Source organism: Mustela erminea, chromosome 7 (genome assembly GCF_009829155.1).
Source record: "Mustela erminea isolate mMusErm1 chromosome 7, mMusErm1.Pri, whole genome shotgun sequence".
Classification (NCBI taxonomy): domain Eukaryota; kingdom Metazoa; phylum Chordata; class Mammalia; order Carnivora; family Mustelidae; genus Mustela; species Mustela erminea.
This window is the reverse complement of record NC_045620.1, coordinates 56,684,979-56,829,157: the sequence shown is the minus strand read 5'-3', so window position 1 is coordinate 56,829,157 and position 144,179 is coordinate 56,684,979. Positions and strand designations below refer to the sequence as shown.

At 45.6% G+C, this 144,179-nt stretch overlaps 1 protein-coding gene and 2 long non-coding RNA genes across 10 annotated transcripts; 1 reads left to right on the top strand and 2 right to left on the bottom strand.

The window, feature by feature from the left end:
• Positions 1-35,963: 35,963 nt before the first annotated feature.
• Positions 35,964-99,812, bottom strand: LOC116595415. 6 transcript variants are annotated; one of them, XR_004287670.1, is made up of 6 exons: positions 97,788-98,003; positions 54,759-54,936; positions 48,688-49,114; positions 46,158-46,604; positions 44,628-44,751; positions 35,964-36,177 (listed from the first exon to the last, which is right to left on the bottom strand). It is a non-coding gene; the product is annotated as an uncharacterized LOC116595415 (long non-coding RNA). The 6 variants fall into 6 exon arrangements; XR_004287672.1 differs by having other exon boundaries at positions 46,508-46,604; positions 97,788-98,002; XR_004287671.1 differs by lacking the exon at positions 35,964-36,177 and adding exons at positions 40,848-41,178; positions 41,980-42,197 and having other exon boundaries at positions 44,628-46,604.
• A 2,184-nt stretch (positions 99,813-101,996) lies between these two features.
• POU3F3 (POU class 3 homeobox 3) lies at positions 101,997-105,172 on the top strand. The gene has a single exon (XM_032351698.1). It carries the CDS (start codon positions 102,079-102,081, stop codon positions 103,576-103,578), a length of 1,500 nt encoding a protein of 499 aa, XP_032207589.1. The 5' UTR covers positions 101,997-102,078; the 3' UTR covers positions 103,579-105,172.
• A 7,148-nt stretch (positions 105,173-112,320) lies between these two features.
• On the bottom strand, positions 112,321-119,746 carry LOC116595413. 3 transcript variants are annotated; one of them, XR_004287664.1, is made up of 4 exons: positions 118,646-119,746; positions 115,423-117,761; positions 114,296-115,391; positions 112,321-113,551 (listed from the first exon to the last, which is right to left on the bottom strand). It is a non-coding gene; the product is annotated as an uncharacterized LOC116595413 (long non-coding RNA). The 3 variants fall into 3 exon arrangements; XR_004287666.1 differs by having other exon boundaries at positions 114,296-114,500; positions 117,740-117,761; positions 118,646-119,743; XR_004287665.1 differs by lacking the exon at positions 115,423-117,761 and having other exon boundaries at positions 114,296-114,500; positions 118,646-119,740.
• Positions 119,747-144,179: the final 24,433 nt, after the last annotated feature.

Genomic DNA, 144,179 nt, shown 5'->3' with positions numbered 1-144,179 from the left:
TCTGGCTCACGTGGCAAATTCCAGTACAACAGCCTCTCAAAATCTAACTCCAGACAAGGCCAGTCTGGCAACCTGGACCTCACAAGCAAGCGTTACCACCAACTTCCCTTGTGAACACTTTTCAGATTCCTTCCCAGTTACCTCTTAGTGAACTGAGCACCACACACACACACACACAAGATCTGACTCTCTCTCATCGTCTCACTTTCCTGTGAATTTCACTTGATGCTCTCAAGCCCGGATCATTAACCTGAAGTGGTCAGACATGGTAGAAGGTGGCTGGGTTTTGTTCTCTAACACTATTTTTCAGGATATAATGTTAGAGCTAAGATTGTATCTGGAAGAGATACGGATGGGGGAGGGTGAAAAAGCCTATTGCTGCCCTCCTAGGAATGGAACCAAGGAAAAAGCTGCTCTGGGTTGGTGGCTTCCTACTGACCATCATGGTCCCCACCACTAGGACCTTCCAGTCCCATGAAACCCAGGACCCTGAGATGAAAAAGAAGCTTCTCCCACTGGCAAGAGGCGCGAGACACACCTTCACACTGGGTGGAGGGAGCAGCCCTCCCAATACCTCCTAACCCATGGACAGAGGCCGGCCTTGGTTTCGAGAATCCACACGTAGCCTATCAACTTCCTCAAGAGCTGGTGGCTCTTTGAAGTGACTTTTCTGCACGGGAGGCTCTTTGTACTCTTTTTTTAAGCATGAAATAGAATTCAGGGGGAAGACTTATATGTATGTTTATGAATTCCATATATAAATGTACATGTATAGAATACTTTTCAGCATCTACAAATATGCCCAAGCTTCAAACACTCCTTTACTATTGCCCTCTTCATGAAGGACTTGTTGGGATGGCAGGCCAGGGGAGGGGAACATTGGCCAAGAGCAGCATGAAATCCAGAATCTGAAACTGTCCGTGTTTTATTTTTTTTATTTTTTTTTAAAGATTTTATTTATTTATTAGACAGAGAGAGATCACAAGTAGGCATAGAGGCAGGCAGAGAGAGAGAGAGAGGAGGAAGCAGGCTCCCTGCTGAGCAGAGAGCCCGATGCGGGACTCGATCCCAGTACTCTGAGATCATGACCTGAGCCGAAGGCAGCGGCTTAACCCACTGAGCCACCCAGGCGCCCCGTGTTTTAAACACATTTTTGTGCGCTAAGAACTGGTGAAGAGGGAGGGCAGACGGGGGAACTTTAGAGAAGAATGATCTCTCCCTCCATAAATACTAAGGGAAAAACAAAGGAGGGATAAGTAAGCATGAAAGTCCAACCCCAAGGCAGGAACACCAAAGAGATCCACGGCTGACTTCTGGTCGCTGGAGAAGTGGAGGCAGAGGGGACCTATGATTTGGCTGAGGATTTAGGGGCACCCCAAAAAGTAAACAGTCACACAGGGAAGGAGGACTGGCAACGTGATTTATAGGTGGGATGTCCTGCTCCAGGAACTACTTCTCGAAGAGTGCAAAGGGAACGTCTTGCCAGACCCTTCCTTGAAGATGTGTGTGGATAGGAGAAAAGTCTGTGTCTCTCCGACTCATTCCTGGGACACCAGCTAGCTACACGCGCATGACCTCAGATGTCACAGCTCTGGGGTGTGCATCTGTCTAGAGCTCATCCTGAGCCCCAGGCTCCCAGGGCCAGCCACAGCTGGAGGGCCAGCTCACCCCAGAAGGCATGAGTGTGCATTTGAAGGGCTCCACAGCCGGAACTAAGGCGTTTGTACCTGCATTTATTAGATGAAAGGTTGTCTTGCTAGAGCTTGAGGACTGCATGCTGCTCGTCCGTGCTTTAGAGGAAAGATATTCCAGGTGTGTGAAGTGTGCCACTAGGCTGCAAGAAGAGGGCTCATTTGATTTACAAATAGCCCATGAACTTAGCACTAGCCTTGCCCTCCACCCAGTGCCTCTTCCTTGAGCTACTCCCAAACTCGCTGAAGTGCCCAAAAAGGGCGGAAAATAAAATCATTGAAAATGAAGAACTCTGGAAGAGGCAATAGACTATAATATAATGAATTCTGCTCTCGGAATCCAAAGATCGGGGTTCAAAAACCATCTCCAGGGACGCCCAGGTGGTTCAGTCGGTTGAGCATCCGACTCTTGATTTCGGCTCAGGTCATGACTTCAGGGTCATGAGATGTAGCCCCATGTCGGGCTCTGCACTGGGTGTGGAGCCTGCTGAAGATCCTCTCTCTCCTTCCCCCTCTGCCCCTCTCCTCCACCCTTGCTCGCGAGCACTCATGCTGGCTCTCTCTCTCCTCCTCTTTCTCTCTTTCTCAAAAATAAAATCTCCAGCCTGACTAGCTGTGTGACCAGGAACCAGTTATTTAACCTTTCTGAACTCTGGTGCCCCTGCCTAGACCACAGAGACTCTCAAACCCAGCTGACCTTTGAACCACGTGGGGGTTAGGGGAACAAACACCCCCTCCTGCTGTGGAAAACCCATGCATAGGGGCATCTGTGTGGATCAGTGGATTAAGGCCTCTGCCTTCGGCTCAAGTCATGATCCCAGGGTCCTGGGATCCAGCTCCGCATCGGGCTCTCTGCTCAGCGGGAAGCCTGCTTCCTCCTCTCTCTCTGCCTGCCTCTCCGCCTACTTGTGATCTTTGTCTGTCAAATAAATTAATAAAATCTTTAAAAAAAAAAAAAAGAAAAAGAAAACCCATACATAACCTTTGACTCCCTGAAATCTTTACTAATAGCCCACTTCTGACAGAAGCCTTACCGATCACAGAAACAATGGATTAACACATATTTTGTGCATTATAAGTATTATATACTGCATTCTCACAATAATACCTTTACCTTAATTGGGAGGGAGGAGTGGTATTTCTAAGCTACTCAGTTGGGTCTGCGAGTTTTTTCAAACTGCTGCAAATCTCAAAAAAATTTCCAAAACAATCCACATGTCAGTTCAATTTCGTGTTATTCAAGGAACCCCTGTACTCCCCGCCTTCACAGGACTTCACCAAGAGGCTTAGATGAGGTGACGCAGTTGACAGCCACCACCCAGGCCCCATCCCCATACAAAGTGCTCCGTGAATGTTCATGGCAAAGTACAGAGAGACCCGTCTGCTAAAGCCATACCACTCACTACAGAAACTAGCAGATCCTAGCCCTGAAGGGTCTGCACCGGCCTGGAGAAGAAACTGCAATAGCCTTATCTCTTCCTTGAGGCCACACTCTTTGCATTTTCCCCAGGAACATGTTTTTTGTGGGAGAGCCTGGAGCTGCTCCCCTGAAAACAGCTCCCCGGGGCCTCTGAAGCCAAGGCCGAGGGAAGCGCGGCCAGAAGGCAGAGCAGCTGTGGCTTCAAAGTGGGAGGACGAGCCCCTCGTTCTCCACGCACAACCTGCTGCCTGCCTGGAATTTCTCTAGCAAGAGATCAAACCCCTCAGGCCACAGTTGGAGGAGGAGGGGAACACCAGGCCCCACTCCTGACGGACACACCCCATCCGCTTGGGGCATCCCGGTGGCTGGTCCCGGAGACAGAGCCCCGCACAGGAGGCGCTCCTCGGGTGTTGAGGAACATGTGCGAGCGTGAGGAGTGAGTCTGGCAGCACCTGTAACCCTGGGCACGGAGGGAAGAAGCAGGTGCGTGTGGGGGCTGTGGGGAGCCCGCAGGAGCCACTGTGCCCGCACAGACCCACCGTCGGAACGGCCAGTGGGCACCTGCGGCTGAGCTCTCCATCCCCTGACTCAGTTCAGCCCCCAGCCCCGTAGCGTTCATCTTCTGCTCCATGGATGGCTGCCGGTCACACCCTTGGGAGCCGCGCCGGGATCTGGGCACACAGCTCCCGAGCAAGTGCCATTGGGCGAATGCCGAGAACAGGTCGCCCGTGGGGAGCTGGGAGTGCTGGAACAGGCAGACGGGAGCCAGCTCAGCAGTGACTTTCTGGACTGGGGGTAAGCCAAGTGCCTTGTGCACACCTGTGCACCTGTTAGGGGGCAGCTCCTCTTCTGGAGGAGGGGGTGGCGCCCCCCTACACCCTTTCTACTCAGCATCCTCCCTGCTGTATTCTCAGTCAGTGCCATGGCCCTCAGCCTCAACACCAAAGTCTACCCATGTCCCCTCTTCCTCCCTCTCTCCTTGTCTCTCTGTCTCTCTTCCTGTTTCTCTCTATATATCTCTCTGTACCTCTGTGTGTGTGTGTGTGTGTGTGTGTGTGAGTGTGTGTGTGTGTGTGAGTGTGTGTGTGTGTGTGTGTGTGTGTCTCACTTCCCCTCCTTTTCCCTCCCTTTTCCCCTCCGTGTCTCTCTCTTCATTCCTCCTTCCTATTTGACTTTCCAGGTGTGTCTTCCCTGTGCCCCTGCAGATGGACCTTCACAACGCCCCGTCCAGTTTGTCTCTGCCTCCTCCAGACTGGGGTTTTGGCCACAGCTCAGCACCCTCCACCCTTCTGTCTCTCTGTCTCCTAACTCATGTACGGAAACCTCTCCAACCAAAGTATTCCTCCCAAAACCCGAACCTAGGAGACTTCCGCCTGCAGAGAACTCACCCACTGGGGCCCAAACTGGCCCTGGGAGCTGCCTCGCCAAGCCCGGCTCCACACTCCCCGTTACAGGGCGCTGACCCTCCTGAGCACTCACAACAGCCAGGGGCCCATGAAGCTCTTTTCATAAAACTCCGCAATGAAGCCTCAGCACATCCGGCGACAGGAGGCACTGCCCTCTCCGTGCGGAGAGTGAGGAAGTGGAGATTTGCAGGTCTCCATCAGGGGTCGAGAGCTAGGAGGCAGCAGAGCAGTGGTCTTTGTTGGATGGACCCATCCCAGCGGCACTGTCCTCCCCACCTGCAGCCAGCAATCGGGGTCACTTAGAAGGCTTAAATCCCTCCTGGCCCACCCCAGAGCCAAGGGGAAGGGGTTTGTCAAGGCAACCCTGTAATTAAAGCGTGCGTCACTTGGCAGCTTCCTCGGGAATCACTGTCCTTCTCACAGCACTGTGAACCCTGCAGGAAAAGATTTCTTCGCGTCCCCAGCACTGAGAGCCGGCGCGTATGGACGCTTAACTGAATCAAGTCACGGTCCTATCAATGAATGAGTGAATTTACGAGTGTCCTGCTCTCACATGGTCACGTTTCTCTGCCCCTTCCATAACCAATCTCAATTTATTTGCCTGGCCACGTTAGAAATTTCGGAAGTGAGTTTCCTGGTTATGGAAGAGTATGAGAAAGAGTCGAAATTCCCATCACGGAAGGACAGGATCACCCTTACGATAGAAGAGTGCGCTTTGATCATTGTTGTTGACGGTGGGGTGTCACCGCGCTCGAATTTGAAGCAGATGGGTATGGGCTCCATTCATAATTTCCCTGATTTAGGAAAAATCACTTCCGCGGACGGGGACAGTCCACCTGCCAACTGCCAGAGCCCAACAGCAGCTTTGGTCTTGGCGCAGGTGTACGTGATTTCACTTCTGCCGGCAATGTCTCCACAGGCTGCCTGTGCTGTTGGTCCCGATGACAACGGGGCAGAGGATAAAGCCGGGGCTCACCCTTCTTGGGGCGGGGGGACACTGAGATTCCTGGGCATCGTACCAACTCAGCCATATGTCACCACAGAAAGTAACTGCTTTTTCCATATATGATCATAGCTAATGTTGCAAAGCCTGTTTTGCCTGGATCCTTTTACAGGACCTATGCAAAATATGCTGTGAGCTTTCACTCCAGATTTCTTCCTTAGGACGAATGGCTCTGCACACACACACGGGAACAAGCTCTTACTCTGCTCATCGGGAGTGATAATTATTCCATAGGCTAATTCCCCGAGTGTGAGTTACATGGGGTAAGGTTCTGGCTCATACAGCAGCTGATGGAAACGGGGATCCTAATGGCCAAATACATCCTAATGTTCTCCTTTTAATTCTTTCATTTTTTTTCTGTCTTTACCTTTTAGAAAATGTTAATGTATTCCTGATGAATTCAGTGTGAAAAAAAATATGTTTATCAGCTTGGGTTTAAAATTTTTATTCATAATAAGAATATCGTAGCACCGCCAACACTTTCCAAAGTCAATCCCAGAAACTCTGCCAGCTTTCTAGGGCACCCTAAGCAAGATGACCGCCCAGAAGACTGATAAGTCAGGAGTTCGGATGCCAAAACGAGACATCAGTGTGTCTCTTAATCAGGTATGGGTGCTTTGTTCTTGCCAGGCGTGGTGTCGAGGAAAGCAAGCTCTGGTGGCAGATAACCCTACAAGATGTCATTCGGTAATTGCGGAAGTTGTGCCTTTAGCCAGGGCCAAATGGATGATAAGGTTGTCACTGTTAACAGGTGCTAGCTCTTTGGAGAGAACCCTACTTCCGCTTGCAAAATCCAGCCGCTGAATTTCTCGGTCACATTTCCCCTACATCTATTGGCAGCAGTGAGAGAAGGCGAGCTCCGTGGCCTTGCCCTGCTCAGCCTCCAAACCTCAGTACCAGAATATCCATCAACCCCTCGGTGCCCTCCGATGCCGGGCCCCAGACACCCCGTGAGCAGGTGTCACTCTCCCCCCCACCCCAATCAGGCTGGCACTGTGTCTGACACGGAGCCCACCTTCACAGCTAAATGGTTCCCCCCATTCCGGACCGTGTGCACAAGCCCACAGCTTCCACGGTCGAACCAAGCGCCACAGCTGGGTTCTTTCGTTTGTTGTGAAAAGAATTCTAGCATGACACAGCTCCTCTCAGTACAAAGAAGTGCTGGAGCACTGGGGGGAAAAAAAAAAAAAGAATGCCCCTGAAAACAACCGGGCCCTGGTCTGCTCCTTTCCACAGTAAACAGACCATGCGGGCACTACCGGACCCAGGACACAGGTCCTGGCCACAGGGGCGCCTCAAATGCCTCCTGGGCATCTGGAGCAAACAGTACCACTCACTCTGTGGTCAGATCAGGGACAGCCAGTCCTCCCGTTGTTTGATTTCTAAACTTGCCTCTACCTCCCGAGGCCCCTAAGAGCTCAGGGCTTGCAAATCAACACAACATTTAATTAACTGCACATTAAAGTTTCCATCTTTCAAGGAAGGGAATTAGGGACAGTACACTTTCTGAAGCATTCATTAATGAAAATATAAATTCTCAAGCCTCCCAAATTCTGGGTGGTCGCCCCAACTCAAGGTGGTGGCCCGCCCGAACTCTCAGGGTTGGACCAGTTCCTTCCCATAAGCTGCAGGGTCCAGGGTCCCCTTCCAGGCAGGCACTGTTAACCCTCTGAGCTCCAGTCTTGGTCTTGCCACACCCCAGAGCCCTCAGAATTAAGAGTTTTCAGGAAACACTGAGAAATGGTGCTATTGATACCGAGTTGTGAGCACTTTCTTGATAAAATGAAAGGTATGTAGAAAGCACAGTTGAAAGAGGCATAGGCATGAATAATATAATTAAATACTGTCTGCTGCCCATGAAATGGATATAAGCTACTGTCACTCCCTGAGGACCACAGAGGCCCATGGACCACCCAAGAGGAGAGTAATAGCACAGTCCACTTGACTTTAGGGAGACCGAGAGACAGACCGAAGATACCTAGGACAACTTGCCCCTCAAACAGGCTGGACCCTCCATGACACCAGAATTACCTGATGATTCAGGCTGAGACCACACACACACACACACACTGACCAGAGTTTGACCTCTGTGAGTCAAATCACAGTGAGTGAGAAGTCCATTCTTCAGGAGTCAGGGGATACCTGTCCTGTGTCTGCTACAAACCCACTACCACAAGCCCACTCTGCTTCTCTGCTCACCCTTCTCCTCAGCTGAAGCGCAGTGCAATCCACACCATAGCCAAGGTCACCAGCAATGCTTTCTATCAGAATCCATCGCGGTGTCTCTCTAAAAAGGGATTTTCTCGCAATGCCTGGTTTTGGTGCCCCTCTGTATCTATGTCTCCTCCCCATGTTAAGAGTCTGAGATAAAAAGCAGTGGATTCTATTTAATGTTCCACTCCGCACTCTGCGTATTTTTTTAGTATTAGTATTTAGCTCATCTGTCATTTCTATGAAACGCCAAGCACCGTGCTAGCGTCAGGATATAGACTCTGGCCTTGCCCTTCTGGAGGAGCCAGATAATTCAACAGGTAAAGGGACTAATTATAAATTATAATTAGGCAGGGAAAATAACCAGCACCTAAGGTAGCGAGTGATGGAGAAGAGCAACTTCAAAGTGGGCGTTTAAAGGATGGCCTCCGTGGAGGGGACAGACGTTCAAGGTGAGTTGCGGAAGGAAGGGAAGGAGCTAGCTTGCACACAGTACACACACCAGCAGTGTGAACCCCCTCTTGATTTGTTGAGCAGTGTTTATAAAGTAGATCTCATAAATTCCAATTAGGAAAAAAATCTAGTCAAAATATACTCCCGGATAGACAAAGCAACCAGGAAAGGAGTTCTTCATTCTTCAGGACGAGGCAGAGTGTGGTGTGGACAAGGGGCTCCATGACCCTCCTGGGCTCACCTAAGCTGGCAAAACACTCTTCGAACTCCGGGCCCACTTACCCTCTGCCTGGTCCTCTAGCTCTTATTTCAGATCTCTGGCAGCACAGGCACGGCGACCCACACACCAGAGAATGCTAGGTTCCCATCCACGATTCCTTTGAACTCGTCATTTCTCTCTGGTCTTGGACTTTCTCACCAGTGTGGCATCAAGCAGAAGACGGCATCTCAGCCCCTTACATTCTGTTCCCTGAAGCTGCCTGTGACATCACCACCTATCACGAGAAGGTGAGAACGATGGACATGGTGGTCAGACCCTGCAGTGGGCCACTCCAGTGTGTCCCATCTTGTGATGGGGGAGCAAACTCGATTTTTGCAAACTGTTCAGCCATCTGGTTCTTGTGGTGCTTGTCACCAAGCTCCCAGCTCTTCTCTCTCTGCTTCACGGTTGTGGGGCTGGGACACATTCTCCTGCTCCCTTTAGGCTCTGTCTAAAAGTGAACTTAGGCAGAGACTCAGAGATAAGAAATATCTTGTGAGGTAAATTTTCCTGACTGGACCCTGAAGGACACACTCACCCCAGGGGTAAGTGCTTCTCCTATTACTTAACCAAGACTTACTGCCCATGTGCCCAGGAACCTGTAATGTGCACCAGAGGGGAGGAGGAGAGGCAAAAATATCTATATCTCTGTTACCGGATGTTCACCAGCAACATTTGGAGGCAAGGTGTGCCCAGTCACCCCTTGAAATTGCCTGATGCCATTGACTGCCTTCTTCTCTTTTCCTCCCTTCTGCCCTTCACCATTTGGGGTGGCAGGCAGCCCCATATGACTCCATTAGGGCCACACATATGACCATAAACCCAGTCCTGACTCTCAAAAAAATCCCAGTCAAGTGGTGACTCATGAGCAAATGGTGCCACGATAGGGACAGAGTGGTCACTACTGTGAAATATAGGTGGGCAGTGGTATGGAGGGAATACAGCCAATGACCCCATTACCACCCCAATGGAGGGGGCTGATGGAAAGCTTCTCAGAAGAGCAAAACCCAGAGTCAACTTTTGAGGAAGACTGGTACTTGGGAAGGAACTGGAATGCTCAAGAGATGCTCCATCAAGAACACATCACTGAGGGTGCCGTCCTTTTTGCAAATCTGTGGATCGGTGAAATGGATTTTGATGAGGGAGCCAAGACCAAGGAAGGCCCTCGCCTCCACCCTGAGAGTCTAATCAGCAGGTCTGTGTTATGGATCCAGAATCCACTTGTTTGCCCCACTTCTCTGATGGGGTATGTAGGAGACGTCCGATTATTTCAATCTTGTAACATTTCTTCAAGAATCGGGGAACTCCTTTGCCCCATTAAAATCATTAGCAGGGATCAGCCACTTCCATGAGTATGGAACCCCTAGATCATTCAGACCCAGGAACTGAACCCCGGTGCTCGGCCCAATGTTTTCTGTTGCAAAATTTTGACGGATGATGCTTCCTTAGCCTGGGCCAATGCTTAATTGGGATCGTGAGGGAACCCTTTCAATTGTCAACGACGAAAGGCAATATTTCCAATATTCCTTGAGAATAGGCTTCAAAGGTTTCAGCTCTTTTTTTAAAAAAAAAGCTCTTCAGTTTTATTTTGACGTGGCAGGAAAGTTTTGCATGCGTCCTCACATCCACTGTTGTGACAGCTGCATTTAATGAGTGCAAAATGATCAGAAAAACATCCTTTACTGTGGGTTGCCAGTTGGTGACAGGGGAGAGGTGATGCTGTAATCAGAGCAGTGAAGTCATGCACACATCTGCTGAGGCAAAATTTCTTGCTGTCTGGTCTCTACCAGGCAGCTCAGTGCATGGCCTCAAAGCCCACTGAGGCCGCCTGTAGCCCCGCATCCAAAAGACCCCTTGTTCATACGGCAGGGTGAGACTCCGTTGGCCACATCAGGCCATTGTTGCTCGAGTTTCGTTCACATATCTATCTAAATCCTCCATATTTTTATCTTCCTGGAAGATCTTTCTAACTAATCTAACATATTTATAATTAACATAACTCATGAGGGGGTAGGGGGTAGTTTAAGGCAAACTTTAAATAATTCCTGTGTAAAGGTCCAGATCGGAAAATGAAGGTCTTCCTTTCCATATGTGTAGTCACAGTAGATTAAATTATCGCTCAGCAAATAGTCACTTCCCCACCCCCCCAACACACTCACACTGACCTCCATGGGGAGAATTTACTGTCTAACCCCACCAGCGTTGAGCTTGACAATGGGACATCTTCAGCCCATGAAAGGGGGGCAGACATGACATTGTGCCTATTTGGAGCCTAGGCTGTAAGGCATTGCACGTTTACACTCACTCCCCTGAGAGCCTCCACTTTTACCGTGAGAAGATCATGAGCCCGGTAATTCAGATGACCCTGGCAGAATGAGAGTCAGATGAAACAGAACGGAACTGAGCCGCAGGGTGAAGGAGTTGTTGCCACCAACCCACACACCTGCAGAGCCCACCCGCAGGACAGTCACCTACCTGAACCCACCCTCAATCAGCCAAGCCACGGCTGACCTGCAGCCCAGGAAGCATGAGCGGTAGACTTTGGTGGTTAATTTCAGTCATTGAGATTTGGAGCTGTTTGTTATTCAGCATCATTGTGTTGTTGCGGAAGCTTTTCAGAGAGATCACCAACAATGTATGCCTGATTGTGGGCTAGAAAAAATATTCCAGCTGTGCTAGATGCCTATAGCTCCACTGACACGGTGTAAGGGAAACCAGATGGAGCAAATACTCAAGCCAATCAATCCTATTTATGCAAGGCACGATGAATAACCACGCCACACTTAACGGTGTTTTTCACCTTTTGGTTCCGTGTTGGGGTCACAGAGTTGCACTTGCTTTTCATGGAAGTTCAACTTCAGTAGGGTTTCCAAAGGTTTCCTTTGGCACCAACATTCCTTATTTGTTATTACCCTCTCACACCTTACAGGGGAAAATTAAAAGCACCTACCTGTGTCGACGTTTTCGTCTGCAGTCCCTGTATCATCTCCGCACCGCTCCATTTCCAGTCTTCTCCCTTCCCCGGATCATGGAAAGACAGCAGAAATAAACCGTCACACAGAACCCTTCCGACAATTTACTCTTGAGGGGAGAATCCTGTGGGTGTCTAAAAGCTTACCGTAAGTTATATTTGCCTAATTTATGCTTTTACTGACAAATAATTAGGGCAGCAATTAATTTCAAAATGCAAATGCACAATGGGTCTCACTGTTTTGTTTTGTTTTAAACACTCTTTGTCCTCCGTTCTACTTGTGTTAGAGTCTTAATGGATTTAGTTTAGCAAAGGAATGAAATTATTTTTTCTAATGCTTTATTTACTTGATTGAATCGGACTTTTTATCAAATATTGACTACAAATGTTTGTTCAAGATCATATGCCATAGAATTTAATAGAAATAAAAAACCTGTGGTGCCGACCATCATTTTTTACGTGTCTTGTGTGTAATCTATCTGAATGATGAATCAATGACAGGCAGGAGATGTTTAATAGCAATCTGCCTCTCTATATGGACCAGCTGCTGTTTCCTGGTAAGAGGGAAAATTTCTTATTATCTCCGAAAAGGTCACAAAGATATTCTTTGAGACGAGAAAACTTTCCACCTGTAAACACGAGAAAAATTAGCTTTGATTCTTTTACATCCTGCAGTGCGGGAAAGATTGGGAGCATAGATAAAGGTCCACCGAATGCTCCTTTCCTCGGCTCATTTGTTCCCTATCTCCTGACACCTCATGTACGCAAAGGCACTGCTTCCTCCTAGAGTCACCAGCACCTGCTCTGGCTCCCAGCGCGCTGGGAAAGACAGACAGGAGAAAAAAACCTCTGTATATTTCGTCACCATACCCAGTACCATTTCCTCTTCCTGTTTATAATCTTTCTCTTCAACCAGAATGTGAGCCCCGTGAGGGCAGGAACTGGGTCCAAATTCTCACCATCTGGACAGGTCCTACCCTAGGGGAGACCCTCCATAAGTAATTGGGGGGTGTTGAAGGAAGTAAAATGATATAGTAGAACAGCAAAGAGGATGACATGGGAGGCCAAAGGAGAGATGCCTTTCTCAGCACAGAGCGTGATGGAAAGTAGATGGCCCGGGAAGGTATCCAGGAGGAGGTGAGGAAGGAAGAAGGGGGTCTCCAAGAGCAGATATGCAGGAAGTTGCCCAATGAGCAAAGTTAGGGGCACACAGCAGGTGTGAAGTCATGGAGGAAGGAGCGATCTGCGCAGGTTTGGGAATACTAGAGTTTTTCCCTGCAGCACGGGATCCCCTGGAGAATGGGAGGAACTGGGGCGAGACAGGTAGGGGAGGCCCCAAGCAGACATCATCTTATACCCGGATGAGGAGCCTTCATCTCTCTCTCTGTAATCAGTGTTGATTGCTGATTGATTGAAACTTCTAGATTCCAGATTACTAATTAGTGTGCGCATGGAAGAAACACAGTTGTCCACTTTGGGCAGAAAGCTGAGTCCTCTCTGATGACGAATCTGAATGCTTCTCCCCTGATACGTGACCTGGCTTGAGGGTACAGCCAAGACCTAATCAACTAACTCGAAGAGAGTACTTGGTCACGAAACACACGAGGCAGATGTAGCGTTATATAAATATCTAAAGGGAAACCAGCATTTTGGACCGAATGACAATGCTCTATGTGCTTTTGGTACACATCCAAGGTAAATTTTCAAACACAGAGCTTTAAGACTACACATCATTCATGCTAAAAAGTCTGTTTTAAAACCATATCGAAGTTATTTGCTTCTTTTCATCCAGTAAGAAAATATCTCATTTACCAAAAACTAATGAAAGACCATCACACAGGCGGGTTTTCTGGATTGCTTTCTTTTGTTTCGTGGACTTCTCTGGTTTATTAGGGGAAAACTCCATTAAAGGGAGCCCGTATGCAGACACAATCACTTGCCTTCTGCCTGCCGCAGGTTGAGGTCATCAGTAAATGGTAGCAGGCCACTTCTAATCTAATTGTGAATTCCTGTCAAGTACACAGACTTCAGCCCAGGGATGACAAGGATTTTTGAACTTCAAAAAAGAAGGGGGGGGGTAGGAATCACAATAAATATTTCATTGTCTAGTCAACCCAATTTGCTAAGCCTGATGATCCCGTTCAGCCCCTGAGATTGCCACAGGAAGCCTCCCCAGATGTTCTCCTTCCAGCCGAAACTACACTGTATGTCGGGGAGGTGGCCCAGCGACGGCATGCTGGAAGCCCAGCTGTCGAGGAAGGGGAGGAGAGGGAAGGTCCCACCCACTGCGGGAGCGGCCTGCCCATCCCTGGCCACCCTGCCAGGCCACTTAACCAGTTCCTCAACTGGGTTCATTGACCAGTGATTGACCAAGCCTCTCTACCCGGGTTTATTCTCTGGTGCAAATTGCCGTGGTCAGAGAACACGTGCGTGGAGAGTTCCTGAAGCAGCAGGGAGCTAATTACCCCCACTTCCCTAAGTCAACAGAAATCCCAAAAGGATGATATGGAGCCAAAAAATATTGGGCAGGAGTCTGACAAGCCCTTCGGGGGTCCTTTTAGGGGCCCCCGACGCTCCCATTTCTCTTTCCAATCAACACAGTCCCGTGGTTTTCCAAAACCATGGGGGCCCCCTGTGCTCGTGTTACCTCTTGTCAGCACAACTTTCCAAATTCATTTTACGGACTATAATGCTTCAGGTAGTGTCACCTGTAATAGGACTTTATTTAGGACTTTAGTTTGTCCTTCTACCTACCACGCTTCAACCCCCTCAGTTCCTTGGATGTGATCATGCACCCACACCTAATCTTTTGCCAGAAAAGAACATGGACGTAACAGGGAATGAGACAGAACCTGCGGGGCGCCTGGGTGGCTCAGTCGTTAGACCTCTGCCTTCGGCTCAGGTCGTGATTCCTGGGATGGAGCCCTGCCATCGGCTCCCTGCTTGGTGGCAGGAAGCCTGCGGATCTCCCTCTCCCACTCACCCTGCTTGTGTTCACTCTCTCACTCTCTCTCTCAAATAAATAAATAAAATCTTTAAAAAATAATAATAATAAGACAGAACCTGAGACCCTTACAAGAGATTATCCTGCCACAATTATCCTCCCCTCGGAGCTGGACCAGCCAAGCAAAGATTCCTAAAGGAGCGACTCCAGAAGAATTCCTGCTTGGGGTTTGGGGAAACTACAGAGCCAAGATTTTGAAGGTCTATTTGATACTCCTATAGTTCGGCTGTGTAACATAGGGAGCACAGAAAGCTCGTGACAGAGAATGTCATGCTGGCAGCGACTCCATCTGACGGGCAGAAAACCCAAAGTTCACACAGGAGATTAGAATGAGGTAAACACAACACCTCAGAGAACTCAGCCAATTCCCACCTGCTTGGCAATGTCACCAAAGACAGGAATTTGGAGTGCCCCTGCATATTTCACTTTTCCAGCCCAATTTTCAAGGGATGAAGAGTTTCTAGAGCTGTGGGCAAAGATAAACCACATATTCCATACTGACTGACACTTCATGGTACCCGTAGTGTCTACTAATGATCGAGTTTTACTAAAAATAAAATAAAACATGAACGAAATAGAAATCATTTTGTAAGACGCTGGATTTCTCTATGGATTCCTCATAGGAAATTCTATGTGGGCCCCACAACTGAATTATTCAGACCAGAATTTTATAATACTGGTACAAAGATTGAACCATTTCATCCATGAAACAACAGTGGTAGGCAGACATTTATTTCTTTGACATTAACAAGAGGGAAAAGCCTTTTGATCCCCAAAAACAAAAAGCTCTAGAAAAGGTGAAATAATCTACAATTGCCAATTACCTAATTTAAAAATGTCCAAACCGCAGTTTTGAAAATCTTTTTACTTGGCTTTCATGGGCCTCAAATAGAAAGCTTTATGTAAACTGTCCCTTTTAGACATGCCATTGTTATTAACATCACTGTGATAAAGAACTAATAATAGGTAAGTGTAATTACAGCAGTATTTAGAAAATAATTATGATAAGACAGCATTTTTGTGATTGGGCTTGCGCTACTCCCCTTTACCCTCATTTCTACCTACTTGCAACCTCTCAAAAAAAAAAACCAGAGCTTGGGGGTGACAAATATCAGAGAGGACAAGACTGTTCTCATCCTCTCTGCTCTTACATTATGTCCTCTGTTGTTTTTCCTTCATTTATGACCTAATGCTTTTTTTAAAAGATTTTATTACTTATTTGACAGAAAAAGAGATCACAAGTAGGCAGAGAGGCAGGCAGAGAGAGAGAGGGGGAAGCAGGCCCCCTGCTGAGCAGAGAGCCCGATGCGGGGCTCGATCCCAGGACCCTGAGATCATAGCCCAACCCACTGAGCCACCGTGCCCCCACTTATGACCTAATTCTGTAGGTGTGTCTCTCTGAATGGAATTGATTACATCTATAAATAACACATTGATAAATTAACCTTCAGTTTTATAAAGGATGAACTGACTTTAAAAATAAAATTCCTATCTTACCAAATATCTGCTAGGCCCTGTTATCCTGTTTTGTCTCATTGTTTGATTTTTGCTTTTGCCCCAGTAATGGGGGATATGTTTAACACCTGCCACTGAGTTCCATAGATTCAGAAAACACCCACCATGAGAAGGTAATATTGGCATCCAGGAGGAATGTCAAGTTTCAGTTCCTATTGTTTTAATAATGCCTCAGTGGTAAGTCACCATACTGAGCAGTTTCACAGAAAAGCAAAAGACTTCAAAATGAGATTTTGGGGAATGCTTTGGGGGTTACTTATGGATTTCAGAAGACATTAAAAATAAGGAAGAACTGTAAATAAAGGGCTAGGTGAACATAGAGGAATAGAGTCATATTCTCTTAAACAAAACTCAGAATAGTTAGTACTAAAGAGATCAGATATGTTTTAAAAATTACTATATCACAACATATAACATATTGACAAAAATCTTTACCCACAGTTTTGCTGAAGACTCAGTATTGTCAGAGAGCAGAAGATTGGGAAGAAATATTTAACAAGCTCCAGGAACTATGTAAAGAATGGCATAAATGTATCACACTAACAAAATAAAAGACAAAAATTAATGATTTTCTCAATTGATGCAGAGAAAGCATTCGGAAAAAATCATCATACTTTCATGATTAAAAAAATTAAATAAACTAGCAAAGAAGAAAACTATCTCAACATAATAAAGGCCATATATGAAAAGCTCACAGATCAATGGCTAAAGACTGAAAGCATTTCATCTAAGAGCAGGAACAAGAGAAGGATACTGTGTCTGTCTGCTTCTATTCAACATAGTACTGAAAGTGCTAGCCAGAGCATTCAGGCAAGAAAATAAGTTAAAAGCATATAAATTAGAAAGGAAAAAGTAAAATTATCTCTGTTCACAGATGACATGATCTTATATGTAGGAAACCTTAAAAGCTACACACACACACACACACACACGCACACGCACACACACACACACACAGACTGTTAGAACCAATAAACAAATTCAGCAAAGTGATGGGATACAAAATCAATACACAAAAATCAGTTGTGTTTCTATATGCTAACAATAAATGACCCAAAAAGGAAATTAAGAAGACAATTCCATTTATAATAGCATCAGAAAGAATAAAATACTTAGGAATAAGCCCAGCCAAGGAGGTGAAAATCTTATACACTGAAAACTACAAAACACTGTTGAAAGAAATGAAAGACAGATAAATGGAAAGGCATCCCATGATCATGAATTATAAGATAATACTGGTAAGAGGTCAGTACTATTCAGAACAATCTACCAATTCAACCTAATTCCCACCAAATCCCAAAAGCATTACTTAAATTTTTAGAAATCCTAAAATCCAGATAGAAATTCAATGGATCTCAAATAGCCAAAACCATTTTGAAAATAAAGGAGAACAAAGTTGGTGAATTCACACCTCCTGATTTCAGAACTATTACAAAGCTATAGTAATAGTGTGGTACTGACATAAAGGCATATATACACAGAAATGGAATAGAATAAAAAGCCCAGAAATAAACTCTATGTATATGGTTACATGATCTTTGACCCTCAGGTGAGGGTGTCATGACCACTCAATGTAGAAAGGAATGTCTTCAATAAATGATGATGAGAAAACCAGATATCTAATACAAAATTTTGAAGTTGGGCCCTTGTTTTACAGCATATACAAAAATTACCTCAAACTGGACTGAAGGCCTAAATCTAAGACCTCAAACTATAAAACTACCAGAAGAAAACATAAAGAAAAAGCTTTATGACATTGGATTTTGCAATGACTTCTTGGACATGATATATAAAGCATAAATAATAAAAACAAAAGTAGACAATTGGGACTATATTTAACACTGGGACTACCTTAAACTCTGGACTTCCGCATGTTAAAGGAAACAATCAACAGAGTGAAAAGGAAGCCTATAGATGGGAAAAATATTTATAATCATACATCTGATAAGGGGTTACTAGCCAGAATATGCAAAGAACTACAACTCAAGAACAACAATTATATTGTACACCTGAAACTAATATTACACTATATGTTAACTAACTGGATTTTAAATAAAAACTTTAAAAAAAAATTTTTTCAATTAAGAAATAAAAATAACCCAGATAGAGGCACCTGCGTGGCTCAGTTGTTTAAGCATCAGACGCTTGATTTTGACTCCGGTCATGATCTCAGGGTTGTGAGATCAAGCCCTGAGTCAGGCTCCGCACTCAGTGGGTGGAGTCTGCTCCTTTCCCTCTTCCTCTCTCTCTGTTCTTCCTCCCACGTGCACTAGCACGTGCTCATGCTCTCTCTTTCTCAAATAAATTAATAAATCTTTAAAAAAGAAAAACAAATAAAAAATGAACAAGTACTTGAATAAACATTTCTCCAAAGGAAACATGCAAATAGCCAACAAACATACGAAAAGATGTTCAACATCATGTATCTTCAGAGAATATGAATCAGAATTGCAATGGGATAACCCCATCAGATGGCTACTATCAAAACAAAACAATATCAAACCAAAAACAGATACAGAAAATAATGAAGATTCGTGAGGATGTGGAGAAATTGGAACACTTGTGTGCTATTAATGGGATTGTAGAGCATTCACTATGGAAAACAATATGGAGGTGCCTCAAAAAATTAAAAATACCATGAAATATCACCTCACACCCATTAAGTGGGCTCTTATCAAGAAAAGGGAAAATAATAAGTGTTGGCAAAGAACTTTTGTGCACTCTTGGTGAGACTGTAAAATGGTCCAGACATTATGGAAAACAGTATGGCAGTTCCTCAAAAAATTAAAAATAGAATTACCATATGATCTAGCAATCCCACTAGTAGGTATAAGTTCAAAAGACTGCAAAGCAGGGTCTCAAAGAAATAAATATGCACCCATGTTCATGGCAGCATTATTCACAATAGCCAAGAGGTAGAAGAAACCCACATGTCTATCAAAAGATGAATGGGTAAAGAAAATGTGATATGTACAAATAATGAAATATTATTATTCAAGCTTAAAAGAGGAGGAAATCCTGTCACCTGCTACAATATAAATAAACCTTGAGGACATGACACTAAGTAAAATAAGCCAGTCACAAAAAGTTAGATATTGTAGGACTCCACTTATATGAGGGACATAAAGTAATCCAATTTATAGAAACAGATACGAAAATGGCAGTTATGGGATGCCTGGGTGGCTCAGTCAGTTAAGCATCTGCCTTCAGCTCAGGTCATGATCCCAGGGTCCTGGAATCAAGTTCCCCATCAGGCTCCCTGCTCAGTGGGGAGTCTGCTTCTCCCTCTCCCTCTACCTGCCACTACCCCTGCTTGTGCGCTCTCTCTCTCTCTCTCTCTCTTCCTCTCTAATAAATAAAATAAAATCTTTTTTTTAAAATGGCACTTACAAGGGGACTAGTGAAGGGGGAAAAAGTGGAGTTATCGTTTAATGGGTATAGAGTTTCAGATTTGCAAGTCTGGAGATCTGTTTTGCAACAATGTGAATAAATTTAATGCTACTGAACTGTCCGATTAAAAATGGTTAAGAGGACAAATCTTGTGTTTTCTACCACAATAAAAAATTCTTAATTTTTAATTCCTTTAGAAGGAGGTGGGGTGCAGTAGAAAGAAGCCCAAAGCAAATGTTCATTTGTGAGAGGAGGTAGGGGTCAAGGTAAGGGGGAACTAAGAGATTTTTGAGACAGAGGAGGACAGTGAGGGCGGGGGTGGGTGGGGAATGGGTCCAGAGATATCTGGAAAAAAGCATAATGATGAAATCAAGTGTCAGAGGAAGCCAGGACTCCCCATGGGGAGTAGCAATGCTAGCTAGAGAAACTGCCAGAAATGACACTCAAACATTTCTTACCCCATAGTACCAGTTGCCTATTTGAATAAGTCAGTGAGATTATCCCCCAAAGCAGAACCTTTTCTCCCACTTTGGAAGAAAAACAACCTGCGTGTGAATGGAAGTGTGTTTTTAGATCCCCAACCAAAGTCAACAATGGAAGAGTTCTCCTGCTTGATACCACTCCACGATAACATTTGTATCATTCATTCATTCAAGTCTTTCCCCTGTGCCGTGCACTGCTCTAGGTGCTGAGGAGGGAAGAGATAGAAGAGTGTCAGGAAAACTCTCTGCTCCCAAGGGACTTGCATCCCAGAGACACCCAGGCATTGAGCTCCATTCCAGCACATGGACCAGCCCTTGTTGTGTGAATCTGCACCCTTGCTGTTCAAGCTCCTTGAGGCTTTGGACCAATCCTCTAAGACCATCTACCCATGGATCCATCCATTCACCCAAGCCAGCATTGTGTGGTTGGCCAAGTACAGGTCCTAACCAAGAAACAGAACCCTTGAGAGAGAACATGAGTGTAGCTTCAAGGGCAAGGGGAAGCCTTGCAAAGGAGGCAAGAGTGTGAAAGAAACTCCGAGAGACAAACTAGTTCAAGTCACTTGCAGCAACACCTTGTGTCCACAGCAGGCAAGTGGGCAGCTCGGACCAGGCAGATCACTGGGGAAGGAAACCTTGCCTTGCGTGTTTGCAGTGCCCTTGAGGCCCTCAAGTTAGACGTTCCCCCTCTGGTCTACATGGGGACATGTAGACATGACATGAAAATATTGGAACTTCTACTTTTTAATGCCATCATTTTGAATTTTCACCTTTATGTAAATATTAAAAATGTGTATAATCTCTTAGTACAATAGAGGTACACAATAGATAGGTAGGTAGGCGGGTAGACAGATAGATGATAGGTAGATATATAGATAAGCATGCATTGGAAGCCTATGCCTAAAATATTTTCGTGATTAGGATGAGCAATTAAAAAGCTTGATGGTCACTGCTCTCAGGCAACTTCTCCTGATTCTCTAAGTAGGACCAAAAGCACCATGCATCTGGGCATACCACTGCCTTCTGAACCAGCTCAGTTGGATAGAGGAATGGGGAGATAAAGTGGAGAGTGAGGTGGGCGGGCAGTCAGGGACCTCGTTACCAGGTGGAACTAATTCCAAAGGACCAGAGAAAGTGGATGAAGCCCCAGAAGACTTAAAAAAAGGAAGGAAAGAATTTCCAGAGCGTTGGGTAATGATTATGGAGCTTGTTGCCAAATGGCAAATTTTCTCAGACTTATTTGTGGTTTCCCTTAGCATCCACATCCCAGGCTGTTCCATTCAGAAGATAAAGGAGTCTACAGGAGGAAAGGTTTTATCCTCGGAGAGACAGTTTATGTCTTCACTTGGTTTATTAATCCCTGAATCTATCTTTAAAGGAAACAGAACTGCTCTAGGAGTGGGAGCACCTTCCGCTAGATGCGAGGTTCTCCAAGGACAGCACACTCACAGGCACAAATATATGCGTGCACACATGTATGTGCATACAAACACACACGCACCCACAAACACCAACCGAAGTCCATGGTCCTCAAACATGGATTTGTATGTTTCAAGTCTTATATGTTAAATGTAACATCGCTAGTAGAAATAAGTAAGTAAAACATTTAAAGGCATGTAATAGCCATCACTTGGACAAGGTTGGCAATAAGGTGCATTGTTTTTCCCCTTAATGGATCCAGAAGATGAGTCTCTTAATAAAAGAGGGAAGCAAACATAATACAAATTTGATTTAAACAGAGTACTTAGAATCTGTATCAATGTTGAAAATGCGACCTCACTTGCAATCGCTCCTTGGAAAACCATCATGTGGGTATATCATAACTTACTAAATTCTTCTTGGTGGGAAAAATAGGGAGTGATGCTCAAGCATACAAAGTTTCAGTTTTGCAAGATAAATAGATTCTGGAGATCTACTATAGAGCACAATGCCTCTAGCTAACAGTTCTTTATTGCATATTAACACTTGTTAAGAGGGTAGATGCTACGTTAAGTGATCGTATCACAAAGAAGTAAAATAATAACAATAATAATAAGGAGTTCAGGAGAAGACTCGGAGAGGTGGTAGCTGTGGCCACGATCCTGATGTCAGCAATGGCTTCATGGGTGTATACTTGTCCTCAAACTCATCAGTTGTATACACTACATATGCATAGATTGTACACATCATCCTCCATAAAGCAGGTTAAAAAAAAATCCTACTTGATGAGCACATGGTGATATATGGAAGTATTAAATCACTACATTGTACACCTAAAACCAATATTATACTGTATGTTAACTAACTGGAAATTAAATGAAAACCTTTAAATTTCTTTAAATAAATTTTAAAATGTAATAAAATAATGTCCAAGAAGTCAGGTTGCTGATGTTATTTACAAAAGGTATTCACATTTACAAAGGTGAACTATACCACCAAAAACACAGAATCCAAGAAGTTATCACAGAGCCTTCCCCCACACACCCTTACCTTTGTCAATCAGATACATACCAACAAAAACCGACATCTTATTGAAACCAGTGTTCCTGTGACAATAATTATTTGAAGAATTGAACACTCTTAGTACCACATTTACTGGCCATTTGCATTCACTGCATTATTACTAGTTTGTATATTTCCCCCCTATTTATTTTGTTCTGTTCAGATTCTCATTCATTTTTTTTTTTTTACTCTTAGAGACATTAACCATTTGCCTATAACAAAAAATACTTTTCTGAGGTTAATTTTCTTTGATCTTTCAAGCTTTACTTACATTACATTTCTAGCATGAAAGTTTTACATTTTAGCCAATTTTATCAAATTTTAGCCACATTAATCAACTTTTTCTTCTATTGTCACTTTCCTGTCAAGCATAGAAGAAGCTTTCTACTACAAACTTGCTAAGGTCGTCTCCAATTTTTTTTTTCTGATACTTTCATACATTTTTGCCCGTTTAAATAATTTATTCCTCTGGAATTTATCTCAAAGGAGTGGAATGGGATTCAGCTTCAGGATCTCTACCTGGTTGGTCCCAGTGAGACAAGTCCAACACCCTCTACATGGACTAACCCACCTCCCCCGCCAATGACTGAAATGCCACCTTGATCATATATTTCTGACCCTCTCTAGCTTCCAGCCTTTTCCATTACCTGCTTATTTCTGTACCACCACCACATCCTTTAGCTAACATAGCTCTGGGATTTATGTACTACGTTGTAGAAAAGGTCTTCCCCTGCTACCCGTCTTTTTCAAAATTGTCATAGCCTTTCTATCATATGTGTTCATCCAGCTGAACTTATAAATTGTGTCACAAGAAAAAAATAAGCTATGTTAAAACTTTAGAATTTCCATACATGGGATTTTAACAAAGTTTCCCCCCATATTACTTAAGACAAGAATCAGCAAAAAATAAATAAATAAATAAATAAATAAATAAATAAATTTTTTTTCTGTAAAGGGCCAAATGGTAATATCTTAGACTTTGCAGGCTGTATGATCTGTCATGACAACTCATCTCTGGCGTGAAAATGCAAAAGCAGCCATAGATAGCATGTAAATCAAGGGAAATGGTTGGGCCCGTGAAAACTTCATTCCAAAAATAGGCAAAGGGGGCGTCTGGGTGGCTTAGTGGGTTAAAGCCTCTGCCTTTGGCTGGGGTCACGATCCCGGGGTCCTGAGATCAAGCCCCACATCGGGCTTTCTGCTCAGCGGGGAGCCTGCTTCCTCCTCTCTCTCTGCCTGCCTCTCTGCCTACTTGTGATCTCTGTCTATCAAATAAATAAATAAATAAATAAAGTCTTTAAAAAACAAAAACAAAAACAGGCAGAGATGTGGTGGATTATTACTCAGCCATACAAAGGAAGGAAGCATTGGAACATTCTACCACACAGATGAACCCTGAAAACATTCTGTGACATGAAAGGAGCCAGACACACAAAAGGTCACAAACTTATGACTCCATCTGTACGAATTATCCAGACTAGGCATCCACATGGGCAGAAATCCCATTGGTTGTTGCCAGGGGCCAGAGGAGGGGAGAACGGGGAGTAAGTGATAGGTATGGTATATTTTTCCAGGGTAATAAAAAAGGCTTTGAAACTAGAGTCAGGAAGCAATTATACCTTACTGTGGACTAAATGCCTTGAGTTTTACACTTTAAAATGGCTAACTTCATCTTATGTTAATTTCACCTTAATTAAACAAAACATCTGCAGGAGGTGAAGAAGGCTTGAGTCAGATAGATCCTCCTTCTGCTTGGTGCTAAGGGGGTCCACTGCTGAGAAGCGCCTGAGAAGATGAGAGAGGACTCCCCAGCAGATTTGGGGGTGATTAAAGACACAAGGGTGAAAGGCACCACATCCTCAGCAGCAGCAAGGCCTAGAGCAGAGGCCGTATGGTTCATCACTAAAACCTGCAACCAAATAGAACCTGAGCTCTGCTGCACAGTGGGATCACCTGGGATCTTTAAAAAAAAAAAAAATCCTGATGCCAGGCTCCCACCTCCAGAAATTCTGACTTAATTGCTACAAAGTATGACCGAGGCATTGGGATTTTTAAAAATATGTCCAGACGATTCTAACATGTGATCACATTAGGGAATCACTGGCCTAAAGACAAGGTGATGGGCTCCCCTAACTTCTTCCTTGCGCTAGGCAAGCAAATCAGAAACCATACCAGACTTCACATGGGAATCCTCTGGGGGAAATTAAACATCACTGATGCCTCGTCCCATCCCCAGACTTTCTGATCTGTAAACACTCTTTCCTAAACATCTCTGAAAATAAGAATCCATTGGAACTCTTTTAAAAGACAGAGGAAAAGAGAATGGGATGGGAGGATTGACCCCCACGGCTCACCCCACACCTGCTGACTCAGAGAAGCTCCTTGGAAATGGAGGAGCTCCACAAGCGCCCAGATTTATTTGTATCAGAAAAGTTTGGGGAATCCTGCACTGAAAATAGATTACAATGAGAAAAGCAAACATTTCCGCATTTGTGTGCGCATGCATCAGAGAGAGAGAGAGAGAGAGAGAGAAATAGGGGAAAGAGAGAAGGGGAGGGAAGAAGAGAGGGAGAGAGAACTTCCTTCTGTAAGTTCACACCTGCGAGAGCCAAGAGCCCGGGGTTGCAACAAGAGAAGCCAGAGGCACTGTCTCTGCGCCCCACCCCCCCCCCAGAGGACTCCCTGGTACAGCAGAGTGAAAACTCAAACTCACTCAAACTCATTAACCTACCCACTGCAGATTCCAGAGGACTGTTACAAACATCATCTCCAGTCAACAGTCAGGCCGGAAAGGCTCCGCCTACTTCAGAGCTCAGAACTTTTGATGGGCTGTCCTTCACTGCCCTAGTTCGTGGGCCAGCCAGAGTGATACCCGTATATTTTGCCTCCCAGACCAGTGCTCCTTCCATAAAATGGTGATGTTTGGAGCCACTGTCATGCTACGTGCAACATGGCACTCCCTCTAAATAATCTGTAGTTGTTGAAATGGACATCAAAGAGAAACCAACAGAAGGAAAAGAAAGCACTAAGAGTACATGTTTGAGAACTATGGCCTCTGGGCAATGAGTCAGGAGCCAGACGTGGAGAGAGGCACCTGCTTCTTCCCACGAATGCCTCCACCTTCCTCCCACTCCCACAAGCACACTGCCCAGTGAGGCATCCGGCCCGTTTAGTCATGCTTCCGGCCGTTTAGTCACAGGTACAGTGGGAAATGGGAAGGATGAGACCTGAGAAAAACGAGGTCTCAGCCCCCACTGCAGACCTACTGAACTAGAGTCTCCATTTTTTTTTTAAGATTTTATTTATTTGACAGACAGAGATCAAAAGTAAGCAGAGACGCAGGCAGAGAGAGTGGAGGGGAAGCAGGCTCCCTGCTGAGCAGAGAGCCCAATGCGGAATCCTGAGATCATGACCTGAGCTGAAGGCAGAGGCTTTAACCCACTGAGCCACCAAGGTGCCCCTAGAGTCTCCATTTGAAACAGGATACCCATTTCTGTGAATGGGAGCCAGACCATGGATTTCAAGGAAATGCAGCTTGGGCTTCCTTCCCTTGGCTTCCATGGGGGTCAGTACTTGAAAAAATAGCTCTTCAGCTGTAATACCTCCAAGAGATGTTAGAGTCCACCTCATTGGACCCCCTCATTTTGCAAGTGACAAATTCAAAACCCAGAGAAGTCACATGACTTCTAAGGGACAAGCCAGGACCCAAACCAAGGATTCTACTCTTATGTCCCATGTGCCCATTGCAGGGCTGAAGAAAGCCGGGCAACAGTGTCTGTGGGAGGAAGGGTGACAAAAATGGAGCAGGGAGGGTGGGGAGCCACTCCACGGCAGATGCCAAGGGGTCCCTCAAAACCAGGAGGGGGCAGATGTTTCTGCTGTCCATTTTCAAGTCCACTTTTTCAGACTCTCAACATTCATCCAAATAAAGGAACACTGATCTCCTTTGGCTTCCCAGCATGAATGTGCTTTTATTTTAAGGCTGATGTTCCAGTTCATGATACCTACTGAGACACAGGAATATGACCACCCCGTGTTACCCTGTCTGCATTCTTCCAGCAGAATAGTGAACCCCCCACCCCGAGGCTAAGACTTCTCATAACGCCTGCTCTGAGATCCTCAAAACCCTTGCCTAGATTGCTGAAAACTAGCAACGTGCTTTCTGTTAGGACGTGTGTAAATGACAGCGCCCTACATGGAGACGTGCTTCCCAAACAAGCTTACCCACCGGAAGCCGCCCTTGACATCCAAGCAACATAACATAGATCATCGAGGAAGTTGACAGCTCTCTACTCCTCTACTCACTGGAAGCATCTGGCCCTGCACCACTCTCAAACTCAAATCAACTTGAAAGATTTCCCCCCGCCCTCCCGGCCCCAAGAATCAGCACTTTTTTGTCAAAAGCCGGAGAGATGAAAAATGAACACACATAGCCACCGCACCTCGAGTATTTCTGAGCCGTGGGAGCGGAAGACTGGCAGATCGGAGCCAGGGGCGTGTGACGGGCCTGTGGCTTCTCTTTCTTCCCAGCCCAGTGATAAATAATCTATTTGAGAGAGCTGATACAAAGAGACAAGAGTGAAAAGTGGGCACGACGCATTTACCAGAAGAATTTTTCCTGGGCTGCTTAAGTATAGGGCCTTAAGTTTTCTCGATCATATTAAAAGTAGGAGGGAGCCCCTCCTTCACGTACCCGACCGCAGTTCGGATGTATGATCGCGTGGATCACGCACTATCAGGAACAAAAAATAGAGATATCATGGGAGAGAACGGCTTGACAAGTTAACAAAAATTTTATATTGTTTCCAATTTAGAAAGAGAGAGACAGACGTCAAATCACAGGAGGATAGAAACACTTCTAGCTGAATTCTCAATAAAAATCTCCTGAATGCGGTTTCTGACACCGGAACAGAAAAGCATTTTTAGGATGGATTTTTTTTAACCCTTTCCCTGAAAGATGAGATTTTTTTGGAGTCACAACTTACTCCGTGCCTGCCCATCTTGATGACTTAAGTGGAAATAGTATCAGCGGGCTCCGTGAGCTGGTGAGCAGCTCCGTGAGCTCCGTGAGCTGCTCCACGGCAGCAAAGGGAGTTGAGGATTTGTGACTTGATCTAATGGCAATGGCTTTCCAATAGACATGCACGGAATCATTGATCAGTGTGCCCTCTCCTTGTTTGCACTGGAACACCGTTCAATTTACACCAATTAAAGAATGCTTGGTTTGGGTATTGAAGAATAATTAAGGGATGCAAATCCCCAAGGGCTTCTAAAGATGACATCTGACCAGAATGTTGATTACGGCATGAAGGCAGCGTAAGTATTTGAATAGTTTGACTGATACACAAAATCATTACAGCGTCTCTCTGGAAAGAGTGACATCAGGTCAATGTATGTACTTGCCTGGTCACCCTAAACAAATTTGACAAGTCTAATTTTAAGTAATTGCTCAGAGTTGAGTGGCCGCCTCTGTCCCCACAAGGGCAGCTGTCTGGACCACATCTTGTAATTGAGATGTGTCTTTTAAACTATACATGTCAGCCCAACATGCAAATGTGCTCTAGAAAAAAGTGAAGCCTTGGTGAGGCTCCGGTGAATCATTTTCCAGTCAAATTTCAACACGAAAACTTTACCGTAGTTATAAGCCAACTCACCAACTAATTCTACCCCATTCCCTATAGGAGAGATTACCTTTCCTTGTTACATCCAACTGTAGAGTTCATCAAGACACCATCTGAGAAATGTGGTCGCTGGACCAGCAGCAGGAACATCTTTCGGCAACTGGTCAGTAAAGCAAAGTCTTGGACCCAAGCCCAAGCCTGCTGAATCAGAGAGCGTGGGCGTCAGGTCCCATTCTTAATGCTCTAATACTATTCTGGTGATCTAAAGCCCACTCGGATTTGAGAACCACCGATCAAACCCACTGACTGACTCTATACATGATTAAAATTGGGTAACCTGCCTAAGGTCGGGCAGCTCTAATCACAGGGGAGTCTTAGGGCGAACCACACTGTGTTCAGCATGTTTAATTCCTGACTTGTATCATTCAAAGTTTTGGAAATGGCTCGATGCCCTATTCTTTGTTCTTTTATGCAGCCCTCTGCTGAACCCTGAGAACGTGTGTGGGATCTGTCCTGGCAGATGTCTGGTTCTCCTCCTTCTCCTGGAGACCAGGGAGGGAGCCTAGTGGCCCCAGCAGTAGGGGCCAGCCACTGGACTTAGTTGTTAGGGGAAGCACCGTCTGAGCCAGAAATTTAATTGCCAGTGTGAGAGCCTAGAATCGTACCTACTTCTGTCCATGGAGATCATGGATGAACGTGTAGAGACTGAGGCTCCATCGTCCCACCTCCCCGAAGAAGGGTGATGAGCAGAGCCCCCTGTCGACCCCCACTGGATGTGTGGTGAGAGCAACAAACTAATGGGTTAAGCCACTGATAATGAGGGGGATGTTTGTTACTACTGTATAACCCAGCATATCCCAGGACCCTTCGCGATTTCTGCGCAGCCCCCCGGCGCTTACGAGTGAGAGATGTGCAGGACGGAGAAGTAAAAAAGAAGCATCTTCCTTATTTAGAATATAATTGAATATAATGATATTTCCAAGAGAAGACAAGGATGGAAACCAAATTTTGAGTGACTGCCCAAACACCAGATTTCAGATATAATGGTCTTTTTTACAAATCATCGTATCCTTTGCCATTTTATCCCAGGCTGCCTTCTGTCCGCCACCCCCCTCCCACCCCACCCCACCCCACCCCGCCCCGCCCGGAGCGACAAGGAGCTTATTTACTTAGCTGCAAGCAAGTTAGCCAAAGCAAAACTGAAAATGAAGGGCGGTTTTATTCGCAGGCTACCCGAGCTCCCATTCCCAGGGCCTCACGGGCCAGCTCAGCCCCGCAGCTCAAGTGCAAGCAAAAGGTTTTCCCAACGTGCGCGGGCTCCCAGAAGACGGATAAAGCCTCTTCCCGTTGCGTGCTCCCCTCCCTCCCCTACTCCCCCACTCCCTGGGCTTTTCTTCCCAGACACCCGCACCACCCAGGTGAGCCTGCGCACCCAGCACCCCACCTGCTCTTCCCCCCCCTCCACTCCCCGCCCCGCCCCCTTGCCTTTCTGCCTCGGTCCCTCCACAGCAGCTACGCTGAGCCTTTCAGCCACGTCGTCCCAGGGCTCCCCGTGCGGGGCAGGGGGTAAAATGTGCCTCTGAATGGGGAGGAGTAGACAGGGTGGATTAATGGCAGCGGCAGAAGAGTGATACAGCCCGAGCAGAACAAAACGAGGGCGACCCGGACAAAACAAAGCACCACAATAGATCATTTCTGAAAAGTCATCCGGGCAGCTTTGAAACCCAGCGCTGTGTGTTTCAGGGCGGTTTCACATCCACGGGCTTTCAAGAGACATGAATGGAAGAGGAACAGTAACTCTTTTTCATACCTCTTTTCAGGGGTCTTGTCGCTGCAGAAGGATTTACCATTCAATTCCCATACTTTTATGTGGGAAATTAGGAATTGGCCCCTTAAAAAGAAATTGCCTTTTAAACTCTCATAAATTGTGGCGACTTTATAGATTTACCAAAATTTCTTCCTCCTTCTCCTCCTTTCGCTTCTATTTCATTTTTTTTTAAATGCTCATAAACGCACAGGCCAACGTTTCCCTCCTCGCCTCCTTTCTAGAGACCTTTTTATTCTGAAAGCCTCCAACCAAAGAGAGAGTTCCTCTCTCGGGCCCCATAGAGAGCTTGGGGTTCGTTCTCAACTAGGTCTTCCTTTTACCGCATTTCATCACAGCCGCAACGGCTGTTCTGAATAAAAGGTCCCATCCCAGGAAATATTAATCGCTGTATATTTGCAAAGGTGGCAAGGGTTGGGCCAAGTTGGTGAAAAGGTCAGAAGCGAAATAAAATAAACTAAGACGTGCACTCATTCAGGGACTCAGCAGGCATTTACGGGGGTAGCCACTGGTGGGACTAGCCCTTTTGAATCCTCTGATACAAAACAATCAAGTTTTATTCGAGGAGAGCCCAAGAAAATGTCCCCAACGGGAATGGCCCCACCGCTTTTTTCACAGTGGCCAGCGCGGATCTGGCTCCTTTTTTCAGAAGCCCGCAGTGTTTGGCCACGTTAATCTCATTAACCTTCGCTATCAGTTTCAACGGGACAGAAATGAAGACTTGAGAATGTGGAGTCCCTGGTCTGAGACGCAGGCTGGGACAAGTCAAGCTTTGGCTCTGAGCCAGTACATTTGATCTGACTCCCCAGGCCTCTTCCAGGGGCGCTTTTTCTTTTTCTCCTTTTTTTTTTTTTTTTTTTGGTTTTGGATTTGGTTTGGTTTGGTGTTTTGTTTTGTTTTTGGAGCAGAGGGAGAAAGCACCCTCAAAGAAGCCTTGCCTTAGGAAATCCAGCCGTGTTTGACCCCACATCCTTCTTCCCCTCCTGCCCCCAGGAGAGCCTGGTTCCAAGGCCGATTCCGGGAGCAGCTGGACAGACGGTGGCCATTCTCCAGGGGCATTCAAGCGTACCCCGGTTCCCTCGAGAATCCTTTGGGGGTAAGAGATGGGCAGGGATGGGGGGCAGGGAAGAGAAAGAAAGGTTTTCCTCCCCAGCAGGTCTGTAAGGCGAGCCTGGGACACACTAACCATTTCCTGATGTGCAGAAGCTGAAACTTGGACTTCTTTTCTTGTGACATTTCTTAGATGCACAAAAAAGCCTCAGCCAACAAAAGAGTATCTTGCAATATACTTAATTGGGTCTGTTTCAGACCCTGATATCACTTCTCTGTCCAAAAAAACGGGGGGGGGGCATAAACAACAATGTCCTATTTCTAAAGACAATTGTGAAAAACCTCAGCACTGTAAGTTATGTAAGTATGTCAAATCCACACGCTGTACACCTGAACTTAAACAGTGTTATATGTCAGTTCTATCTCCACAAGGCTGGGGAGAAAAAAAAAAAAAAAACCTTAGAAAGAATACCCCAGTAATAACGGCATTGACATCTACAAGTCTGGGAACTGTATCATTTCCTTTCTGAAAGATCCCACTTGTGAATAGTTACTTCAAAAGAAGTCAGGATATTGCTCTTTAAGAGGCAAATCTCACACAGCAAAATTAATATTTGGAGGAAATGATGGATCTTAAATACAGCCTTCACTTGCTTGAGAAAAAAACAGGTAGCTGTAACAGTCTGAAAAGTTTTATGAATTGAAATGTGCCCGTTTCCTTCTTCACTGTCTCTAAACCAGGAGGAGAAATTCCAAAGGCCAGGGCACAGACGCTTTCAAAAGTCCCAAGACGATGACATCCCCTCCAACTCCCCGAAATGGCAATGCTCGGTGTCTCTGGGGAGACCCCCTTTTCAACAACCTTACCCACAACCCCAAACTACAAATGTTGACAAGATGACAGGGCTTCTAAACTCTAAAGCAGCATTTCCCGACCTGTTTGGAACTGACAGCGAATTGCTGACAAAACCCTCTTTCAACTTAGTGCTTCAAACTACTGACTTGTATTTATTTTTATTTTAAGGAAGGTCCGCACCCAACATGGGGCTCGAACTCATGACCCTGAGATCAAGAGTCATGTGCTCTAATGGCTGAGCAGGCAGGCGCCCCGTACTGATTTTTTTTTTAACCTGAATTCAAATGTTATATGATTAGAGAAATTCTTCTGTGATTTTTTGAATATCCCCTTATGCTGCATTTTTCATCTATGTGAGTGCAATTTTTTTTTAATAACCTGTCTCCATCTCCACTGCTAGGACTACCATAGTTGTGCCAACTGTAAGAATTCTTTTTTCTATAAAAAGGCAAAAAAAGATCTTAAATAACATTGAGTGCACTCTCCCTCCTCCCAAACACACAAGACCCTTCTTGTTAAAACCCTTCAAGAGCCACTGGAACACCAGCCCCCGCACAGGCTGCCAAAAAGAACTGCGTCTCTCTCCACTCAACCTTGCCTCCAGTTTCTTGTGCTCGAGAATTTCCTCCATGTCTGGGGCCTTTGCACATGCTCCCGTCCACTCTGAAGGGTGTGCCCCCAATTTCGGCACGTCTTGCTTCTTGTTTTCCTTTCAGACTCGACTGAAACACCTCCTCCCCACGGAGACTCCCCCTGCCCCTGCTGTCCCGAGCGGCCTTCTCTCGCTCAGCCATGTATATCCCAAACCCTAGTGCATGTCCTTCACAACATGTATTCCAGTCTGCTGGTGTTTTAATTTTATGTCTGTCTGCTTGCTTTATCTCTTTCCCTGCTGGAATGGAGGTTCTGACACGGGAGGAACATGACTCTTTTGTCAGTTGAGCGTTACTGGTATAGAGTTGGGAATATTTGTGGAAGTAATATTTGTGGAAGGAGGGAAAGGAGGGGAAAAAAGGAGGGAAGATAAGATATTGACTTGAAATAATTTCTCTGCTCTCCAGCCCAGAAATGTTCTGTATTATTCAACAGTGTTGCCTAGGATCGAATTGTTTTGTTTTTCACATTCTGGAGTTGGACAGTCGAGGCTGGTGGGATGTTCTGTTTCACACAGTGACAAAGAGACCCAGATTCTTCCCTCCTTTTGCCTCCTGGCCTGCAGGGCACTGAGCATCTGCTTGGCTTAATGGGGTTGCCAGCACACCCAAGTTCCAGCCCGCGGGAGGGGGAGAAAGAGAGGAAGCCTAGAAAGAGCTCGTTCCATTGAAGACCAGAAACAGAAGTTGCACACATCGCTTCTGCTCACATCTCATAGGCCATGACTTAATCTTCTGTCCAGAAAGGGAGGTTGGGAAATAGAGTCTCTAGCTGAATGACTTCCTGTCCAGGGAGAAAAGAAGGACAGATTTAGGGAAAACTCGCCATCTGCCACATGTTCTTCGACTCCTTTCTGAGTAGAGAACTTTCTGGGACCTCTCCCCACAGGATAGCAGAACCTGTGTGCAGACTGTCTTTGATTGGAGGAAGAAGACCTCCACCTCGCCTGCTAGGGTCCCCACTGCCAAGACGCCCTGGGTGACAATCACTGCGGCTACCTCAAGCATTGAGGCTCCAACATGATCAATCCTCCCCTTCCTCTTTGGCTCCAAAGCTCAGTAAACATCTAGATGGGTTTTTGTTTTCACACCTAAAATTTCCCATCCCTTTCTTCATTTCCTATGCAAGATGCAAAATGCAATTGACCAGAGTGCCTCCTGCTCTAATTGGAAGTGAGGAAATAAATAGGCAGACCTCTTCAATGGCCCCGAGACAATCCTAGTGTAGCCACTACCCTCAGTATGATCTTGAGCAAATTATTTAATATCTTTAAGTCTCATTTTGCTCATATCCAAAATGGGAGCTATGATAACTTGTCATGTGGTTATTATTAGAAATAGCTCATGAATGTGAAGATCCTAATTCTTTTTAAGAAATACCAGGCACCTGGATATTCAATTTATTTTTCTTTCAATTAGTGGCTTTTCTCTTGCTAAATCTCAACCTGATAAACTAACCTCTCTTCCTCAACCTATACAAACCAACCCCTAGCCTGTACCCACATGCCTACAGCCTGTCTGTAACAATCTAGTACAATTTGTCTCTCTCTCTCTCTCTCTCTCTCACTCTCCTCAATTCCTGCTCCACACTCGTTCACATATTTTATTTAGTGCCTTGTGCTATCCACTGATTGTTTCATAAGTATTTGTCCAGTCTCGCTGGCTGGATGGCAAGTTCCCTGAAAGCAGGAGATAGCAATGTGAGTTCCCACAGTTCGCACCACCTAACACAATGAGACCGCATACCACCCGACAGACAGACACTCAACAAACGCTTCACAGAGCTGTCGAAATAAAGATACCAGCAGGGGCCCCTGGGTGGCTCAGTTAGTTAACCCTCTGCCTTCTGCTCAGGTCATGATCCCAGGGTCCTGGGATGGAGCCCTGCATTGGGCTTCTTGCTCAGCAAGAAACCTGCTTCTCCCTCTCCTACTCCCCTGGCTTGTATTCCCTCTCTCGCTGTGTGTGTGTGTCTCTCTCTCTCTGTCAAATAAATAAATTAATTAATTAAAAAAAAAAAAGATACCAGCAGATTGAAGCTAGATCTACCCAACCTTAGAAAAATACATTAATTCAGCATATTAGTCCCAAATGTTGGTGGATTCGGGATTTCTTTTTCAAATAGTAAAACGTTCTGCTTCTGTGAACTGAATGACTAACTTACTATCCCTGTGTGGAAGAAGCTGAAAGTGTTGCCGAAAATTTTATTGCACCCGAAACTTCTGGTAACTCAGGATGCTGCCTTCTGGGTGGTGTTTCTTCTCTGCCACAAACACCTGAATTACTGAGATTGAAATCAATCCAGATTCTGTGTTTGGGGTTCCAGCATTTTGTGGACTGGTACATGTGCCTGACAAAAATCTGGGGAATGCTTGGCCTTTCATTCCTCTGAGAATTATGCCATTTTCCAAGAAAAGCTAAATAGCTCATTCATGTTTCACCCTCTGTTCTTCCAGGCTGGTTTCCTGAGGATATTTCTTAGCCAGACTGGGGTGTGCGTGTGTGTGTGTGTGTGTGTGTGTGTGTGTGTACGCATGCACATGTTTTAAATAGGCTGCTGGAAACTGGGAGTTTTAAACTAAAACTTATATTGAATGATTCTTGAGTGCATTATCAAATGAAGACTATTATCCTTATTTCATCTATTTTAGACTGGGGGAAAAAAAGGAACATATGAATGGCATTCAATCAGTGGCTTTTGTTGACGAATTCCCCGAGTCTAACTTAAATCCACATGAAATCTCTCAAAACTGTTTCTGAGGGAAGCTAACTAATAAGTACCATCAGGTAACAAAGCTGTTATGCTTTTTTTTTTTTTCTTTCTGCATCATTTCTATCAAGAGAAATGGGGGATTTCATATTTTAAGGGCTTTTTGCACAGGGCACCATAATGTGGCCTTAACACACACAGGGGTGCGTTAAGGGGTGGGGAGGGGGAGAGTTACTCAGGAGCAAAACTCCTTGACTGGACAGCACCCATCAGGGGTTTCCAGCAGGAAGGTGATAAGTATATAAACCACCCACAAACATGGGGCACACTCCAGGCCATCTGAATCCCTGGACCCTGTTTTCAAGAGGAGGAGAAGCCCTGAACCGGGGAGAAGGGAGCCCAAGTTCACTCCCCAAACCCAAGCAATAAGCTCCAATGCAGACAAGGAAAATACTTGGTTTGGCTTAAGTGGGCAGTTCAGGCCGGTGTGAACTGGGCAGGGGAAAAGAGTCCAAGATTCTATAAAAGTTCTTCAGAAAACAAAAAGGCATTGGTCAACAGAGGTGGCCTGGCAACGTATAAATGTGTTCCCCTCAAAGCTAAAGTTGAAGGTTCCTGAATACATCCAGCATGTTTGTGGTACCTACAGATGAGAGTAAGATGAATTTTCCCAAGTCCTGTACTTTGTGTTCTCTACAGTCAGCGTGAGCTTCTTCGTAATCAGGAAATTTAATTCAATCAAACCTTTAAATACATATATGTTGTATATATTTATATATATTTTCCTTCCTCAAAATGGCGAACCAGCAAAGTCTTCTAAGAGGGCTCTTGAACCAGCTCTTTATCGCAGAGGAATAAAAAGACATGGTGGGGTAGGGCACTGGACAAAGGGAGAGCTGTTGGGGCAGGAGGAAGGGCTGGGGAGGGTCTCAAGGACCACATTTCAGGGACCTACACTTTCCTGTAGGCTTTCGGAGGCTTGCTGGACTGGTGGAGGAAGGAGCAGCTCTTTGGGGCCCCCACACACGACAGGAGATGCTGAGTCATAAGGGAGCCATGAGACCTGAAGTCTGATGACATTTAGTCCAAAAGTACACATGTGACAGCAAGCAATATAGCCGATGAATGGCATCGTTCCGTGGTATTGTCTTCTAACCTGCTGTGGCAGTCAGGGTCCTGGTGAGAGACAGAGGGCTCGTTCAAATGGGTGACTTGGGAGAGGCCAACGAAGGGTCTGTTTTCAGAGGTGTTGTTACATGAGGGTTAAGAAAACCCAAACTTGGTGAGCAGATATCACCCCTGGGCTTGAAGCAACACTGGGGAGGGCTGACTCCCACCAGATAGAAAAGCAATTATGTTACCCTTGGGCCAGCAGAGGGGGACAGACTGGTCATCAGTACCTCGACCTCACTCTCTTGTGCCTCAGTTTCCAGATCCTGACCCAGCCAGACCATGGTGGGGGCAAAGAAGCCACTGATGCAAACTTTAGTGACCTCCTTTCCCAGGACTCTCCACAGAGCAGGGTGGTAAAGGGGAGAGAGGGGTTCTCGGGGCGCAAATGGAAATTGTCCAACCTGCATACTGTGTACTTTACTTCAACATATTCATTTCCTATTATCTACCTTCCCCCATTAGAATGTAAGTTCCCTCAGGACAGGATTTTAGCTCATCTGTGCTCTGTTGTATTCCCAAGTACCTGCATACAACAGACACTCGGAGAATATGTATTGAATATCTGAATAGAAGCAAAGAAGAAAAACCATTTTCCCAGCATTTAACAGCAAGTAAGCAATAAGACAAGCAGCATTTTATATAAGGTAAAAATAGTTCTTAACGGGGTGTTTCCCTACGGTAAACTGGTTCTTATTTTGGCCATTCCGCCCAAAGCAAAATATAGCCAACATACATAAGAAGGAAAATATGGTGGGGTATAAGATTTGCTGAAAAGATTATATTTATGCTTTGCTTGGAGTGAAGAAAAGTTTTGGGAAGCGGACCGAAGAATTTTAAATTGCCTTAAAGAAACACAAGAAATACATCTTTCCCCTAACTTTCAGACCTGTGGTCTAGGAAAGAAGGGACAGTTGCCAGAATTCTTAAAGAAACTCAGTGTTAAACAGTGAAAAGATGTCAGGTTGTGGGTTTCTCTGCCACGGGAGGTTTCAGAGACCAACATTGTCTGGATTTGATGACAGGTAATGACATTAACTAATTACAAAACTAATCACATTTGGAGCGGTGGAAGCTGAGATCATGATAAGCATAATCAAATCCCTGACTTCGGGGCTTCGGGAATCAGAGGATAAGTTTTCTCTCTTCGCAAAGCTTGACCAGATGCCTTTCAGAGTCCTTTGTCTGAATATTTTTGGAAGATCCCAATGAGAGTCAGAACCAGCACGCTGAACTGCAAAGCCCAGGGGTGGGACTGGCACTAAGCGAGGGCACTAGAGGGATGCCGCCTGTGTCCCCACTAGCTGAAGTTGAACCTTGTCTACCGCACAGTCAGGAACCCCATCAAGGTGGGTGCCTGGGCCTTGACCCCCTATCTCTTTCCCTAAGAGTCTATAGACCGGCATCCCCCGCCCCTCGCTGGGTCATCTTGGACAAATTCTAACCCACTGGAGTCTCCGTGTCTTCCTCTGCAAAGTAGAGATTAAAATACCGGTCGCATTTGCCTCCGCAAACTGGCGTGAGAATCCCGCCAAAGAGTTTACTCTGAGGATTATAAACTGTTTTAAATATAACGAGTGTGGCCAGCATTAAGCCAAATTACAGGCCTGAATCCCTATAATATGAATACCTCAATCACCAAAAAAGTGGAGAATCTTTAAAATAAAGAAGCTGACCCCCTTCTGGTGGCAGGAAGTCCTCTACCGCTCTCTCTCGCCCCTCTTGCTCTCCCTGGCCCCGTGGGAGGAAAGGGAAGAGGCCGGCCTCCTTCAAAGCATTTCCAGCCCTCTAAAGAGACAACAGAGCAGCGGCCCTGGTCATTCTTCTCATCTGGTAACATTCCTTAAGCTCCAGTGTAAAACTTGAAAGGAAATGAAATCCTAAATGCAAACACTATCTTTCAGTCTCTTGGAAAATTATCTACCTCTACTTTCACTCACCTCCCAAGTCACTCACCCTCAATTAAAGTCGTCCTTTGAGTTAAACCTCACTTTTCAGAAACCAAGCCCACTCTTAAGAAAGAGGAAAACATTAAGAGATCCAGATTTCAATTAACTTCGCCATTGATTTTTGCGTAATTCCGGGGGAGGCATTATTCTTTTGGTAAAGCGGGGGCAAAGAACTCAGAGATTAAAGGAGGTTCTGATGACACCAGCAGGCAAGGACGAAAATACACTCAGTCCTGATCCCCAAGCCCTGCTGAAATACTCGGCAAATGCAAAAATACTCGGAAAATGGCCCAGAAGGAAGACCTGCCAAACTGCCCATGACAATGAAGGCTCTGGCACTCCAGTAAAAAGCCTTTGGTAAACAGCGTTTCTTTGTACTTTTTCATTTTAATGTAATTTATAGGTTTGGTGCTCACACAACGGTGCGATTTTTCTAACCAATCAATAAAACATATGATCCAACCTCTCCTTTTTCGAAGGGGCCACTGTTTCATGATTGTTGAATACACACCCATCCTAAGAGGGGACCACTGGGTTAGCCCTGCTCACTCACACACACACGCATGCGCACGCGCTACATAAATACAAAGGAGGAAACCACTGATACAGATACAATTTTTAATGTGCTGTGTCACTGAATGTCTATCAGAAGGAAAAAGTCAGTGAAAATAGATTTAAAACAACAGGCAGTTTAATCAGATAAGTACACAGCATTCATCTCTGTCCTCTAGAAATATGATTTCAGCATAATGAATGAAGGGAAGGAGCTCATTGGAATACAGCCCTTCTGAGCAACAGAGAGAGACCAGCTCTCATGGAGAACCCTTCCTTGATGGGGGCGGAGAGGCGCTGGGGGTGGGGGGAGTGCTGTAATGAGGGGCAGCAGATCATCATCATCCAAAAATAGGGAAACTATTAGAATGGAACAAAGAAATGAAGGTGTGATCATAAATAATGCAATTAAGAATTTCACTTTTAAAGGTTTATTCCAACTATCCTTGAATTTGATGGGGAGTTCAACCCTGCAATAGAACTCAGCCATCTTTGGAAGCCCCTACAGGGGTGGAAGAGAAGGTTCCCTTCAGTGAGAAAGAAACCACCTTTCCTGGGGCCCCTGGGGGGCTCAGTCAGTTCAGCTTCTGACTTCTGATTTTGGCTCAGGTCATGATCTCAGGGTCCTGAGATCGAGCCCTGGGTCAGGCTCCCTGCTGAGCAGGGAGTCTGCTTGGGGTGCTCTCTCTCCCTCTCACTTTGCCCCTCCTGTTCTCTCTCTCTTTCTCTAAAAACAAAAAAACAAACAACAACAACAAAACCAGAAAGAAACGAAAAAGAAATCACCTTTCCAGGAAGTACAAGGTAGTCAACTGAAGCAAGCTTCCTCCTCTCAAACAAAATATAAAATAGTAACACTATTCAGTAGGCACCTAGGCAGAGCCATGAACGTGGACTTGTTGCTCCCTGATGACCGTCATGAGGAAAGCATGAGATTTGTGTCTGGTGACGCAGCTCTTTCCTGATGAGGCCAAGTGTCCCCATCTCCTAGGGAATGACAGGCATCAGGTGAGAAAGCGCATGCTCAGGCCCTCACGGACCGTGTGCTTCGCCCCAGCCCGGTTCCCAGGGCTTTGCTCCTCCCCCAACCCAGGGAGGAGGTCCTGTCATCCACCGCGGTCTACAGATGATGCAGAGATCCATGAAGTGACTTGCCCAAGGTCACATGGTGGAGAAGCCCTCAAAGCCCGCCAGCCAGCTACTGGAGAGTACAGAGTAACCACAGGGCTGCTGCTCAAATGAGCAGCATTTAATTGAATGGAAAGTTGGAAAAGTGGCAGCCTTGAAAGAAGGCAGGAAACGATTTGGCTTAATTATAATCATCTCCAAAATCAAAACTGATTTGCTGAATTCTCCCTCTCCACCTCAGCAGTGTTCGGCAACATTTCCATGAGGACAGAGAGACAAACCTTCTCTCTCTGCACAACCTCCCAGGGCCTCCAGGCTGAATCCACCTGCTGGGCGGAAGCAGGCTGGGCACTGAGAAGCCCTTCAGGGATTGCGAGAGAGAACAGGGGCCCCGTCAGAGAGGTCAGCTTGAGACCCCGGAAACCCTGAACCCTGACAGCCCTGCCCCACCGCTCAGCCTGATACTGTCCCCTAGACTGGGTCCTCATGCAGGAGCAGAGGCAGGCCCACTCGAGGGTTCACCCAGCATGACATTTCAGCCTGGCAAAGAGTGCTTCTAGGGGTTCTACCCAATGGCTAACACAGAGGTGGTGTTCAGTTCAGTCGACAACTCAGGCATTAAAAATATGTTTGTAATAACTTAATATCATGTCTACTTTGAAGCCTCATTCTTGCAAGGTGGCAGAAACTCAGTCATGGGGTCTCACCTTTCCCTCAGCCATGGCCAAGTTCTGGGGAATCTTCAGTTCTAAGCCGTGGTAGGGGAGAGGCTGGCAGGGTTTGGTGCTAATTGTCTATGCAGGCAACCTCTGATACATCCGTCACTCCCCCTACCTGGTTCTCACAGGTCTTTGGCCGAAGCCGACCGGGACACCCTTGGGTTCTACCCTTCCAGTCCCTTTCAGGTGTCAAGACACCAAGGACAGATGTCCTTCTCCCAGTCCCCTTCCCCCACCATCATGAGTGTGAAATGTCCCCACAGACTTGTTCTCTCCACTCTTCAGCAGGGCCCTAAGTGTTTCATTCCCCCATAGCTGTAGCAAAACAGAACAGTATAGTGGGTAAGCCTCATATCTGGAAGGATGTCACAGAAACCCAACAACAGAGGTTTGGCCAAATAGAAATTTATTGTGAGACACAAGCAAAAAATCAGGCATAGTGCTCAAAGGCGCAGTCAAGGAAGCAGGCAGGCTCTTCTTAGCCTCCAGCCAGGCCCCTGTTTAACAATGAGAGCTGTCCCCTGAGCAACCCACGCCAGACAAGCGGGACAAAGCCAGCCGGCAAGGAAGGGGCCTGTGTGTTTCACACTCATCACTGGAGGCATCTGCCCATTCCAATCTGTAGGGCGGCAGGAAGTTGAATGTCTGGTGTCTAGCCTCTGTTATAGGAAATAACCAGTTAAGAGGGGTGTGAAGCTGCCAACTTAAAGAATCTACCAGACCAGGTGAAGACCCATTTTTCATTGTCACTTCCCTCCCCCCAAAACAAGTAGGCACTGGCCTAGTTGCCTGCATGAGGTAAAAGTGAAAAGAAAAATCCTAGAGGTAAAAAGGGTGGCTAACGCTTCATAAACTACTGGCCCGTGTCATGGGGTCAAGAGCACCCTGGTCTGGGTAGATGTCCAGAGGAAGTTCAAGTGCTACTGGCATCTCTGCAGAATCATATTGAGTGACCTAGACCTTTGAGACCCTCAGTCAAACCCCTGTACTCCCATGCTGCATGACTTAAGCCAAGGACATCTGTTCTTCCATCTCTACCCTGGCTTATGCAAGAGAGCCAAAAGGCACTTAGTGAATGGATACTGGGCCAAAGAAAGTCCCAAGTCTGTGAACTGTGGAGGCTGGGCCAGAACATGGCAAGAATATTTCCTAACACATATGACACCAGAAGAGCCAGTCATTGAGGGAGACCCTACAGAGCCTAGGCTATTTAATGCCAACTGTGTGCTCCCCAGTTCTTTCAGGTGGTCTGGAAGGCTCTGCTCAAGGCTCAGTGCACCTGCAGAGGTCCAAGGACTCCCTCTCCCCTCAAGTATAGCTTCAAAATCATTTTGACCACCGCACAGAAAGGCTGGCCCCCTGAGGCTCAACCCTAGGCCTGCTGCACTGCAACCTCAGGAAAGTTCCTTTGAACTGAGCCTTAACTTGTCTATCAGTAGAATGAAGACAGTCATGTCTACCTTGCAGGGTTCCTGTGAAGACGGCAGATAATGGATCTAAAACTCATGTCCACTGGCCTTCTTAGCCCATGGTAATAGCTCTTCTTGAAGAAGATCCTGAGGTCTTGGATGGGACCAGGAGGGGAGCTCTGCCTGCTCAACCCAGGTAGATCTCCTCCATCCCAGGAGGTGCTCCAGAAGTGGGTTTGGTTGGTTGGCTGGTTGGTCGGTTGTTTCTTCTGAGGAGAAAGGATGGTGGCAGGGCAAGTTGGCTGAGAATGGCCAGTTGGTACTGACCTGTAAGAAGCCTCAACTGACCTTAATTCTGCATAAAACTGTGACTATTTATCTGCCATGACATGGGGTGGCATCTTGATCTCTACCATACAGTAACACCACTTGCAAACTGATCCATTCTTTGGAGCTCTTGGAGGGGCACCTTCAGTGAAGATGAAGCACCTTCACTAACACCTGCTTCTACATCCATACACATGTGTGAGAAACACTGTAACCAACACCACACTTAGTGCAACTAAAAAGGATGTGCTTGACAAAACAATAAAATAAAAACAAGCTCTGACCACAATAATTGACATAAACACCAAGGATGAAAGACCCCTGTGTGCTTGAGGAGACCATTCCTGAAGTCCCAGTGTATTCTGGGAGCTTCCCTGTGAGGAGACAAACTGTAGCATGTCCAGAAGAGGGACAGGGGACAGCCACCAGCCACAAAGAGAAAGCTGTTCTACTAGGCCAGAGTTGAAGAAATGGGGTGTGCTCTGCTTGGTAGAGAGAAAAAGGATAAAACCTGTCTTCAGATATTTGGAGAGAGCTTTCACATGCCAGAATGAGCTTTATGTTATATGCCTCAAGAAGTAATACTAGAGCCACTCACAGAGTCGTCTGTGAAGGGGGGTTTCGACTCAACTGAAGGATAGGATTTCAGTCACTGCATTTGAAGATGAGACAGGCAACTGTGAGTGACAGTGAGTTCCAGAAGCTCATGCTAGTCAAGACTGGAGAATGAGTACCTACTGAGGAGATCATACCGGATCTGCCTCATGGCACTGTGGTGAGAACCAAGGAGATCATCATTTCCAACCCCTTTCTATGCCACCTCTCAGGTGGTGACTTGGCCTCACTGCTCTGGGTCCTCAACTACTTGCTTCTACCACCTTCCAGACCACAAACTTTAGCATGTAAATGAAGCCCCTTCTCAAGTCTGCTTGGCCGGCCTCTGTCCTCCTTTCCTGGAGCTTCCCCATTATCCCTGAAGCATGAGACACTCCAGAGAAACTCTGCACCCAACCACAATCAATCCGGAGGTAAGAGGGGCACACAAAGTGGTGTCAATGTCCCATGAGGAAAACCATTCCCCAGTCAATGGTTGGAAGTAGCAAATAAATTCTTTCACTGTCCTTCCTCTATTAATCTATCCTGAGACCTCCCAGCATTCGTTTCCCATGGCTGCTGTACCAAATTACCACAAATATGATGGCTGGAAGCAACAGAGATGTATGACTGTGGAAGTATGCCATCAGTATGGCTGAGACACCAACAGGGGGGCTGGCGGAGAGGCTCCAGGGAAGGGTCCCATCCTCAACTCTTCAAGCTTCTGGTGAGTGCCCAAGCCCCGCCTCTACAGTCACCCTGCCCTCTCATCTGTCAGTTGCACCTCTGCCTATGCCTCCATTTTCTAAAGACATCTGCCATTGGATTTTAGATCAACTCAGATAATCCAAGGCAATCCCTCCATCCCAAGATCCTTAATCACATCTGCAAAGTCTTTGGCACAGAAGGCAACATGCCCAGGTTCTAGGAATCAGGATGCAGACATTTCTTTGGAGGACCACTGTCTAGCCAACCACGATCCCAAGGAGAGAGCAGTCGGTTACACCCCATGCCAAGCTGGGGCCACTTTGATAACACACCATTGTATTTGTTCCTTTCATTTCAGCCTGACCACCATTCTCCCCAGCCTGTCCCACTCTGACACTGAACTCTCCACGGAAAAGACAGCACCTGGGTTTTCCTCCAGTTCTCCTTTCTGGGGAACCCAAAGTAATACCTCTAAGCCCTGAAGAATACTGCCCATAGTCGTGGCAGGAATGGGGGCTGGAGTAATGCAATAACAGTTCCCACAATTTTCAAGGAGATTTCACTTTTTTCCAGAACACTGTCTAAACATTTAAAAATAGGCTCTACACGGAGGAAATGGAGGTCATCTATTTCAGTGAAATATTACACTGTGTTCAAAGATGTATTTCCCCTCTACAAAACATTTCCAGCATGGTGACAAGGTTTCAGGAGAATACCTGATGAAAGATTAGAATTAGAAAAAGAAGGGTTTTCCCACAGCAAATGGAAGAAAATTCGCTCAATTACAGGGAACTTAAATAAATTAGTCAATGCTTACAAATTTCTTACAGATGAAAAGTATTATCTGTTTCATGGCTGAGACCTGCTATGAATATGCTTTCTCTGTGCTGAACCAAATTACATTTCTTAAGACAGCAGCATCCTGGATCCTGGGAATATCCAAGAAGTAACATGGCTTCATTAATGAATTGCAGAATCAGATAGCACCACCTCCAAATTCAGTTGGCAGGGCTGTGAGTGACTTATGGAAAGGGAGGGAGAGGAGAATAAGGCAGAATTTTCTACTCTACCTCTCAGAGGTCTTTGCAGGTGACAATTCTCCAATGGAAGACTCTGGGAGGTTTGCTTTTTTATCAGGCAACTTCACCGGCATATTTGCTTCAGAGAATCGTAGACTTAGACTCATAGACAAACCTGAAAAAAACAAGTAGCCAACAACACTGAATATGAAGAAAATACTGGCAAACTTCCCTGTTAAAACAGCTAGTGTCAAAAACAGAAACTTCAAGAATTTCACTTCTCTCACCATGACAGGGCAAATTTAATATTTTGGTGGAAGCTGCTTCCTCCAGGCACATTTGGTAATCATCATTTCAAAACTTACAAGACACATCATTGAATGAAGACAATCTGAATGAAGGCTGTATTTAACAGTGTGATAAAATAAATCCACATCTGGCATGTTTAATTTATGTCATTTAATCGGACAATTCATATTGGAAAATTCCTCTGATATCGATTCCCTTGGACTTTATATACAAAATCCTAACTTGCAAATCCTCCAAACCTAGACTGTCTCCATCCTTCAGTTGCTGGTAAAATCTGCTATCAACACTTCAGAATCCCTCTTTCTTTCATTGCTTTCATGGTGTGTACATACCATACGCACACCCACGACATAAAACAACATGTCAGGCAACCCTTTTGAATGACAGGATTGCTCTCCCTTTCTCATCCAATCTACTTTCTTGTTCTCCATATCACAAATAAGCTCCTTGGTCAGGGCAGGGGAACTCAAGAGAAGAATCTACGTCCTTCTGGAGGATTCTGGCCACAGGGGTCAAGAATAAAATTACTATAAGGGTCTTCCAACTCTTTTTACATAGTCCTCACTCTCCCTGAAACATCCAGCTCCTTATCCATTCATAGCAGGCTGTTAAAGAACGTTCAATAGTGAATGAAAGAATAAAGAAATGAACTAAAAAACTGAGCATTTCTGAAAGCACGGAAAGAAGCGTGACGCAAAGAAGCATATGGTATACTGGAAAGAATGGTGACTTAAAGCAAGAGAGCTAGCCTCCGGGTCCTCTGCTGGCTGACTACTTGATCTTGGGTAGGCTGCGTCATTTCTTCATGTGCCAGACAGAAACAACACTTGCCCTGCTGCTTTCATATGTCACAAATAGAGCATCTTACGGTTTAGGGAATGCTTGGGATGCACATTCTCTCGCTTGACCCATCCAACTACCAACTGGTGGCAAAGGGTGCCCATCTTTTGGCCTGGAAGCAGACATCCATAATGTTGACCATAAGGTCCTGAAGGAGTAAATCAAGGTGCATTCCACGTTGGAAATCTCAGCACCTTCTCCACGTAGTAGAGCAATCTTGTTATCTAACAGGAACAGCCCAACCACAATCAGTGACTTGCCACTGAGACATTAATAGCAAAGCCTCTTTCTCAAACCATAAAGTCTTGCCCCAAATCTGCCTCACTTCCTGCTGTCTGTTCACCAGTACTGAACACTCATAACCTAAGCACATTACCAAAAGCCCTTAGCATCTCATCAAATGAGGACCCCCATTGAAATTCCAATAAATACCTTTCTCAGCAGGGAGTAGTGCATTCATAAATATTCAGTGTATTGGACGGACTGTATCAAGAGTCAGCACACTTTTTCTGGAAAGAACCAGACAGTAAATCTTTTAGGCCACTACTGCTCCACATTGTAGCACAAACGCCACAGGAGACAACCAGTCCACTAATGGGTGTGGCTGTGTTCCAATAAATCTTTATTTACAAAAACTGGCAATAGGTTGAACTTAGCCTGCAGGCTTGTGTTTGCCAAACTCTTGAACTGCCTCCACTTCCAGAAACATCTTGACGTCAAAAACATTAGTTTACAACTTCCTTTTAGAATCAAGGTCCTGACAACTCTTGGTGAACACATACATCCAGGCACCTTTGTCCCTCTTCTTCCAGTGCCTTCTGATAAACGCCAACTGGCAGAGAGAGGACACGGAGCATTTATCCTTCAATTGCAGTTATTCTGAAAGACAAAGCCGGGGCAGAGATTAAAACCAGCCCCCCAGTCTTTGGGCCATACCCAGCATATCAAGTGCCCCTCTTCAAATTGTAGTGAGTTCACTGTCTACCTAATGGAGAAAATAGAACCATTCTTTCACTTAATAGTCTTTTAGTGAGGGTATGGGGGCAGGGGGAGGCCAGGTTTACTAAAGGCTGTTATAAAATGCCAGCTGAAAGGAGTAATGCTCCTTGGCACTGCACAATCTTTTTCATGTGAAGCTACACGATCACTTTTCATTTTGTTTCTCAAGCACCCCATGGCACCCATCCATGTATTAGGCTAATAACTGAACGAATCTAGTTAAAAGGAACCAAGCAATTATTTTAATTAGAAGAGAACAAAAGTAACACTCCTGGATTCTGTCTTAAGGGGCAAGAAGGAAGTAGTAGGGGTTCAAAAAGAGCCCACAAAATATTTTTGTGAAAGGAAAAATAATTAAGGCCAAATTTAGAATGTACTTGCAATAAATGGGCCAAATAAAATGAATGGCACCACTGTGTGACTAAAACCCATTCATATATATAAGAGCCCCAGAAAGTCCATTTTTATGGGATACCATTTTGAGGGTATAGCCAATTTTACAAAGTGAAAGTGAATGTCTCATAGAGACTTTAATGATCCTTGTGAATCTCTTACACAATTTCTTACAGAGTTTCCGTGTAAACTCTTTTATTAATAAGAGAAAAAAGGAAGGATATTGGTCAATTTGCCTTTTAAGTAGGATTATTTTTCCTCATTTAAATTCTTGGACTAAAGTGTTCAAATTTGTTTCTCTAGAAAAAAATCTATCTTTATAGAAAATCCTTGTCACGAATCCATTCTACAAAAATGAATCCCATCCTAAGGGTGTTAATCAATTGAACCAAATTCAGTCGTTCAGGAAGAGATGGCTATCTGCAGATTTTCCATCATCTTTGACTTCCTGCATCCCGTCTGGTCATGGCGTTTGGGCCACTTCATTTCATTCCATCTCGGGCTGGCAAGAAAAAAAAAAAGAAAGAAATGAAACCCAAACTAGTCAACTAGTAAGTGTTGTCTCTTCTGTTTAAGCCTATCCATGCTCATTGAACACCTGTTACCCTCCAGCACAGAGCAAGTTATAGATGGAAGAATGACTCAGATTTGAACCCAGGCTTCAAGAAGTTCACAGTCTAATCAGAGCCAGAGGCATGGATGAAAAAGGAGACCATGCTGCCCCAGGTGGGTGGGATGAAGGGTCTCTGGCTTGAGTTGACTGTGAAAGAATGGATGGCCCAGGAGCAAGACATAGATAGTCTATCCCTGGGAGAAAGATTAGCACACACAAAAGCTGGGACACGAAGAACCCCAGGGTGGGTACTGGGAACCGCAAGCAGATAGGGCTGCTGGAGTGTGAGGAGCAACATGTGCTGGAGAAGTCAGCAAGAGCCAGGTCACGGGAGAATACGTGTGCTGTGTTCATGAACCTGGACGACCTCTCAGAGAGCAATAGAGACCCACCAAGCAGTTCCCAACACGGACTAACATGGCCAGCTGCCCATTTTAAGGCGAGCACTTGGATGGCTCAGAAGGGGATAAAATGGACACTAGAAGTCCCACAAATGCCATAGCCCAAGCAGTAGGTGATAAGGCCTTGAACTTGGACACTAGCAAGTAGGAATGGAAAGATGGGGTAAGGCATGAGATATACAGAATTGAAGGGGATTAAAGTTAAAAAAAATAATCGCTGTGGAGCAGTAACTGAAGGGTCAAAAGTGGGGAAATTGGCTTTGAAGCTTCTCATAGGGGAGCAAGTGTTTTATTTGAATGCTTCTCTTAGGTCCCAAAAGCTTCTCATCTTACAGGTCCTCCTTTAAACCCAGGATGAGCCTTGATTGTGGGTCCCAAGATTGAGATGTGATAACAAATTTCAACCTTGGGCGCATGAGCAGATTGTGAGTCCCAGAAGATAGTGTGACTTCCATTTTCTTTCTCAGGCAAACTCACACAAAACCAGTCTCCTGCCACTAGTCTACATTAAAATATACAGAAGCCTGGAATGAAAGAAATTGTGACGAATACTCACTGTGCCCGTTATTCTCATGTGTCAACTTGACTGGGCTAAGAGATGCCCAGACTGCTGGTAAAACATACATCTGGATGTGCCTGTGAGAGCGTTTCTGGAAGAGATTTGCATCTGAACCAGTAGATGAGTAACGAAGATCACCTTCACCGATGCAGTAGGCGTCATCCAATCCATTGAGGACCAGAATAGAAGAGAAAGACAGAAGAAAGGTGGAGACATCCATCTTCTCCTGCCCTCGGGCATCAGAGTTTCTGGGTCTTGGGCCTTCAGAATCCAGCTAGAATTTACAGAGTTGCTCCCCAGGGACCCCTGTGATTCTCAGGTCTTCAGACTTGAGGTGAGTTACATGAGCAGCTTTCCTTGGTCTCCAGATTGCAGACAGCACATTGTAGGACTTCCTGCCCTCCATAACTGTGCTAGTCAACTCCTATAATAAATAAATACACACACACACACACACACACAAATGTTTAGTTCTTCTTTTCTGGAGAACTTTGATAATATTCTTAGGACAAACTACATATATTTTAAATAACTATATTAGATTAGACTTATTTATGTTTTAATTTTTTAAAGAACGTAAAGAGGACACTTCTCCAAATCATTTTATAAGCCAGCTAAACCTTGATAACTCACCTGACAAGGACATTACACTCAAGGAAAAGTACAGGTAAGTTTCATGCATACACATTGTTGTAAAAATTATCAAAATATGTGAAGTACTTCAAATAAATAATATATCATAACCAAATTGGACTTAGTCCAGAAATGGAAGATTGGTTTAACATTCAAAAACCTATTAAATAACTTATCATACTAACAGAATAAAGTGCTAGGGGTGGGGTAGTCATGATTATTCTATAAATAAGTGAGTACTTAATTTTTCCTATAAAGGAAAATATTGGGAAACTAGGCCATGTAAAAATTAAACTCTTCTTGGGGCACCTGGGTGGCTCAGGGGGTTAAGCCTCTGCCTTCAGCTCAGGTCATGATCTCAGGGTCCTGGAATCGAGCCCCACATAGGGCTCTCTGCTCAGCAGGGAGCCTGCTTCCCCGTCTCTCTCTGCCTGCCTCTCTGCCTCTTGTGATCTCTGTCTGTCAAATAAATAAATAAAAATCTTTAAAAAATTTTTAAAAATAAAAATAATTTTTAAAAAATTAAACTCTTCTATCCATCCAAAGATACCATATTTAGAGTGAAAAGTCAAACTCAGAGTGGTATATGATATTTGCAATATATATAATCAAAAAAGAATTATATCCTTAGAGCGCCTGGGTGGCTCAGTCAGTTAAGCCTCCAACTCCTGATTCTGGCTCAGGTCATGATCTCAGGGTCGTGAGCTAGAGGCCCATGTTGCGTTCCGCTCTGGGCATGGAGCCTGCTTGGGACTCTCTCTCCCCCTCGCCCTCCACCCCTCACCCTATACCCCTCATCCAAAGTGCTCTTCCTTATCCAAGGTGCTCTTCGGGTCCAGTCTGAGGGGCCAACCCCTCTGCTCCTAGGCCTGAGAGGAAGAACACTGTTCCAGCTCCTATGCCTGGGAACTCCTGCACACCAGAAGTGGATGCAAAGCTGCTAAAGCAGCAGCAGTGAATGTGTGTGCTCTCTCTCTTAAAAAAAAAAATCATAACTAGAATAATCCAGAATCTATAACTATCTCCTTCAAAACAGAGAAGATGAACAAAGCAATGGAAAAATGAACAAACAAAATCCTTGAAAACCCCATTCATAAAATTTCCAAACGGCCAATGTATATGAAAAGATGCTCAACTTCTTAATAATCTGGGAAATCAAAACCATAATGATATTCAACTACATGTCACCAGAATGACCAAAATCAGAAAGAAGAAAAATACCAGTTAACAAGAATGAGAGCAGCACATCTCTCTCACCACCAGTGGGAGTGGAAACTTATACAACCTCTTTGGAAAACTGACATCATTAAAGCTGAGCGCAGTCATGCCCTAAAATGGAGTAACTTCCCTCTTAGCCTACACACCCAAAAGAAATGCAGCTACACCCCCCAAGACATGCATGACAAAGCTTATAGTGGCTCTTGAAATAGCCAAAAACTGACAACAACCCGATGTTCATCCAGGGTAAATTGTGGTATATTATTGATACAATGGAATGGAATGGAATAAAAATGGAAAATATAACTGCACCTGGCAACATAGACACAGCTCACAAACACAATGTTGAAAGAAAGAATCAGACGCAAAAGAACACTTAACCATAGGAGTCCATTCACACAAAGTTCAAACAAAAACAAAAACCAAATCTATGGTGTTGGACATCAGGAAAGTGGCTACTTTGAGGAGGAAAGGGGCGACCCATCCTAGGGGCAGTCATGAATGTTGGCTATATTTTCTTTCTTGTCCTGGGAGGTAGTTACAGGGTGTGCCCTTTCCAGGATAACACACTGAGTGATCTTCCATACATGGAATGCCAATAAAGCTTCCCAAAAAAGTTTCAAGTGTTGATTTCCATTTCTTAGATGAGCACACGGAGGCACTAAATATTACCGAATCATTCAGGGGCTTGTTCTTAACCACGTTCGGTGTGCTCTCCGGATGTCAGTGACAGAACAGAAAACCAGAAGAACCACACCTACAATTATAAATCAGCCGAACTGGGAAGAACAGAATGCCTTCCCCTGGAGGAAAAATGAGTAAGACTGGGTCCCTTGGCAGTTCAGGTTGAGAAGAACAAAAAGTTAAATTCCCAATGTGTAAAATAAAGAAATAATGAAGGTCCTCCTAGAGGATCACACGTGGCTATCCTCACATAAAGCAGCATTAAAAGGCAACAAATTTAGGCTGCCTACAAGGAAGTGCCTTCTTACGAAATGTATAATTAACCTGTAGCCAATGGTTTACTAAAATCCGACTCTTCTCAAAAAAAAAAAAAAAAAAATTAGCTATTTATAGCAGCCGAAGCAGCATCTGTAGTTACACTGACTAATATCGTATTACAAAGACTCCCCTGCTTCCAGGCAAAAACCAATAGCCAGCCAGGGTCAGGAAGAAAATGTCCCCTTTGGTGTAGTATTTCACAGCGCTGTTATCTAATATCGGACAATTCGCTGGGCTGTGCGGTATTCGCGCCGCGGTTCAGGGCACCTGGATCTGGGATCCAGGAGGCTGCCCTAAAACAGGCTATTGTTTTAGTTCCGGCTGGCAACACCTGTAGAGCTGTATTTAGGCAACACCTTGTGTTTCCAAAAGGTAAACACAATGAATATAATCAAAATTGTTCCAACACTACTGTTTTTACATCAACAATCTATAAATATATGGAAGAACTCAATATATGTGTGAAATAAACAGAACAGGCATACCTCCACCGAGGTAATTCACAAGACAGCTCTATAATTTAGCAGCTTGGATTTCAATTGTTGCGTTCTTAGTTACGAAAAACACAGATATTATTCATCAAAGTGATTGTCCTGCGCACTTGTATACCTTATATAATTTATTTTTTCGGGGCTTTTTACTTCAAAGGAATCACTAGCTAATGACATTTCAGACTTCAGAAATTTTTCTGATAGCACGCTGGAATTCCCCCAGGGACCGGATTGTGAATAAGTGGATTTTTTTAAAGATCATTAACAGATATTACAAACCAATTCAAACTGAGCATTTTCTTTGCAAATTACCTTTAACTTTTAAAGCCATTGAAAAAAAAAGACAGTGAGTGATTTAATTTACTTAACCTGTCTACAAATTGCAGCTTTGTGCTACATCGGCGACTGCATTTTCTACCAAAAAATATCTCTAACTATCTCTAATAGAGATATTTTTCTAAATTATCACGCTCGATGAGTGATATTTCAAAAGAGAGTAATGTTTATTTTTTTTTTCATTTAGCAAGTTGCTCTGGAATTGAGAATTTCATTTTATTGATATGTTTAAAGGAAAAACAGAGCCCTGCACTGACTGTATCTGTTGCTTAATTAAAACTCTCGGGTAATTAGCAGGTTTATCATTTCCTAAGCGAATGGAGATGATGGAGCTTTGGTGATAGATTGGGGGGGTTATTGGAGGAATGACTTTTTTTCTTTAACGATCACACCATAGTTTCTGGGCTTGAGAGCTAATATTTGGGGTGAGAAGCACCTTTATTCCCCCACGTACATCAGGTTTGATGCTTATTTGCATCAACACCCCCGTTGTGTATGTTTTCCATTCAAAGAGCTCCCAGGGACTTCAAAGGGAGTTGCCTGCAAGGACAGTCTACGTGGGAGTCCTGAAAGGCTCCAGAACAGGCCCAGAGCAGGGAGAAACCATGCCAAGACTAGCTCACGCTGGAGCCCCCAAACCATGTCACAAAATTAAAGGGTCTCTCCTGCCTACGCCATCCCACAGCGCACGTGGGAAATGTCCCCAGGCTTGCCAAGCACTGAGCTGGCTTCTAGGGCTACTACTTATAAATATTTGATGAGTAGCGCTCCATTTATAAGAAAGTATGTTAATAAGAATATTCTTTGAAACTGGAGTCCAATGCAGGCTTTAAAAAGGCTCATTGTTTGAGGTACTACAGATTTCCTTCTTTTCCCTTTTAAAGTGCAAAGTCAGCTTACCACAAACCAAAAAAAAAAAAAAAAAAAAAATCCCTAACATCCTTTTGGATGTCCCATCCACAACAACAACAAAAAAGAGGAGGGTAAGATTCTAAAGGATGTTCTATTTTGGGAAGGATTCATTGAATTTTTGTGGGTAATGGAACCTAGAAACGAATATTTCTTGAGTGTCTCATGTGTGCCTGATACTCTAATTCTTCTCTTTTAATCTGCAGCAATATATTATGAGGTAAATGATATTACCCTCATTTTAAAGATGGAAAGTGGGCCTCATGGAGATCATACAGTAGGGTGCCTATTCCAAAACCCCACAACAGTTAAGTGCAGAGCTGGTCTGGAAACCAGATCTGCCCAAGCTCAACATCTATGTCTGTTCTCTACCTCACATTGACTCCCAGGTGCTTCTTGGTTTCCTGGGGGTATGGCCCCACCCAGTCCTTTCTCACTTCTCTAAGATGGTTTCCTCATCTGGAGACACCACGGAGACAGCAGGAGCATCTGCTCCGCCCAGCATGCTGGGAGATGACAAAGATGGACGGCGTCCCGTTTGGGGAAGCGCTTCATGCACTCCACGCTGTGGAGACAGTATCTCATTAACCTTTCCTTTGATTTCAGGCATGCTCCGCAGCATCAGACTTCATTCACATCTCTGTAGCTTGGTCTTTTTGTGAAAATAAATCTAAATGGGGGTGATTGTTGATGTAATGGAAGTCAAAATGGTAGCTTAAAAATAAAATACAATATATAAAATAAGATAGGGGCACCTGGGTGGCTCAGTGGGTTAAAGCCTCTGCCTTCAGCTCAGGTCATGATCCCAGGGTTCTGGGATCAAGCCCCACATTGGGCTCTCTGCTCAGCAGGGAGCCTGCTTCCCCTCCTCTCTCTCTGCCTGCCTCTCTGCCTACTTGTGATATCTCTCTGTCAAATAAATAAATAAAAATAAATAAATAAACAAAGTAAGATAAAATATATAAAATAAAATAGAATGGAATAGAATATAAAATAAACATGGGACATTTTCTGACCCTGGAACATCAGTCTGTTTATCTATTTTGCACTCCTTCAACAGATCTTTACACATGCTGAGTTGAAGCTGGTGTTAAGCTTGTGTAAAATGAAGCGGCATCATGATGTCAGATTTCTAAGCACACTTTACCTTGCTTTCGCACTAAGGACTAAACTGAATATCTAGATATGACCCACCTATGGGGCCAAGCATGACCTGATGCCTGCTGGCCTCTCAAACCTCATGCTGACCAGCTCCCCACACACTTGCTGTTCTTCAGACCGACGGTCAGCAGGCTGAGTTGAGTCCCGCCTCCTGGGTCCCCCTTCTGCCAGTTGGCAACTCACCTGCTGACCTTTTCTCTTCATTCCTGACTCAGGGTAAACGACCTCTCCTCCGAAAGACCTTCCGTTGTCTCCGGATCCAAAATAGCCCAGCCCTGAGCTTCCCACCGCTTTTGGTTCCCTTCAGAGCAATCTTACCACGTGTGACCCTCTCTCTGTTTGGTCCCTCGCGTGCCATCCGTCCATCTCCCTTACTCAAGGGTAGCTCCATAATGTCAGAGGTCAGCTGAGTCTTGTTCCCCAGCTTTGTCTCCAGACCACAGGACAGGGGAACACAAAGGACGCAGGAAACGGTGTTGCCTTAAAGTGGCTTTACCTGATGTAAAATAACAAAAAGTCCCAGTCAGATACTTTGTTTCATGATGCACTGGCAGCTCTTGAACGGAAGGAGAAAAGTTCTCATTTTTCCTCCTGCACCAAGCTCGAGTTCTTTCCCCTGCAATGAACCCGTGCCTCCTCCCTGCCAGGTGGCGATGCTCACCTGATCTGGAAACAGGTGGCCTGGAAATGTCTTACCTGTTGGCTAGAGTCCCGCCTGCCAAGAAGGCACGGCTTCCCCTGTCATCTAAGTGTGACATGCCAATGAGCTCGGCGCCCTGCGGGGCCCAGGTGTGACTCTCAGGTACTTCCAGGGGTTCCTCTGTCTGAGTTGGCAGGGGCTCGGGTGACAGCCCAGGACCTCAGCTTCTACTGCCCTCATGATTCCCCAGCCATGCCACTGAGGGGAAGAGGAAGGCCGCCCTCAGCACACATATATTTCCCGTCTTAACCATTTTTTTTCTTCGTTCGACCATGTACAAGCTAGAGAATGAATACATGTTTGCTGGAACAAGTGAAGCAACACTTAAAAATGTGAGGAAAAGCGAGAATAATTCCTTCTCCCTGTCTCACCTCATTAGCACTCTCTGGACATGACATGGGCAAGTGTGCATATTCCTATATTCATGTATTTTATGTATATGTGTGTATATATATATATATATATATATATATATAGTAATACATATCATGTTTAAAACCTATATTTATAATGACGTATTACATATCTTTATATACAGTTTTACATAACTGGAGTCATATACATGCTGGGGCAACTTTAGTGCAGTATTTTATCTTTATTTAATTACCACCAATTTGTGTATTTCAATTCCCTCTCCCAGGTGTGGTTACTCCTGAGCTTTCCAAGAAAGCACAGGTGTACTCTAGCCAGAAGACCACACGTGCGTGCTGTGGTATCTCCCTTTCTGGTCTTAAACACGCCTGCCTTGGTCACACTGGACTCCAGATAAGTCTTCAGAGAAGCAGGCGCTGCTAGTGTTTCTCTTTTCCGTTGCTGTGTTAGAGACATCTGAGGAGATGCCTGTCCCCCAACCCCCAGGGAGACCACAGACCACCCCGGGGCACCATCTCTTTCATTTCCTACAGCTCCCCTGCCCATCTCGCTTCCTTCTGTGTCTAATTGGCTCCCGTTTGGAGCTGCCAGCCCCTGTACTATCTCTGACCTTGTCTATTTCCAGTGACCTTCTCAAAGTCACAAATCTTCAGGTCACATCCTCTTTCCCTTTCTTCACAGGTGGCTCTCCCCGCCCCTCCTCTGGCAAAGCTCACCCAGGTCTTTGCTTGGAAACCATTTACTCAGCCCATTTACTCTTGGGTGACCCTTCCTTCTGACCTTCAACCTGCAGGGTCACAAAGCTGATCAACATATTTGTGTATGGCTTTGTATTCAAATAGATGGTGTCAACTAATTTTTTACAATAAAGGAACAGAGAGAAGGAGGTCTACTAGCCCCCAAAATACACGGGTCTTCAAAAATATTAACAGTCACCTTGCAAAGTAGACATTAAAATAGCCACACGAAAAAAATACTCAGTTTCACTACTGATAAAGGAAATGCAAAGTACAAGCACACTGCTACCTTCTCGCCTATGAGTTAGCGAATATACAAAAGATTAATAAATACTGTTGGCAAGGCAGGAGAGTGGCAATGCACTACATTGTTTGTTGCAGGCCAGAGTTCATACTGGGGGCACCTCTCTGACCCTCAACTTGCCAACACATAGCAAATTAGAAAACCGTGGAACCATGCAATTCCTCCTGTCGGAATTTGTCCCAAGGAAATAAACAAAACTATGCAAAGAGTTTAAACTACAAGATTTTAATATGTGACTGATTAAGTTGAAGTCCAGTCATGCAATAAAATGCTCTGAAAAAAATTAAAGGTAATAAGGTGGAATAATATATAATCCCAATATATAGTATCATGCAAAGATTTTTATATAAGTTAAAAAAAAACATTACACAATAATATGTATTGTCTGAGTCCCATATAGTTGAAAGATACCCATACAGATGTAACTATCATGCACCCTAAAATGCCAGGAAAGGCTATCTCCAACTGATGACATTATGGGTGATATTTATTCTCTATTTTCTCATTTTTTTCCGGTAAGGGCATATAATTTTGCAAAGAGAAAAATAAGATGATAACATTTAAAATACTGCCTTTGTCTAAATGGAACCAGTTGCACAATTGAATATCCATCAGATATTTATTGAACTTCCAAACACAAAGCAATCTGCTGGGCAATAAGGATGTAATAGTTAAAGTTTTTTAAAAATTTAAAAAAAAAAAGAGGTGGCCGCTGCCCTGAAGAAGGTATTCTTGGAAAATGGAAGAAAGCCAGTGGGGGCTGCTGGTTTCAACAGGGAATGCCACTAGGCACAGCTGGAGCTCATTAGGCATTATTCTTCCTTAAACCCAAGAAATGGCCTCGGAGGATATCAAGGCATCCGGTCATGCTTGGGTGAGGTTTGGCCTCAGACCTGGACCTACCTCTGAAAAGGTGGTTTCTGAGAGTGGAAAATGGAGAGGGAGTAAGAGTGAGAACCACCCTTGCTCTTCAAGCTCTTAGCTACGGTGTCTCCTGCCAGCCCAAGACAACTGGCTGGAGTGGCCTGGCTGTAGGAGAAATGGTCCCATGGGTTACATGACTACTGACATTATAGGGAAGGCTCAGAATGATCTGCCTTTCAAATAAGTGATGAGTGAAAGTTCAACAACCAACACCCCCCCACACCACCAAGTGTCCTTCTGAGTCTGCCCCATGGATAAGCATCCAGCCTCCTACCCTTCCTATATGAAAGTCCCCCTTTCACTTGGCAGGACCGGAACGTCCTACACACACCAAATCTGTTTTCCCAGCCCAGAAGCCATCCCCAGGAAGTGCGACACCTCCACCATCTGCAAGCAGCCCTTGCCTTCTCTAGGGTACCATTTTGTTACCCTCTCGGGATCACTGTCATGCCCTGAGTTAACTCAAGGCATCTGCTTTGAGTTGGTTTTTTCCCACAAATGATGAAGAATTTGTGTTGATTCTTCCCCAGAAGGCCCCTTGTAAGCAGTGTGCATTGGGAGGCCTGGCTGGGATTCAGACAGGGACCACGGTGAAGGGAACCAGCCCTCCCGAGGACTGAACCCGTGATCTCATTAGCACAGGGTTCTAATCAACGGAGCCACCAGGCACATACCTCATTTAGGGCAGTAATTTGCTAAATGTTAATTCTTAGATTAACTACAGATGAGTAGAGTTCCACGGGGGGAAAAATACGAGAGAATTTGTTAATTCTTGAAAGGAAATTTGGGTCATCAGTAGATGGGTCCTTTGGTTAGTTTTAAGATAGAAGTCCAGCATCTGAAGATGATATTCATTGCGAACTATGCCACCATGATTTTTTTTTTTTAATCAATATCTCAATCAGGAGAGCTTCAAGGAAAAAAGCAAATGGTGTCACTTCTGCACATGGGAAACATTACATAGACCCCTCCACAGTTTCTATTTCAAACTCTGGCACAAACTGTAGTGAAACACAGAGGAAAGTTTTCTGTATTTGAGGCAGAGATGGTCCTCCTAGAAGGGCTGGACCCCATTACCTTTGCCCCCCCCTTACGAACCCTAGTTCTTGTGGAGAAAAGCCTCGTGGGGAAGGGAGCCCCCAACACACAGCCCTGACTCAGGGCATGCTGTAATCCATTTGCCCTCTCATCCCCCAGCCGGGCCCTGAGGAGTGAGTTTTACAAATAGCAAATATGGTTTGGAACAAAGTTTTGACACTGACTCGGTATCCTGTGCTCATATTACATTTCTATGAATATTCCACCGACTTTTCAACTCTGAAGAACAAAGTTTCCGCTCTCAGGCTACATTTAGCATTCAGGCCGTTTCAACTTCAGTTGCTCCCACCCTGACAGCGATCTTTGAAACTGATATGGCCCTGAAAGAAGCCAGAATAACTTTTAAAAATTATTAATAATAATAGGCTGGGTTCCCAGTCTTTGTAATCTTGTGGAAGAACCTCTGTGAGAAAACACAGTGGGAACTGAGTTGAACGTGTGCCCACTCTAGCTTTTCCATGGAAAAGCCAGCCTGCAAATGCACAGTTGTTTTGCAGGAGAATTGCTGTGAACTGGAAGAGGACGGGGATGTAGCCCTGCTTTTGCATTTATCAACTTTTGCCCCAAGAGCTTTACGACCATCTTGAAACACCTGGGTCTCTCTGCCACTGTTAGAGAAGCCCCGCAACATCTGGGAGGGGGGACCCAAGAGGACGCCCACCAGGAGAACCCCAGCTCTGACACTTGCCGGCTAGGGGCTCATGGGAAAGTGAAGGATCCTCTCTGAGAGGTCAGTTTCCTTACCTATAAAATGAGGATAATTATAGTTACTGCAAAACAGTAACTGTCTCCACAAGAAATAATGGACATAAATTCCTTAGCCTATTTCCTGGAACATAGTAAGTACTGGTGGAAGCTTAACCATGGTAGCGACTATCTGCCTCTTGAGCAAATATGACTGTCTGATGTGACAGGTGTGCATTCCAGATGTCCCTTTCCTTGTAAATCTGAAATAAAAAGTACAACAGTCGTCCATCCAGGAAGAAGACATCAATGACCAAACAGAACACGACCAGCCTAGAATAGTATGTCCAGATCCAATAGCAATGAGGTAGCAGCCAGAAATGAAAAAACAGTTAGCCCTGATTCCTAAATAATGCCTTTAATTTTCTTTATACAGATTTATTTATTTGTTTGAGTGATAGAATGTGCACATGAGCAGGAGGGGCAGAGGAAGAAGAGAGAATCTTAAGCAGACTCCCTGCTGGGTGTGGGTCCCAGTGCAGGGCTCAATCTCACGACCCTGAGATCAAGACCCGAGCCGAAACCAAGAGTCGGATGCTTAACCGACTGCGCCAGCAAGGTTCCCGCCCCCTAAATGGTGTCTTTAAAAATGTTTTCTTTTGAAATCCATGACAAAAAAGACGTAAGAACCTTTCCAAACTCACACAATCATGAAATCATAACTCTCTACAACACAGCAAAATTTTAGTCAACCTGAAAACAGCCAGGAATTTCAAATTCTGAATGTAAAATTAAAAAGAAAAACACCGATTCAAATAAAATCAAACCACACGTATTTTTGCCCAAAAATACAATCTGAGACAACCCCATCTCATATACAAGGAACACTCTTTTAAGCACTTAGTAAGTTACAACTTTAAACTTCTCCTCAAGTTCAAGTTGACAGTTAAGAACAAAATAAATAGAAACTAAATGGCCAAATCGCATTGACCTTACAGTTGTGGGTTCCGTTTGCTACTTTAATCTCCAACTGGGAATATTAGTTCAATAAAATAAATATTTTTAATTTCCTCTATGCGTTTCCTCAAACCATGCCAATGCACTTATCTATGGCTCACTTGAAAGATTTGTTAAGCAACCCCCCACTTCCTTAAAAGAGGATGTTTGATTTTCTTATGAAAATGAAGGAATGGACGTGAGTGCTCATTGTTTTAATGCACTGAGCCCTTAATCACTTCCAGCTCTGATTCATCAGAAAAGTACTGCTCTTGAGGGATTTTTTTTTTTTTGGTCACTAAATATTGTCTTTCATTTTGAGATATTTATTTCTTGCCAGAAAATGATACTGTATTTTTTCCCCTAATGATGAAGGATGAAAGATGGAGAGAATTCCATTTGGTGATTATTGGACCACGAAGAAGTAAACTGATTCAGAAAACAAATCCCCAAAAGAAAAATAAAATGGATCATGTGAGGTGGAAGCGCGGAATTCTTGGCAAATAATCAATTGCAGCCTAGATTGGTAATGTGATAACGTCCTTGTTTTGTTAATATTTGGAGCTAAGGGTAGGGGGGTTAGTAAAGCTCTAGGGTGTTAGCTTTGGGCCAGAATCTCTCTACCCTCCATCATTATCTCAGCCAGCAAGGGTATTTAAAGACACAAATGCCTGGGGCCTTGTAGAAGGTTGGTAACACTGCACAGGCCATGGGCAAGGATCCAAGATGCCATCCTTCCCCATGTTAGCCCGAGAGGCTAAGACAGAATCCTGATCTCCACAGTTCAGGGGCCAATAAGAATCATCTCCAAAGAAAGCCCACTCTGAACACTCTCCCAGAGGCCTGGGGCATCACACCCAAATCAGAGCAGACAGGTGGACTCATGAAGTACAACATGCTGATTGCAATGATTCTGCCAAATCCCTCTGATTCACTGGGCAACTGTGCCACTTTGCTTCGGATGGTCCTTCTACCATCCCCATGCTGGTTTCTAAGCAGAGTTTGGCAGGAAAAAGAGCCCCGACTTTGGAAATCCTGCCCACATCTGTGCTCTTCAAAGGGCTATATAAAAATAAAGTAAGCGCTACCATAGTACACGAACGCACCACCCCTTCTGGGCCGTGAAGGTCATGGAGTGTGGCATTTTTTAAACACTATCTCTCTTTCAAGTTTAAAGGGGAAAGTAAAAGTACCCCAGGAAGAAAATCGAAAGGGAAAAATAAAAAGACAAACTGAAGAAGAAGAAAGACACGTTTAGTCCAAACCACGTTCCCAATCAGAGTTGTTCAGAGTTGCCAATCCTCTTCCGTGACCTTTTTTATTCCTGGATTATGAAATGTATAAGGAAAAAAAAACTTAATAGCTTAAAAAATCTTACCTAATTTTATGGTCCTCCTGATTGTTCTGAAAAGAAACATTATTTGGGTCATACTGTCTGTGTTTATAACATTAGATGGGCGTAGTGGTTGTAGTGTGAAGGTGGTAAAGATGGGGGGGTGAGGAGAGTGGTGGGGATAATGATGGGGTTGGGGGGGTGGGGACAGAGGTCCGTAGCGATGGTGGCAGAGGTTGTTCTGGTGATTATAGTAAAATCCCCCAATGTGAATTCAACACTTTCACTTCTATCTTAGAGACCCGAGAAGTCTACTCTATCTTCTCTGATCCTTAACTTCCTTATCCATCAAATGTTGATTAATTTGGTCATGAAGATGTTGTCCTTTGATTAAGACTTGAAAGTACTTTCAAAAGAAAGAACTGAGTTTAAAGCACGGCTTAAGGGATGGATTTCTCTCTGTGGGTAAGTTTTTATTCTTCACTATTATTTTCATTATAATCATTGTCACTAAAAACATTTCAAAGTATCCATAGTCCTTGAAGCTGCTGTATTATAAGCTTCCAAGGAGGCGGAACATTCACTTCATGGGGACGACTGTGGAAATATGTGACAACACTTTTTTACCAATGCTCAGAAATGTCCAGGGTAGAGAAATTAGCACTGGTGGTGCTAATTACCATAAACAAAAGACAAATACCTTCCCTGCGTGCTGATGTCTAATGGCCGATGAGGTAGTCACCAGCAGGTTGTTAATTTCTCTTCTCCTCCTAGACTTGGCGTAGGCTTGAATGTGCCTTCCACGGCTTTGAAGTGGAGCACGGTCATGAGACTTTTTGACAAATGAAATGTGAGAAGTGGCAGGTGTCACCTCTGGGCAGACGCCTTAGCCAGGGCAAGCCTCGCCATGTCTCCTTCCTCCGCTATGGTGAGTGTGGAAGCAGGTACAGAGAAGAGCTTCCATCATTCTGAGTCCCTAACTATGTATAGCTGATGGGCACCCCTTCTGCCTCTCAGTGGACGTGAAATGGGATCAAGAAATAAACTTTTGGGGTGGGGGAGGGGGAAATAGGAGACTGGGATTAAGGAGTGCACTTGTCGTGATGAGCACTGGGCATTGGATGAAAGGGTTGAATCACTCTATCTCACATCTGAAGCTAACAAAACACTGTCTACTAACTATACCGGAATTCAAATTTTAGAAACCATACTGGAACAAAAGTTAAAATAAATAAGTAAAATAGCAAAAACACAGAGCCAACAACAACAACAGAAAAAAAGAAAGAAACTTTTGTAATCTTAAGCCGCTGAGGTTTTGATGCCTACTTTCTCCCATAATGTAACTTTCTCTATCCTAACAGGCATTGATGGCAAATAGACAAAACTAGGGATTTAAAGTTACTGAGGGTCACATCAGAAAGAAAGAATCTAGATCTTTCTGAGAATAAAACAAACCTGCCAGGCTTTCTGTTAGCAAATCACTAACTCTGAGACATTCAATCATTCCCTAGCGAAGGTTCATCTGAGACAAAAAGTGCCTAGGAAAAAGGCATGACATGAGCCGTACACAACTGCAAGACTAATGTCTAGCCCACCCAAACTGCAAGACACTTCAGAGCTCTCCTCAGGCTGATTTCTATTTCAAACAATACACCACCTTCTTACCACCGTCCAGGCAGATCTGCAAATCCTGACCACTTTCAGAGCTGTTCACTTAAAGAAGACACTGCTCTAGATATAAGCCTGCTTCGGGATCTCTTCTTTTCCGGAAACCAAATCTCACAAAATTAGTACATTTACACATTCAAAGTGAGGTGGCAAATGTGAAAAATCCATCTGTGCCCACCCTCCCCTCCACCCCACAAGCTCCACCACCGCCCAAAACTGTAGCTATGCATGAAAAATCTAACACATGCAAAGTATAGAGGCTCTTTGAAAAGTTGGCCCAGTGTGTCTTACATGTGAGTTGCAGTCTTACAGAGTCTTGCCAACAACAACAAAGAGGAAAAGAAAAGGAAAGGTTTTCTTTTCTCTGAACCTGGGAATGAAACATAAAACTCCTCTTTTCTACGAGGCTGAATGGCTCCAATTTTCTACACTCAGGATGATCTCGTACTACCCATTACCTTCACAATATCCACGTGGCTTTTTAGTAGGCATTTCTTCCCTCCCAAATTAATGACATGACAGTGGTGGCCCAAAGAGAGGTCTCAGTTCCCCACTGAGGGGCCAGGGATCTTCATCAGACTTCAGGGTCATTGTCAAGATAAAATGAAACGCACACACTGAGAGCACTGTGGTAATGGCATTATTTCTACCACCTCTGCCTTCTGCCGTGCCACCGCGTCTACTGTGCCTAATGGTACTGCTTTAAGTTTTCTGAGGTCTCAACCACAGGTGCATATACAAGGAATGAAACCTTATTGGAAATGCGCCAGGTACAAAATGTACGCAAAAAACCCTTATCTCCAAGAATGAAGATAGGTGCAGAGAATCCAATGGCTTACCCAGGGTGACACACGCAGTATAATCGGAGGACCCCTCTCCAAACCCTTGTCTGTCCGTTGACTCAGCATGAACACAGTGCCTCCCATCTAAAGGTGTTCTTGTTATCAGCCAGGTCTGCTCCCAAAAGGATGGTTGGGGAGGTACCCTGTATTTAGCTGATGAGAAGAATGTACTACAATGTCCATGTTTACTGTGTACCTAAAACTAATACAACACTATGTTAGCGAACTGTAAAAGTTTTAAAAACTTTTTAAAAGAAAGAATGATCTGCAAAAATAATAATAAAATAAAATGCCACATTAAGTTGGTGAGGCAGAACTCCCAACCTCAAGTTTCTTAGACATAACCAAAGCTGGCCAAACAAAGAAGGGTCCGAAAACACAAGTAAAGACAGAGCTGTCATCCCTTAGGAAGCCAGAGGGCAAGCCTGAGCAGCTGTGGATAAGAAATTCGGGAGAAAGGCCATGGAGAAATCCAGTACCGCACGAAACATCCGTTGTCCATCAACATATATTGGTTTGAAATTCCCAGTAGCTTGGGAAATTGCCCCACAGAAAGAAGACAACATGACTATGTCCATAAAAGAAAAAGGGACAGGGATGGATAAGGATACTATGAATAGGACTCCTGGGTGGCTCAATCGTTAGCATCTGCCTTTGGCTCAGGTCATGATCCCAGGGTCCTGGGATAGAGCCCCGCGTCGGGCTCCCTGCTCTGTGGGAAGCCTGCTTCCCCCTCTTCCACTCCCCCTGTTTGTGTTCCCTCTCTCAATGTCTCTCTGTCAAATAAATAAATAAAATCTTTTAAAAAATGGATGTTATGGATAAAGGAGAGTCAATAGATGCATAAAAGAAAAATGAAAGAGAAACTCGATGGTGAAGCAAAAAAAAAAAAAATCCTAGCAGTATCACTGGGAAAGAAGTGAACCACAGAGGAAAGCAAAAAGAAAAAAACAAAGTGGGAATGGAAGGTTAATTTTAAACTTTAAGAGGAGGGGGGAAAGGCAAAGGGGAAGAAAATCCAATGAACAAAATGAAGACTACAGAAACTCGGGAGTTTGAAAGGTTCCAAATTACTTCTGCGAAAGCTAAGTACATACCGTCTCTTTAGAAAACAAGTTGAAATAGGTATCAGAGGCACTAGGAAAGTCACGAAGGGGCCAAATCATCTGACTCAGGTTAAGAATGCTGATATATCCATTAGCTATTTAAAAAGGCATAACCAAAATAAGAGAAAGGAAGACCTTTTAATAGTCTAAACATATGCAGGCTTTTAAAAAATATTTTTGTTGTAATGCTCCAGATTTTTATTCAAATATTTTTCTTCACTTATTTTCCTACTTTACATACCCAAAAAGTTACACATTAATCTCAAATAATTACAAAATACGTTTGTCATCTCTTTCTTCGCTTCCTTGGAAATGGTAGCACAAGAAAATTCTCATTTTGGAGGATATGTCCATATTCCTTTATAGCATTCTTTGATTTTGATCTATCTACTTTAATCTTCCAATCTGTTTTTTAAAATTTAGCCCACTTAATTTGTTTACTGCATTAACTGTTTCACCAACTTAACTGGAATTTGTAGCTCAATTATCATTCATTTGAGTCCAAACAGGCCAGCCATTTAAGGATATAGATTCATGATGTACTTTCTTCAATTTTAATGAATTTTCACTGTTTCCTCGCAAAATGGCTTTTTAAAAAATTCTGGATCTATCATATGTACATTCAATATTATATAGTGAATGTTCACCCATAAATTCCCAACACTGCAGGGATAATTTAATAACCCATGCCACTTTATTTGGATAATTTAGTAGTCTATGACTTTTCTTATGGAGAATTATACCTCAAAAATGCACATTTCCTGATTTCTTTTAGAAATCTTCTCCATCAGAAAAATCTTCCTGGTTCATAATAGAAGAAAAAAGGGAATTTCAGACACTGTATAGTATTCTTAGAACAAATAGTAAAAAAGAAAATGTTTCTACATTTTAAATGATAATGCTTCCCAACTTAGAACATAAAGATAGTTTACAAAACTGTCCCACCTCATTTTTGCAATGTCATGATCATGGTTTCTATATAACATCTCTAGAAGAATTATTCCCGTTTCCGGTTTCAGTGCCTTCACTGGGAGTGATAGAACGTCTATTAGTGTTTTGTTTTGTTTTGTTTTGTTTTCATCCAGATGCCTGTTTCATATTTACTTAGCAAAACTATTCTGGCAAAGCCAATAGCTTTCAGAGAAAAGCCAGTGACCCTGTTCAGACAGGGTCTGAATGGGTGCAGATTGGCTTGAGTTAAGACAACAACCAAAGAGCTTTACCAGCTTTAGAGGAGCTGCTGCTCCTGCTGTACCAAGATAGGGAGTGGTTCCTAGCCCCACTCATTACTGAATACAACCTTCAACCTGTCCAACCAAGAAACCTAACCAGAGCCAAAAGGAAGCTGCAGAGCCCACTCAAAAGCCCAACCTAGAGCAGCACTTCAGCCGAAGGCACAGTCCTGCCTTCCCCTCCAGGCAGAGCAAAACTAGTAGCCAGACCTTCCCAGGGAATTCAGGGCACACTCTAACATCTTTTGGCCACCGAAATAATGAATTATATAGGCTCCAGGGTCAGTCCTGCTTCCCTGCCAGTGCAGGGATGGTAATTCATAGCTTCGTCTTTGGCTTAATATAATGCCTAGTCTTGACCATCTAGCAAGGCTGACCAGAGAACCCCAACAACCATGAAGCCCATCCTAAAGCCTCACTTGAGTAGGAAACTGAGCTAGCCATACTAGCCAACTGTTCTTAGCCAGTGGCATACATCCCCATCCACTTCCTAAGAGCTTAGACAGTTGCCTCACCTAAAAATAGACCATAACAGCAGGCTCCACCTTCCCAAGGACATTACCAGTAAACCTGCCTAGAAACCCAAACTGAGCTGACTGGTGAAGAACTGTCTCTGCCCAAAGAAAGCTATACGTCTGGAATAAGAGCACAATCACTCAATGTGAACATCCCAAAAGAAGGAATCAAGGATCATGAAGAATCAAGCCAATAGCCCCACTAAATAAAACTAATAAAGTGCCAATAATGGACACCCCCCCCAAAAAAAACAGAGATCTGTGAACTGGCAGACAAAGAATTCAGAATAATCCTCTTAAGGAAGTTTAGTGAACTACAAGAAACCACAGACAGACAACTAAACAAAATAAGGGACACAAATCATGAACAAAATAAATAGTTCAACAGGAAACAGCAACTAACAAAAGAAAGAGAGAGAGACTCTAGAATTGAAAAAATAATAACTGAACTAAAGAATTTAATAGTTTCAAAAGCAGACTCGACCTTGCAGAAGAATCAGTGATCTGGAGTGTAAGACATTGGATATTAACCATTTGAGGAGCAAAAAGATAAAAGAATACAAAAGACTGAAGAAAACCTACATGAATTATGGGACGCAATGAAATCAGGTCATAATCTCAAGGTTGTGAGATCAAGTCCTACATAGGGCTCCATGCTAGACATGGAGTCTGCTTAAGATTCTCTACCTTGGATTTATTTGGAGGGAGGAGCAAGATGGCAGAGGAGTAGGAGACTGAAATAGCAGGTCCCAGGAGTTCAACTAGATAGTTATCAAACCATTCTGAATACCTACAAACTCAAGAGGAGATGGAACAGAAGAACAGCAATTCTAGGAACAGAAAATCAACCACTTTCTGGAAGGTAGAACGCGTAGAGAAGTGAATATGACAGGATATATGGGACCATAGACCGCGGGGCAGGGGGCTCCCAGCAAGTGGTAGAGCAGTGATGCCCCAAATCGGAACTTTTAGAAGTTTACTCTGCGGGGAGATGTCCCTCCAGAGGCTAAGCGGGAGGTGGAGCCCTTGTGGGGACAGTGTGGTCTCAGGACCCGCAGGGACACAGAAAGACCTGGGATGTCTGAGTGTGGCAAAACCCCCAGGTATCAGAGCAGGGAAGCCAGCTGCAGAGAGGGAGCCAAGGAGTGGGCTCTCAGGACAGGGTTACCTTAAACCATGATTCAAGGTGCAGTCAGGCCCCTGCTCTTTGAGCAGGGACCCATAAGTGGCAGATCCTGGGAGACGCGAGGAGTGGTGCTGCAGTGTGCTTCCGGAATCAGCTGGGTTTGGAGACTCCAAACGGGGCCATGTGCCGAGATAGAAAACACTCAATCACAGGCCATGTGAGCACAGAGTGCGGCTGTAGACCAAGGAGATGGGAGGGATTGACTGCTTTCTCTGAGGGAGCACTGAGGAGTGGGGCCCTGAACTCTAAGCTCCTCTGGGCCAAAGACAAGAAGGCCGCCATCTTCATTCCCAACCTCCAAAGCTGTAAAGAAAACGATCAGGGAACAAAAGCTCCAAGCATGAGCCCAAGCAGATGACTTAGCCTGGCCCCAGGCAAGGGTGGTTCAATTCTGCCACCGGCAAAGACATTTGAGAAACACTGCAACAGGCCCTTCCTCCAGATCAGCAAGAATATTCAGCCAAGACCAAGTGTACCCATCAATGAGAACCATGGAACTCTAGAACTGAGGGAATGCTGTACATAGAATTCATGGCTTTTTCCCCATGATTCTTTAGTTTTTCAAAGTTAAACTTTTTTTTTTAATATTTTATTTATTTATTTGACAGAGAGAGATCACAGTAGGAGAGAGGAAGGGAAGAGATCACAGAGAGAGAGGAAGGGAAGCAGGCCCCCTGCTGAGCAGAGAGCCTGATGTGGGACTCGATCCCAGGACCCTGAGATCATGACCTGAGCCGAAGGCAGCAGCTTAACCCACTGAGCCACCCAGGCGCTCCTCAAAGTTAAACTTTTTAATTTTATTTTTCTTACTCTATTTTTAAAATTTTTCTTCTCCTATTTTAACATTTTAAATTATTTTATCAATACCTTTTTATTTTTTTTATTTTTTTTTAATATTTTATTTATTTATTTGACAGACAGAGATCACAAGTAGACAGAGAGGCAGGCAGAGAGAGAAAGGAGGAGGAAGGCTCCCTGCTGAGCCGAGAGCCCGACGTGGGGCTCGATCCCAGGACCCTGAGATCATGACCTGAGCTGAAGGCAGAGGCTTTAACCCACTGAGCCACCCAGGCGCCCCATCAATACTTTTTTAAAAATAATTTTTAATTTTCATTGTTATGCTCATATTTTATCCCTTCATTGTATTTAACCTTATATTTTGTATACATACAGTTTTTTTCTTTTTCCTTTAAAATTTTGGGATATAATTTCTTCTAATAGATCAAAATATACCCTAAATCTAGCACATGGCTTTGCTCTAGTCTCCAGCCTGATCACATTCTTTCCTCTTTTTTTTTCTTTTTTCAGCCAACTTCTTATCTTACAAATTCTTTTTTAGAATCTTTTTAAGTTTTCATCTTTACAGTTATATTCCATCCCTTCATCGTGTTTACCCTTATTTTTGTGTATATATATAAGTTTTTCTTTCTTTAAAAATTTTGGAAGGTTGTTTCTTCTAACAGACCAAAATATACCCCAAATCAAGTGTGTGGCTCTGTTCTATTCACCAGTTTCAGGTCTCTTCTGATTTGGTTAATGTATATTTTTCTGGGGTCGTTGCTACCCTTTTAGTATTTTGTTCTCTCATTCATCTATTCTTATCTGGATAAAATGACAAGGCAGAAAAACTCACCTTAAAAAAAAAAAAAAAAAAAAAGAACAAGAGGCAATACCAAAGGCTAGGGACCCAATCAATGTGGGCATTAGTAAGATGTCAGAACCAGAGTTCAGGATGACGATTATCAAGGTGCTAGCTGGGCCTGAAAAAAAGCATGGGAAATACTAGAGAATCCCTTTCTGGAGAAATAAAATCCCTTTTTGGAGAAATAAAATAACTAAAATCTAACCAAGTTGAAATCAAAAAAGCTATTAATGAGGTGCAATAAAAAATGGAGGCTCTTACTGCTAGGATAAATGAGGCAGAAGAGAGAATTAGTGATATAGAAGACCAAATGATGGAGAATAAAGAATCTGAGCAAAAGAGAGACAAACAACTACTGGACCATGAGGGGAGAATTCCAGAGATAAGAGATATCATAAGACAAACAATATTAGAATAATTGGGATCCCAGAAGAAGAAGAGAGAGGGGCAGAAGGTATATTGGAGCAAATTATAGTACAGAAATTTCCCTAATTGGGCAAAGGGAACAATCATCAAAATCCAAGAGGCACAGCAAAACCCCTTCGAAATCAATAAAAATAGCTCCAAAATCAATAAAAATAGGTCCATACCCCATCATTAAGAGTAAAACTTACAAGTCTTAGTGACAAAGAGAAAATCCTGAAAGCAGCCAGGGAAAAGATGCCTGTAACATACAACAGCAGAAATATTAGATTGGCAGCAGACCTATCCACAGAGATCTGGCAGGCCAGCAAAGACTGGCATGATATATTCAGAGCACTAAATGAGAAAAATATGCAGCCTGGAATACTATATCCAGGTAGGCTGTCATTGAAAATAGAAGGAGAGATAAAAAGCTTCCAGGACAAACAAAAATTAATGGAATTTGCAAACACCAAACCAGCCCTATAGGAAATGTTGAAAGGGGTCCTCTAAGCAAACAGAGAGCTTAAAAGTAACAGACCAGAAAGGAACAGAGATACTGTACCGTAACAGTCACCTTACAGGCAATACAATGACACTAAATTCCTATCTTTCAATAGTTACCCTGAATGTAAATGGGCTAAATGCCCCCAATGTAAAAGACACAGCGTATCAGAATGGATAGAAAAACAAGACCCATCAACATGCTGTCTACAATAAACTCATTTTAGACCCAAAGACAGCTCAGATTTAAAGTGAGGAGGTGGCAAACAATTTACTGTGCTAATGGACATCTAAAGAAAGCTGGGGTGGCAATCCTTATATCAGAAAAATTAGATTTTTTAAGCCAAAGACTATAATAAGAGATAAGGAAGGACACTATATCATACTTAAAGTCTGTCCAACAAGAAGATCTAACAATTTTAAATATCTATGTCCCTAAGATAGGACCAGCCAATTATATAAACCAATTAATAACAAAAAGAAACACATCAAGATTCTCTTTCTCCCTCACCCTCGTCTTTCCTCCCTAAAAAAAAAAAAAAGAAAAGAAAAGAAAAAGAAAAAGAGAAAAAGAAAACCCTGCAGGTTGAAAGTAAAAAAAAAAAAAAAAAAAAGTAGTAAAAGTCACCATAACTACAATAATCTGTTATTAGTTATACAATATGAAAACAAAAACACATAAATTTTGACAGCAATAACCTAAAATGTGAGGGAGAAGAAAAAATAAAACTGTAAAGCTTACTAACTGCATTAAAGTTAAGTTGTTATGGGTTTTTTTTTAAAGATTTATTTATTTATTTTAGGGAGAGAGAGAGCATGAGAGCCTCCTCTCTCAGAAGGAGAGGGAGATAGAAAATCTCAAAGAAACTCTGCACTAAGCATGGAGCCTGACACGGGGCTCAATCTCATGATCTCAGGACCAGAGCTGAAACCAAGAGTTGGACACTTAACCAAATGAGCCACCCAGGTGCTCCTAAGTTGTTATGAGTTTAAAATAAGGGGTTAGAAGTTTAAGGTATTACATGTAAGTATCATGTAACCACTAGAAAAAATCCTATGATAACTATACAAAAGAACACAATAAAGAAGTCAAAACATGATACCAAAAGGTGTCAAAACACAAATAAGACAGCAGGATAAGAAACAGGGAAAAACAGATCAACAAAACATCCAGAGAATAATTAATAAAATGACAATAGTAAGTCTCTACCTATCAATACAGTTGACCCTTGACCAACATAGGTTTGAACAGCAAAGCTCCACTTATACACAATTTTTTTTTCAATAAATACAGTACAGTACTGTAAATGTATTTTCTCTTCCTTATGATTTTCTTAATATTGTTTTCTTTTCTCTACCTTACTTTATGGTAGGAATGCACTACGTAATACACACACATATGAAGTATGTGTTAATCAACTCTTTATCAGGAAAGCTTCTGGGGAATAGTAGGCTATTAGTAGATAAAGTTTGGGAGTTTCTCTTTTCTTTAAAGACTTATTTATTTTGAGAGAGAGAGAGAGAGAGAGAGAGCGAGCACAAGCAGGGGGACCGGAGAGAAGGAGAAACAGACTCCTTGCTGAGAGCCAATTGTAGGCCTTGATCCCAGGATCCTGAGATCATGACCTAAGCCAAAGGCAGACACTTTGAGCCACCCATATGCCCCAAGTTTGGAAATTTCAAAAGTTATTCTCTGATTTTTGACTGTGTAGGAGGTCAGGGTCCCTAATCCCTGCATTGTTCAAACATCAGCTGTAGTTACTTTAAATTCAAATAGATGAAATTAAAAGGCGTTGAAATTAAAAGGCATAGAATGGCTTAAAGGATAAAAAGAAACAAGATCCAACAATATGCTGCCTATAAGAGATTCACTTTGGCCTTAAACTAGAAGAAGATTGAAGGGATAGGAAAAAACATTTCAAATAATGTCACCAAAAAAAAGTGGGGTAGCTACACTTATGGAAGATAGAATATACCTTAAACTACAAATGGCAGAAAGAGACAAAGAAGGTTATTACATAATAATAAAGGGGTCAATACATCAAGAAGATAAAAAATTATAAATATTTATGCACTCAACATGGAAGCACCTAAATATATAAAGCAAAAACTAACAGAATTAAAAGTAGAAATAAACAGTAATACAATAATAGTTGGAGACTTTAATACCCCACTTTCAACCACAGATAGATCATCAAAACAGAGAATCAATAAGGAAACAGAGGATTGGAGTAACACTATAGACCAAATGGACCTAATGCACATATACAGAACATTCTATCCAACAACAACACAGTACACATTCTTCTCAACCTCATATGGAACATTTTCTAGGATAGACCATGTTTTAGGCCACAAAACAAATCTTAGCAAATGCAATAAGATAGAAATCAAATGAAATATCTCTTCTGACCACAATGGCATAAAACTAGAAACCAAGAACAAGAGGAGAATTAGACAATTCATGAACATAAGGACACTAAACGACACTCACCTAATCAGGCAACAGATCAAAAAAGACCTAAGAGTGAAATAAAAAAAGTTTCTTGAGGCAAATGGAAATGAAAGCACCATGTATCAGGACTTGTGGGATGCAGCAAAAGCAGTTTTATGAAGAAAGTTCATAGCAATCAACACCCACATTAAGAAATAAGAAAGATCCCAAATGAATAACTAAACTCTATACCTTAAGGAACTAGAAAAAGAAAAGCAAACTGAGCACAAAGTTATCAAAAGAGAGGAAATCATAAAGATTATGGCAGAAAGAAATAGAGAACAGAAAAACAATAGAAAAGATTAGGCAAACTAAGGCTCTGTTCTTTGAAAAGATAAAGTAAATTGGCGAGTCCTTAGCTAGACTAACCAAGAAGAGAGAAAAGACCCAAATCAACAAAATCATAAAGGATAAATGAGACATTACAAATGATAGCACAGAAATTCAAAGGATCATAAGAGGCTGCTAATGAACAACTGTATGCCAACAAACTAAACAACCTGGAAGAAATGGAAGAAGTCTTAGAAATATACAACTTCCCAAGACTGAATCAGGAGAAATAAGAAATCTGAATAGACCAATTACAAAAATCAATTTTTGAGACACCAGTATTTTCAGGCTTTTATAAAAAAAAAAAAATCAAAAAGGAGGGAACATTCCCAAACTCATTTTACGAGGACAGTGTGATCCCAAAACCAGAAAAAGATACTACTACAGAAGAAAATTGCAGGCCAGTATCCTTGATGGATGCAAAATTCTCAGTAAACTACTGGGAAACAGAATTCAACAGCACATCCACCATGATCAAGTAGCCTCTATCTCTAGGATACAAGAATAATTCAACATATACAAATCAATTAACGCAATCCATCATATCAATAAAATGAAAGAAAAGAAACATATGATCATCTAGATGCAAAAAAGAGCATTTGACAAAATTCAACATCCATTCATGATAAAAACTCTTAACAAATTAGGTATAAAAGAAACATCTATCAATATACTAAAGGTCATATATGACAAGCCCACAGCTAACATCATACTCATTTGTAAAATATTGAAAGCTTTTCCTCTAAGATGAGAAATGTATAAGAGTGCCCACTCCCTCTTCTCCTGTTCAAGTTCCTAGAGCACTTAGACAAGAAAAAGAAATAAAAGGTATCAGAATTGGAAAGAAGAAGCAAAACTGTCTGTATTTACAAATGACATAATTTTATATACAGAAAATCCTAAAGAGTCAATGAAAAAATTGTTAGATCGTTAGATCTAATCAATGAATTCAGTAAAGTTGCAGGAGATAAAATTAACATACAAAAACCTGTAACATTTCTATTCAGTGACAACGAATTTCTGAAAGAAAAATAAAGAAATCAATCCTATTTACAATATCATTGAAAACATTAAATGCTTTGGAGTAAGTTTAACAGAGGAGGTGAAATATCTCTAGTCTGAAAACTAGTAGACATTGATGAAAGAAATCAAAGACACAAATAAATAAAAAGGTATCTTGTGTTCATGGATTAGAAGAATTAATATTGTTAAAAGGTCAGTACTACCAAAAGCTAGCTATAGATACAATGCAATCCCTACCAAGATTCCAATGGCATTTTTTACAGAAGTAGAAAAAATGCTCCTAAAATTTATATGGAACCATGAAAAGATCCCAGATAACAAAAAAAACAAAAAATAAAACAAAACAAAACAAAAAATCTTGGAAAGAAGGAGGCATAATACTCCCTAATTTCAAGCTATATTATAAAGCTATAGTCATCAAAACAGTATGGTACTGTCATAAAAAGAAACAAATAGACCAATAGAACACAATCAAGAGCCCAGAAATAAACCCATGCAGATACAGTCAACTAAAATTTGACAAGAGAGCCAGGAATAATCAATGGGGGGGAGAGGGACAGTCTCTTTGATAAATGGTGCCAGAGAAAGTAGATATTCACAAGTAATGAAACTGGACCCACATTTTATGCCACCCACGAAAATTTACTCGAAATGAGTTAAAAACATAAATGTAAGACCTGAAACCATGAAATTCCTAAAAGAAAACAACCCTCCTTGTCATGGGTCATGGTAATGATTTTTGGTATATGACACCAAAAGCACAAGCAACAAGATCAAAAATAAACACGTGGGACTACATGAAACTAAAAAGCTTCTGGACAGCAAAAGAAACTAACAAAGTGAAAAGATAACCTGCAGAATGGGAAAAAATATTGATAAACCATATATCTGATAAAGGGTAACAGCCACACTATATAAAGGACTCATACAACTCCGTAACAAAAAACAAACAAACACAAAAAAACAATTTTTAAATAGGCAGAGGACCTGAATAGACATTTCTCCAAAGAAGATACATAAAAGGCCAACAAGTACATTAAAAATGCTCAATATCACTCATCATTAGGGAAATGCAAATCAAAACCACAAGGAGGTATCACCTCAAGCTCAGTAGAACGACCATTATCTAAATGACAAAAGATAACATTATGATATGATAAAGTTAGCACTGACGTGGAAAAAAGGGAACCCCTGTGCACTGCTGTTACGATTGTAAATTGGTACAGCCACTATGGAAAACAGTATGGAACACCCTCAAAAAATTAAAAATAGAGCTGTCCTATGATCCAGCAATTCTTTGTCTGAGAATATATCCAAAGGAAACAAAAACACTAACCCCAAAATATATCTGCACCCCCAGCCATGTTCATAGCGCCGTCATTTACAAAAGTCAAGACCTGTGCCGATCAACGGATGAATGCATAAAGAAATTCTGGGAAATATACACAATGGAATATTATTCCGCCGTAAAAGAAATTGAGGAAATCCCACCACTTGTGACCACATGGATGGACCCTGAGGGCATTCAACTAAGCAAAGGAGGTCAGACAAAGACAAATACTCTGTAATCTCCCTTCCATGTGGAATCTAAAAGGAAGAATAAAAAGCCCTCATAGGAGAAGGATGAGGTGGTGCAAAGGCATAAACTTCCAGTTATAAAATAAATAAATACTAGGGACATAATGTACAATGAGAGGACTACAGCTAACACAGCTATATGACGTATAAGAAAGTTAAGAGAGTAAATCCTGAGCGTTCTCAGCGCAAAGAGAAAAAAAAAAAACATTGTTTTTTCCTTTTTTCGTCTTTCTTCTCTTTTCATTGTGTCTGTATGAGAAGGGAGATGTTGGCTGAAGCTATTGTGCATTTTACAGTACATGTAAATCAAATTCCCATGCTGTGTGCCTTACACTTAGACAGGGACTCGTGTCAATGATTTTTCCATAAAACCGGGGAGGGGAGGGTGAGAAAAAAACCGCCCCACCCATGATTCACTTAATTCATGAATGAAATGAATAGAAAAGTTCAAGAGACATAAGAAAACATTCTCTAGGTGGACTGCAATCTAAGAAACCCGAGTTGAAGGATTTCAGTTCTCACCTCTGCAAAGCAGAACCTCTCCAAGATGGAATTATCTCCCCCCGAATAATACTATCCAACTGAAAAAAGTATATATCATGATAAACCAATGGTGTTTCTGAATCAAAATAATGTATGTTGACTACAGGAGAAATACCAGGACCTCAGGGAAGGGACTTAAAAAGTCCGTGGCGAAAAAGGGCCAGATATCTTTTGTCGTTTGTTTCTCTGTTGCTTTCCATTGCATGGGATGTCTTATGACCTTCTGCTGCAAGCAACACTGAGTCACTCTGACTGGAAGGTTACTTTTGACCCAGAAGGTGGCTTTTCCTAAGGTGCTTTGGACACACTTCATTTCTTTTCCCAAGGTCCTTATGACACTGAAGTAAAATACTATTTACCCTGTGTTTGTGCACACGAAATCAACAGGTATGTTATTGACTGGATGAGTTTCAGTTAAACCTAAACCAGCTCACATTATCAATGGCATGTCACTCAGTTTTATTGTGGTCGCTTTACTGATATTCTCAAAGAGGTTCCCGAGAGAGTATTCCTAGGTAGAAAGCTCAAGTGTCTTTTACCAAACCACAGTCTTGCTGCACCCGGGCTGGGGACAGGGCTCGGGAAAAACCGAGAGGACAGAACACAGAGCTCTCGATCAGGACAACTTTGGCCTTTCAGATCTCTTCCAGGGGAGACACAATGGCGTCAGTAGCAAGCATCAGTCTTTTATTTCCCTTCCTTCCAAAGATGAAAATGCAACATCATTAGCCGAATTTACTCTGACCTCCCTCCCACCTCCTGGGGTTCCCTGGTACTCAGGTTGACTCATCACATGCACCATGGTAAATAACCATAAAAGGCAGAACAATCCCTTCACTGTTTAAGGAAACAGGATGCAGGATGTATTTCTGGTTTTGACAACACTTGGGAACATTAGAGTTACGGTCCTTTAGAAGAAAAAAAAACGTATTTTTATTCCCTTCCCCATTGAAATTTGGTCTGTGATATTTCAAGCCTTAATCATGTCCTTTTTTTTTTTTTTTTTTTTGTCATTTCAATTGGTCGTGAAAAGTTCTGTCAACCCTTCGAAATACGAATTAATAATAAATAAATCCCCGGTTTCCTCCTGTCATCAGGATACATCATAACGCATTTGCACTAAATCGGACTTCGTATGAAGTTCATGACTGCAGCCATCTCGGTTCTACAGGACACTTTCAAGCCATCCTCCCCCGAAAAACAGTCTCCGTGGGGCTTTGAACTCAGAAAAAGTTATCGCTTCTTGTTAAAGGAAAGAGTTTTACTAGATCTGCAACAGAGAAAAATATCTGAGGAAAGAGAGAAGGCTAGAAAGGTGGCAGTCAGTGCTTGCCTCCGAGGTTGGAATCTGGTTTGTGGTGTTCCTGTGGACTTAGCCTGCACACACAGCTGCCACACTGACATGATTGATCTCAAGGGCTCCAAAAAATAATAATGCGGGACAATCTGCCCAATCGATACCTCTCAAATTAAGAAAATTTGCACAATAGATCACATCAGCTTTGGAGGTTTGGCCTTTGAAACACCGTAATAACAAACTGTGAAGTAAGAAATTTAGAAAGCCTTCCAGATGTTAGGGATGCACCAAGTCAAACATACAAAAACATAGAGTTGCCGTCCAGCCTGAGGCCGGCAGTGCCCACCACACTATTCCACTTAGGAAAGGTGAGTCTCTCCTAGCTGGCCATGTCACCCGGGCCTGCTAACCTGCTCCCCTCCCAAGTGCTACAACAGCAGATTCCCTGCTACTCCCCTTGCCCATTCCAAGAATCCTCTCTGACCTCTGGGGTTGAAATATCAAGCTGAACCTTTTGGAATTTATCATCAGCCTGGCATCTGTGCTCAGCAGCAGAGCCTCTGAATTCAAAACAGGACTGTTTCCTGGCTCAGAACTTCAGCTCCAAATTCCTTAGGCTCAAAATTGATGGGAAAACAGATCTTCAGCATTCTTCTGATTTAGAAATCATTCAAACTGACAACAGATAAGAAATTGACAAGGAGATACGAAATCCTTAATTTACATAGCTGTCTCTTTTTTCCGTCTACATAGTAAAGAACAGAGCGTCCTTAACCTTGGTTTTCTCACTTGTCTCCGTTTAAAGCACAGCCCATAACATTAATTAAAGTGTGTGTGAGCTGGAGGGTACAAGTTATATTTCATATGCTGTACCACATGGCATTCTAGAAAAGCTGTACAATTTAGGTGTTCTTTTTTCCCAAATTGGTATGTATGCAGTCCTGTATACTGGTCAGTGTAACCCACCTTTACTCCACTCTGAAACTCCACAGTAACAATCAGAAACAAACGCACGGGGTAGAACAAATTCTGACGACATTAGAGCTTAAGTGTTTAGGGGGATGGAGGGAAGTCTCCCACTTAAACCTACAGAATGTGGTGCTGAAAATGGCATATGGCATCTGAGATTACCTAGTGCAACACTTATATTTTTCAGATAAAACCTGCAGAAGACAGGGGCTACAGAAGGTAGATTAAACGACTAGTGAGAGGTAACCCCAAGTATTTCCCAGGATTTCAAATCTTTCCAACTGCTCCAGGATCACAAACCTCTTTAAGATACAATTGTGAGTTATGCTTTCACCAGGGAAAAAATATATGTACATGCAGATGGACACACACAAATGTTTGCATATAAATCCAGGAGGTTCAGAGAGCCCTGAAGCTTATCTCTGGGTGTTGAACTTATCCATGATCCCCACATTAAGAATTCCTGCACCTGAAGAAGCAACTTTTCTAAGTAGAAAGTGCTACTTTCAACCCCTTTCAAAACTCATCTCCTCTAGAATATAAACTAGGTTTAATGATGTGATCTATAAATTCAAGGGAAAAGCAATCACAGCAACTCAAATAGATGAATTAAGACCTAATCAGTATTTTCATATTTTTAACATGTGTGAAGAAAAAAATGCATAAGAGAAATTTAAACCTACATGTATTTTACTACCGATTTCACATATGGACATGGAGTATCTTTTCTCCTAATATGGAGATGGCTCAGCAGTATTTAAATGATTCCTTATTCGAAGTCATATAAATATGCACCAGATGTATCTTTTGTAAATGTTATGTTTTGCAACTTCTCAGCATTTGCAAGTAGTTGAAAGCTATGTCAAGCATGCTTTAATGGGGCATAAAAGTGTATTGTATTCAAAGAGATGGCACCGTTCTGTAATAGGTGAAAATACAAATGTTGTCAATGGATACATTTTCATTTTATTGATTTACACCACATAATAGAATGCCCCATATTCTTCTTTACATGCAAGTTCTATAGCAATTGAAATATAACTAGATATTTAAAAATCATGCTTACATTAATGGATTCTCTAGATGACAGAAAATTCAACACAACAGAATTTTATGACTAGAAAAGGCAGCTAAAGACCAACTAAATCCCTTACCCTGGTTTAACAGATGAGAAATCAGAGAGCAAAAGAGTTACATGAGGCAACCAAACCACTAAACTAGTTGGTGGCTTAGTGCATGAATTGAGATGCCCCTAACTCTAAGGGACTTCACTGAGTTCTTCTACTGTCTCCCTCTTGAGTATCTAAACAACAATTACAACAACGACGAAGAAAAAGAAACAGTAAAAATATGGATCATTCACTGATTTCTTGGGTCTCACTGTGAAGAAGCAGACAAGGTCTCTATTTTCCAAACTGTCAAATTATTTTATGGGAAGTAAATATAGGAAGTAAAATGCCGATTGCTAACATTAGAAGTTGCCAAAGAGCATCATAAAGCTACTTCTCCAATACACATTTTGAATGGACTCAAGAGTCGCTTTTTTGTTTTGAATACAAAAGCGATCGTAGTAAATTCCTCTCAGAACACCGTCTTTGAGGTTGAATACAGCAAGGAAGTTTAGGAAAGATATTCTACTCATATGTAATTGATAGTTCATCTTGAAAGCAGTGTCTTTTCAAATAAAAGTTAACATAGATTGATAGCTTAGTGTAAAGGCTTTCTTTTTTATTTTTCTGGTTTTTTGTGACAGAGAAAGCAAACGCTATCTCGTGTCATTTTATGTGACTTTCTAGCATCTTAAAGCAGAGCACAGAATTTGAGGTTACACATTAGTTTATGCTGCCTCCCCCCTGGCTCATTTTTCCGACCTTAGTTTCCGCCTGTCTCATATTTTTATAAATTGTGTCATATTCTTTCTTGGTATGAGGCAGAATATTAACTAATTAATACCTAATTAATTAATTGGTGAAAGTCATTTTCCAAAAGTCAAGTAACCTTTTCACTCTGACCTTTACAGATAACATTCTGCCCTTTGGGGGCCAGTGACAAGCAATGAAGATTTCATTTAGGACGAGATCATTATTGAGGAGTATTTTTCAACCTTTGTGTCACTGTTGCGGTGAGTAGAGCACTGGTGTTTCTCAAAGTTCCACAGCTGACTGTACTTTCTCTTAAACCCCAGGAGAAAGCATGCACTTCCCTCCTGGCAGGAACCAGCATTTGCATACTCTGCTTTCTGGTCAATGTAAGGAGGAATAAATGCTCAGATTCACAGCACTCCCTTGAGGGGAGAGGGGGTACATCGGGTCCAGCCCCCCTGATTTATCCTGGGCTCATCTGAAACAGCTCCACTGTCTCCCAAAAGATGCCAAGGCCAGTGAAGAGGCTTAAAACAGGGGCTCTGCCTGTGTCTTCAAGGCACCCACTTATTCCCTGCAAATGTGTGCACAGTGAGGAGCAGACCAGCCAAAAGAGCCCGATGGGCTCTTTCGTCAGCCTGGAAGAAGAGACAATCTCCAGAGTCACAGTGAACTTTGTGGCTGGGTAGTGCTTCCCACTAGCGGGTTATTCTCTTCCCTAGGGTGTTCATATACAGAGAAATTGACACATCCCTTTCTGCATATCCAGCGCAGGAATTTACAGATAGACACACATGCACTTTCTGAGACCCTCATCATAATTGCTGTGCTTTGGTGGAAATGGGCCATCCAAACCAAATTGCAGTAATCCTTCCAGGTTAAGAGGCTGAGCCTTATTCTGTTCCCATACTACACAGGGCTGGGAGATGTGGCTGAGTGTGGCTGTGCTGTTTTAGTAGGCCTTAAGAGCCTTTACCAGCCTTGTTTTGATATGAGCCTGCAGTGGGGGGGGGGTGTTGCAGAGGGGTGGTCAGCTGCACTCACAAATATTACGGGACTGCTTTGCCAGTGGGGACATCTGGGAAACTCCAAGAAGGGGAGAAAGCAGCAGGGTACCCCAGAATTTGGACAGCAGTAAAGCACTGCTGTTAAAAACACACCATCTCTAAGAGACATGACTGAAACGGGGTACCACCAGCACATGACCTTGGGCAGGTGATTTAGGAACCCCCTACCCCCGCCTCGGCTCCTCCATCAAACCTGAATACAAACATGCACTTAAAGGCTTCAGTAGACGACCCACATTAAGCACATCGATGACGCACATTAAGCACGTGTTAAGTCCTTAGTAAAAGACTGGGTCATTATCATTACTGTTACCCACTCAGAGAGAGAGCACAGGCTGCTGAATTCTGGTGGGCCATTCTCCCTCCAGCCCATTTAGAGGAGTTGAAAATAGAAGAGAGGACACAGTGCCCAGGGCCTCCTGTCAACAACAGCTTTGGAGTCCAGCCACCTGCAGCCCCGAGCATGAAGACCTTCCTCCGTGACAGAAGTCTAGGCTAAGGGCTAAGTGTGGCAAGAACATTCTCCTTAGGAGCAGAGGAAAATCTCATAGGCTGACACTCTCCCTGATTCCCCACCCAGTTTATTGCCAGGAAAGTGGAATCCCTTGCTTCCGTTTCCTGAAGGCAAGAAGGGAAAAATCCCATCAAACCCAATGTGCTGATAAAGAGGTGTCTGCTGGGGGCTTGGGGGTGAAGGGAGTCCATACAACACTCTCACTCACCTCCAGTGGGTCAGCGCCCCATGCCACAGTGCATTCTCCACGAACAACATGCTCACACCAAAACTGAGAGCCAGCGATGGTGGTTGACAAACACGTGGCTTCTTCACAACATCACCTACTCCACAGCCACCCCACTCTTCTCGAAGTTTCTCCAGTGCCATGGGGAACCAACTCAATGCTTTTTCAATGCCCCCACCCCTCCCTCAAGCCCCGTACAGACCTATAACATCTTTAAAGCATAAGACTTGGTGCAGGAAAACTTGAAAATAGACAATAAATCTATATTCAATGCTCAATGCATCTATCCCTTGGGAAAATGTATACAGAACTCTTCTTTTTTTCTTTTGCTTCTCCACAAAAACTAATCTCGCTGTTACCCAGTGCCATTGAATTTAGTAAGACTGCAAGCTAAAATCAGCTCCTTGGCACAGCCAAATCTGGTCCTACATTGGCTTGTAGGACCCAGAGTGCAGAGTGAAAATGTATGGCAAGGGGCCTGCATGGACTCCTCTGTGAGCGTCAGGAATTTACTTTAACTCATACTGCAGCAGCCTACACACACACACACACACACACACACACACACACACACACACACACACGGTGTTGTTGGAGCTAGGCCTGGTGTGCTGGTCCTGTTTAACAGAGAAGAGTGAGGGAATGAGCTCTTTGTAACCTGAGGAGGGGGAAAAGAGAAACATGGCCATGCCTGTGCTCTTAGAAGGGTTATTCATGTTGTTGCAATTTATTTTTTGTTGTCCACTGATTTCACTTCAAGGGCACCTCATCCCACCGGGTCTAGAGCCTCACAAACAAGACCTTTACTTCCGGCTGGCACAATGGTTGCTAATGCGTCCCATTCACCAAAGTCAGTACTGGAAAACAGCATTATTTTCAAGATGCTTTTACGTTTATAATAAAAGGGCATTTTTTTTAAATCACGACAAAACCGTTTTGATGTCTTGAGGTGTTTTTTTTTTTTTCTTTCTTTCTTTAAGGACTCTGCATTTTGGACTAAGGGCCGTTAATAGTAGCCAGTCCTGATTGGCCAACATCTGTTTCTTTATAGGAACCTTTCTTGCCAAGTAGCTGGACAGCAAAACCCATTTGGTATTCATGGGAAGTACTTGCTGAACAATAATGACAATAATTGCCTCTGATTCTTGTGTTTACAACACTGCCAAAGTATCATTAGGGCCTTATTTATAGATAATAATGCTTATTAATCACAAGTATTTGAATTTTGGAATGTATTAGATTAATATTCTTTTGTACCTCAGTTCTGTACTAATGCCGTGAAAGACATTTGCTGAATGCAACTCATTGGGAATGCTTATTTTGAGCTGTAAAATAATGTGTGTAATTTGCAGGTGAAAGATAAAGAAATTACATGCCTACCTCGCAGGAGCCTCCACCATGATCAACGGCCAACGTGGAGCACTGGGCCCTAACTTTTCAATGAGAAAGCGAAGAAGCAAAATAAATGTCCCTGTAGGTATTATTTCCAAAAAATCTTGCAAATTTTTTTGACAGGAGTGCTCCCTAATAATAAGTTCAACATCCTGTTTCACTGTAAATCTTCAGTGGATAGCCTCGCTTCATTGAAAAGGGTCTGAGGTGAGGAATAATTAGTGATTCTGGAATAATTTCACATGATACAAGTTCTTGAGGCTCAAGGGAACAAAATAGGGTAGGCTGCTGTTTAAACAACAAAAGTACAATCTTGGGTCTAACTGCCCAGTCTATTAAACATCATTCATTTACTCGCTAAATCTTGCTATGCGTTTAATTTCCGTGCAAGCAAACCTGAACGCTATTAAGTGTTTCCCTATCTTTATGTGCATCTAGAAATAAGAATCATTTAAAATTTTAAAAGATGATCTCACTTTTCTAGATGTAATCCAGAGGATATCATTTCGGTCAGGATAATAAAACTTTATGAATAAATACAAAGCATTACTAGCCCATAATTTTTACCTGGTCACTCCCCCTGAAGTTATACCAAATATGAAATCAGCAATATTTATCTAGCCTACATTTTTATTTGTTCTTGGAGTATTCATGCTTTATGTGTTAAATAATACTTCAGCATGTTTAATTACATGAATGCAAAATGTAGTGACACAATTTTCCAGAAATTTTTGAGAAAACAAAGCTTATTAATAGAGATTCTTAGGTGCTATTTTTAAAATCATATTTGCCACTAGGTGTCTTTTTTTTAAGTTACCAGTAATTAAAGTTTATTAATGTTCTCTAGATTAAGCCCAAATCATGCTCAATCTTAGCCTACTCTACCAAACACTACTTTAAAATAGTCTGTGGGCCTAATTACCACCTACAATACGTAACATTGCCCTCCTGTATTTTCTCGATTTTTGTCCCCTGTCTCCCCTTGGAAAAAGTAAAGTAAGAAAGTAAAAGGAGAGCACCTTCCAAATTACACTGAGAAAACTGTCCTCCCTACAAGACCCTTGAAAACCTGTTCAGCAAATGTTTCCAAGTCATAGCAGATGAGGAGACTAAGATTCTAGTTCATCACCCGTCTAATGCTAACATTTTAATCCATTGCTAGATGTAACTAACTTTAGCGATCCCAGTTGGACTATTTAACATTAATTTAAAGTATTTTGTGATATGTGTATATGTCTCCTCTCATGGGGCTAAGCAGAAAGGTGAACAATTATCCCATCAATATCCTCAGCCAAACCTGGCAAGTCAGGCCCCTCCACCCTTTTTATTTAAATCTGGTAAATATCTCAACCGGAGATCTGTTCAGGTGTGTGTTCCATCTCTCATTACACTGGTAGAATGAAGAATCAAGCACTATCTCACAGAATTCACTGCGATCTTACAAATTTAATCACTACAGATAGCCAATCTAGATTGTTGAAATTTCGCTCTGTCTTCCCTCTTTTTTTTCCTTAATAGCTACGCAGAAGGGAGAGCAGCCTGAATTCTCCAGATAATTAATTCAACTCTCTGATTTATTTTGCCTTCAGTAGACCTCGCCTGGTTCTCTCTTTAAAAGAAGCTGGTAGTTGGATGAGGGAAGAAAAAAATAAATGTTTTGAGAGAACACCGATACATCTCCCCTTCATGTGTGTCATTGGTAATATCTAAACATTAAGGCTGACTACCTGAAATCCCTCTCGGGTGTCTCTCGGAACCTTTACTGAATCAGCTTCACCCAAACGCTTACAGGCTTGGGAAGGAGAAAGAGAGAGGGAATGGGGGGAGGGAGAGAGAAAATGATTAGTCTACGAAGTTGGGAGTTTAAATTTGAGGGGATTGAAAAGGTAATTCGCTAGGAAAAATGGTTTGACAGAATAACGTGTAGTCCACAAACATCTAGCTGTTTCCTCAGAGCCTCGTTGGATATGAAACTTAAGATCTGTCAACATTTTATAGTTGCCCTGATTTAATAAGCATTTTTCCTTCTTTTCTTTAACTGCCAAATTTTTTAATAAAATTGAATCTTGGATGCCTACAGTCTGGGGTGTTTTATTTGCTATATTATAGTTCTGTCTGCTGTTAGGCCACAGAATGCCAAAGTATTTATTCTGACAAATCTTTCTATATGTGTAACTTGAGCCTACTAAAATAGTTCTTTACCCACTTCATTAATTAAATCGGCAGAAAAGATTCTTTTACATTCTGGTAGTGAATGACTCTTGGTCCAAATTTTTGAATGAATGTTGCGCATTTTAAAATCATTACGTAGCCTGTGCCTACTCATATCACGCCACACTATCACACAGAAAACTTTCTTAAAATAAAAGACTAATTTATTTTTGCAGTTATTTCAAAACCCCATCTAGAATAAAAAGGTTTTTTGCCTCTTTACAAGCAATATTCCTTTTTTAAGATTTTCACTTGTGATATTTCCATCATTGTGACTTCAAACTTTTTAATAAAGAGGTTAAGAAACAAACCTGGAAAAGCAGCTTGCTAAACTGGATTTTGTTTTTACAAGCTCACCACTAATATTTAGATACCAATGAGGAGTTATCTGTCTTTGAAATACACTCTCTGCAATAAATGACAAATTACACATGGGAACACCACCTTAAATATGTTTTCCAGGAAAGAAATATACGTTTAAATAAACATAGAAAAACCAAAATAATATTTTATGACATTAGTAAAAGTAACTCTCATTATGTGAGAAAGCTCCTCCTATCATGGTCTTCAAGAAAGTTTCAAAACTTTACCATTGATTCCTTTATTAACTAGGACAAATCACTTTTAAAGCATAACATTTGGGTATAACATTTCTTTACATTTGCCAACACAAAAGTATATTTGGATTCTTGCCAATATATTCATTTTAACTGTAATTCTTATTTTAAGAAGGGAAAAAAAAAACTTTGAAAATGCTACGATTCAGAATATTATCTAACCAGAAACAAATAGGTAACATGTCATCCCATGTTAAACAAATCATTTCAAGTATAAATATATGGTTTCAGATTTCCTGTTTACACTCTGAATTATCACTAGACTACTGAAAGTCTTTTGATGATATAAAGGCACATAAAATTAAAATACTTAAAAATATTTTCTTTATGGTAGAATGGAAAATAAAACTAATGCTATTTTCATTGTATTCAGAATTTGATTTTTGTTTTAAAGCAACAGTATTTAATTTGCAGGGGGGAAAAAATACCTGAATTTAGATAGAATATTTTTATTTTAAATGTGCATTCTAAAATACAATACCTTTTTATTCTACATAAGACAAGTTATTTTAAGTTCGTAGTACTTTTAAATGGGGTGTGCTTAAGATATTAATACTATGCATGTATTATTTACTGATTTCTGTGGTGTCATCTTACAGTTAGCACAATTCAGATTTCAAAATAAATTGTGAACATTTTTTCAATAGGAATACGATTTACTCACTCTCCCAGCTATTTTAAGACTATCTGTTGTACAATGTATTGTTAATCGTAGAAGTTTGCTATATTACACATGGACATGTTATATGCAAATGTATTCAGTTGGGGGTATGTATATATGTTGTTATGTTATGTACATAAACATCTACCCATGTGCATATGTATATTTACATCATGTATAAATATGTGTATATTACCAAAGGGTACTATACTGAAGGAGGAGGAGGAGCTTCTAAGGGTTGCCAAACAATATTTTAGTTAACTGTTAACTGAGTGCTGTTTTCTATGGAAGTAATTAGGTTTTCCTTTTTCTCACAGTCCCAAAGGTGGGTGTTTATAGACATGGTTTAGATATTTACTGTTTTCCAAAAGGCTAGTTGTATAATCGTATGTCAACATAAGCTTTAAATAAATTAGTGATACCCTCCCCTGCACTTTCCCCTTCTCTTAGGAAAGCCTATGGGCAAACAGCCTGATTAATAATTCAAAGAAAAGCTAAATTCTGGTTTTCCAAAAACAAAAACTCATCTCGTTAAACATTAACATCAACCATTAACGTTCTTTATTAAAATGTAGCCATCTATAAATTCTCCTGTGACAAGGAATAACTGAAATTCTATCAAGATGTTAGCTGGTTAGGTCTCTTGAGATGAGGATCTGTAAATTTCACTTACAGCCTTTCTCCAGGACAGGAGGTCTTATAAAGTATTGTGGCTAATAGGAAAAACACCTAATATTAATAAATCCAAGAAATAAAAAATATATATACATGCCACTGTTTTCTCCAAATTACTAAAAATCCTCAGATACAAACAGAAGGGCAAAAAGAGGACAACTAAAAGGGTTTATAAACTTTCTCTTTAGGGTCCTCTGAGCCTCATGCTATTAAAATACAATTCGGCAATTGGGTTCATATTCTCAGTAATGGAGAGAGTATGGAAGCTTTTTCTGAATTCTCTCTGCCCTGTCTTCCCTTTGAGAGTTGAACAATCTGGATGGGACTGGTTAATGTTTTAAGAAGGAGGGATTGCATCTGGCCCAAGTTTTCTTCTGCTAGTCTGCTTTTCTCTTCTCTAATGAGAGATAACTGACAGCCCTGTTTTGTATGAAATTATGGAAATCACAGACTGGAGGAAAGGGAAGTCATTATTTCAGAACTGAAAAGGTGTGGGTGTCTTCACGCCCCCCCCCCAAAAAATTGCCCATCACTGGAAAGGAGCCAGTAAACTGGGAAGGGGCTGAGGACAGTGGCACAGAACAGGAGCACAACTAGTCAGCTAAAGAGATAGCCAGAAAGTGATTTTCAATTGATTGCTACCTCCTCCCTACGCGTCCAAAAATCAAAACCACCTCCAAGCAGTTTTTAAGGCCAAGAAAGAGAGGAAGCAGATACACAAGCCCCTGAACCCTGGCTTCCCGGGGAGTGAAATCAAGTCCTCAGAGCAGGCTGGATGATGGAAATGCTCTCGGTGGCATTTCTCAGCGAACATTGTCCCTTTCAGTCTTACCCTCGCTCACGTGAGTCGGGGCGTCCATGAATATCCCCGGACCACAAGAGGGATCTCTTTGGGAATCAGACCCGACGAAGGCAAAAGAAGGAGACGCACGTGCAGAGATGGGGTGTGTGTTGGGGGGGGGGGGGTACTGCAGATTTAGATCTCGAGGCTGCAAAGGTTACGCTTGCCCCGGAGCATCCCGTACCGCCTCCTGCCCTGCCCTGCGCGCGCACCGCACTCACACGCACGCCCTCGCACACGCACACCCTCGCACACGCACACCGCTACAAGCAGCTCCGCTCGCCGGACTGCTGAGGAGGCAGCCCCTCCGAGGTGCGCTCGCCGGAGGTGAGGCGGCCCGGTCCGGCACTGCCCCCCGCGAGCGCACCGCGCGGCTCTCGGGTCTCCGGAGCCCGCGGGCCTGAGACAAGGCGCGCGACCGCCCGCACGGGCAGGGGCTGCCCGGCGCGGACCGGAGAGGGGGCGGGAGCAGGCCGTGGAGGGGATGTCGCCGCCGCCTCCTTCCCCGCGCCTCCCTGCATGCCCTCGCTCCCTCCTCCCGTCCCGCAGCGGGTAGCTGGCGTTCGAAGGAGGCGGTGGCGCCGCGTGCGCCGGGGGAGGGGGCGGGGCGTGGCCGTGGGTAGCACGGGAAGCCCACGCGGCCCGGGAGCCCGGGCGAGCGGCGCGCTGGCTCCTCCCGGCGCTGGCCTGCAGGGGGCGCCGCGAGTTGGCGCCCCGCTGAGGCGGGGGCGGGGGCGGGGGCGCGGGCGCGGGGGGCGGGGGAGAGGCCCCGCAGCCAGCCTCCCTGCGCGGAGGAGGGGCCGGGCGGAGGACCGGGACCGAAGCGGGTTTCCCCCGCGCCGCGCGGTAAGGGTCTGGCGGAGTTCTGAGGCTGGGGCTCAACCGCCGCACCAGCCTCAGTGACTGCACGCCGGTCATCAACGAGAGGCCGCGGGGCGTCGCAGCCCGCTCGTCTGTATCCGCGGCTGCAGGAGGCCGCGAGCTGGCAGGGGGTGTTTGCCACCTGGCTGGTTGGCTTGGCTTGACTCAGTCCTGGCTCTGGAGTTGGGGGGGAGAAGGGCGGCTTTCTTTTCTCTCCTCCGCACAGCCGCGCAAAGCGTCGCAAAGTTTCCTACCCCTCGGGGAACGACGGCGGGTAAAGTTCGAGCCTTGCTTTCTGGCTGGGACGACCCGAAAGTACCAGAAGTCCGGCCGGCGAGCTGCCCCTTCGGCTTCCCCAGCAGTCACCCTCAAATGCACGCCCCTTCCCTGGCCAAGCGTGGATGCGGCCGGTCCTGGGCTGGGGGAACGGGGAGACCCGGAATCGGCGGCCGCGTCTGCCTTTCCGCTCGGCGGGGTTCTGCGCCCCCATCCCCGGGGACTAGCCCACCCTGCAGCATCGTTGGAGGAGGAGAGTAGGGGCCATGCTCCAAAAGTATAGAGTTCAAGTCCTCACAGGCACAGAGGGGGAGCTTGATCTGTCTCAGGGACTCTTCACACACCCCACAGGGGCGCCCAGGGTCAAAAGCGCCTTTGGAGTAAACCTGACTTTGTGAAACCTCGAACTCTAGGGTGTCCACGTCCCTTTCTCATTCCAGAAGTTCAGCTGAGCTTTGGATAGTAATTGTCCCACGTCCTGATCGGGACCAAGCAGCCAAGCCATGGCCAGAGGTGTGCGAATTTTTTTTTAAAGACCCACATCTTATAAATGTGAGATTTTTATCTGGCAGTACAGATTACTTAAAGCGTACCATTTCTCCGCGATCCAATTTTATTAGGATTTACTCTCATTTGTGCTCGACTTCTCTAGGGAAATAATACTTTGATTAATGTAATCCTGGCCCGGGATCCGCCACATGCCCCTCGCCCCTCTCCCAAGAGAAGGGGCCTGTTTGACAAACAATAACAGAGCAGTAACTCTTGCAATCTGCCCACACCTTTGGGGGTGGCTGGGGAGAGGGTGACACACGTTCAAACGCCGTTTTCTAAATTCAACGGTGAGAGAAGGGAGCTAGCTCTGCAAGCAGCGAACTTTCCAGAGGCAGAGCCCTGGGCATCCAGGCGCGGGGGCTCATGGGGAGGGACTCTAAGTGGGGTGCGCGCGTGGGTGCATATGCGCTCCTGCCCTCTGATTGCTCCCAGTGTCTGCCTCTTTGTCCCCCGCCACAGGCCTCCGCCACAGGGTTCTGTGCGCTCTCGGTGAACAGTCCCCGGACCCAGGGAGCGTCCACAGCGCCCACCCGCGGCCCCAAAACATCTCGAGAGCAGATCTTAGGAGATAACCAGCACCGACCTGAGGTGCCCTGCAGTTGCCAAAACCTCGGCTAGAAACCTAGAACGTGGGACCAAATTCAATGGTTCTCCTCATGCATACATGCATGTCTCCATCCATCCTGCATACATGCATACCCTACAAATATGCGGACGGAGGCACGGAGAGCTGCACCTTGCCCTTGCTTCGGGGTGAGAACGGGCGCCCCCTTTCCCTCTCTCCCTCCTCCCGCGCAGCACTGGCCCCCTCCCGAAGGGAGAACAACAGCTCAATTACGGAAAGGAGCGAAGGAAAGAAATCCCAGGCTCGGAGACGCCCGCTGCTGCTCCTCCGGTCCCCTTCCCTTATGCCCCGTCCCCACCCCCACTGTCCCCAGTTCGGGGAGGGCGGGGATGCGGCGGTGCGAAGGGGTCCTGCCCTGCTCCGCCAGAACAAAGCCCACCGCGGGAGCCCGCGGCCGCGCACGGAGCCGGTGACAAAGGCGGGCGGGCGGCGCCGAGCTCCAAGTCTGCGCTCCAGCGGCGGAGCGGGAAGGAGGCCTTGGGAGGTGGGGAGCGATTTGCACCCTGTTTTTCCTGGACTGTTCCCTCTTGCTCCTGTGTACCCAGTGACCTGTTAGGGTGACTCAGCCTTCACCTCTTCGCTCTCCCGCACCCCAGTCTTCCTCTCTCTTGTCCCTTTCGGTCCCCAATCGCCCTCCTTTTTTCTCCACCTTACTCCTTTTACCTTTTATCCTTCTCCTTTGGCCTTTTTATTTTTTCTTTTAAATCTCTTTACATTTTTCTTTTCCATAGAAAAGCAATGCTAATTTAACTTCTGAACGCCGCTGTGGGCGTTCAAACGATAGTTTGAAAGACCTTTAAAGGCAGTGTTTAGAGAGAAAGGGAATAATGGGATCCTCTTAATTTTATTACACAAACTGTAATCTAAAAAAAATAAAATGCAGTACAAGGAAGAAGAGCTTGGCCCTGAGACCCCCACAAGTCACCACCTATTCGGGAGAAGTTACTTCCGACAGCCACAAATGGAGTGCTCCGCTAGGCAATGCAGCCCTGGAACGCTGGTGTCCCTCAAGGCAAACCTAGTTTCTAGGGAAAGTTCCGATCGGACTTTAAAGCCCTGGCAAAGAATCGCCTATCAGACCCCTGCAAGAAAATCGTAGTGTTTTCGAACTTATGATACTTCAATAATGTGTTTGTCCAAGTCAAATTTTACTTGTTTTTGAGTCGTGAACAAAAAATAAAGGAAGAGCCTAGGCCATTTTGGACAATACATGCCATGACTTACGGGGATTTTTGCACCCAGATATAATACTAAATTAAGATTTGACCTCTGTCAAGCATCACTGTAAGCCTGGGATCCTTCCCTTGGGCTTTATTGAGTAATCAGGCTCCCTGCAGAAAACTTGAGAGGAGGAGGGCCTTCAAAGAAGTAGGGGATACCTAACTTTTAACTTGGGACAAACCCCAGTACATGAAACTGCAGAGAGCAAAGTCACTTAGTTCTACTACCGAAGTCTCTTTTCCAAATATAGGGCTGAAATTATATTGCTGCAAACCATGTAGTAGTTGAAGTATCAAATATCAATAAACATTGGTAATGTATTTTAAAGTTGGGAATGTATTTTAAAGGTGAACAAAAATAACCGCACTTTCTTGAAGACTCCCTGTGGCTGAGGGGTCTAGGGTGGGCCTAAGGAGGTAGCCTGACATAAGTGGGAACTTCCACATTCACCCAAGAGACGCCACATTTTCCCACATTGGGGAAAATGTCCAAAAGAGCAGCCTTCAGTCTGGTAAGCTGCGCTCAGCTCCTCAGACAATATCTGAGTTCAAATGCCAAAAGATCTAATAATAAAAAACAGAGACACCAAAGTGCAAGAGTTGTTTTCTGATGTGCCACGATGATTCTAATCCATCACAAAACTACTCAGTTCCAAGCCAGAAAAGAGATACTGTATAATGTACAGGAACGGTCTGGATAGAGTGTTTCCAAAGGAGAGGAGAATTCAGTTCTGTTAGAACCACAAGCTCCGAAAATCCAGCCACCCCTCTGGCAAGACTGAGTTAATATTTCTAGGTTTTGTTTTTTAAAAAACAGACACAAAAATTCATACGCGTTTGTGTGCACGTGCGCGTGCGCGCGCACACACACACACACACACACACACCAATTTGACCTTGGAAGATTTTCCTACCTAGGATATACCCACATGTTTTGGTTAATAAATCACCATCATCACCCTGGTCAATCAGCTGGGTTCTATGTTACCTAGCTCTGTGAATTTAAATTCGAAGAAGACCATTGTGGGGGGGGGGGGGTAGGGGAGCGGGGAGGTGAGAGGGGCAGGCGAGAATAGTCCATCACCACGTTGTGTCAGCTATGGCTTCCCTAGCGATTGGTAGTTTTCATTACCAGACTTGCCAGGTGCATACACGCAGCTAGAGCGGGCAAACACTTGGAAATGGGTTGTTTTAAAAGCATGCACTCGATAACCAACTTAACATGCCTTTTTCATTTAGATTCCACAGTCTGAAATGGCCTGTAGTTTAAAGCGGTCCTACAAGCATCAGAAGTAAAGCTTCTTACTATTTAGGGTGAGAATTTCTAGTGTCTGAATTTACAATTGCTCCTCCAAACCCATCTTAAAAGGGGGAAAAAAAAAAAACTAAGTGTTTGCTCCCTTCCTACAGATCATCAGATAAAAGTGATACAAAGAACTGGGCTGGGAAGGAGGGGGCTATCCGCAGGCTTCAAAAATAAATAAATAAATAAAAACTTAACAAGACCAAGAAACAACTCATCCACTGCCAAGATGACAAATACTCATTTCCACCCAAAAGCTGCTGTTGAAGAGCCCCTTCCTTTGTATATGACACACAGTATGGGTTATGAATATGTTTAACATTTTAATTTGTAAATGATAATTGCGAATGTGCTTCTACAAATATCAGAGCACCTTACTATCCTCAAATGGAAGCAAAAGAGTAAATACCCATTTTGTGTTTTGTACGTTTGACCCAGGTAATGTTCTTCATTCTCTCCTTTGGCAAAAGCAATTTCACCATCCCCAACGATTAAAAGCCTGTAGTTTTGCCCAGCACTTGGGATCTTAATTCATACCCAGCTTGATCGTTGCCACCTCCAAATCATTATAGAATCCTAACACGATTTCTATAATATGTCAGTTCTCAAATTAACTTGTTGCTTTACCCAGAATTATTATTTTCTGTTTCCTTTACTTTAGGTAATCTGAGACTATAGATATCATAAGGAGCGAGCATTTTTCATTGGTGTGGTATGTGTGTATGTGTGTGTGTGTGTCTTTAAGTACCTTTGCAAGAAAGGAAAGTAGCAGCCAACATAGTTATAATCACAGATCTCATAAAACCAAAAAAATTCACTCTCTAAATATGTACAATTATTGCTTTTTTTCTCCCAAACTGTCTTGCTAAATAGAAAAAGTTTCCTTTCTCCTTAATAATTTTTAAATGCCTTCAGCGACCCTGGACACACAAAGTAAACTGGAGCTTAGAGGCATTTGTCCAGTTCACGTGAATCTCCCCCAGAAGTCCTTTGTCTGAAAAAGTCCGGAGAGCTGAAGAAAAAGCAATGTTTGGACTCAGATTACACAGTTTCTTTAAATTTCCACCTTGTTTTATTAGCACAAACCTGACAGTACATCTCCTGACTAAATGTGAGAGCTCCCGTTCGAAAATCGTGGAATTAAAATGTTGCTCAGACTATCAGCTTTGCTCACAGGAGTCTCATAATCTCTCAACTCTCCTGAAATTGAATGCCATTTATAAATCCAAACCTTGGCTTTTTCAAGTCAGTTTCAAAGAAAAACTTCTCCTGGCTGGAACCAGGTTGATTTGGAGTTGAGTTTGAAAGAATAAAGTGTCTTTTCCCCTCTTCCAGAGGGACATTAGAGCTTTCACAAAACGTGCCCCCTTCCTAACAGGCTCTGTGACACATTCACAGGTGCGTTGAACCACTGAACCGTGGAAGCCAGCTTCTCACTTCCAGTCACTCATGGCTTCCCTTCCTTAGTCATAGTCTCTAAATCTCCTTGGGAAAATTGTTAGTGACAAACAGACTAATTCCTCAGAACTGGTCAGGATTTGCCCTTCACTATTTTAGGAAGTTTTCCGCACATTTTTTTTTCATCCTTTGCTCAATAAAGTTCAGTCTTCATTGGCCGTACCTAAAAATCCCTGAGGCGGGAAGCTTGTGCTCTATTAAAACTTTTCTTCAACTGTGTTAAGTAATATTGTCCCAAAAAGTTTCAAGCCCACAGTTTCCTCTCACCAACGGCTATTTTGTATTTTCTTTTCCCTAACAAGGCTTTCCAGGGTAAACCCCAAATCTTCTACAGCTATAGGAAGTAGCCAGAATTGAAGTAACCATTAAGTATCAAATGGAGTAAAAGGGATCCTGGAAGCCTTGACTAAATCTCCAAGAGCCTGAGTTCTATTTAGAAGTCAAAGCATGTATCAAGTTGAAGAACATTTAGTATTTAACAGATAATGCAATTTTGCTCTCTTGACTGCTTCCCCAAAAATAGAACCTGAAATGTAGCTTCTTAAGTAACTTATTCTGTGCTCTTGATAATTTTTTAAATGTTTTTGCTTCCATAGCCCAATTCCGTTTCCCAATCCTACATACACTTCACTGAGAGAAATGGACAAATGCTTTTTTTGTTTCTCTGTGATTTTTTTTGTTTTTTTGTTTGTTTGTTTGGTTTGGTTTGGTTTGGTTTTTTTTTTTTTTTTTTTTAAATGTATTTCCTTCAGGGCCATTTCACGGACAGAGATGGGTGGGAGACAGAGAGGTCACGGTCCTCACATTTAAAACCCTGTGTTATGTAATGAATCCACTCCTCATTGTGAATATGCATAGAGAGGTAGGGGTGTTTGTTCCTTTGGCAAGTTTGGAGGAGCAGATTTGCTTTTGAAACAGCTACATTTTACTCAGAACCTGCTAAGGCGAGTCAGTGCGCCCCCTGCTGACAAGTCAACAGTGCGACTCCCGAGCACTTCCAAAGTTTATTTTGTTCAGTAAACCGTGTCATATAAAATTAACAACAACCAATAAAATTAGCTTATATGTTTCAACTGTAAAAGTCCAAAACAAAATAAAGCTAGTTTTAGTGGCGCTAGAAATCTCTAGTTTGGCTTCTTCTCTTTGGCTGAACCGAGGTCCTTTTATCTAAAGCCCAGTGCACAAACATATAGCTTAATGTGACTAGTGTTCTTCCTTTTATTTCTTTCTCTATGGCAACCAATATGCTCTGCTCAGAAATGTTCCCCATCAAGGAAACAAATGATCTTCAGGGAGCAGCTCTATATGGCATCTGGTCCAATGGAGCACAGAGAGTTAACCCCAGTCAAAAGCAACGCTGCCAAGCACGTAAACAAGGAGTGGAAAACTGGTGATTCTTACCACCCCCTCCCCAACTGAAACTGCTTCCTCCCTCCTTACAAACCATTTCACTGATTTGGCATCAACTGTTTCCAAAGAAATTACAAATTTTGAATTGTAAGGTGTTCTGGAAGCAAGCGTGCAATAAAATTCCAGCCATTTGAACCTACCCCCTCATCACATCAGACTCAGCTTTCTTTAAAAAAGAACAAAACCAAGAAGCTTTTACAATCCTCTCCAGCCTATTTCACCAAGGTAAGGTGCCCACACAGGCTTGGCCTTGGCCTAGCTCTTTCCTCCAGCCATATTTATCTAATTAACTGCACCTCGCAAGTAACTTCCCCCTCGATTTTTACAAAACCCAGGGACAGTGGCAAGGGTGGAGGGCCAAAGCCGGCTGTCAAAATGGAAAACAAAGTAAAATCTGGTTTTTTATAATAAAGCTCCCGCTTCCTTTGGGAATAAAGTGGAGGATGTCCTGGTTAGTTTTGATTGATCACCCTTTTCTGATGGACTTTCACTACCGAGCTGGGAGGCAGCAACTGAGACTGCTCCCCAGACTCGCCATTAACCAGGGGTGCACTGACTTCCTGCCTCCTCTTCCTCCCCTGCTTCCTTCCACTGCGGCTCTCTGCCCTCCCTTTGCCAAGCCCCCCCCCATCCCCCTGCTCCCAGCAGGAATCCCCCCACCACAATCCCAGGCAAGCGCACAAGGGTCACCACATCAGCCCTGGCTACAGAAAGGGGGTAACTTCCCCTCTGTTCCTGATTCTCTGGGGGGAGGGGGGCAAAACAAGAAATATGTATAATACTGCGTGCTTTATAATGATTTTTTCTAGGGCTCTCCCTCACAACCAACAATTAAAATTAATAGCACTCTCCTCCCCCACCCCTCAAAAAGTGAAATGCCTCACTACAGGGGAGCTTTGGAATGAGTCCATCTTTTTATGTAATATTTTAGCAGGGTTGAGTTTTTTTACTCCCTTCCTTCCCTCAAAACAGTTGCTCTGTGAACCCTCTCTTGTCCCAAGCCATGAAAATAAGCTCCCAAACCTACAAGAGCATAAACAAACCGGAAAAGGGGGGAGAAAGAGAGAAAGCAGGTAAAGAAAATGAAAAGGACTTACCGAACAAACTTCCAGGATTAGATTTTAAAATAAAAGAAGATGTTTTATTATTTTTTAAAGGTGCCTGGGGGGGGGAGGCATATTCTCAACTCCCCAGAACCGATGCATCCTTAGTCTTCCCTTTACACTGACTCTTCTAAACCCAGCTCTCCACCAGTCTATTATTTTCACCAAAATATATGAAAATGTATGCAAATGAAAATCAGCACTAACTGTTCTCCCCTTGTTATATACTTTGGATTTTTTTTTTCCAGACAAAACAATCACACTCGGCAAAGGGAGGGGGCGGATGGGGTGGGGCTGGGTGGGGGGGGAGGCTGGGGAGCGACTCGAAAACTAAGTACGCGCAGAAAGGGGGGGAGGACGAAGGGGACAGACCTCGGAACAGAAGTGTATTTCTGTTATCGAGGAGCACAGCGTTTTGGGGGGCTTCCCATATGCACACACACCCTCCTTGAAAAGAAAGAAAGTGGATCTGTTTGCAGAGGCGCTATCACGTTTCATCAGGCCACCTGAGACTGCTTTTGAAAGCGTGTACTGTGAAATTCATAGCAGTAATTTAGACAAAATCCTCACTGTATATTAATGAAAGGCGGCCCCATGGCTCTGTTCCTATCCTCCCCATTCAGTGTAAACAAAACCACGAGACTCTCTCGGTTTTTGAGCCGGATCCAAGCAAAATCGGCAGGAAAGGAAAACACGGGGTGCTGGCACCGACTATTCAAACGTCTGCACCTGGAGATCTCAGATTTATTCAATGAAATCTGTGTTCCATCTTTTATATATACATATACACATACATAAATATTTTTTTAAAGGAATCTTAGGGGGACGTAGAAGGGGGAAAAATCCGTTCTGTTTGGGGTTTGGTTACCGCTGCCTTTCAGAGCTGTACCTTAGCAATAATGGCTTTGCTAAAAACCTACCTACGACGGTATCTCTCACCCGGCAAGCAGGAGCTGGACGAGATCTTAAATCCTACGCGTCTACAGTTAATCTCGAGATCATGCAAAGGCGTAGCTTGCGGCTGGGCTGGAGAGCTCTGGCTTTAACTGAGTACACCTAACTGCGTTCAGCCAGAGGAATGATTCCTCGGGAGAGGGCAGCCCGGTTCACAGATTAATCGGAGCACACCGGCGGCTCCGCGACTACCCCCAGGGCCGCCGCTGGAGCTCAGGACTGCCGGCTGGAGGAGCTGGCTGGGGGCGGCGGGCGCAGGGCTGGCGCACCCGCAGCCAGGGGTGCGGGATGCACGCCCGCGCACACTCATTAGGAACGATGTATTTATTGAATGTCCGAGTTGGGTTAGTTCATTGGAAATCCCCGAGGAGGGTTCAATTTGCCCTTGTTTTCGTTGCCACTTTCTCTTTTTTCTTGGTTCGCTGAGGTTCCTCTGTGCAGCGTTTCCGCTTGGCCGCGTCCCCCCACCCCCGCTTCTCCCGCCTACCCTGCGCGCGCCCCCTCCCGTCCCCCTTAACTCTTTCAGCCAGGCTGGGGCTGAGAAAGCGTTTGTCGCCGCCAGCCCATTCACTACGTAAACCCATCCGAAACAGAAAAGAAAGAAAAAGCACCACTGTGTCTAAGAATAGCGAGCAAGCAAAACACCACTAATAACCATAGAGGGGAAAATACATACACACACACACACACACATATATATATACATACACACACACACACATATATATATATACATACATACATATATATATGCACACACACGCACAATGTAAGCGGTGGAGGGCGCGGCTAGTGGATCCTGGTTCTTTAGGCCGGCTCCCGCTGCACTGGGAATCCCCGGAGCCTTTGGGGTGGAATACACTTACGATGGATCTATGGGGAAAGGTCGAGCTGATTGCTTTTCAAATACATCGCAGGGCTCTGCTGACCGGCACCCTCCAAACACACAAGGACACGCTCGCTACTTGCTTGAATCCCAGAGGAGGGGGGAGGGAAGAAGGGAGGGAGAGCGCAGAGGCAGAGAGGGGGTGGGGGAGAGAGCGAGCCGCGGCAGCGAGCGGTCCGTCTCGCACGCGCGGGCACCGCGCTGGTCCTGGGCTGCAGGTTTCCCAGATGATGGCATCCGAGAACTTAAACAAAGGGGGACGCCGCCAGCGCAAAGCGACTGCGGAAAGTTGCGGTGGCGGATTTCCAAGGAGCGTGGCCACGACCCGAGCCCTTGGCGATGCGAGCTCTCCCTTTCCACCCCCGCCGAGACAGAGATGGGGGCCGGCTGGTGAAGGAAAAAGGAAACTTTGAAACCACTGGGGATACATCTGCCTATAGGTATTAGCGTGAATGGTGCATCCATGCCGCGCGCTTTACAAATCTCTGGGATGGGGGTGGGGGCGGGGAGGGCGGCAACACAACGCAGTACTAGGTGAAGTGGGTAGATTGTTATTTTTCATGATTTTTTTCCCCTCTTCATTTTCCTTCTGATTCTAACTCCCCACACACACACACCCCCGCCACCTCCTTTCTCCCATCCCTCCCTCCCTTTTCTCTCCCCTTTCATCCCCCTTCCCAGATTGGTAGCGAACGCCCTGAGCCGCGGAGAGTACGCCAACCTCTCGGCCGGACACTAAGAGTTAAGATGTGGCGGAGGGGGTGGAGGGGGAGGGGCGGAGAGGAGAAAGTGGCCAGGGGGAGGGAGGCTGGGCGGGGGGGTGGGGGGGACGACAGATTTCCAGCTTCTACGACGCTCTGCCTAAATTAAAAAGCAACCAATCGGAACGGCCGGAAGGGGGGCCGCGCGTCCTGAGCCAGTCATTCTGGGCCTGCCAATCACCCAGCGGGTAGCCAATCAGCGGGGGCCCTGGTGCTCGACTTCCTTGTATTTGGGAAAGTGTGGTGGTGGGTGCGCGCTCGCGGCGGAGGGTAAACATTCGACAGTCCCTGCTCTGAGAGGGAGGGACAGAGAGCGAACTGTCAGATCCCAGCGAGAGCGGGCGGGCGAGAGAGGGAGAGGGAGTGAGAGAGAGAGAGAGAGAGGGAGGGAGAGGGAAAGTGAGAGAGGGAGAGAGAGCGCGAACGAGGGCGCAGAGCGAGCTCCCGCTGCAACTCCGCTTCGGCTCGGCCAGCGCCAGCGCCGTCGGTGCACTCTACGAGCCGTGCAACGTGCCCACTGGAGTTGGTTGTGTATCAAGGATCCCCTATATGCACACACACACCTCCACCTCCACCAATGCACTCTTCTTCCTCCTCCTCCTCCAGACAACTGCTGGGAAAAAAATAAAACACCAACCCCAACCGTCAGCAACAAGGTAACAGAGCCATTCGACCTCATTTTTCTCCTGTTCAATTTTTTCCTTGTTATATTTGTTTCCTAATTTCTGCCCAAAAGGAAAGATGTCGCATCAGACTGTGACTGTTCCGAGGAGAATGAAAAAGGACTCTTGTTTCAGAGGCAACCAAGAGCTCCGGCAATAGCAACTTCAGAGAAATGCACCATCGCAAGAAGTTTTCCTAGGACAGAACAAAACTTGAAACGAAAGGACCAGAGGAGGAGAGCAGGAGCCAGCCTCTCCTCTCCGCACACGCGAGCAGCCAGCATCACCACGCCTTCAAGGACGAAAAAAAAAAGTTTTACTACTCGAAAGGAAACCGAGTGAAATGTGTTCCTGAGGAGGAGAGAAGAGAGCGGGCGAGGGGAAGGAGCAGTCCGGTGGCTGGTCATCCATAATTTGGTTAAGGAAGAGAGGAACGGCTGCTTTCTTTGTTGTCTCCCGTGAAATCTTCACTTAGCAGGTGGACTGAGCCCCGCGCCCGGGCAGAGTCCTCACTCGCCTGAGGACAGCAGGAGGAGCCGGAGCCGGCGCGCCCCGCCAAAGAGCCCGGAGCGCAGGCCCGCGCCCCGCCCGGTGAGCCCCGCTGGAGCGAGCGGAACGCGCCGGGGCTGGGGGGCGGCCACGACCCCCCCTGAAGGGGGCGGCCACGGAGCGCGCCCCGAGAAGCGAGCCCCCCTTCCCAGAGCGCTGCTCCTGCTGCTGCTGCTGCTGCTGCTGCTGACCAAGGCCGGCCGGCGACCCCCGCGCCCTGCCGAGCGGCCTTGCAGCTGCAGCCGGGGGCCGCGGCGGAGGCGGCGGCGGCGGCGGCGGGGGCGGAGGCGGCGGAGGAGGAGGCGGCGGCGAAGGCGGCGGGGCCGGCCCGGGCCCGGGGCGGGGGCGGGGGAGGAGGGGGGGGAGGAGGCGGGAGGCGGGGGGGCGCGGCGGCGGCGGCGGCGGCGGCCGCGGCTGCTGCTGCTGCGGCGGCGGCGGTGGTGGCGGCGGTGGGGTGGCGGGAGCGGAGCGGCATGGCCACGGCGGCTTCTAACCCCTACCTGCCGGGGAACAGCCTGCTGGCGGCCGGCTCCATTGTACACTCGGACGCGGCGGGAGCCGGCGGCGGCGGGGGTGGCGGCGGCGGGGGTGGCGGCGGCGGCGCGGGAGGCGGCGCGGGCGGCATGCAGCCCGGTAGCGCCGCCGTGACCTCGGGCGCCTACCGAGGGGACCCGTCCTCCGTCAAGATGGTCCAGAGCGACTTCATGCAGGGGGCCATGGCCGCCAGCAACGGCGGCCATATGCTAAGCCACGCGCACCAGTGGGTCACAGCCCTGCCCCACGCCGCCGCCGCCGCCGCCGCCGCTGCCGCTGCTGCCGTGGAGGCGAGCTCGCCGTGGTCCGGCAGCGCCGTGGGCATGGCCGGCAGCCCCCAGCAGCCGCCGCAGCCGCCGCCGCCGCCGCCGCCGCAGGGCCCCGACGTGAAGGGCGGGTCCGGACGCGACGACCTGCACGCGGGCACCGCGCTGCACCACCGCGGGCCGCCGCACCTCGGGCCTCCGCCGCCGCCCCCGCACCAGGGCCACCCGGGGGGCTGGGGGGCCGCCGCAGCCGCAGCCGCCGCCGCCGCCGCCGCCGCTGCCGCCGCACACCTCCCGTCCATGGCCGGAGGCCAGCAGCCGCCGCCTCAGAGTCTGCTCTACTCGCAGCCCGGGGGCTTCACGGTGAACGGCATGCTGAGCGCGCCCCCGGGTCCGGGCGGCGGCGGCGGCGGCGCGGGCGGCGGCGCCCAGAGCCTGGTGCACCCGGGGCTGGTGCGCGGGGACACACCCGAGCTGGCCGAGCACCACCACCACCACCACCACCACGCGCACCCTCACCCTCCTCACCCGCACCACGCGCAGGGGCCTCCGCACCATGGCGGCGGCGGCGCGGGGCCGGGACTCAACAGCCACGACCCGCACTCGGACGAGGACACGCCGACCTCGGACGACCTGGAGCAGTTCGCCAAGCAGTTTAAGCAGCGACGCATCAAACTCGGCTTCACGCAGGCCGACGTGGGGCTGGCGCTGGGCACGCTGTATGGCAACGTGTTCTCGCAGACCACCATCTGCCGCTTCGAGGCCCTGCAGCTGAGCTTCAAGAACATGTGCAAGCTCAAGCCGCTGCTGAACAAGTGGCTAGAGGAGGCGGACTCGAGCACCGGCAGCCCCACGAGCATCGACAAGATCGCCGCGCAGGGCCGCAAGCGCAAGAAGCGGACCTCCATCGAGGTGAGCGTCAAGGGCGCGCTCGAGAGCCACTTCCTCAAGTGCCCCAAGCCCTCCGCACAGGAGATCACCAACCTGGCCGACAGCCTGCAGCTCGAGAAAGAGGTGGTGCGGGTCTGGTTCTGCAACCGGCGCCAAAAGGAGAAGCGCATGACGCCACCCGGGATCCAACAGCAGACGCCGGACGACGTCTACTCGCAGGTGGGCACCGTGAGCGCCGACACGCCGCCGCCGCACCACGGACTGCAGACGAGCGTGCAGTGAAGGCCAGGGGCGCAGCGCAAAGAGGGCCGCCGCCGCCGCCGCCTCCGCAGCCGCTGTCAGCACCGCCACCAACTCCTGCCGCCGCCGCCGCCACCGCCGCCGCCGCTGCCGCCGCCGCCGCCGCCGCCGCCGCCGCCGCAGCGCCAACCCCGCACTGGGGCCGCACCGGGCCGGGGCCGGTCCGCCGCCCTCTCCTCCGCCCAAAGACAAACATGCCGGCCCTTGGAGGCAAAAGAGCGAGAGAGAGACAGACCAAGGAGACGTTTCTGAAGTCCAAGGAAGGAGGGGCACAACAAAACAAAAAGCGTAATAAATACCGAGACTGTTTTATATACATATATATAACAAACAAAACCGGAAGAGAAAAAGGAGGCGATCATGAGATCTCGTTTATACTGTGGTGGTGTTTCCTTTTTGTTTTTCTTTTTCTTTTTAAAGAAGAGTGAAGATGCCTCGCGCACCAAAACTGCACTCCTGAGGTTTTATCCACCCTAGAAAGTCCTACATGGCAACGGTGGACCAGCACCTAGCACCTGCCTCGTCCTCTCCTCTTAAAAAAAAAAAAAAAAAAGCACCCCTCTCTCCTTTTCACTCACTCCCCCCTCCAAAGGGCTGCCTAAAGTGATCTACGGAAACTTTCTTTCCTGGGAACGACCTGAAAGAAAGCTGAGGCACCGGGTTTAATCAGAGGATGACTCTGTGCTCGGGGGCCCTGTGTTTCTTGGCCATGTTAAAGTCATTTGGGGACAAATTGACTATGAAATGGGAAGGAGAAAACAAAGAACAGTCTTCGGGAAGGAAAAAAAAAAAAAAAAGAAATATTCACAGCTTCTGAAATTAACAGACTGAATAGCAAAGCCAAAAGAAAAAGTATCCTCAAAGTAACCTTGGAAATAAAGCATCATGAAAGAGCAGAGGGATGGGCGAGGGAGAAGGGGATGTCCTCCGAGGAGTGGGAGAGGCCCGGCCGAGTCCTGGGCAGGGCGGGCGCGGACTGGGCACGGAGCGAGGCCCCGCCACCAACCCCGGCTTTAACGGCGGTCACTCGGGTGGATGAGGCCTAAAGATTCCACCGCTAATATTTTTTTTATTAATATTTTTTATTTTTTATTTCTGGACTGACTCAGATAAAGAGATTTAGAAGGACTGAGCACCAGCCGACGCACTTCTCTGGACTTCTCTCCTCAATCCGTTGCCAACTTTGATTGAATGGGTGCTGAGGTTGTGATTACATAATACTGCCATTTCCAAGCAGTGTTTTTGGTAGGTTTTAATAAACAGACTTTTCAAAAGACGGCAATATAGAATTGTTAGATCCGTTGTTGATCTAAAAATATTTGCTTTATATTTTCATTAAATGACTTCTTTTAATATTTTATTCAGAATACTTATGAACTGCTGCAAAACGGTAATTTATTTTTCCCCAGATCTTGTATTACGTGTTTTTTTCAGACGAGCACAAATCAAAATGAAATGAAAATATGGACAGTTGCTAGGTAGTAAGGGTATCTTTTGATGTGATCATTTGATTGTAATTTAATTTGAGTAGTGATTCCGTAAGAGCTGATCGAGAAAATAAATTTGTTAGAATGAACTAGTCTGTGTCTGATGCGTAAACGCTATGTGGGAAGAAAAGAGTTCTTTAGAAGATATTTTTTTACTAATGCAAGTCCTTAAGTGATAGCACTGAGGAAGCAGACCCTGCTCCACCTAAGGTATATTTGGAAATAGAGAGTAAAGGACAGACATGACAGAAACTGCTAGTACTTTAACATAGTTGTCACTCCTCGTTAATCCATAAATCTCACAACATTTTCCTCTCCCTTGGTTTCAGTGGGTGTTTTTAGTGTTTTCAGGTGAGATTGTCTAAAGACTAGTCCTTTTCTTGGAGATACCTGTGTCTTTTTATCATCTTTCCCAGAAGACTGGACTACAGCACCAGTAATAATGTGCCAACTGGTTATTAATGGTTAAGACAGAGCTCCCCAACCCAAGTTTAGCCTCTCTTTCCCCTCCCGTCCCCCCAACCATACTAAGTGTCTTTCCTCTTTTCTGAAGACTAATAGTTGTAAAGAATAGCTTACAAGTCTATAAAGTATTTTTATATTAATTACTTCCCATTAATAACTATATGCAATTCAGTTTAAATTATTAAGCTGTTTGGGAGTTTTTGTTTTGTTTTGTTTTGTTTTGTTTATTATTCTTGTATTGGAAGAATGTAGTTCTAATACCCTGATTTCGGGCTACACTGCATTACCTTCAGTGTGATCACCAGCTCAGACTTCAGATGCCATATTTCTGTGTTCTGGTCTTTCCCCAGTATGATTCTGTATCTTCTTTACTGGTCCTGGGCTCTGAGCTTTTTTTGATTACTCTTTAGCCACACCCTGCAGAGCGGTCACATTTATCAAGTTAATGTATTAATATTTACAATGTGGGAAAATGAAAGTATAATGCCTCAGGTTGTGAGTACTACAGACGCAAAAGACTCTGCTCAGTTGAGTCCCTTTGTATTGTACTTAAAAAAAGTATTGGGGAGTGATAAAGCAATGATTTTATGGATTAATTTCCTCTTAATCTCATTTAGCTGTCACTCACTTTCTACCTTCTCTCATCTTCCTCTCTCTTCCTCTGATATTGATGCAGGGGTTAAAAAAAAAACCTGGAAAACTGTGAGAGCAACAAGGAACAGTCATTTCTTCCAGACAGACCCTGTGTCACTTTCATAAATCAAGCCCAGCCAGATGGCCGTGTATTGGGTTGCATTATTTTAAACACCAAATCCTACTAAAAATCACAATCATTTTGATTTGTGAAATCTGAAAAAGGCCATATTTATTAAACAGAGAGAAGGGAAAAAATTGAAAACAAGAAACCACAATTTACTTTTCTTTGCCTTCTTGTTTCCTATTTCTCTTGTTATTGTAATCTCTCAGCCCGGCAAATTTACAACCTGGAGTGAGGGTTGGGGGTGGGGACAAACTTCATCATTTTTTTGAGGGGCTACTGGGGCAAGCAAAGCAGGCCTCGTGAGAAAGCTGAGGACTGGGTGTGGTGGGTTTTATAGGGTGGCTACTACTGGCACGTGAGATGAAACCCTATTTTCCCTACAGGAATGGTAGTGGTTGATTAGACCGAGAATGGGTCCATTTAAAATTTTAGGAGGTATTTGCTTACTCGATTTGGCTGACAACAAAAGAACTAACATTAGATTTCACACTGTTTTCTATTAAAAAGCAACCTTTGCTGATTACTTTGGAAGGAGCCCAGATTTAGGGGTAGCAGAGTAACTTTTGATTGGAGAAGATGGGAAAGAAAGCCCATTTTATTTCATCATTTTGCGTTTAAAAGTGAGCTCATGCTTGCACTCCATATTTTTTTTTTAAATCAACCCTTTGAATGTATTTACAAAATGAAATTCATGGCTGAAAAACAAAAGAGGGCAGCTATAACTGAGAGGTTTTGTGCTAAGGCTTATATTGTTACACATGTAAATAATGAAAATATTGTTATATATCACCAGATCTTTTTAATGAATTTGGTCATTGTGTTCCTTTGCAGCGCAAGTGTCTTGTGCTTCGTAAAGTGGCCATTTGTTTCCTCCATTTCAATCCACCCCCTCCTCCCCTTCCAACCCAAAGGAAAGTGACAAAGTTCTGTTCCATCAATCTGGCTAATCCCGAGCTAGGCCCATTTATAGTTTGCAGTGTCCTGTGGTTCCTGATCAGTTGTCCAAGCCCCTGTCACCTCATTCACCCAACCATCTTCCTGCAAGTCTGGGCGATAAATCATTCAAGGTGTATTTAAAATAGTCACTTTGCTGTTGTTGCTCTGCCTTTTTTTTTTTTTTAAGTACTTAGCCAAGGACTACTTCTTTGTTCCAAAATAGAACTGTTCATTATTGATCTTAGAGATTCCCTCTGCTTCCCTGTAGCCTCCAGTGTTTGCTTATTACCATGCTCATAATCTGTTTTGTATGAATGGTTTTCAACATTCAGAGAATAATTGGTTCTAATATTAAATGCAGTATATACTATTGATAGTTTTATCGATAAGTGTAATATTTTAAATAATTTTAACAATTAAATTTGTTTTTTAAATTATATATTTGTAAAGTATTTATCCTGTTGGAAGCAACAATATATTGTTGTATTTATTCGTTTATTTTTGTAATAAATGATCAACCTCTTCAAGCTAAATCAAAAATGACACTTTTATATATTTATACAAAATGCATTTTAAGATATGGGCATATTTGCACCAATTTGTATGTAAATAGAGTAAGAGCCATCAATAACTTGTAGCTTTCAGAACTAAATTGAAGGAAGAAACATTCTCTCCACATGGAGTTTAGTTTGCCCAAGTTCCAGGGTAATTAATCAAACTCTAAAATGGATGCAACAAGTATTGGCACTGGATGCAGACTTGAAATTAATTATTTAGGAGGTGGACCTGGTTTTTTTCAAGGCAGAAGGATAGCAATGAAAGAATTCTCTTCTTTCATGAAATGCACGTGGCTGACGACTGATTAGGACAGATGCTATGTATCAGTGATAAAAACCCCATACCTGGCTGTGCTCAGACATCTATGCTGGGGGAAAGGTGTTGAGAGTTAAGACTTGGAGGCTATCAGTGACTCAGAAGCAAGGTGATTGGAAAGATAGAGTTGTGTTATGTTTGTTTTCCAAAAATAGCTCTTCCTGAAACTGTGAGTGAAGAACCTTTCTCTGCTAGTCTGTTTCTGACAGCATGAGCAATCAGTACAGGTGTTGCTGTTGCTGATGTTGGGAAGAGTGCGGCGCGTCACAAATACGGGGGCCACCTCTCCAGCTCGTGGGGTTTTGTAGGTCACTTGGTCATCTCAGTTCCTCAGGGCGGCTGTTCCGAGGGCCTGAAGGTCACCTACGTGACCTCCCGGCTGCTGGAGCCCCACCGTGGGCTTGATCTTGATTTCAACAAGGAAATCGGAGGGCTCTGGGTTTGCCTGAACTTTCCAGTCTAGAAAAGGAAATAGTGCGGAGGCTGGAAGACCTGGGTGGGGGTGGAAGAGCGGAGACAGCAAGAGGGGTGCTTGTGTAATCAGATTCTTTGATTTTGTTAGCCTGGCTCATGGCCTATTAATTAGATTACTCTCTCTTTCATTCTTGATTTCACATCCGTGTTTGTTCCTGTATCCTAAAATGTGGGAGCGAGCGTGGCGAGCAGGAGCCTATGATGTCACTGCCGGCCAGCGGCGGCCGCCTGGCCTTCTGGAGGGCTGTGGGCTGCGTTCTTTATGAGTCTTGAGTCGGATCTTCCTCAAGGAAGAGATGGCTCTGGAAATGACCTCAGAGGGGTCTGGGAAGAGGGCAACTGGCATTCTCGAGGCCGCACGGTGTGCGCGCGCTGTGTGTGTGTGTGTGTGTGTGTGTGTGTGTGTGTGTGTGTGTGCGCGCGCGCGCGCCCGCGCGCGCGCGCCCTCGCGCCGCGTGCCTGAGGGTGCTGGGGAGGGGAGGGGGCTGCGGAAATTCTCGGCCTGGACTCTCAAGCCCTAGGGAGGCAGATGGCTTGCTCAGGTGCAGGGCCTGCCTCAAGTGGAAATGGGGACCCGAGGAGCGGAGGAAGGCAGCGCCGGGGCAGCGTGCGGGAGAAACCCCGCTTCTCTCTGGGACCCAGGGCAGACCGGGCGCTGAGGTGGGGTGGTGGCGGTCGCCGTGGTGTGGCCGGATCCCTGTTCGGCCTGGCCCGGCCGTCGGCCCAGCCGTAACAGCTGCTGCCAGTCCCACAAGTTGTTTTCCTCGTGGCGACCATTCAGCAAAACGCACGATCCTTTCTCAAAGATTTAAATTTCGCGGATGAATTACCATACACCGGTTGCTTAGCAACTAAATTCAAGCAGGGCTAAGAATATGCAAGCTTTTTGTATTCTCATTAATAAAATGCCACTCTGACACAGCAACCCGACTTTGGATCACTGCAACTTCTGTAAAAGCCGTAGGAGAATACAAACCGATCCTGCCATTTAATTACAGATCAAAATGGCTTGAAACGCGATGTTTTGTTCATCTATCTTCCTAAAAGCGATGTAAAAAATAACGGCTTTTCAAGAGCAGTAGTAAATTTTTTTCTGTAATGGAGTTGTCTATCGGGGTTACTGATAATTGTCAACTGAAACTTTTTTGAAACACGGGTTGAAATATCCCTTTTCATCAGCATCTCTACTCTCCCCCTGTTCCCTGTCCTCTGATGCTGCGCTCGTTTCCCAGCCTGATAATAACAATTATTGTCATAATTCTGGAAATACTCGGGCCTTGGGAGCCCTAGAGACTAAAGGGCAGTTGGTGGAGCAATTGACAAGGCCGGTGGCTGGAGAAAACCTAAGAAATCGAGGAGAGAGAGAAATGAAAACTTGGGAAAGTTTCCTTGGAAGGTCGGTCGGCTCAGGTTCCAGAGGTCCTGGCGAACACTTTTTTGGAACGCATAGGGGAATTCAAGGTAGAAATGCCAGTCGACCTCCGTTCCATGTTTGCGGATTTTCCGTGCTGGGGTCCAGCCTCCTCTCCCGGAATTCAGTTGCCGCCTCCCCCTCCGCGGACCGCAGAGTTCAGAGGGGCTGAGTTCAGGGCCTGCTGACCCAGGCTCTCCCGGAGATCCACCTCCCTGCTGCCCCAAGGCCCGGAGCCCTGGAGGAAAAGTACAGACGGAGCTGGACCCCCTGGGTCTTCAAAGACTCTGGCCCAGCCCGGAGCCTGGGATTTACAGAAGGGGGGGGCACTTTGTGTCTCTACCCGAAGGGTGCCGTGCCCGGAAGGGGAAGCAATGGCTCAGAAATGAGGTTCTAACCCTTTGCTACATACTGTCCGAAGGTGGAGAGGTTTGGGTGGGGGGAGCGAGTAGGGGTCAGAGAGGACTGGCCTCGTGCGCGGGTAGGTCGCATTGTTTGGGAATACGCGGAGACCTTGGAAGCCAGAGCCGTGGAGCGGGGGCAGGGCCAGGAGGACGTTGGCGGCTTTGTGAAGTTTCGGGCCTCCAGGCCCTGCGCGCCGCATTCGGTAGTGGAGTGCTTGGGGAACTCTGGGCACTCGGCCCGCGCCACGGCTTCCCGCGTGTGGGGAAAACTCGAGCGCCGGGAGAATGCTGGAGCAGGCTGCGAGTGCCCGGCCCCGTCCCGGTCACCACCCCCCGCGCTCCTACTCCGGGCCGGGCCTGGGACCGCGGGCCCCGGGCCTGCGCGGCGATGTCGAGCTGGCGGCGGGCAAGCGCGGGCCGCAGGGGAAGGCAGGGGTGCCAGGCGGCGAGTTGGTGCCCAGTCCGCCCGCCAGGACCAGCGCGCGCCGGCTTGGCTTTTGAAGCGCTTAAAGGAGGCCGAGGCCCGTTTTAGAAAGATCCAGGGGCAAAAGTGAAACTCTCCAAATGGGTCCCAATATCATTCCCCGAGAGCCAAAACCCTTCGCTCGCAGTTTGGCATACCTGAGAACTTAAAGGGGTGACTTCCCCAGGGCAGTCTGGATGCTTAAGGATAACGATACCTCCCCCCTTCACCCCACACCCAAATGACTGTTTTACCGGATTTCTTTCTGGTGAGTAGGAAAAAAAGAGGGGGGGGGAATCAAACCAGAAGTTGAAATATTTGCTGTGTTAAGTGCTCAGAGGCATTAGAATCCGTTTTTTGGTAAAACGTGTATAATAAACAGGAAGCCGTTTATTTACAAATACAATTGCCCCCAGACAAGCCACATTCCATGTAAGTAATTCATTAATGAAATTCGTTCCTTTTCCTCCCTTTGGAAAGAGAAATTTTAGCTTTTAAAAATAGCTGGGTCTTGCGGGGGAGGGGAAAGAGCATGGTTAGTTACCTGTTCCTAGAAAAAGAAGCTGGGAAGTCCAGGCAATTCTTGTCTTTTGGGGTGTTAAGCAGCATAAAATAACCACTGAAAAGAGATGGAGAGCTTTTTGCTTTTTTTCTTTTCCACTCTTCAGAAAATAAGTTTGTTGGTCCGTGGCTGCTGTCACCAGAGTTGTCCAGTGAAAATGCGCCGCTAACGTAATCCTAGTTGGCGTGTGCGTGCCTATACGTGGGAACAAAACTAAAATTTAAATAACTTGAGCTGACTGGGAATATACCAGAATTTTATCCGTGAAACTCACTTAGTTGCCATAGTTTTAGAAATGTCTCTGGAAACATGTCTGTCCTTCTCCCTCCTTCTTGAGAGGAGTCCTCCTGGGGAGGCTGCCCAGTCACTGTATAAACCAGTACGACTTCCCTGGAGAACCTGAGTTTGGTCCTTCTGATTTTGAGAAGCCACATTTAAGTGAATCTGCAAGTTGGGAAGAGGGACCTTGTTTGGGAGAATCATCTGGAGGAAGGCAGAATCAAGCGTGGGTCCTTCGTGATCCGGTGAGTAGCAAGTAAGCCTCAAAAGCACAGGACACGCTGAGGTGTGTCTAGGGCTTTGTGACATCCCCAATACACGACACTTTTACAGAGGACAAAAAGAATGATCAACTGTTCATGTTTCATTGTTGTCGCTGCAAAATAACAGAACAGGCGCTGAGAGGGAAACAAAAAACAGCTTTTGAAAAAAAAAAAAAACCTTTTTTTGAAAATTTTTTTATTTATTTGATAGAGATCACAAGTAGGCAGAGAGGCAGGTAGAGAATGAGGGAAGCAGATTCCCTGCTGAGCAGAGAGCCCGATGCGGGGTTCGATCCCAGGACCCTGAGATCTTGACCTAAGCCAAAGGCAAAGGGTTAACCCACTGAGCCACCCAGGCGGCCCCCAAAACAGCTTTTTAATACAAAAGCAAAAAAAAAAAACAAATACAGAAGGACAAGGGATGTTCTGATGAAGAGCTTCCTGGGAGATGGCTCCTGAGTTATGTCCTCCAGGACTGCCTCTCCGCAGAAGGCAAGCCCATTTAGTCGGCCAGAACACTGCACACTGAAATAGAATAGATATTCATTTCAAAGAGCTCACTCTGTTCCAGCACTGTCACAAAAGGTGACAAAACCTGCTACCCTCGCTCTGCCCAGGTTGAGACAGGCCAACTTGGAGGTGTGAGTCAGGGTTTGTCCCACTCCCCCAACCCCCGTAGGAATCTGGGAGGGAGAGCATCTATGTTTCACTCACACTTCCAAGGTTGAAAACTCTCCCAGCCAAGTTTTTAAAAATAAATTCAGTAAGTCTAATCAGAAAGTGTAGTATCACCCAGAAACTAACAAAAGGGAAATTAATGTTTTAGTAGCTTGGTCTTGATAATCTGTAGGTTACAATGTGGAAAAACCCATTAAGGAACACAATAACAAAGTATTTTTAACGAGCATTTTGGAGGGCGGTGAGGTGGTGGGGGGCAGTCTTTCAAACTTGCTCAGGCCGTCCTACTGATTGTATTCCTTGAAGATTCATCCAGGGCTTTAAAAATGTTTTGACCCCGAGACATATCTTTAACTCTTCTGAGAACTATTTAATAGTTGTCCTGGATGTTTTCAACAAGGGAAGGAGGCAAAGTAAGGGGTCTTGGGTCCAGTGAAGTCTGGGCGAGTGGAAGTGGGGCCACTGAGCAGCCAGCACCTGCAATGGACTTTCTGCTTTTCAATGAGAAGGGGCACCGAGGTCATCACTATTTACATAGGTACCTCAATCCCACAGGCTTTCCTCTATTTATCAAAGAGGAGGACCTGCAAGTGAAGGGGTAAAAGGGAGGGGAGAGACCAAAAGGCAGATCAGTTACTTACCCACTTTGTTCCTGGGCCTTGTTCCTGGGCTTCAAGGAGGGGAGTAAAAGTCTCCAGGGAATGAAGGCCCCCACCCACATTAGCATCACCCTGACGATCTCACCCCCATCTCAGGGCCAGAAAACCGTGTGGCGGCTGATTTGCAGCAAAATGGTAACCTGAGGAACCCCATGTGAGCATTACATAACATACAGAACCTTCTGCAGGGAGAGGAGCTTACATTTGATTTTTCTCCCAATGACTGTGCAGGCAGAAAGGCCTGGACAAGAGGGATGAAGACAAATTATATAGGAAATCTATGGGAAATGTATAGCCATATAGGATGAAGCATGTAAATTTTCCTACACATTCTCTGTGACCAAGCATTCTTTAAACACCCTAGCTAGAGCTGTGCTTTGGCCAGAAGAGGAGTCATGCCTGATTTGGGGTTTGGAGGGGAGGGCAATCAGACCCAAGGATGCTGGGATTTGGTGGCCCTGATGCCTGGCTAGTAGAGGCCATCAGTTCTGAGCTCTGTGTTATCCTCACCCTTGCTCTTTCTGAAGGAATCCTCCAACCCTTACTCTGGGAGAGCAGGTTCCCCCTTCCCCCATGCACCCTGCTGTGCCCATTGCAGTCCCCCGGATGCTGAGGCAGGTGAGCCACTCATTCACCAGCAGCAGGAGTCCACCCCTGCAGCCCTCCGAGGTTCAGAAAGCCTGTTCTTCCAGAAGAGCCTCCCAAGGCAAAGGCGGTTGAACTGTGTTCATCTGCCCCAAGCACGATGGGGGGGGGGGGTGGCGGATCACAACTAAGGGACAAGCGGTTTTGCAGGAGGGGCTGTGGAGCTGGGGAGTGGGTCTGGGCAGATCCCCAGTGCCAAGTCCCTTCGGCCAGGGGGAACAAGATGCGGGGGTGGGGGGAGGACCCGGGAGGGGGAGCTGCTGCAGGCATGCGAACTGACAAAGCTGTAACAAAGGATTCATGCAAAAGTAGTACCAAGGATCTTTAAATTATCACACACCTTACAGGCGTGTCCCCAGCTCCCGGGACATAGAGTCCATTGATTGTTCCCTGGGGCGCTGCAGACGTGCCCCGGCTGTCAATGGTGCAGGGCTGGCTGCCCAGCTCCACAGCCCTGGGCCCTGCGCTGCTGCAGGCCACCGCGGGCACGGGTGGGTGGCTGGCTGCGCCTGGGTCCGAAGGCCCTCGTCTGTGGTCCAGCGGCCCTGTGAGGCGGTGGTCTTGTTGGGCAACATCCCTGGCCCTTGGCTCCCCACCCCTCCGGGAAGGTCACAGGCCGAAGTCCAGGATTGGCAGTGGAGGCCCAGAAGCAGTCCAGAAGCCTCCCTGCTGGGCAAGAAAAGCACTGGAGAAAAGGGGAGCTCCTAGGATTGGCAGAAGTCCGAGTCCCATGACCTTTGCAAGGAAAGCAAGCAGGACACGGTGGAAAAGAAGCACCTGGGACACGCTTTTGGGGGTGCTCACGGAGGCTAAGCTGGGGCACTCAGGCCCTCCCACCACCCCCACTGAGGCTCCCAGAAGACCCCATTTCCTCTGGACCTTCTACCACTAAGGCCTCCAGGACTCCAGCCTCCAATATACCCTGGCAGTTACCCAGCACCCAAGTGCTGGGTACGAATTGGTAGATAGGAATCTGAAGCCTCAGCATCTGGGGCAGGAAAAGTGGACACCAAAGCTGGAAGGTGATTGTGAGTGGTGAGGGGGAACAGCATAAAAACCCCAAACTTCCTCTAGTGCCCCCGCTGGGATCCTGAGGCTCTCTGAGCAGATGCCAGGTGCCTCTGGGAGCTGATGAGAAAGGCATTTTTTTTTTCTGGAACTCTGGAGCCCAGGAGTGGAGCTCAGGGAGACAGGAGAAAAGAGAGAAGCCCTCAGGCTCTGTCTGAGGTCAGGAGGAGGAGGAGGTAAAGGAAACTATCAGGCCCAGGGACCCCTCCACTGGGGACAAAGCAGGGAATGAGAACAAAACTTAGGGAGATGGGTAGAAGTGGGTAGAAAATGTGCTCAGTGACCATTCCTCTCCTTCATGGTGTCCCCTTTCATTCAAGCCAGAGGGAGCCCCTTGGAATCACTGCAGACCTGGGGCATCCAGCTGTCTGAGCCCACCCAGCAGGGCCTCTCAGCTACCTGAGCGTCCCAGAGAGGAAGGTCTCCCCAAGCTGGCCCAAGCCCTCGGGCCAGGCCTCCAGAGGCCTCTGCCCTCCCCAATTCCACCCCCCACCCCCACCTTGAATGGCCTGGGCTGGGGGGGAAGGCTCCAACCTCACAAATGGCCTCCACAGTGGGGCCTGCTAGAAAATTCCAGCCAGGCAGCCCAGCACGGCAGAGAGGACTGGAGGCCGTGAGTGACACCAGCTCCTACCCCAACTCCGTACAAGTGCAAATGAGATGCATTCTGGCTGATCAGTCCACTGTATTTTATGCAACTTAATGTCTATGTCTTGTCAACTCTTCCAGTCAGGAAGAATAGCAGAAAATTTTAACGAGAATTTGTGTGTGTGCGCGTTTGGTTTCCGACTACAATTCCATACAGGGAGATGGGGTGCGGCTGGAGACAGGGAAGCTTGCTGACACGAGCAGCATTATATAAAGCCCCCTAAAATGCAACCGGAGGCCACAAAGAAAGGGGAAAAGAGGCAGGATGGGATATAGCTAACAAGCAACCTTGAGGAAACTAGGTGGGTTTCTGGCTGGGAAAAGTCTAAAGCTCTAACATTTCTTTTGAAGGAACAGAATCTCTCTGTATTTACTGGGGTGCAGGGAACAGATGGAACTCCTTCTCCCGGCCTACCTGACACCTTGAACAACTGCCTCCAACTCTGACCAGACTCCCCAACCAGGTTTCCTGAGAAAGCAAGTACCGCCAGCCTTTCTCTCTCTCTCTCTCTCTCTCTCTTTCTCTAGCACAGAGCTCTAGAACTCGTGGTGCTACAGCCAGAGAGAACCAGAGGGCCAGCTCCACCCTCCACCCTCACTCCTCCTCCTAGGAGTTGTTCTCTCAGGCTTGTCTGCAGCTGACCCAAGGCCGGGAACAATGGTTTTTCTTAGCCCTGTTCCCAAGCCCTGCCCCTCTCCCCTCCCTGCCAGGGTCAGTGGTAGGCAGGGCCCAAATGGCTAAGGGTAAGGGGTGCTTCATGCCAGCTCTGGCCCCCTCTTTCGCGGCATTCTCAGGGTCAGCAGCAAATTTGCTATGGACCTATGAGGCTGTCCTGTGAAGATCTGCTTCTGGGGTTGGCTGCCTGAGCACTCAAGGAAGTGAGCGTAGTTTGAGTCTCTGGACTCAAGGGTCTTCTGTAGGTCATGGCCAGAGCCTGGCAGAAGAGACATGTACCTCAAAGGAAAGGAGACCATCCCAGGCCCATTTCATTCGGGTGAGGTTTGGGGACCTTCCTGGTGTCCTAGATGGTTCCACGCTCTCCTGTCACCTATAGAGGAGTCCTCCTCGGAGGTATTGGCTGAGGTGTGAGATGCTCTCACTGAAGGGCAATTAACTCTAACAAGCTAGAACTGGGAGGAGATGACCGTGTGCTTCACATCAACAGAAGGGGCCACCCAGCACTCTGAAACTGTCCAAACTTTTACAGGCTTCTCAGGGGAGTTTGCTTGTCGTAAGCAGCTCGGGTTTCCACCCTGCAGCCTGGGCATTTCCAGACCAGCCCGGTAAATACATCAGAACAAGATGTGTGATGCTGCTGTGGTCTTCCACCCATGAACAAAGGTGCTGGGGAGATGGCCCAAAGCAGATAGACCCGAAATTCAGGGTCCCAACTCACCCAGTGTCCTGACAGGCCCATAGGAGGGGGTTGAATCCAAGGGCAATGAGGGGAGGCGACGCACACGGAAATGGTCTGGCTGCTTTGCCCACCTGCTTCCTGGTGGCCCTGCAGGCTGCTCCATCCTCTCTTCTTACCATGGAATCCTCACCACAATCCATTAATAAAGAGACCCAACCACAGCAGCCTTTAAACCCAAGAAACTCCTCTCAGGAACCTTTATGTTTCAAACAGTCACTCAGCTTTTGACAGGCCCAAACCATGTCAACCCAGGAGCAAAAAAGGAAACTTAAACCCTAAGCCAAGTTCCTTATGTCTCCTTTGTTCCCTGAGTTCACCATCCCTCACTTCTTTACCTCCCAACCATCCCAGTAAGTTTTACCCCATCTGAAGGTTTATAACACTTGCTCCTTAAAAATCCTCTAGGGCTTAAGCAGTCCCAGAGTTGCTGGTGGGAGAAAACACCCTCCCCACCCCAATTCTGCATTCAGACTTTGGAACCCCCATCAGCAGCCACACACTGCCGAACTAGATGCCCGCCAGAAAAGTGGACCCTGTCATTTATCAGAAATGGCAATAAACTTTGTTGAAAGAAAGAAATTCAGCATCGACTATAGGAAACCTATTGGAGTACTTTTTGAAAAGATCCCCTCTATCTTCTATCCTCTTACCTCCTTTATTGGGGGTGGAGTGCTGTTTAAAAAAAAAAAAAAAAAACTTAGGTAGCAGACTTTTGAAACAGTTTGATTATCTTGAGCAGGTTTGAAGTCCTCCACTCCAATCATGAGTAATAAAGTCACTAATAGTCATAATTGGTATTTAATTGCTTGATCTGATTGGCGCTTTCTTCCTGACCCCATTTAGTTTCTTGGGATAAGTACAGGTGGTCCAGAACCAGTAAAGGGAAGCCATTTGCAGGCAACTTTTTCAAGCAGAAGGGAAAGTACTTTTGTTATATTTGCAGACATGTGTCTCACACATTTTTTTCCCCCTGCTTTTTGTAAACTATCTAAGAATAAACATTACAGATCTGGGTTTTAATTTCTCCAGATGGGATCATAAAGTACCTAGGAGAATGAAAAAAAAAATATATATATATATATAATATAAAATTGATTACAGACACACACACACACACACACACACACTATAGAAATTGAGGACACATGGGTGGTGTTCACACTGAAAGCCGAAAAGGGACTCAAGGCGAAAGCAGGAACAACTGAAACGTCCGTGGAATCAAGTACGTAAGCAAGTTCACTTTATTCCTTCTCAGGAAGAGGGTCTGTGGCGCTGAGGAAAAGTTTCCCTCGATCTTTGAAGAAGGACACCGCGGAACGGGCCAGACCTTCTCACCAGCCAGGCGACTGGGTTGGGGGCTTCGCGAGCCTTCTTCCCAGATCACGCGCTCCCCCCCGCCACGGCCCCCCACCCCCAGTCTTCTGGCCTGGGGATCTTGGTTCATCCCAGCTCTCCTTTTGAGAATCCCACCGGAGAACTTCCTCTGCGCCTCCCGGCCGCCCTCCCTCTCCTCTTTCCCTGCTCCTCCTGCCCGCTCCCCGGCGCTCTGGACTCACCCGGCGCGGTCCTTCCACTCCGCACGCAGACAGGAAACCGGCCTCAGTCGGGGCAACATTTGAAACCACATTTTATCAATACCATCAAAGACCAGCGCGCACACGTAGGGCTCTGAGCTCCCAAGCCCGCTTCTTGCAGAAAACCGGGTCTAGGGGGAGGGCGGTAGGGGCGAGAAATCCACCCTCCAGCAGAGATTTCAGCTTTCTTATGGAAATGAACGGCAAAGCCCGCTCACCCCGCGCCCGGCTCCCCGGCCCCAGCCCCTTTGCTCCCAGCCCTTTGCTCCCTTTAGCCCCCGCCCTCCCTGACCCGGGTTTTCGCCGCGGCCCGCTGGTGTGGACGCGCTCGCCCCGCGCCTGGGTCGCAACACGCGCGGGGATCCAAGCGGGTGGGCTCCTGGGCTTCCCAGTGTCCCGCCGGCTGCCGCAGGCGTTATATTCAGAGATCGCGACTTTCTTAAAGGAGAACGGACCGCGCGACAAAGTTCACACCCGAGGGGAGGCACAAAGGAAGGTCTCTGGCTCCTGTGTTCTCAAGGTTGGGGCGACTTATCCCCACTCCGCCTCGGTGCCCGCTCAGACTGACATTAAGGAGAGGATCAGGAGAAGGGAGTGCCTTCTCGTCGAGTCACTTTTTTTGGAGGGCGTGGAAGGAGAGATGCTCCTGGTGGTGGAGACAAAGCTCCCACCTGGATCCCTAATCGGTTATTTTAAAATCAGCGATCGTATCTTACGTCCTAAGGTACCCAGGGGCTTTTTTAAAACGGAAGCTGTTAGACTGCAGCACTCGGGCTTAACCTGCATTGGGGCCAGCAAGAAAGTTTGCCCTTGGCTGTTGGAGACGCACGAACGCGCTAAGTTTATTAAACCTTGCACTAAACAGTTGCCTTTGAACGGTTAAAACAACAAAGCCCGCACCTGTCCCCTGCTCTTAAAAAGAGAGCTGGGGCCGTCAGTCCGGGCGGAGGGAAGGGTGGCGGTGAGTGCGTCCCGAAGCTGCTGTCTGCGCCCCAGGTCGCCCAGCCGCGCGGCGCGGGCCCTCTCCTCCCGCTTGCCCTGCACCCGCCTTCCTCCGGCCGCCCGCGCCTGCATCCCCAGGCCTGCGGCCGGGCGCTCCCTCCTCTAGAGGAGCGCAGCCTGAGGTTCGGCTGCGAACCCAAGTGTTTCCCACTTGGGCGAGGAAAAAGCGAAAGTTCTCGGCCGGCCGTGCGGAGGCCCTCCTGGTTGCGCGCTCCCGCCCGGGGCCCGGCTGACCCGCGACCGGGCCCTGCGTGGTGCCAGGGCGACGCCCGCGCCTGTGCCCGGCCTCGCGCACGCCCTCCCAATGACACACACTCACACTCACACTCACACTCACACTCACACTCACACTCACACCCCGCGGTGCTTTTTGTTCCGGGCCAGGCTCACTTTCGCAAGTGGTTAGAAAGTCTTGAGCGCCATCTAACGGAAGCAGCAAAAAGTTGGCGCTGGGTGGAGGTCAGGACCCACGAGGCTGGGCTGGGGGTGGGGTGGGGGGAGGCTCCCAGGCGTGGAGGATCCCCTCCCCCAGTCTCCTCGTACATCGGGGCTAGACACACCCCCCCCCCCCAGCACACGCAGACATACATGCTTTGGAACTCCGGAGCACCCACCACCACCACCCCGAAGCCCACTTTCCCAAGGAAGCATGCCTGCGCCGCCTGTCTGCCTGTCCCCTGGGACTGTCCCCAGCTCCCCTGTCCTCGCCTCCCTTCCGGACTCCTCCAGGCCACAGAAGAGGACGGATTGTCTTGCACCTGCCTTACTAGGGTCCTGGTGTTTTTCAAGTTCTCTCTTTTTCCTTTTGGGCTGTGATGGAAAGTCCCAAGAAGCCCTGGGAGGGCACACCTGTTTTCCAAAAGGAACAGCCACGTAATGCAGAGCAGCCAAAGAAGCTTCCAGAGGGATGAAGAAAGGAGGTGAGAGAGGATAACAGTATTGTAACAAAAAAGAAGGGCTCAACTGAGGGGGGTTGGATCCTGTGCTGGCCTGGGGAGAGCTTTCCTGTCCCCAGGGAGGGAGGGATTGGGTTCTGAAGAGCTGCCCTGGAGAGTGGGAAGCGGTGAAGTCCAGGAAGGAAGGGTGTCTGAAGAGGGCAAAGGAAGGGAATGGAAAGGAGGGACCCACCTACCCAGGAGGTGGCTGGCATTTGAGGAGATCCAGGCCTCTCCTGAAGGTTCCAGGCTACTGTGAGGAACTCACAGGCGATAGAAGCAGGAACCATGCCCTCCGGTCAGGTCGGGAGATCTCCAGAGTCTGGGAGGACAGCAGAGGGGCTGATATCTCTGACCCTCTGTGGAAGGAGGAGGACAAGGAGAGGTGCCATCAGGCCTGATCACCCTCTCCTGAGATCCCACAGCTGTCAGACATCCTAAGGTTTAACCGTGGGGGGACCCCGTCTCTAGTGCCTTGGAGCAAAGGGCCGGAGGCAGGGAGGGCCTGTGGACAGCCTTGGACAGGATGGTTGGAGCTGGCAATGCGGTCAGATGGGGCTGGGCTAGAGTCCAGATTCCAGGAGGAAGTGGTGGATCTCAGTGACAGCCCCTGTCCTGCCTTCCTTGGTTTATAGAATGGAGATCAGAAAGCCTGTTCCTCCCTTGAGTATGTTATGAGGGTAGACCATTATATCAGATGGACTAATATTTTTCTTGTTATCCTGTTATCCTGTTAACCATTTTCAGGTGTATTGTTCAATAGCACTAAGGACATTCCCATTGGGTACAAACATCCCCGCCATCCATCCGCAGAATTTTCATTTAAATGGAAACTCTGTACCCTTGAAATACAAACCCCCCATTGCCTCCTTCCTCCCAGGCCCTAGAGAGCCGTTCTACGTTCTGTCTTTATGGATTTGCCTCCACCAGGTATCTCATGGAAGTGGAATCATCCAGTATCTGACCTTTTATGGCTGGCTTACTTCACTCAGCTTCAAGTCCTCCCGGTTCATCCATGTTCTAGCACAGGCCAGAATTTACTTCCCTTTTAAGGCTGAATAATAGTCTGTTGTATGGACAGACCACATTTCGGGTCTTCATTCATCCAGCAATGGGCACTTGAGCTGGGTCCACCTGTTGCCTATCGTGAATAATGTTGCTATGAACATGAGGGTACAAGTATCTCTTTGAGATCCTACTTTCTCTTCTTTGGGGTCTATACCTAGAAGTGCAATTGCAGGGTTATATGAGATGTCTACATCTAATTTTGGGGGGAGCGGTCCTACCATTTTGCATTCCCACCAGCCGTGAACAAGAATTCCCATTTCTCCACATCCTCACCACCACTTGTTATGTTCTGGGTTTTTCTTCTTTTTCTTCTTCTTCTTCTTAATAATAATAATAGCCATCCTGATGGGTGTGAAGTGGTATCTCACTGTGGTTTTAAAACTTCTTTTCAAGTGCAAATGTACACACATAATGAAATAACACTGATCAGACAAATTAGCCAGAGGTTTTTGTTTTGTTTTTTTTTTTAAAGATTTTATTTATTCATTTGACCCAGAGAGATCACAAGTAGGCAGAGAGGCAGGCAGAGAGAGAGAGAGGAGGAAGCAGGCTCCCCGCGGAGCAGAGAACCCGATGCGGGACTCGATCCCAGGACCCTGAGATCATGACCCGAGCCGAAGGCAGCGGCTTAACCCACTGAGCCACCCAGGCACCCTAGCCAGAGGTTTTTGGCAGAGTGGAAATATCCAGGTAATCATTTCAAATCTCTGATCTTTAGTTTTGAGTCCAGTTCTAGAAATGGCCAAAATAGAGGAGTACACAGAACAAACACTGTTTGATGACCGTGTTTTGGCATCACTTTGTCATCACAAGCTGGAACATGGAAGGGACACAGATTAGTAAACTTGTTCCTTTCTTTGTTTGCAGAAGGAGACCAGAGACTCACACTCTCTTAAGTAGAGAGGAGAGGCAGGTGAATGGTCTTGTCTTCCTCCTGGATTCTTTGATTTCTTCCAGCTAAAAGATGCTAGTGTCCCAGACATTGGCCATGTGGACTGGTGGAAATCTCTGAAGTCCTTTTTCCTAGGGAAAGAACAGAAGGAAATGTGCAAGCCGGGGCGGGGGAGGGGGGCTGCCATTCTACTGGTAGAATTCCTTGGTTGGGAGCTCTCTCTTGTACAAAGCATCCCCCCACTTCCTTCCATGGCCCTGTCTGGCAGTAACCTCATATCAGCTTTATTTAGTATTATGTGTAGTGTATTTACAAAGTGCTCTATTATCCTTCCTTCTTTTTTTTAAAGTAGTGCCCAGGAAAACAGGCTAGTGGTTTTGAGGGTTTTTTTGTTTTTCATTTTAAGTAAACTCTACCCACCACTGCCCCCCTCCCCACCAGCATGGGGCTTAAGCTCAGGACCCTGAGATGAAGAGTCACCCGCTGTACCAACTGAGCCAGCCAAGTACCCCCAGTTAGTGTTTTTATTGCCCACATTTTAAGTGGAACTATCTAGAACGGGCACAAGATGCTACCTAGAGAGGACGGTGGTGGTGGCGGGGTCGCAGAGCTTTCCTTGGCCCACGGAAGCACACTGTTCCTTCCATCTGACAGGAGGGTTGGCACGGGCCAGAGATGAGAGAAACCAGAGCAGCAAGCCTTGGCAGGGACCTCGACCTCCCTTCTGCCAACAGGCCAACTTTGCCACTTGCTGAACAGCCACAGCTCCACTGTGCTGCAGCTCTCCTGGGTTGGGTGGGGCGGGGGAGGGGGCGGGGCAGCCCCTTGGGGAAGGGTGCTGCGGAGGCTCCGTCTGGCCCTCCCCTTTAATTGCCGCGTCTGTTCCCTAGAGGGAAGGATATGCTGCACATCAGGAGCTCCCGTAACTTAAGACAAAAGAAAAAAAAATCACGGCTGTGACAAACGCATGCACGCACAATCATTTCCTCTTCCCCTGTTAAAGCTACTTCCATGTGAAAGAGACGAGGCAGAAGGATTACGTCCTGAGGGCCCTGGGACCAGGAGACCCCTCAGCATTCTGAAAGGCTTTGTAGTGTTTGGATCCAAGCCATTTGTTTCTAGAGAGAATCACATCGACTAGGAGCTTGCTTTTTCCATTTGCAATGGCTTATTAAGTATAAGCATCTCTCTTCTCTGTTTACTGAGTGATTAGCTCTCCCTCCAACTGACCCTGCCAGGGGAGATAGCCAAAGTGTATCCTTAACACACAGTTACCCTGCAAAATGTCCTCCCCATAAACCCAGAGACCACAGATAGTGGAACACAGTGGTTAATTTCGGTGTCTTCCTTTTACAGTCTGCAATGAGGCTTTCCGCTGATGATAGTGTGTGCTAAGGCCACCCAAATTCCCACGGTCCCATTCAGTCCGAGGAGAGAGACGTAGAATCAGAGGCAAGCTGGTGCGTGCCCTCCGTGTGTGGCTTGGCTGGGAGGCCACCGCCTCAGGGCTCAGTCGCTGCCAATGAATATCTTCTAAGTTGTAGAGTGACCCTTTCCCCTGAAGACCGTCCTTCATGTCCTCCTGTGGCAGGACAAAGATGAGAAGGAAAAGCTTCACACACCTGAATGCAGGCAGTTGAACAATCTGGGCACTTGGAAGCAGTAAAGATTAACCAGATACTAGATGATTCCTAGCTGGTTGCCTGGTTTCTCGTGGGTCGGTTTGGTCGAAGGACAGACCAGCTGCCCTTGCAGACTGAGCCTTAATCAGCCAGATTCCAAAGGTCAGAGTGGAAACAAAATCATACAATTTACCCAAATTTAAGAGACTGAATTCAATTGTAGGATTTGGTCTGGAAATAAGGATAAGTTGTTTCCAACTAAGTGGATTCTTTTTCCTCTCTGCCATTTTTTTTTCTTGACTGTGATAAAAGGAAAGCCTAAGAACTGTCGATATTGTTATATAAATATTGTGTCCTTGCCTATTCCATAGTACAGACTGGAATGAAATATCTAAATGCAACTATTCTCAACCCCCTCCATATTCTCAGTGGCGGCTTGGGACTTTTATGCTGCATTGTGTTTTTGTAATAAGGCTGCACTCTTACTATTCAACAGTTAGAATTCTTGTGTGAGTATTGGGTTTATTAACGTGGACCTAGTACTATTTGCACTTGATAGAATCCAGGGCTGAGACAGATCTTGTATTCAAGCGTTGGCATCTCGTCTGAGAGTTGAGATTCTTGAATCTGCCAGTCACCCCTCCTCACCATCTCCGGATAAAAAATAGACCCCTCAGGTGGCATGACTGAGTGGGAGGGGTCTAGGTGGGTGACAAAGATCGAACTTGAGCTCTGTTTGATTTCAAGATTCACTGCACTGTGTCCCCAAATTTGTGTGCCCGTATCATACACACTGTATACACACACACACACACACACACACAAAAGACACAAAACACACAAAGCACAGACAACACACACACATAACACGACACATCTTCAGTCACATTTGGGCTCTGACCCAGTTCCTTCTCGTCTGGATGTCCAGGAGACCAGGTCCCATAAGGGTACAGTGGCTGCCAAGCCCCGCCAGCCCTGTGAGGTGAAGTGTGGTCATCTCAGGTGAGAGCATGAGGAAAAAGCAAGAGACCCAGCATTTTGTGCTTCTTAGCCTTAATTTCCTATTTGTTCTCTCATTTTCCCCCCTGGGTCTTCTTGAAAAACAAATGACCCATCTAGGTGAGGCTAAGAGAAATGATCAGAGGCAAGTTGTTCCCACATTTGGGCCCTGACATTTCAAGGGAGGCTTTTGGAGAGCAGAACAGAGCGGGAGTGGTGAAGCAAGGGGAAGTCATGGGGAAGAAGGTGCATGTCTCCTTCCTCTCTACGGACACCCCCATCCTGACATCGTGGTCTCCGGACTTTGTTTTTATAGCAGAAAGCCCGTCAGGTGGCTATATTTGTTCGATTTGCGGCTACTGAATGGTACAGGTGATGGGTCTGGGTTCCAGAAACCAAGTCACAGACGAGCACAGTGTGTCTTCCTGGAGCACCCATTTACTGTCTGATTCTTTCGGGGACAAGTCAAGTGATTTAACAGATAGATAATTTCAAAATACTCCTTTATATTAAAAATGAGTGTGAATCTAGTATTATGCAAGAGCTTGCGGCAACCACCAAGACTTCAGATGCTTTTTGTGGCTGGAGATGGTGGCTTTGGACACATCCCTGCCCCTTCTCATCCAAACACATGCATTTTCTTCTGAGATTAGTGATCTTTTGGTGGAAAATTTTGAGACTACTACCTTATCACTTATTCCCCCTCCTTTCTGAGGTTTGGATTTCAGTTTCAGGACATTATATTTTCAGATTCATCCTCTCCCCCACCCGCCTCCCCCCCACCACCACTTAGACAGATTTGGGACCACCTGTTCACTCCACAGCCAGGAGGATGGAAAAGATTCCTCCTGCCAGATTCTCTCCTTCATCCTGCGTTGTCTACAACAATGCCCTCTCCGGCGTTTTGGGAGGAGAAAGCCCTGTCTTGGCTCTGCTTCCCGGTTCTGTGCTTGGACCGAGCGGAGTCTGTGTGATTAACTCAGTGCGGCTGGCTGGAGGGAGACCGTGGACGTCCATAAGAGACCTGTGGTTCTAGGAGGAGTAGCTGAGGGGCCCGAGCCCCTTCCCATTTCCTGCTGGCTCCCAGTTACACTCCGAGGCACCCAACAGTGCTCCTCACTGAGATACGTTGCTGCATTGTATTTACTGCCAGTGTCCTGGATGTCTCCCCTGGAAGTGTTCAGAGAAGTCTACTACTGCTTCTCAAGGCCGTGCCATCAAATGCATTCTGATTTGTTCACCACTCTGTACCAAGCAAGGGAGGAGGCTGGGAACGCACAAAAGAAAGGAAACCCCTTCACGCTGTCTTCCTCTTTTCTCCTAAAGATCAGAGTGTGTCTGGTTGGCCCAGTCCTTGGAGAACTCAGTGGCTGTCACTGAGCTCCAGAGGAATGCCTGTGAGCAGGGTACCTGTCTCTGCCCTGAGCCAAGCCTTAGGGACAGGATGTATCTGTTCTGGGCACCAGGGGGCTGGGTACTCTTCCTTTTGATACACCAGTACACGTCCGCCCTTTACCCTCAACAGAAGATTGGGGGATTTTTTTTTATCCGTTCAGCCCTTAAATGCTCTAAAAAGTCAATGAGGCAAAAGGTGTGTATCAAAAACAACTTATTACATTACCAGGGTGAAAATATTCTTTGCTTTAGACTCTTCGAAGATGAAGCACATCGAGTTTCTTTTACATAAAAGATATTCACGTAGTTTCTATACATACCTAATTTTCTTTCTCCAGGTACAGTGGTTGCACAGAAATTCAGTGAGTCACTCCCTGCTGTGTATACGTAAAATTCACGCGAGCTCTTCAACCAGTGGCCTTGACTTTTTTCTGACATAGCTGTGGGCATATCTAAAAAAACCAATAAATTGGCCTGAGTTTGGTAGAATAATATTCATTTATGGTTTTTAATTATAGTGATTTGTTGGGAGGGTTCCACGGGAGGGACCCCCGTCATTCCCAGGAATCAGTATGCTCCTCTGAGTTGGGGCTGCAGCCACAATATCCTAACAAAGAAAGTCTCTTGGTCTGGGTCCCCAGTCCCTTGGGCTAAGACGGGAGGATTCTCCAACCTGGGATATTTATCACTGGATAATCACTGTTCCCTGCACTTCACTGCATCTCAAGGTTGTTGTTCTTTCCTTCCCCTCTTTGAAAATGGAAGAAGAAGAAATAAAATCCACACTTATAGGGGAAATAACGAAGCAAGTTGCTACCTTGCTTATTGTCCAGTTGGTAGAGTTACTGACTCAGCAAAAGATTATTAGAGCAGATAAAATCTACTGTTAGGGAATGGGTTTCTAAGAAATGAGCAGCATCTCAAAGTGAAAGGTTGTTTGTATGTTTTTTTAAGTCTTACCTGAGTTTAAAATTTCAGATATTGACCTGACTTAATAAGCACAATCTTTCTGGTCGGAAAGAAGACATGGAGGGTCTCATTTACCCTTTTCTTCCTTCAACCTCGCCTCATCTCTGTAGAGTAGATACTGGAATGGGGATGTTGTTCGCACTGACTGGAAATCCTACTCGCTGACGTCTGAGTAATCCAGGGGAGCTCACCATCCTCATCTGACACACTGTGCGACTTCAACACTCGAAATCTGAATTCAGAAACAAATTCGCATGCAAAGCACTCTGAGAGGCGCGTACACCTTCTCACACGATTCTTTTCTGTTTTTAAATTTTAATTTAACTCTCTCCCTCTAGGAAGGAGCCAAGAAGAAATACCACAGAATAAAGGGAAGGCTTTGCAAAGTAGATTAGGGTAAGAATTGGATACCAGAACAACAGGTGAAAATGACAGGTAGCTGTAAGCAAGAAGACTATTGAATATCCAGAAAATAATAGCCATCAACATGTAATTCGGTACCTCGAGAGGTCCTGGGGGGCAGTTATCCCCACATCAGCTTCTGAGGCAAAGCCCTCACAGGGAGGAGGAGAATGATGGGCTTGGCCTTTTGGCAGAAAGCAGGTCTTTCCTGTGGAGAACGCAGGGATGGCCCCTCAATGGATTAAGGGGAAGTAGTGGAGAAAAACAGCCTGCCTTTTCAACCTGAATGCAGGGAGAGGTGCACTCCCAGGGGCCCCGCCATTAGTGAGGTGGAATTCCCCTGGTGTGTGATGCCCTCAGCAAGGCAGCATCACGCCTGTATAGCACTCTCTCCAGGCCTGTGGCAGCCTTGGCCTTGAGGATTTGTGAAACCGTTCAAGACCCTGGATTGGCTTGGGGCCGTAGAAACCACACACTGACTGACAGCTTTGGGGTTTTTTTTGTTTTGTTTTGTTTTTTTCCTCCTTCAAATTGGGCATGAACACACATTGGTCTGCCATTAGGCAGCGCTGCAAGGAGCAGGTCTGCCCTTGGAGGGAGCTTTGCGCACTGTGCTCTCGCCTGTGGAAGATCTGGCAAAGGGAGTCAGGAAGATAACACAGCAGCTTTGGATTCTGTCCAGCTCTCCCTTCTCAGCCCAGCTCTCTTCCTTTAGCACCTGGGAGACTCTAACGAAGGCAATTCTCTACTTCCAATACAGAGGGGAAACATTTCCAGGACCTCCTGTACCAGCCGTATGTTTCTTGTCAGAACGTCGGCATGTTGTGTTGTAAAGTTGCAAACATTTGAGAATGAATATCATCCGGGTTCTCACTGTTGGGGAGGAGATGGAGGGGAGGAGCAAGGGAGATGTTTGTCCTTTCACTAATAAGAAGGCAGAATATACTAGGTCTAGTAAAGAGCCCAGTTCCTAAAGATATCCTGTTTCAGAATCCCTAAGCTTGCCAGCAGCTGATGGACAGAACTTAAAAAAAAAAAAAAAAAAAAAAAAAAAAAACCACACAACAGGGCATGGGAGGAAGATGGAAAGAACGTTCTCTGTAGCTCTTGCTTCCCTAGGTGCCTCCTCAGTGGTCCGTTTCAGATTGCTGCACATGATGTCGAATTGCTCTTACCTGTAGGAATTGCTTAGAATAGAGATCATGCTCATCAGGTTAGGGATGACACCGATCTGGTATGATCGGTAGAGAGAGGATTCTGGAAGGGGAGACAGAAAAGAATGTGAGTATATAAAAGATGGGATACAATTAAATTCAAAATTAGTTTGGAACAGTGATGAAAATCCAGACACCTTTATTTGAGGGTGATATCTGAAATCCCCTGGGTGCTAAATCAGGGGTATACCAGGGGATAAAAATACCCAGGGGTAGAGGATTGCCTGTTTGTGTGAGAACTTGTGGAATTCAATGCTACTAAACCTTGAAGCTGCTTGCAGAAACCCTCTTGAGTCTGAGCAGCTGGTAGGAGAGCTTCTCTCTGTGTCCCCTGCTGATTCCCGAAGGTGGTGGGGCACGGCTCACCGCCCCAGGGAACCAGCCCCTCCGCTGTTTTCCAAGCATCCCACTGATGGGTGCGGGCCAACCGAACAAGGGCTTCTCTGTGACACTAAAACCAGCCCTTGAAGTATTTTGGAAACCCATTTGCTGAGAAAGTCAGAACACACGCTCCCACATACCCAGCACCATAGCTAATGGAGATAATTTCGGGGCGCACATGTCTCCACTGAATTAGGCAAAACTGTCTATCCCTGGAGAAGCCCACAAGGGTTTGGCACCATAAGCCAGCAATGAACTCCTCTCTGATTCGGACGGGCTGACAGGAGACGGCCATCCTGCCTTGGTTTGTGACAGTGAGACCCAGTCCCATCCTGGGAGGTATTAAAAGGGTTGCAGATAGGAAGTCTTCATCATTACCTCGTTGTGAAGGGTTTTCCCCTCCCGGGCGCCGTGACTCCAGAAAGACGGGTTAACCCTAAAGGTATTCCAAGGGACAGTAAGGTGAATGTACTAGAAATGGAGGATGTCTAGTACAGAACAAGGAAGTTAAGGATCACTGAAAATTGAGCCGCTCAGGATGCATAATCACGCTTATTAAATTCCTAGTGTGTGCTGAGAACTGTCAGGTCTGAGTGAGAGGTAGGGGAGCAGCAAGGCAGACACAAAATGCAGGAAGAATGCACATTCTGGGCTGTTCCAAAGCGAAACAAAACAAAACATGAGTTTCTGTCCTTCATTAGGGCAGGAAAACTGACGTAAGCATTAAACATGATAAGGGACTTAGGGTAAAAGTTATATTGCTAAAAACTGGCTGTCCAGGGACCTAAGGAATAGAATATTCTCAGCTGTCGATTGACCCAAACACCTTTTGATGAAACTACTGTTGGTTGGACTGAAGAGATTCAGCCCAGTTTCCCTCTGGAGGCCAAGGTGCATCATAAGGCACCTAGAAGAATCCAGGGGTGAAGAGTCTCTGGAAACTTCCAGCTAAGAGTCTTCATTGTAGGCTGGAACCACCGGGTGGGGCCCTTTTCAGATGTGGAATTGCTCAATGCCTCAAGCCCCGATCAGATAGCACAACCAAGGGAACGGTTCTGTCATATCTCGCCACTGAAAGCTGAAATTGAGGCAGAAAAATGTCATACTATTTATATGCCTTGCAGATCCTGGAAACAGCCAGCACATAATAGATGCCCAGTAAATGTGGGAATGCAGGCTGAAGTGCCTGGTCCCCCCAGGCCTTCCCCAGTCCCATGGGCTTCCTGACACGGCGGGGGGGGGGGGGGGGTGTCTGCCCCCAGCCCCCAAGACAGACCCCCCCCCAGGAAAACCTAGCTCTGTATTCACATGCAAAAGCATTTTTATTTTCAGGCTTTAAATGGAGGAACTAAAAACAGTGTTAAAAGCGGGAACACTTAAGAAGTACAACCTTTTATTCTGAATAACAATTAGGAACAGTCAGGTATTTAAATCCTCTAAAATTTTTCTTTTGTAGGATCATTGCAAAAGCTGTACAGCACCCACTTTTCATAAGAGTGGAGAGTGGGTACCAACAATAAGGAAGTGCTATCATTCATTATCTACCAAAAGTGCATCCATTTCAGATATAATATGCCTTTTACAACAATACTGCACTTGAAAAAGACACCGTTCATCTGAAAAGCACACCCTTCAGTCTTTCCAGGGGCCGCCCTGCCACGCGTGTGAAATGGGCATATTTTTACAGGCTCTTAGGGGGCAAATATTAACCACTTTTCCAAAGGTTACGGTTTATTAGGAAGGCTTAACAGATCACTCTGCTGTGCGTGGCATCACAAAGCTGATGCGGGGCTTGAACAGGATGCGTGTGTGAACGGCGACGCAGCGGGCTAACAAACACTCCTGATTAAAAGGGCAGCTCGGATGGCAGGCTGGTAGTGGGGTTTGCCACCTCCTCGTTCTTTCTCGTGCCGTGATTTGGAAGGCTTTCAGAACGCGGCGAGCACCTTCATTGTTGCTCCAGGATTTCTGCCTCTTGGAAGGTACTGGCCCCAGTGATGGGCAGGAAAAGTGAAATGTCTTTTAAGGCATGGTCTTAGTGGTCTGGACTCAAGAAAATGCTTATGTAAATCCCACCCCCAGGAGAAGGAAGGAAATATGAAAGGAATATCTGTTCAGATTCATCATATGGAGTTCCTTGGTTCCCAGCCTGATTCTGCCACTCCTTACCCTCCCGTCCACCCACCCACTTCCTTCTCCCATCTCAGGAGAGTCACAGTAACCAAGTTGGGGTTTATATTTAACACCTGCAAATCTTGGCGAAGAGACCTCCCTCTTTTCTCCCCCAGTGACACCCTCCCTCTCACAGATTCAAACACTTTGAGTCAGCGCTTCCCAAATTATGCCACTGAAAAGGCGGGGGCGGGGTAGAGTGGGGGCGGGGGGATGGTGGGGGAAGATAGTCTTTGCATCAATACTGCGAAGGCCTAAACTGTTTGTTTTCAGATGTCCTCCCTGGTCACCTTTGACCAAATTCTGATATCACTCTGTGAAATGCGCCGGACCAGCTTCTAATAAATACGTTGAAGCCTTGCTCAGTTTGATACCCGTGGAGCTGAGGGGAAGAGGGCCTCCCCCCTTAAGAAACTATACTAATAAGGGCACCTAGGAGAGCCAAAGCATGTGCCACTCAGTGGTTTTCCCTCATGATCTCACCAAAGCCTCAAATGTACATGCAAAAAAGAAATAGTATTTGAACGCTTTATAAATGAGAAAACTGAAAGTCAGAAATTGAGGGGACTGGGACAGAGGTCCCATCGCTAGTCATGCAAGTTTGTGCCTCTGAAGCTGGGACCCTTTCCATATGAGGACCCCACCCCTGTAACCAGATGATCCATGCGGAAGGGGGCACCATTGCAGCGAAACTTCCCGGCAGGAAAGCGGTCATTCTCACCTTCCTGTCTCTACCTCTTAACCATGCAGGAGGACACACAGCAAGTGCCAGGGAAAGTCATGCTGAACCGAATGCGTAACTTCTGCAAAAACTACTGACTTTTTAGAGTGAGGAAGAAGTTGGCAATGTCAATTAAATTAATGTCAATAGAATTCTCTATTAAGAGAATTCTGTGATATAGAAAATATACAGTTGGTCTGAGAACAATAGGGCTTGGAATGGCACCAGTCCACTCATACACAGATTTTTTTTTTTTTTCAGTAAATACAATACGGGACTGTAAATGTATTTTCCCTTCCTTATGATTTTCTTAACGTTTTCTTTATCTAAGGCCTCCTGGGTGGCTCAGTGATTGAGCACCTGATTCTTGATTTCAGCTCAGGTCATGGTCTCTCAAGGTCATGGGATCGAGCCCCATGTGGAACTCTGTGCTGAGTGCGGAGTCTGCTTGGGATTCTCCTTCTCCCTCTGCTCCTCCCCCGGCTCTCTCTCTGTCTCTCTCAAATGAATAGATAGATGATAGATAGATAAATAAATAAATAAAATCTTTAAAAAACAATGATATTTATTCTCTAGCTTGCTCGACTGTGAGAACACAGTATATAATATATATGACATATAAAATACATGTTGATCAACTCTTCATGTGATAGATAAGACTTCTGGCCAACAGCAGGTATTCATAGTTAAAAGTTTGGGGGGAGTCAAAAGTTATATGTAGATTTTCAACTGCCCCAACTCCCATCTTGTTCAGGGGTCAACTTTTTGTCTTAAATCATCTTTTCTCATGAGTTTTGATTTTGTTTTTTATAAGATTTCATTTATTCATTTGAAAGAGAGAATGAGAGAGAGAGCATGAGTTGGGGGGCAGGGAGAGGGAGAAGCAGGCTCCCTGCTGAGCAGGGAGCCCGATGCGGGGCTAGATCCTGGGACCCTGGGATCATGACCTGAGCCAAAGGCAGACACTCCACCCACTGAGCCACCCAGGTGTGCCTGAATTTTTATTTTTAACCACCAACTTATCAGAAACCCAAGGGAAGGTAAGAAATTGGAACATGGTGGCCTGTCCAGGTGTGACACAGAGACAGGTCCTCTTCACACCTCTTCTCCTCACCGTGTCGAGCACCTTCCCTGCTTTGTGAGGGGCTGCCCTTGCACGTGTTACACTAGCGGCTGACTCCTGGGGAGGCTCTCACCTCTCAACGTTTATCCTTCCTCCCTTCCCTGTCCTCTCCATGCTACACTAAATATCAGAGAGGAGGGACTTCAATAGCTCAGCTTCCTGTCCGAGGAACAGGCTGAGTCACACAAAGTAGGGGAAAGTGACATCAAGCACCCCTGTGGAAAAGAAATGCCACCACCTGAAGATTTCCTTCAAAGACGCTATTTATTTATTTATTTATTTATTTATTTGAGGGGGAAGGGGCAGAGGGAGAGAGACAAGCAGACTCCTCACTGAGTACAGAGCCCAACTCGGGGCTCAATCCCATGGCCCTGAGATCATGACCACCACCCCGAGATCAGGACCTGAGCCAAAATCAAGAGTCGCATGCTTATCTGACTGAGCCGCCCACCTGAAGATTTCTAAGTACATAGAATTTGGTGTAAGACACTTGGATATTTTGCATTTCCTTCACTCTGGCTGGATGAGGTCTCGTGACCTCTGATCCTGTGCCCTTGAAATTACTCTGGGAAGTTATGATCCCATCTGTTCAAACCTGCTGGGTGTTAGCAAATGTGCAAAGACAGCCAGTTAATCCAATACGTTCCTCAACACCCAGGAGCAAGAGGACAAGAGACTCCCGCCCCACTTCTTCACTCATAGGCCATGTGGGTGCGTGTTCTTCATGGACTTCTGGAGGCCTGGCCCACGCTCTGCTTTCTAATCCAGCCAAGGGAACCTAATGTAAAACCTCCAGAAGATGGGACAAATCAATACTGAAGACCAGTGAAAGGGCTAGTTCAAGGAAGCATTTAGGATGTAAAGACATGGCCCTTAGAACCAGAGCCTCCACTAACTTTCAGGCTACTTCACCTACCAGCTGTGCAGTCTTGGGTGAGTGCCTGACCCTCTCTGATCCTCGAGTTTCCCAGTGGGTAAAGCTGGAGGCAGTAGGCTCTACCACCTAGGTTTTTGTGAAGATTAAATGAGATAATTTATGAAACATTTAACACCATATTTAGCATCCACTTACATATTCACTAAATATGAGCTTCATTCCAATCTTGTAGCTTTTTGAATCATTTTACTTATCCATATATATTAGACCTGAGGGAGGCAATTGGATTCAACTTAATATATTTTATACTATTAATTATATATTGATTCATATAAATATTACAGTATCACATATAAGTAATTTTATGTTAATACCTTAGTGTGTTAAAAATTAATAAATATTTATTATTTTTAAGATTTTATTTATTTATTAAAGAGAGAGAACATGTGCATGCGCACAAGACTGAGGAAGGGGTGAGGGGATGGGAAAAGGAAAGGGAGAGAATCCCCTGAGAGACTCCCTGCTGAACATCGAGCCTGAGGCAGGGCTCCCTCTCAGGACCCTAAGATCATGATCTGAGCCAAAATCCAGAGTTGGACACTTAACCAACCAGGCCACCCAGGTGCCCCCCAGAATTAGTTAATATTTAATATTGATCCAATATATATACCTAATGAATATATATCTGGTGTCTATTATGTGTAAGGCTTGAAGATCGGTAAATAGCCTATTTTTTGCAGCCCAGGTGATGTAAGTATTTTGACAGAATATTCAGGCTTGTTTATTCGAAATTACGGTAACAGCAATTCGAAAGCCAATTCCAAAATGTGATAGAAGGGTTTGATGTCAGCTGAATAGGGAAGAAGGGTTTAAGGGCAAATTCCCAAAGCCGGAGTGGGTGGTCATGACTTTGGAAAACAAACCTTGAGGTGGTGGGGGAGGAAGGATCATCTCAGGGACCGAACTTCTGTTCACAGTCATCCAGTGAAGTATAAAATATTTATGGAAAAAGAAACTTTCATATAAATCTTTTCTTTCCTCAGAGGACTTAAAAGACACAGTCTCCAGAACATCAAACATTTCTGTGAAAAATTAAAAATTCAGTCAATCAACCAGCTGTTTCTAAATATACAAAAATATGGTACAAACCGTCTGAATTTTTCACTTTTGGTTGGAGAAACACATCACTTAGACACAGCCTAAAGCACATTAGGCACATGGCTCACCGAAGAACACAGCGTTCCTGAGCTATAAAGAGGGAATCATCCCCAGCAACGTTTCTCCACCAGGCAACTGAATGAAGGACGTGCCTGAGCTCAGGTCAGAGCTGCCCAGGACTCTACGAGGCCAAGAGGAGGCCCTGGCCTGGATGCCACACTGTGCCCGGCACCCTGTGTGGGCTGCCGGGTCGTGGACTCTTCACCCATCCAGTGGCAAGATTGGGAAAAGGGAGCTGTATGTCCTAATGTTCTGGCTGTGTGATTTTTGTCACCAGGTCCTACGTGAAGATGGCCCCTCTGAGAGAGGAGGGGCTGGGAAACACCTGCTCACCTCCCTGGGCCACCGGAAGAACCAATATGCACCAAGATGACTTCCTCCCACTTGGTTCAGGCAGGGCCGAGGTCAGCGGGAGCTACAGCATCTGAGCCTTCAGCAGACTCATTTCAGCATTTAATACCCTCTGTTGTGAAGGTTTAGACTGAGGTAGTGGAAGAGGACAACCAGGACCGACGAGGACAGCTGTCTCTGAGAAGTTTACCAGCGCGTGTCATCTTCACTCTGTGATCATATCCAGGGGTTGGCCAAGGACGCTGGAGTGAGGTCATTACATTTACATGGCATGTTTATTCATAGGAAATAACAAATGTGTAAGAAGAGGGAGGCCCTGAAGACTCAAGTCTTGCAGATGAAGGACAGTGTGTACACTACTCACAGGCTGGGCTTAGGGCCCTCTGAGTCACTCAGCAGTATGCACCGGAGTCACGTTCTTGGTGTTAGGTCCCCACGCTCACACTCACTTTCTGACAATGAAATAAACCCAGGCTGGCAAAGGTGAGTTGGAAACACTCCTAAAATGATAATGATCTCCAGAGATGGGTGGCATTATGATGGCATTAAGTGGGATGGCTTGCACTTCTATTCACTCTGGCTCTAGATTTTACTCTGAAAAGGCCTGGGCCAAACCCAGAAGACAGTGCTGCTCAGAACGGCTCTTTGGGCGGTAGAGAAAACAGAGCAAGTCCAGAACAGAGCTGCTGTGGTGTGACCACATGGGGAAATCAAGTCGTCTCTGGGTAAACTGCACGAGGAAATGGTTTACCTTCCACCCAGGGAAAGGAAAATGTCTCGGACCAGATTTATCCAAACAGACTGTTTGTATAGTTTTCAGTAATGATAATTTCACTGACTTCACTAAGTTGAATGAAGACTGGAAAGTGTACATGGAAAGCAATTTGCACCAAGTAGGTCAATTACGAATGCTTAAATAGTGTTAGCTCTTACGGCATAGTTACATGTATGATATCTAGGACATATTATATGAAATTATATGGATATAGGTATTAGCATAGTGATTATGCTGAATGTTTGCTGTAGAGGAGGGTAGGTCACCTGGTGGCTTCTGGAAGCTGGCTATCAAGTTGGGGTTCTGCCTCTGCCAATTAACTCCATGGCCTTGGGTCCATTCCTCAGCTTTTCTATACCTCATTATCCTTGTGTATACAATGGAATTTGGGGGAAATCTCTGGGGTTTTAATGGGATCGGGTATGTACAGTACACCAGCCATATTGAAAGCACTCAATAAATGTTAGGCATTATTATTAAATAATAAAATTCTACATAGACACCCTTCTCTGCATTTACCATACTGTCACAGTGTTTTAATCAAAGATTTAACTTTTTTTTTTAAGATTTTATTTATTTATTGTCTGACAGACAGATCACAAGTAGGCAGAGAAACAGGCACAGAGAGAGGAGGAAGCTGGCCCCCCACTGAGCAAAAAGCCGGAGGCAACACTCGATCCCAGGACCCTAAGATCATGACGTGAGCTGAAGGCAGAGGCTTTAACCCACTGAGCCACCCAGGTGCCCCCCGAAGATTTAACTTTTAAAAGAGCTTTCATGTCCCAATAGGAAAGGATTCCTTTACTTTTTCCCATCTCTTTTGTGAAACACAGGGAACAAGATTTTCCACCTGCAAGTGAAGAAACCTAAGAAGGTGAGTTCCAGAAGCCTGTCTCTCATAGGGCAGTTCTGGCATCCTCTCCTGCACCCTGTGTTGGCCACCAGCTGGCTCTGCCTCCATCTGGGGCAAGGAAGCGGTGTTTGTCCTGCTCAGTCCTTTGGTCACTTCCTGATCCAGGCGCCCTGAGGAGCTGGCTGGGTAGCTGGGTAAACTTAACACAGATGATAGTAAGAGTGAGCATCCGGCCACTTCAGTTAAGAAGGAGACTGTCTGGGGGTTGGGAGAAGGGTGGCTGGGTTATGGACATTGGGGAGGGTATGTGCTATGGTGCGTGCTGCGAAGTGTGTAAACCTGGTGATTCACAGACCTGTACCCCTGGGGATAAAAATATATTATATGGTTATAAAAATTTAAAAAAAAAAAAAGGAGACTGTATAAAACATCTACGGAGACGAGGTTCCGAGTGTTGTCCTACCACAGTAGATGAGCTGGTTGGGGCCCAGTCTTATCCTATGTCATCCTAGAGACTCAGCCTCAGCTCCCCTCACCCCCGCTGCGAGGTGAGTGCAGGAGCAGGGGCGAGGGGGCTCCCGCGCCTCCCCCAGGGCTGTGCAGTCTGTTTGCAGGCCTCAGGTTTTCTTTATTCTGTGCCTGTGCTCATCTTTACCCCTAAAAATGCTCTTTTCTTTTTCTGTTAATGCTATTTTCTTGAGGAACTTTATCTAGAATGTTACCAAAAAATCCTAATAAAGTAAACCTACCAGTACAGAACAGAACAGACAGCAGGTATTTCACGGTGTGTGTGTGTGTACACACCCACACACTTTCTCCCCCAGCCCCATTCCTCAGACATCTTCCTTACTTCACACGCACCTCTGTACCGTGCTATTCTCAGAGCCTCTGTTTTGTTTATTTCTCTGCAGGGTCTGACAATTTCAAAGCCATTCAGACTCAATGGAAATTCAAGGTTGTTTTTCTGTTTTGTTTAATTTTATTTTGTTTTATTTCTTCACTACCCATTGCCCACGCATTTTCGATAAACAACACAATACATATAAGCAGGTCACTGTGAATCCCTTCACTTGGTTTAGTTTCTTCGGATGCTGTAATTTATAGGATTTTACTCTCTACCTTATGGTTGTTTATTTTCCTTAATAGCCTTTTATGAGGGGCCTTATCAGAAGCTTTCTGAAAAGTACAGTAAATTATGTCCACTGGGTCAACTTTGTCTTCAGTTTTATTAATCTGGAAATTATAACTGTAATATTTCCTGCAAATGTCTGATACTACAGAAGCCACAAATGCGGTAATTAACATGCAATTTGAAGAATTTATTCCCAGATATCCAAACCCAAGGAAAAGCAGCCGAGCCACGGGAGACAAACAAACTCAAATGAGAAGTTCTGCTATTCGGCTTCTGCCACTCTTCATGTCAATTCCCACTTCCTTTTAACCTCAGGGGCAAAGGTTGGAGCCATTGGATAAACACATTGGAGAGAAATCTTGTCCGTTTGGGGGTCTTGAGCATTTTTGTAACCCCATAGGGTTTGCCGTGTCAGAAACAGCACTCGCCAGGCAGTGAAACCTCTGACCCAGGACACAGGGCTGAAGACCAGGTAATCTTGGGGAGTATGGATGCATCTCTAGGAAGCTTTCAGAACAGTCTCCAGGGGTCCAGCCCTGACCTACAGGCAGGCAGGCAGCTGAGTGTCTTCTGGCAGAGAGGTGGCTAGGATGGATTATCAGGGTGCTGGCTTTCAGCCCAAGGGAGCTTGGGAGATGGACAGTCAACATTAGGAAGACTGAACAGATGGGAACAGGAACCCTAAAGCCGACCCAGGAGTCCATTCCAAGAATAAGGCAAGAATAAGTCACAGCTGCTGTGCAGGGAAGCAGGCAGGATGTCCGTGACCTAAGGACTCAGGATTTTCTGGCTGTTACACTGCTCAGCTCTCCTCGTTCCTCATGCCATACCCAAGAACGGCTGAGTAGGAAGCCTCCGAGTTCATCCTGCTAGCTCAGCCCTGTGTCTCATGGGAATGTTGGTCCCCATCACTTGCATACCCGTCACACCTGCTCTGCTCAGGGTGGATATTGCCCAGGCGGCACTCTCCAGTCCCAAGGATGTGGGCCTGATGCCCGATGGGATCATATTCCCCCTGAAGTGATCCGCATATGATCCCGAGTCAAAGACTGCTGGACTCCAAGAGCTTTGATGATGCCATGAGCTAATGCAGTGGCTCTCGAAGTTCAACCAGTTAGGTAACACCCTCATCGTTCTCCCCGTATCTTTGTATTAACTGTATTTTACTTAATTTTTTGATTGCCTTTCCAGCTCATCCGTCCATGACACAGGAAACACACCATGGGAAACACGGAAATGGCGTCAGCGAAGCTCCTGGCACAGAGCCTAGCTTACAATCAAGACCTGGTGAAGGTCCATTTCTTCCCCAGCTTGTCAGACTTTCCTTTTGGTGCTCTGCTCTTTCCTTCCCCCTCTCCCCATCACGGCCTCCTGGAAACAGACCTGTGCCCTAAACCTCCTGTTTCCACAAAGATGGGCTCGATAGAGTTCTGATGGGTTCACCCCTTGGGCCTTGCCTCGGCCCCTTGAGAGCTGGGCACCCGAACTCGCTCCCTGGGTTGCAAGCGTCAGGTCTCCTGGACTCCGGCTGGTGGCCACCATTCTCTGAGGGCCAGACATTCTTCTGCAGTGGACTTTTGACTCCCTGCCCGCAGGATCCCCATTTCTTCTTTTCTCCTTACAAGCCTGCCATTCACATCCCAGGGTCTCTGTGTCAGGTGCTCCAGATGGTACCCAAGTGGAGGGGGAAGTGGGAGCTCCGCTACCAGAGCAGCAGTGTGACCACAAGCCTGCTGGACCCCTGAGGGCTGATGGGGCTTCATGGCTGAAGGATAGGAAGTCCAGGATTGTTTCATTTTCGTGGAATCACACCTGAGGAGGGGCAAAAAAGGAGCAACTCAACTCCCCCTTTGCTCACCTGTTCCTACTTTCCCACCTGGAAGAGGGAGAAGCTGGGGGTGAGGGGGCGATGGGGGCAAGTCACCACACGGCCACCAAACTGACCCACAGTGCCACACATCAACCCGTGAGCTCCCTCAAAAGGCCAGAACTAACTCAGAGGTAGGGTGGCTTGGGCCTGCCAACCATGGAGGTAACCGGGTGCTGTGGGGCCTCAGGCCAAGCAGGCCCTGGCACTATCGAGGAACAGAGGGTCAGTGACATCTCAGAAGTGGGTCTTTTTGTCTGCACATCACCGAAACACTTAGATACTAAGTGAAACATCACCTCAAACCAGTATCCTGTGTGCGTTTCAACCAAACGAGCAGACGTTCAGCAACACTGCTTGGGTACTGACGTTTCAGGATCTCTTCAAACAGTGAAACATGGAAGCCGACCAAGGCTTCCCTCCTGAGGCCTTATGAGGATGAAGAGATAAACTTAGCTAGGTTTAAAACTCCGACTAAACTATCTCAGGAAAAATTATGTTTTCCTCAGGGGTGTGGCCTGAATGTTTGTGACCCCTTCCCCCTAGATTCCGATGTTGAAATCCAGTCCCCAACGTGAGGATATTTGGAGGTGTGGCCTTCGGGAGATCATTAATTAGGTCATGAGGATGGAGCCCTCATGGATGGGATTAGTGCCCTTCCAGCAAGAGGACAGAGAGCTGGGTCACTCTCTTTCTGCCATATGAGAGAACAAGAAGTTGGCTGTCTACAGTATGGAAGGGGGTCCTCACCAGAACCCTACCAAGGATGCATGCTGATGGCAGACTTCCAGCCTCCTGCCAGAAAGAACTTTCTGCTGTTCATAAGCCACCCCCCACCCCCGCCCGCCACCCAACAAGCTAAGGGACTTTGTCATAGCAGCCCAGACTGACTGAGACACAAGGTAAGATATACCTGTATGTGCACCTTTCACTGGGGGTGTTGTTGGGCTACGTGAGGAGACACACAGATACAGTTACAGAATAGAGTAAAACAATAAATCTTCATACCACTGTGATGGATTGGGCCATCAATTTTGAAGGCAATGATTGCTAAGTAAAATGCCAATACCTCGTTGAAATTCTAGTAACAAAAATTGTTGGTACTAGAATTTCTATTACATGTCTAATACAGGTTGTTTGCAAATTGTATGACTGAAGGAAAGCATACCATCATGGTTCTTCGGTAACTCTCACTGATAAAATGTAGGGAGGAAAAAAATGTGTTTTTTTTTTTTAAATAAGAAACTTTGAACGTGTTTTACTTGTGAATCTTCCTTAGCTGTTAGATTTAGCATAAGACCCTTGTCCACATTTTTTTATACCTTCCTCTGCCCGAGTTAAAATGCTCACTAAAAGGTAAACATTTTGAAGGCTAATAACCACAGGATGTGGAGAGAATGTATTCCAGCAGTCCATGTGGGGGAATCAACATTTTTTTTTCCTGTTAAATTTTTCATGGAATTCCTGCTAATAGTATGACAGGTATCTGACAGCAGAAACAGAAGATAAAATAGACACAGAAAGTTATTCGATTAGTGATTGGAAGGAAAGAGGCAAGAGTGTAGTGAGCGGTGCCTGCAAATTCTCCTTGCGGAACGAATGGAAGTCAGATGAAACCAGTGGGTTTCAACCAAGTTAAGAAATCTGAGTTCTAATTTGAGAAGCATAGTGAGCATATGATGCCGACGAGACACCAAAAGGACAGACCCCTCCCTGATGGAGGGGGACTGGCAGAACCTACATAAGTGATGGATCAGAGGTATTGAAGTGTGTGCCTGGGCGTGTGTGCGTGTTTACACACTCGGAGGAAACCCTGCTGCGGAGCACGGCAGCACGAACCCGGAGCGGGGCTTCGGGACGGCGCCAAAGTCTTCCTCTCCCCTCTTTGCAATAAAAGGGAGAAACTGGAAAGAGATCATTTTCCCCCTCTGCGCCTGAGGATATGGTATTTCTGGCACAATGGAGAGAACCAGATCCGTGAGCACGAAACAGAGCCCTCACTATAGAATTTATCTATATGTGGTGTGTCATAGTCTATTATGAGTTTGTGTGGGGCTGGATCAGATTAAATACCCCGCATCCAAGTCGTTCTTCGGCATATGAAAATACTGGCTTGGAAGAGATTTCTCGGTAATGAATATAATGCAGAATAATGAACAGTAGCCAAAAAAGAGAGAAGACGTAAAGCCAATCAAAGGAAGGGCAGATGTTTCAAACGTCTTTTGCTATTCAGGACTGTGATCCAACAAAAGCAATTATGTTTCTGCTTTCTCAATTTCCAAACAGGAGAGAGGCACTTTGAGGTTTTTCCCATGCTCTGGTCCTGTCTACACTTGGGGCACTGCACAGCGGGTTGTGAGGCCACGCATAGCCCACGGTCACGGATGACAAGCAAGGCTCAGAATCTGGGGCAGACAGTGAGGTGAGGGCGCTCCAGACCATGGAGGTGAAGTACATACATTCAAAGATTGCCCGTATGGGTGTGTGTGCAGATACACACGTATCAAGAAACCTGATTAAGCTCTGCTTTCCATCAGATAAAAGAATCAGGGAACAAAACCGTAGCTCCATGCACAGGTGGAAATGATGTCAGGTAGTCTGTCTGCAAGGTCAGGACGAGGGATGGTCTTGGCCTTGGCCGGAAGCGCACAGAGCCACAAGAAGCCCTTTCCAGCGTCCATACGGTGCCTGGTTCCTGATCACCTATGCCTCTCACAGGCGAGAAGGGCGGGTCAAATAACAACGCTGGGGTTTGAGCATATCTCAGAAGAGGGCCATACAGTATGCACACGGCCTCCATCCCGCCACACGTCAGCAACTGACAACTGCCTGTCAGGTAGAGGTGTCCTTACTCTCTATGCCACTTGATAGAAGAACGCGAGGTGGGGAAAGAAGAAAGGAGAATGGCGCGCAGACCCATTTTATTTTATTCCTTATATGTACAAACATGAATAATTTGACGTGATGTTTAGACAGTTTCTCCCTAACTTAAGTCTTTTAATTAAAATGAAAGGAAGGAAATATGCTTTAAATATGAATGCGAGAAGGTGTGAGTTGGCAGCCCCCAGCCCGCGCGCTCCTCTCTCTCTGTTGTTAGAGAGTACAATAAAATCTCATCTTCCCGGGCTGCCTTTTCATAATGTTTACGGTTGTTTTAGGTAACACATAAACCACGCTGAATATGATATACCCCTTATTGCATGTCAGGGGCACACATTCAACCTGAGCCCGTCCCTTAGTCTGCTATTTACTTTTGGGGCACACGAGCCAATGTATTTTCCTCGACTCACCAGGCAATATTGCTGGGCCGCCTGCAGCCGGGAAGGTAAATGCTAACTTTTCAGCCCTTGCCAGACAGCACGCCCGGGGCTCACCACGGAGTGAATGAGAGCAGTATATTCTGGGCTGCAAAATGGGCTCGGACGTTGGTCCTAATAAATTACGTGATTATTAAAATGCCGCGCGGCTCCTAGCCCATAGGATTTTATTTTGCCTCTTGCTGGCTCCCCGGTCGCCTGCTCTGCTTTGCCTCTGTTTTCTGTGTGCTT

Excerpts from the sequence above, each read along its gene's own strand:
- POU3F3 (XM_032351698.1), top strand. The coding sequence starts at position 102,079 with ATGGCCACGGCGGCTTCTAACCCCTACCTGCCGGGGAACAGCCTGCTG.